At 41.2% G+C, this 144,179-nt stretch overlaps 4 protein-coding genes across 4 annotated transcripts; 3 read left to right on the top strand and 1 right to left on the bottom strand.

The window, feature by feature from the left end:
• Window positions 1–26,789: 26,789 nt before the first annotated feature.
• On the top strand, window positions 26,790–42,016 carry LOC134393065 (interferon-induced protein 44-like). Its single transcript, XM_063117952.1, has 8 exons — window positions 26,790–26,840; window positions 31,250–31,755; window positions 31,838–31,889; window positions 37,212–37,407; window positions 38,441–38,593; window positions 39,119–39,290; window positions 39,613–39,713; window positions 41,735–42,016. Exons 2-8 carry the CDS (start codon window positions 31,257–31,259, stop codon window positions 41,924–41,926), a joined length of 1,365 nt encoding a protein of 454 aa, XP_062974022.1. The 5' UTR covers window positions 26,790–26,840; window positions 31,250–31,256; the 3' UTR covers window positions 41,927–42,016.
• A 2,214-nt stretch (window positions 42,017–44,230) lies between these two features.
• On the top strand, window positions 44,231–57,468 carry LOC134405783 (interferon-induced protein 44-like). Its single transcript, XM_063137041.1, has 8 exons — window positions 44,231–44,299; window positions 49,442–49,947; window positions 50,030–50,081; window positions 51,337–51,532; window positions 53,515–53,667; window positions 54,174–54,345; window positions 55,241–55,341; window positions 57,015–57,468. Exons 2-8 carry the CDS (start codon window positions 49,449–49,451, stop codon window positions 57,207–57,209), a joined length of 1,368 nt encoding a protein of 455 aa, XP_062993111.1. The 5' UTR covers window positions 44,231–44,299; window positions 49,442–49,448; the 3' UTR covers window positions 57,210–57,468.
• Window positions 57,469–62,310: 4,842 nt separating this feature from the next.
• Window positions 62,311–75,320, top strand: LOC134405795 (interferon-induced protein 44-like). The gene is made up of 8 exons (XM_063137051.1): window positions 62,311–62,391; window positions 63,477–63,976; window positions 64,058–64,109; window positions 66,263–66,458; window positions 69,242–69,391; window positions 70,697–70,862; window positions 71,943–72,043; window positions 75,077–75,320. Exons 2-8 carry the CDS (start codon window positions 63,484–63,486, stop codon window positions 75,254–75,256), a joined length of 1,338 nt encoding a protein of 445 aa, XP_062993121.1. The 5' UTR covers window positions 62,311–62,391; window positions 63,477–63,483; the 3' UTR covers window positions 75,257–75,320.
• A 14,675-nt stretch (window positions 75,321–89,995) lies between these two features.
• On the bottom strand, window positions 89,996–140,156 carry LOC134403574 (vitellogenin-1-like; the record flags this gene model as incomplete). Its single annotated transcript, XM_063133908.1, has 32 exons — window positions 140,117–140,156; window positions 139,724–139,744; window positions 139,451–139,602; window positions 135,690–135,941; window positions 132,130–132,291; window positions 129,915–130,060; window positions 128,109–128,256; window positions 127,827–127,987; window positions 127,555–127,720; window positions 126,021–126,146; window positions 125,231–125,443; window positions 124,100–124,317; window positions 123,913–124,007; window positions 122,766–122,890; window positions 121,828–121,929; window positions 119,663–119,782; window positions 119,216–119,402; window positions 117,831–117,912; window positions 117,518–117,703; window positions 111,414–111,552; window positions 109,304–109,511; window positions 107,208–107,323; window positions 104,265–104,721; window positions 101,559–101,698; window positions 98,482–98,688; window positions 97,210–97,352; window positions 96,967–97,102; window positions 95,936–96,068; window positions 94,992–95,190; window positions 91,129–91,223; window positions 90,287–90,381; window positions 89,996–90,139 (listed from the first exon to the last, which is right to left on the bottom strand). Coding segments are annotated over exons 1-32 (4,914 nt in total), but the record flags the coding sequence as incomplete, so codon positions are not given.
• Window positions 140,157–144,179: the final 4,023 nt, after the last annotated feature.

Genomic DNA, 144,179 nt, shown 5'->3' with positions numbered 1-144,179 from the left:
TTCACGGAAGAGGTGGTCAACTATAAAGTTGCACAGATGGGGAAGTGACAATTGGATGGGCTCAAGTAAACAGAAGGCAAGTGCGTTCCAAAGTGAGTGTGTGTGTGTGTGTGTGTGTGTGTGTAATTTTGGATAGACCCCTTCTCCCTTCCCTTTTAGGTATGATAATTGTACCTGAGGGCAGGTCTACATTATACTTTTCCCCCTGGGTCATCCCTGTGTCATCCCTGTGCATCCAAATGATGCACATCCCTGGGTTAATCAGGGATGACCCCTCCAATTTCCCCTGGATAACTGCTTTTGCAGTTATCCCAATTTTCGCCGCAGTCCTGGAACCTTCCCAAGGACTGCAGTTGGTGTGGGCACCGTCCTGGTTTTCCCCTTCCTCCCTGTGGGTAGCAGGGCTGGGCATGGAGCTGTTTGAGGGGCTCTGTGCCCTTCGAGGGGGGCAACACTTTTGCTATATCAGGGATGACGGGGGGTTGGGAGTGGGAGGGGGTACCTTATTTTTTCACTGTGTGCTCCTCTTAAAAGAAAAAATGGCGCCATGACATATGTCACATGGCTGTCAAGATGCTGTGGGAGGATCGCAGAAGCAGGTAAGTCCGTGATCCTCCCCCCTCCCTCTATACCCTTAGGTGTAGACATGCCCTGGGTAACTAGGCAAGTCAGACCACTGTGCTGAAACACAAATCCCCTGGTGGTTCCCTTCCTTATCCCTCACGCTTTCTTTTCCTTCCCAAGAGTGTTAGGTGCTCCCAGTCTCCCTATCCCCTCCTTGCAATCTCTTACCCCAATAAACTCTTTCTCGTGAACAGTTCAGCTTCCACAGATGAGAACTCAGCTAAGTTCCTTCCAAAACCAGTTCTCATTGAAGGCTTAGGGGCGTATTATTCTTGTATTTGAATTGCAATGGCTCTTCCAAGATATTTCCCTCCAATTCAACTTGTTTATTTTAAATTTGTGTTTGTAATAAAAACAATTATATATTTGGAAGCATCTGCATATGTATGTGTCACTTTGCACAGGCGTCCTATTGCCAAAGTTGAAAGGTCCCTTTTTAGTGAATGTGTGTCTTGTAGTATTTCCACATGTATCTAAGCGGAGCACATTTGGTAACAGAGCACAATCATTTTGGTACTCTAGGGCCAAATCTAGTTTTGCTGGTGTGTGTGGTATGCCATGGGGTATGCAAGTGCGCACACACACACACACACACACACACACACACACACACTAGATTTTGCAGTGATGAACTAATGAACTTCATCTATAATCCACATGGCAACTGTGTATAGCCTGCATGATCAGCAGATTTGGGCTGTACACTGGTAACAGAATCCCTACAGGACAAGGTGTGAGGTTGTCAAGAGAAGCCTCATATTCCTATTCTTTGGGATTGTTTAATGTACATCTGGAAAGAAGCACAGGAAAGTATGAACCAAGATGTCAGAAACTATCCTGTGTAGAGGGCCCTGGTCATTCTGTTCCATTAGGTCAGAGCTTTCCAAACTTTTCATGTTGGTGACACACTTTTTAGACATGCATCATTTCGCGACACAGTAATTCAGTTTTACAAGCAAACCGGAGGTTAAACTAACCCCTTATAAGAGATATGGACACATACATAAATTATAATAATGAAATGTATGGGGACACAACATATCTCATGAAAACCTTTCATTTATATTTTAAAAAATATATGATTTGCAAGATAATAACATATATTTCCAAGGTTTTTCACATTGAACCAATTTTGTCGAGCTGTGATCGAGCGGCGGTTGAGACGGTGTTCCATTTAAATAACTGGACCCATGGAATTTCTTGAATGCGTCACTTCAGGTGCAGCCACGTCACCGGAAGTGACGCAGAATCAGCTGTTTTGACCCGATTATGCATTCTGCGCATGCGCAGTACCTGTATGATCCCTCGACCGTGGTGTGCATACACAGATACAGCGGAAGGGGAATATACTAGTGCACCATACTAATTGGCACCTTTGCTGTGTAAAAATGCATGCAAGTTGGTATTGCTTATTTCACATAGACTCAGAGGTTTCTCGTTACATTAGCGTGACACACCTACACACTACAGCTGTCACACTAACGTGTTGCAACACACAGTTTGGAAAGCTCTGCATTAGCTAATATAATATTGCTTGAGAGATGTGGATGGACTGATGACACATGATCTGCTCCCTGCAGCCCTCTTCAGGTATTCTGTTTGAATGCATGAAGGGGCACGCAGGTATGAGCAGCACTAGCCCCACCCCCACAATGACCTGTGTCCTGGCCTTGCCCTGCAGCTGACATGTGATTGGCTCATTCTGAGGCCAGCAGCCTTTGATGCACAGAGGCTTAACTCCACATGGATGAGAACCCTGGTTGGCCAGGATTCCGGTCTCTTTCTTGTAAACCCTATGTATGTAGAAGGCAGCGCCCTTCAGACTGAGCAGATCACTCGTCAACCAGTGGGCATGGCTAGTGCATGTATTGTGTTCAATAGGGTTATCCCATGTGTTTGGTACTCACAGATACCAAACACCTGAATAGGGCCTTAGTAAACTGGAGATCTATCTCAAAGGCTGCCAGAAAATACACGTTTTATTTAAAAAAACGAACCTGGCCATTTCATGAAGAGAAGTCTTGAAACTAGCAAGCAGAAATCTCCATGGTGATACATCTCTGTGTTTTGCACTTCATCTTGTAACCATGTTTTATAGCTGGAAGCTATCTGACTTAATGCCTTTCCAGCTGAGTCGCTTCCCTATGATTTTAGTTTCAAATGTAATTTATTGACACTCACTTGGGGAAATTGCCCTAATGATGTCTGGAACATTAATCCTGTTATTTTCCTGACAGTTATTTGCCGAAGATTTCACCTCAAAGCTTCTCATAGGCATCTACCTCTTTTAAGCAAATGTATTGATCGTGAGTGTTGGTGTGTATTAATATCTTCATTAAAAGCAGTCTACACAAAAGAGCTGCTTATGCATTGATATTATTTTTTAAAAAAATCATCACCTTGTATACTGTGCTGCAAAAGGCAGAAAACCCCAAATGCACTGTTAAAAAAACACCCATATGGACACTGCTAGATAAGGCCAAAGGTCCAGCATTCTGTTTCTAATACTGCCCAGTCAATTTTTGAAGCGAAGCCCAAAAGCAAGGCTTAAAGTCAACCCTGAAGTCCTACACTCTGAAGGTGGAAGTTCTATTTAACTATCATGGGTTACTTTATCTGAAATCGTCTAATGTCCTTTTAAAAATTAATCCACAGTAATCCCCCCCCAAGAAATCCAACTTGCTGAACTTCTCTGAGCTCTAGCTCAAAGTTTGGACTGCTCTGCTCCTGTTTTTGATTGGGATGTGCCCTTTTCGTTCAGATAGAGAGGCATTTTGGTTCGCAGTTTTTGAAAGTGCACACCCAAATGTGCACATTAGAGCATGAAAATACATCTATCTGACTAACACAGTATTTTCTCACATGAGTTCCTCATTAGGACATGTAGCTAGTCATTTAGATAAGGAAGAGTCTATAAATCAAAATCAGTTAAACAATTTGAATTCCAGATGCTTATCCATTCTGAAAATGTTTGTGTTTTGTAGCAAAGTAAAAACAAAATCAAAGCCAAAGATGTCCTCAGTATGTTTTGCTTATTAAAGATTTGTTAGCCATCTTTTCTGACTGTTCACTTTAAAAGTTTTGCAGCTTCCATAGCTTTACTAGTTGCTTGATTGGACTGGGTTTGTTTTAGTAAAGAATTCTTATGACTGCTGAGAAAGTTGGATATAATTATATTTAGGTGCACTTCAGAACTGTCCAATTTTGTTTTAGTGTCTCTTGCAAATCTAAGTTAAAATTAATATCTCATTTTATTAGGCCTTGTTAAATTATTTTGCAAAACAGACCCCACCCCCATTCAGACAAGCTACAGTTCAGCCAGTATCAGTATCAGGGAGATGTGCCGTGGCCGGACCCATTGTTAATGCTTGTCCTGCCCACTCTTTTTTGGCACTTAAAGGGTCTGTTCACATGATCATGGAGGGAAAAATAAGCCACGGTGGCTTCCCCCCACCATGTGTACCAGTCTCATGCCATGGGAATTTGCATAATTATCCTCACCCGCACGGGTTGCTGTGTCATGCGAACCCGGTGAGGGAGGCTTATTGTCATGAGTAACAAGCCACCCTAGAACACCCCATGGGTTCTTGGTGGCTTGTTAACTACAGCAACAAGCCACCCTGGCCAGTTTTGCATGACATAGCAAGCTGCATCGGCAAGGGTAATTTTATGCAACATTCCTCTCTCTGGCATGCGACTGGCATATGCAGTGGGGGAAATAAGCCACCATGGCTTATTTCCCTCTCCGTGATTATATAAACTCAGTCAATGAGTGATGGCTGTCTGGAATGAATTTCAGTTTACAATTTAAATTTCTCATAATGTTTCATGGGTTGCTACAGCAGGGGCACTCCAAGTATAGTAGCTCCAAGCCACCTGTCACAACAGGTAAGCCATCAGAGCTCATGGTGATCCATGAAAGGGTGACTCCAAACAAAAGAGCTTCAACACACACCATTGGATCCCCCCTCCAAACACTGTTTCCCCCTTCCCTCTGTTTGACACCAGACTTCCAATATATGATTTTAAATGGTATATTTTTTTCTGGATAAAAGAAATAATTGCCAGCATGCCAATGTGCCAAACTAATATGAATGCTAAACAAGGACAGTTTCTTGGAAACTGTATGGGTTACAATATTTTTCAAGGATGCATATTTTGTGACCACAAGGGTCTTCATCAGTGGGATAAGAAATGATACAACATTCTAGCCCCTAACACAGAAGATTTTAATTAACTCAATTATTCCATTCAGACCTGCAAGGTAGAAACAAAAACAAAAGTGGCTGGTCACCAAGGCCTATTGGTACTTCCCTCAAATTAAACACAAGAATTTAAACTGATAGTAATTGCTTTACCAAACATTAACTCTTGTGCAGCTTATCTGTGTCGGTCAGTTTATGGATGCATCAGGAAAAGAAGGGGGACTTAACGTTACATGCGAACAGGACCATTGGCTTATTTTTGTCATGTGAACCAGGTGAATGAGAAGCAGTTCCCATGCAGTATGGTAATATTTAAAGGGTATTACTTTAAATGCTAGTGATTATTACCGTAGTTCCTTTCACTCTTGGTGTATGCAAGCCGTGAACATGTAAGAAAGCTTACATCAGACAAGCCATATACGATTGTATTTGTATATTGTGTTATTAAGTATTCTTTTTTTTCTTTGTGTGTGTGTAATTGGACCATACATGCCATGACAAATTGACTTTCCCCTCTTCTTTTTCAAAGCCAAGATCTAAATCTTATGGGGAAATCTTCTGGAATAATCCAGTTCCTAAGGTTTTGGAGTAGAAACTATATTTTGGCAAGGATAGACTCAACTTTTGGGAAATTTTCATTGTAAAATTGCCATATGTGTATGCACAATAGAACCAATTTACATGTTTTAAAACGATCCCTAACATTTCTCAGTTTTATTTCTAAGGATCAGCTTAAATGTGATGCTGCTGGGCAAAAAACCAACCAAACAACAACAACAACACTTACTTTGATGGATAATGGCACATTTATTATTATTTATAAAGCAGTATTATTGATGCACATGGGGCTTTTCAGTTTTGGTGCTTGTTGAATGTGCTACTGTTAAAATGGATTTGTCACTGATGTACTAATACTCTGTGTTTATGGTCACAATAAACATCTTTTAAATGTGATCCTGATTGTAACTTGTATGTTAACTTTTCTGATAAGGCAATGTTCCAAACCCGAGTCCACCAAGCATACAATGAAACTCCTCTTAGGTCCTTCCAAAATTGAGCAATGACCAGTCTAGCTGCCGCCAACAAAAATCCAGCCAATGTCTTAAAGGAGCAGTTTTTGTTATTTCCCAGAAATAGTCCTAAAAGTGCCAGTTCCGATGTTCTCTCCTACTACTGTCCAAGTATCTTATCAATTTCACCAAAGACTTCAGTCCAAACCTTTGCCACTTTTACACAGGACCACCACATATGCTGGGTGGAACCTGGTTCCTTACATCCCCTCCAGCAAAATCTTGACAATTCCTGGTGAATGTGTGCTAATCGAACAAGAGTCATGTACCATTCCTGAAGAACCTCCAAAGTTTGTTTCCTCATAAGACTAGATACTGATTTAAATGGGATTTTTTTTCAGCATTGAGTTCCATAAAGCATCCTCTATTTCTATTTCCCAGTCCAGTTCCCGTATTCATATAAACTGTTGGTTCAACCCATGTCTAAATTGATTAGCACTCTGTAAATATATGACACCAGGCCTTTCTCCCCCTTGCCTAAAAGTTTAAATATGGATTCAAATGGTGCTAAATTTCTCAGTTACAACTCATGAAAGGAAGTAGGGAACCCAATACATTCGCTATGGATTGGTATCGATTTATTATGTATGTTGATAACACTCAACTTCATAACACTGCCTGTAGCATATAGGCCTCTCTGGTTCATGTGAATAATGTATTCTGCATTTTTCTGCCTTGATTTAGTATAATTATTGGATGCCTGGACTATCACATGTGGGGAGGGGGAGGAATAGAGTATTAATTTTCTAAAATTTCAAAATAAATAAATAAATTGATACTGATCATGTAGAACAAATACACAAATATGTGTTTTATATGTGGCACTGTTATCTCTAAACTGGCATTAGGATCAACAGGTCAGAACAATGTATTTTCATGCAAATTTTAATCTCCTTTTTCCTTGTTTATGTAATCTGAGGCCAGATCTACACCAAGCAGGATATTGCACTATGAAAGTGGTATGAAAGCGGTATATGGTATGTGTCATGGGCCCCAACAGTTGTCAGTGCACTTCAATACTGCTCTGAAGCAGTAGTGTGGCTCCTGCCTCTTATATGTTGCTTTCATACCACTTTCATAGTGCTATATCCTACTTAGTGTAGTTCTGGCCAAAGAATAAGATGGGAATTCAGCAATTTCCCATTGTATAAACAGATTTGGTGGGGATCAGAATAGTTGCATAAAGTCTATTCTGGATATGTTGAGAACAGAATGGTGGAATTTCATGGTGTTTCAGGCCTACCAGGTTTAAGAAATAGCATTTTTCTATGCTGCAGGCATGATTCACAGGAAAGTGATTTGTTGCAGGTTTCCTCTCTGTTAGTCCTCTTTGCATATGAAGGCACCTGATGGCTAGGTGGGAAGAACGGATTGGGAGATGGAGCTAATGGAAAGCCAAGAGCTCATGCTGGAGTAGGGAAGGACACCTGTCAATAGTTCCTTTCCTGGGCTGCTGCTGCTATCATCATCATCATCATCATCTTCATCATCATCATCATCATCATCATCCAGTAAGAGTCCTGCTTGGCTTCTTGTTACTCATTACTTGAAGCCAAAGAGTATCAAATTCTTGAAGGTGGTGGTGAGTAATTAAATATGAGTTGAATTTTGGCAGGGGTTGTGGTAGAGGACACAGAATGTGAATGTGAATAGATTTGTAAAGGGGCAAAGAAGAGTGGCTTTACATTCAAAGCCAAGTGAGAGTGGTGGGTTGCACTGAATAGGGTCCTCTCCCCAGTGGAACAGATACTGCTAGTGGATTGAATTCCCCTTCCCCCTGTAGCCCCTCTCTCACAGACTGCCACAGAGGTTTGGGGGATTCTCTAGAGCAGATTTGGGGGGGGCATGCAAGGGTGAGGAGGGGAAAGGAATCTCCCTTTACACAAGCAAGAAGTCCACTTACATAATGTTTGTTTTAGCCCTGTGTCTAAATGCAGAGAGGGAACCACTCATAGCTTTGAGGATAGTGCATTCCACACATTGGGAGCATGAGTACTTATTTAAATAGAGGCCTTTCCTCTAACTCTTAGTATCTGGACAGTTCATAGCAAGATGGCTGGTCCCTTAGAAAGCCAACCCTTAAGCCGTTTAGGGATTTAAAAGTTAAAACCAATACCTTAAATTGATTCCTGAAAACAATTGGCAATCAGTGTAGATCGTTTAATATTGGGGTGATATGATGGTGTTACCACACAACAGTTAGCAGTCTAGCTGCAATGTTTTGCATCAACTGAAGCTGGAACACACTTCAAGGGTAACCAAAAGAGTGCATTACAGTAATCTAAACACAATGTGACCAAAGCATGGATAATGTTGCCAGATCAGATGAACCACGAAAGCTTGCAAGTGGTGCAGTAAATGTAAATGTGCAAGTGTACTTCCTCACATCACCACCACTACCACCTAGCATTCTAGGGGCACAGGATCAAGGAGCCCTCTCAGGCTATGAATCTGATCTTCCAGGTAGGGTGCAAGTATTTCCAGAATAGGTTAAATCCCAGTCCCTGAGCCTGTCTTCCTACTGACCAATAGCTCCCCCAACTTGCCTGGATTTAATCTTGTTTACACTCGTCCAGCCGATTAGCAAGCCCAGGCAACATTAAAGAGTACTGACCACTTCCTCAGTATTAGGTAACGAAGTACCAGTACAGTTGGCTGTCATCTGCATATTGGTGGCATTTCACTCCAAAGCTCCAGGTGACTTCTCCCAGTGGCTTCATCTAGATATTAAATAACATAGAGTACAAGGAAGATTCCTGTGGAACACAATAGTCCACCAAAGGCCAAGGTGTTGAACCTTCTGGACATGAAACAACACAACCAAAAGGACCAGAACTACTGCAATACAGGGCTCCCAGCTGGATTTCATGATTGATGGGATCTAAATCTGTTAAGAGGTCCAGGAGAATTAGTACTCCCCACTCCTTTCTCAGTGTAGAACCAATGATAACTAAAGCAGTACCAGTTTCATATCCCAGCTGAAAGCTGGATTGAAATGGATCAAGATAATTAGCATTATCCAGATATTTCTGGAGTTGTGGGGTTGCCACCTTCTCAATCATCTTGGCTAGAAACATTTTTTGAAGGTTCCATGGAGACCATAGGGGAGAATAGCATCTCTCTTGATACATACTAGGAACCAGGACCAAGTAGCACCAGATGTCTTTGTTCCTGGGAAGAAGAAGCATCTTCTCACATGGGTAGCTAGATAATCTGCAGCTAAATTGGAGCTGGCATAAAGAACTGACAATGAATTTTGCAAAACAAACAAGCAATCAGATTACAAATGGATGCCTTCTGTCTAATCAGTGTCTGCTTGATAAAATGAGCTAAACAGGTTAGTGCTGGCCCACGAGGGAGAACAGAAGGATAATCACAATGCACAGTGTATCTTCTTGAACTGTAATCAGCCGCATTTGCCCGCTCTTGGGGCCTTGCTAGACGAGGCCTTAGCGCGCTTTGAGGCCCGGTTTCCCTGCTGTGCGTCCACATGACGCACAGGGGAATCCGGCCCCAGGCCACACTGAAGCCTCCTCTAACACGCCATAAGCGAAGTCGCTTATGGCGCGCCTTTTCTGCAGCTCCGGCCTGAGGCCGGGGCTGCAGAACGTCTAGAGACTTCCGTGGCTTTTTGCGGCTACGCACTTACTCGCAAGTAGCCGCAAAAAGCCACGGACTGGGCACAGCGCTCAGCGCTGTGCCCATCGGCCGGGGGGGACACACACGGAGGGAGAAGGGAGCACAGACGACACGGGACACACGGAGGGAGAAGGGAGCACAGACGACACGGGACACACGGAGGGAGAAGGGAGCACAGACGACACGGGACACACAGAGGGAGAAGGCATGGGAAGGGATCAGGACCGGATCGGGGGGAGGGTTAAGTAAAAAAAAAAAGGCTTACCTTCTCCGGAGTCTTCGGGCCGCATGTGGCCCCTTTAACAAACAAACAAACAAAAATGGCTGACGCTGCAGGGCTTCCGTCGTCCCTGCGCATCGGCCATCTAGGAGGCTGGGCGGCGCACGTTAAAGTTAGCGTGCCGTAGCCCCGCCTCCCTGCCGGCTTATCCCGGCAGGTCTAGCAAGGCCCTTAGTCTCACTGATCTCTATTAAAATGCAATTTCAGACTCAAAAGTGATAGGGTTCAGAGGCACTGAGGGGAGCTGCGACTTAACCAACTCTTACACTAGGCCCGTTGCTTAAACCCTCCTCAGGCCAAGAACCACCACTTGAAAACCTGAGGGAGGGTCAATGAAAACCTTTCCCATAGCTATGAGGGAAACAGGTTTAAGACAGGATCTGCTCTAAATATCCTGCGGGTATAATATGGGGTGGGTGTTTAATAACTGTACGGCAGGTAAATAATGCCAAGCTGACACGTGGTATTTGGTAGTTAACAAAATAATAATGTTTATTGTTATTTAAAAACTTTAAAAATTTAATACTTTCAGTCCTGTCTAATCTAAACTCTCCCCGCACCAACCACCTCTCTCTCTTTACATCAATCCTAAACCCCTAGAATCTAAACTCTTCTTACTTTACAAATAAAAAAACACAAGAAAACAAAACCTAATAACGCACTCTCCACAAACTCCCAACACACTCCTTATATACTCCTCTTCCCCCTTATCTATTACATCATAAACCACACCCACTCAGTTCTAACATCCCATACTTAACAGACATATACAATTGTGAGGTAACGCCACAGGAGCCATGTTGATTGCACGCCAATGGCTCCTCATCAAGTGTGTTTCATTTTGAAAAGAACAGATGTTCGCTAACTCATTTTGTTCTCTAAAAGTCCAGCTGAGCTACTTGTGCTTCTCATGCTAAATAACCAGCAATAAAGGATTTACTGGTTAAATAATGCTCACAGGCAAATGTGCAGCTGCCAGTTTGACGATCTTCTCATAGCAGTGTAAAAGCGAGTGCAAAGTAGCTTACAATTGGGCACTCCTCCTACCAGATTCACAGTAAAATAAATTTCAATAAAGGGGGAAAAAACACGTCTCAGGCATTATAACTTATATTAGAGATTTATTTTAAGGTATTGGTAGTACATGAAAAAGAAATAAGGAGCTGCAGGCCCATGGATTCTCTCCTCCCCTCAAATTCTTTCCCTTTCAACCCAGTTTGAGACAAACCTGCAAATGGTTTTGATCCTGGTTTACAGGAAACGTGTAAACCATAATTTGGCAGTTCTGACTGAATGGGAAATTCTGCTTTATCTGAATATAGGAGGACAGCTAACAGGGAGTGCACAAACCATAGGGTCCTCACAGTTTGATCACTGAACTCCAGTGAAATAAACTCCCACGCCCCAATTCCTGTATGAAGCTTCCTCCGGCAAAGAGATGATCTCTGTTATTGGTCACACGTTTTATATACGTCACTTGGTTTCTCAGCTTGATTTCTGTATGACTTCCTAGAGGGCTCAACATTTGATGAGAAGCTGCTAAGTATATGAACTGAATCAACTGAAATAATCACATATGAAAGAACTGATATGAAAATATTTGATATGTAGCAGCTCATGCACACATGCATGTCATCACTTGACGATGCTGGAGAATGTATTCATGCAATTTATCCAAAACTCTGTGTAGGAAAATTTCACATATTAAGGAAACAGATCCCTTCATTCCTTGACTTTTAGGATATATATATATATATATATATATATATATATATATTTAAAAAACACCCTCACCCCCCTACACACATGCACACATACACAAGAAACTGTGCAGGACCATTTATCCTTTACTTTGCTGATGCACAGTTGTGCATCTTCAGTTTATAAAAATAGCGATCTGCTTCAGTTTATAAAAATAGAGATCTGTTCCGTGACCATTTTCTCTAATGGGATGAAATGGAGGGAGGGGTGCTCTCCCTATGAGTGGTCAGACAAGAACAACCATAAATATAATACCTTTACTTTTTATATATATTTTTCAAAGCTTATAAACTTGAGTCCTGTCTTCGAAACAGGAGATATACTAGCAATAACAAACTTTTCTCTCGACACACCGTATTCTCTTGACTTTATGCCTAACCCTGGATTTTTGGTGTGGAATATACACCCCTAATGTTTACTAAATTTACTTTCAAACAGTGCTTTTCACAATTTTTCAATGAGGAAAAATTGCCTCCAGGCACCTCCATTGAGGCCACTTGGAGGCCTTTCCCAGACTCTTCTCTTCTCCCTGCCCTCCACTCAAGTGGCGATGCTGTACATCAATCTCTGAGGCATTTTCAGGCCTCTCCTCTCCACCCCCCTCCATCCCTCTCCAAGCAAGACCTCATCAAGTCACTAGGCAGGCAAATTTGGACAGGCTCATTTGATCCTTCAAATGTTCTTGTCACTGAGAAAATGTTCTTCTCTACTCAGGGATGCAAAAGCTCCCATGCATTTAATTTCCCCCTCCCCTCCAGTCCCTGCGCAGTACACCACTGCAGGTAGCCAACCATGTTGTTCTTTGCCTCTTGGGCTCCTCCCTCAATACAGCTAATTGACTAATTGTGACCTCTTTCTCTCTCCTTATAGTTGAGGAACATCAGGTCTCCTGACTCCCTACCCTCAAAACTTCCTCCAGTAGCCCAGATCACAACAGTTAGCTGATCATTAAAGAAAACAAGCCAAAGTTAGAGAACCCATACCAGGGTTTTTTTTAAAAGCAAATTTTCCAACTGCACAAATGCCCTGTCAGACACCCTGCTGGCCACCCCCACCCCAGCCAAACACATTATTTCTCTTTCATGACTGGACAGATTATCACCAACACTAGTAGCACCTTCAACTTAAAGACAGATTGACAGGGCCATACAGATACTCAGGAATGATGAGAGACTAAGAGAAATACACCACTGGTTGTCACAGCCTCCAATTGAAACCACTGCAATGGATCATCAGTGAATCATACAATCATAGAATAGTAGAGTTGGAAGGGGCCTATAAGGCCATCGAGTTCAACCCCCTGCTCAATGCAGGAATCCACCTTAAAGCATCCCTGACAGATGGTTGTCCAGCTGCCTCTTGAATGCCTCTAGTGTGGGAGAGCCCACAACTCCAACCCATCATCAGCACAGACACTTATCTCTCACAAGCCTTGGGAGGCAGACCAGTCCTGGCCTACAGACAACCTCCCAACCTGAAGCGGATGCAAACCAGCAACAGGACACAGAAGGACCAGACCATGCAATAGACCCAAGCGCCAACTCTGCCCCCACATCTATTTAGGCAACACGGTCACAGGACCCAACAACATCAGTCACACCATCAAGGGCTCTTTTATCTGCATCCTTATATAATTTGTGTTACATACCATCCCTGACTTTGTCTATTGTTAAGTTCTTAATAAACACATACACATAACATGTGTCTTATTTTTTCACCACTTTTTTCAACTGCACATTATCAGATTTCCAACTGCACATTCCCCCCCCCCCCCCCGCCAGCTCCAACTGCACATTTTCAGGTCAGCACAAAAGCAGGCTGCCCTGGCATAAATTCCTTTTGTTGTTGTTGTACCATGTGTATTCAGTTAGCATCTGGGAAACGTTCAATAAGATGACTTGCTCATTACCTGCATATAAATGGTTTAATCTTTTTGAGTTGCCATTACAGAGCTTTCATCTGCTTAAAAATAAACTATACCAGACAATTAGAAAAGAGTTTCCAGGTACTCAGTTGGAGATGTTATCTGTATGCCGCCCTGAGATCTTATTGATATAGGGTGGGATATGAATGTTTTCGATAAATAAATGTTGCCTATATGTTTAAAGATTCAAAGTCACTGAAACAGGCTGTGCCTCCTCACCCAGTTCTCTGTCCTTGCATTCCTCCTCTCTCTGCTGCTGAAAGTCCAGTTTATAAACATGCCACTATTTTGTCTGGGGTAGAAACAACCTATCACAAAACTAAATGGTTCTGGCCAATGGAAGAACTTTGTGTAACTCAAAAGCTTGTAATCACAAATTTATTAGTTTGTGATCTTTTCTACCTAAGGCATGTATTGTGCAGTCATCATTCCTTACTCACAGGCCATAGCTAGATGGGGCCATATCCTGGGGCAATCCCCGGGATCATCCCTGTGCATCCACATGACGCACAGGGGATCTCAGGAGCAGGGAGGGATGGTCCCTCCCTTTCCCCAGGATCTTGCCCTCCCCTTTGAGCCTGCTTTTTCCACTGTCTCGAGCTGATCCCGAGACAGCGGAACGTGTATGTGGGCATCATGGTTTGTCCCAGCTCCTCACGATTACTTGCGAGGAGCTGGGACATGCGCACAGAGCTCCTCAGGAGCTCTGTGCCCTCGGGAGGTGGGGTGGAGGGAGCAGGAACAATTATTTAAAATAAAAAACACTGACCTTTTGCGCACAAGCGTTCATGCGCTCTTCTCCTTTAACAACAAAACAACACAAAATGTCAGGTGCAACATCCTCTCCCTCTAAGATGGTCGCGTGCCGCATGTAAACAGAGGGGGAGATCTTGTGATAAAAATATCATGAGATCTTCACCCCTCCATCACACTAGACCAGGTAGGTCTAGCTGAGGCCACAGTTGTTCTTTAGATGCTCTTGTGATTCTCCAGTTTCATTTCTGTTTTTAAGAGTACTTTCCTGTTTTGCTTTGTTTTCAGAGTGGGGAAAACAGAGTATTATTTCTGAATGTGAAAGAAAAATGTATTTTTCGACTAGTGGAATTGTGTTATTCTACTATGATACAGTGTCACGTAGAGCCTGCATAGTAGAAACACAGAAAATAAAAAGCTCTTTGTGTGGATCTCAGATCTTAAATCTGCAAGAGTAAATACAAACTCTCCAGAATTTCAAAAATTCCAAATAATCCACTTTACTCCTCTTTATTTCAATCTTTGATCATCTATACATTTTCCATTTCAACAGAGCATGGAAATATAGTTGTACACCACCTGATTGTTTCATTCTGTACAAGGATACTCTTAATATTGCTGCAATCTCTGATAAAAGCCAACATTCCTCGTGTCATGACAGTTGCAAACAGGAATGTTTTAAGAATAAAAGTTTCTCTTTTATTGGCTCAACCCCCAATTTTTCTTTCAGTGCATCCTGTATATCTCTAAAATGATATTAGGGCATGAATAAACATATTAATCTTGTCCCCCCCCCCAATATTTCATAGTTTTGACTACTTTAGTTTAGTAGCTCTTCTTTTGTTGCATAATTCATCTGGAGTAACACAACATCCTTCAAGAAACTGATTTATCTTTTGGCACTTTTAACTAGCTAGAATTTAGTGCATTTTTAATAAACTCCAGATGAATTATGACATCTCTAGAAAACACAAGCACAGATGTAGTTTATAAACCTGAGAAATGGACATTTTTAGTTATATAATTGGCCAATAGCAGTACTAAAGAAAAGTTGTGCATGCAAGATTTGTATAGATATTTCTAGCTGTATTCTATTAAAATAAATTAATTCGAGACATGTAAGCAAAAGACAATGAACGTATGAAGAGGTAGGTGTGTGTGAAAGATGTATTAGTTCTAGGTAAAGTCTGATTCCATTGTATACTATATACACACTAGGTTGGGATTATGATGAGGTACAAGACTGTACTTAGAGGTCCATCTTGTGGCAACTGAAAGTAATATGTCTGCACAGAACCAGACTTCTAATATATAACAGACTTACACGTTTAGGATTTGGTATTTCTCTATGGATCCATAACTTCAGTGAAACAAAATATATTTCCAGCAATTCTTTGTGTGTATGTGTGTGTGTGTGTGTGTGTGTGTGTGTGTGTGTGTGTGTGTATGAGTGAGTGAAAAATACTAAAATTATATGAAAGATCCATCAATCAACAATATTGAGAAGTTTCTGTTTTATCTACTTGAAAAATATTAAAGTCACAATCCCATTCACTTTTACTAAATCCCACCAAACTCAGTAGATTTACTTCTAAGTAAACACCCTAGGAAATGGCTACATGACTGGTTTGTATTCAAGCATATCGGATTCATAGATAGGGTGGTGTATGAGCACATCTATGAGTAATGTTTTTATTATTGCTGTTTTTACAACCAATGCGGGAAGTCATTGCTTATTTCTCATAGAAGACATGATTAAAAAAAAAAAAAAAGTTTCCTTGGCAGTGGTGCAGGGGGTGGGATTTTCACATACATACCTTACGATTGCAGCCATTTGAACTTTAAAACCATCCTTTGAGATTGCATAAGTTAGTCAGAAGGAAATAATGTAGAGTACTGAGTCAAGAAGCATAGCCCAATCTCAGGATTTAGGAGGCTAAGGAAAATTGGCAAGTGCATACGCCTAGTCCCGCCTGCCTCCTGCAAAATCAATGCAGGCTTCTTTTTCTGGTGCCAGCTCCAGTCCCCACCCCTTGCTTGTGGTCCATGAGCTCCATCTGTGCACCTGGAGAGTGTGTGTACTGGCCCAGTGTTTTAGGCATTGTGTCTCCTTAAAGCTTTTCTACACAAGGCTGTTAATCTGCTGTATCTACTTCTGGTCTCATTGCGCAATTGACTCTGAGCACTACATGAAGAGCATTTCCTTTCCTGATTTTCCACTACATAATCTCTAGGTGGCACTGTGGTGTAGCAGAATAGCACAAATAAAAAAGTGGAAATAGTGTTTTCTTTTGCTTGCCTTAAATAATGCTGCATTTTACCTGCTCTAAAATGTCACCGAAAGTGCTGTTTAAAAACAGAAGTGAAACTGAAGAGTCATGACAAGGTCTAAAGAAACCGCAAATAACCATGACTAGGGAATGAAGAGAGCACACTTAATTCCTTGTGTAGAAAAGCTTATAATGTAGTTATTACTAAAATCTTGGCAGCTGAAGTTCGAAGTTGAAGAAAGACCCCATCCAATCCTCCATCTACTTTCCCTTGATTGAGAGAACTTACGATGATGGAGAAGGATGAAATTGTGGTAGCAGTATCAATTGTAGCTGAGCCTTAGGGGCATCTTTAGGACCCAGCATCTTATATTGCCTTCGAGAAAATGCAGAGCAAAGGATGAGAAGAGTCCATTTCTTCTTTGGCTTTGTTATGGCATAACTGACTTGTTGATTATTTTCTATTATTATCTAATACAACTTATCTGCTGTGTAACCATTGTGTACAAATATATGTGTGTATGTGTGAGAAATAATATTCCTATTTTAGGAGGCTGAGGCGTGAGTCAAATGTCACGCTGTAGAAGACATCTGTTTCAGCATTTGACTGGCAGAGGTACTTGTTACCTTTAATGGAATGTGAGTAGGTGATATCAAGACATGACCAGTATTGGTTTACCTTGAAGTTGGGTATAAGGAAATCCAGATGTACTTTGACCCAGTGCCACCACACCTTGTAGTATGGACATTGGATCATAAAGTCCATAAAGTAGCTACAATCAGCATTTGCCACCTGCCACCAGAAAGCAAGGAGGTATAAATAGACAGAGACCAAAACAAAAGGGTCATTGTCACCAGTGTTGGTGATCAGCAGAAGTTTAGAGAGGCAACCGTGCCCAGTCAGCTCTCAACTCCCAACAGCCACTACTAGTTTGACTGGATTCACATGTGTGTGTAAGTATGCTTGGTAGGGATGAGAAACTCCAATATAAGACTGTTAACCTGTTTTAATAAATTGAATTGAAGTGTAATCATTTTGTGGAATCTCATTCATCCACTCTCTCATAGGGTTCCATAGATTTCAGTCAGTTTGGTCACCAGGCTAGAGACCTGGTAGCTTATTTATTTATTTATTTATTACATTTTTATATTATTATTATTATACCACCCAATAGCCGAAGCTCTCTGGGCGGTTCACAAATGTTAACTTAATAGCTTTCTGTAATGTTATAAGTCTCATTTGTTTTTAGAACTGTCCTCAAACAGCCTATTGAAGTTCTCCACCCTATTTATGGGCAGAGAAATTCCCTAAATTCACCAAATTTCTCCAGTGGGAGGAGAAACCCAACAATTTCTCATAGGTAGGGATCAACACAGGCTCGGGTTGTAGTAGTACAGCTCCTTTCCTAAGGATTTTTGGTTTTTTTGTGCTGCTCTCGCAACAACATTATCTGGCCTCCATTTTGCATTCTTCACAATACCTGATACCTAGCATTGTTCCAGGGCATTGTGTGTGTGTGTGTGTGTGTGTGTGTGTGTGTGTGTGTGTGTATCGGGGAAGGGAAGAGGGAGGGGAGGTTAACCTCAACCGCCCCAAAAAAAGGGGGGGGAAACTTGGGAGGAAATTCTGCTAAGTGGCCTTTTATTTTTAGAGTGATAAGGAAAGAACAATATTTTCTGAGAATAATGTCTTCTGAGTCATTTTGGCTCAGCTCTACTTGTCATTCTTCAGGATTCAACAGCTTTCCCAGACATAAAGACTGATCTCTTCCGGCAGGCCTACCCAGTTGAATTTTAAGATGCCTTTTTAATGGTGTGCTGCTTTTAATGATGCACTGGTTTTAAACATTTGAATTAGTTTTATGTATTTTATGGTGTTTTTATGTGTGTTGTACCCTGCCTCGATCCAGAGGGAGAGGCGGGTAACAAATAAATAAATACATATATTGTTTTTTATTTATTTTTTATTATTATTCCAAATGTTAAATTTCTGTGGGGTGATTGTCCCTAATGCCTGTCTGATAATACTGTTCCTTCCCTGCAAGTCCTGTAGCAGGTGTGAGGGATACTGTGTTGCATCCAGATCAAAGGAAGAGGTGGAACTAGTGCTGTGCCAAAATTTGACCTCCAATTTCTTGAGTGTTTTCCTTCCCTATGAAGAAGGCTTCCATTTTTCTTCATTATTTTCTGGGCATTTTATAATTTAGTTGGAATTTCTTTAAATGGTGTTTTGACCTTAGTAAACTGCTAACCATTGTGAGGTAGTAGAGGGTACTGTGGGTGTTTTTCTTCTTCTTTCTGTTATATAGGGTGACCATATTTTGGAAACCAAAAAGGAGGACAACATGGTCGCCCCAAGGGGGCATGTCCAGTACCAAGGGGACATGCCCACACGAACATAGCCTTGGTCACATGTTGATTTTACAGAACACGTTTAAGACAAATCTGTTCTACATAACATCTTAATGTTAAAATCACTGAAATAAAGAACAAGTGAGAGATTCAATGTATCTGAAATTAACTTCACTCACTCCTACTTTTGTAGGTTTTGCTGTACTTTGAAGCTTTTGCTATACTCTCTGTGTTACATTCTCCCCTTCCCTCAAATATCTTTTCTGACTGTATCTTCACCCATTGCAAGCTGCTGTTGTTGTTAACAGGGTTTGCTACTGGCCCCAGATCTGTTTCAAATTTGGTATGGCTAAAGCTCTACCTAAAAGCTATCATGGTGCCAACTTTCAGCTCTTTATCTTTAAAAATGACAGTTTTAAAAATAATAATTTTAAAACCTCATTTTTTAAAAAATTCCTAAAAAATCAATGGATGAATGGATCTGTTTCAAATTTGGTGTAGCTAAAGCTCTACCTAAATCCTATCATGGTGCAAAGTTTCATCTCTTTATCTTTAAAAATGACGATTTTAAAAATAATAATTTTAAAACCTCAATTTTTAAAAAATTCCTAAAAAATCAATGGATGAACAGATCTGTTTCAAATTTGGTGTGGCTAAAGCTCTACCTAAATCCTATCATGGTACAAAGTTTCATCTCTTTAACTTTAAAAATGACGATTTTAAAAATAATAATTTTAAAACCTCAATTTTTAAAAAATTCCTAAAAAATCAATGGATGAACGGATCTGTTTCAAATTTGGTGTGGCTAAAGCTCTACCTAAATCCTTTCATGGTGCAAAGTTCCATCTCTTTATCTTTAAAAATGACAATTTAAAAATAATAATTTTAAAACCTCAATTTTTAAAAAATTCCTAAAAAAATCAATGGATGAACGGATCTGTTTCAAATTTGGTGTGACTAAAGTCCTTCCTAAGAGCTACCACTGTGCCAAGTTTCATGTCTTTATCTTAAAAAATGACGGAGTTCTAAGCATTTTTGTTAATTTCCATTAGAGTTACTCTTTGGGAAAAAAAATCTGGATTTCCCCTCCCCCTTCTGGATTTGCCCTCAAAAACCCAGACAAATCCGGGTGAATCCGGTCATATGGTCACCCTACTGTTATATAACTCTCCATTGATCTGCAGCCTTACAGATTGCCTGAAAAAGCCCCATGAGAGGATTACCTCATGATGTCTTCCCCTGAGCTTTGACATGCACGAAGCCAAGAAAGCTACAAGCTGCCACAGGGATGATTGTACATTGAAAGACAGGGCACTCATACACACTCCTCAGCCACCTCATAAATAAAGTAAGCATAATAACCCTGAATACAACCCAGGAGAATTTCTCAAAAATTTCTTCTCCTTTGAATTTCTTTTTGAAAGCAATTTATTTTCTATCAAATTGAATGAGAATGGTAGAAAAAATGTGGAAGACATTTTTGGCATGTAACTAGTAGGGCTGTGCACGAGAGTTCCCAACCAGCTGCCGAGATCTCGTGTGAGTTCGGGCGAGATTCAAGATGGCCGCTGCCACTTGCCGGGGAAACTTAGGCCCGGTAAGTTGGGGTTGTGGTTGCTGCGGGCCCAGTAACCACAACCCCAGTATTTTGGGCTCTAACTCCGGTTCCTCCAGACCCCCAGCTCTCCCCGGAGGTTTCCAGAATTTTCCGGAGGGTCTGGGCAGCCTACAGTTGACACCTGAGATGGACCGCGATGGACCCCCTCCCCTTCACCTGGACCTGCCACCATTTCTGCACAGACTACGGCAGCGGCGCCGGTGCCAGGTAAGCCCCCCCCCACTTACCTGCATTTGGAGCTCCGGATGGAGGCGAACCGCTTCGCCTTGATCCTCAGCTCCCCTAACCCAATTTGGATCTGCCTTTGGCAGAGAAGGATCGGGTTGCTCTGCTCCGGATTCACGATCTGAATCAGAGTGTTTTGACTCGGTTTGCTCTGTGGCTTTTCACTCACTCTGGCCATAGTCGACGTTAAGAAGTTTTTATTATTTATTAAATAATTATTTAGCATTTATTAAATAAACAAAAAATTGAACATTTAGGTTCATATATAAGTCAATATACAGGAGAAAATCATATTAGGAACAGAAAGCACCAGACCCTTTCAAAAACTTAGTGAATATCTATGGATTGTTAGAATATCTATGTCTGTGTTAGACTTTTGCACTCAGATGAGGAAACATTGTGTGTGTAAGGGGCTAGAAGGATTTTGTCAGGGGCAGAGTAGCTGGAGCAGCCAGAACATAGGCTATGTCTATACTGGGTCGCATTGGCGCCTCATTATCTGACATCCTGCCAGTGGTGGTGCTGGGGGGAGGGGGCAAGTGCCCCCCCAAACGAGGAGCTTGCCACCCCAGTTGCCATCCTGGTTCATCATAGCTGTGGTCATAAGCAAGAACAGTGGCAACAGGAATATTTATTTATTTTATTTATTACATTTTTATACCGCCCAATAGCCGAAGCTCTCTGGGCGGTTCACAAAAATTAAAACCACAGTAAAACACCCAACAGTTTAAAACACAATTACGAAATACAGTATAAAACAATATTGTGTCTATGGGACTTGTTTGAGGCTCAGTACCTATTGTACCACACTGGTTCCCATGCCTGAGTTCAGGCAAGCTCACTGAAAAAGTTTGGTGACCATATGTCCGGTTTTGCCTGGACATGACCGGAAATGGGGGCCCCCAAACATGGTCCAGGCGGAAATCCCCATTTTTCTCATTTTTTACAGGCAAAAAGGGGTTGGGGCACATGTTCTCAGACTTCTGAGAATGTGTATGCCCTGGAGCAGCCCTCCCAGAGCTGCTCTAGGATTCAGCTGGACAGGCACGATGGCGCCCGCTCAGCCGAAGCCTACAGCGATGCTGGGGCACCCCCTGGCCCCACGGCGCACATGTTCTCAGACTTCCAGAAGCCGCTCTAGGATGCATGCACCCTGAAGCAGCCCTCCCAGAGCCAGCGCCACTCTAGGATTAAGCTGGGCGCGCGCAATGGCCCCCACTTCCATCTGGCGGGGCTCTCCCTGGTCGCTGCAGTGATGTCACTGCAGTGACCAGGGAGAGCCCCAGATCGACGCGAGGTGATGGGCTGGGGGCCGCGCTCCCGCACTTCTGGGGACATGTCCTCCAGCGCTCCCCACCATGTTGAGGAAGCAGAAGAGGAAGCAGCAGCAGCAAGAGAAGAAGCAAGTAGAAGGTGGGTGTGGGTGTATGTGTGAAAGTGTATGGGTGAATAGGGTGCCTGGTTGAATGGATGTGTGTGTGTGTGTGTGTATTGGCAGTGTGCTGGCAAGTGTATGTGTGTGTTGGCAGTATGTGTGCTGGCAGTGTGTGTGTGTGTGGGAGGGCCATGTTTTTCTGCGTGTTGGGGGGATGATTTGGAGGTGATATTCTTATTAAATAATGCATTTTAACCCATAGACCTTACTATCCAATTTGTTTGATATAATTGGCATGACGTATATTTTGTAAAAATTGCTGATAATTGTCCATCCTTCTTAAAAATCTTTTTAAAAATTAACAGGGTTGCCATTATTATTATTATTATCATTATTTATCTCTCTTTTCTTGCTCGTGATAAGTGTTCACTTTTCATAAGTGAACATGATGGGCTTTGCCAAGTGTTGGTGTCTGTATTTTAATCTTATATCAATTTTTGCTGCATGGTTTTATCCTGGTTGTGCTTTTTATACTGTATTTTGTATTTGTGTTTTTAGACTGTTGTTTTATTATAGTTTTAATTTTTGTAAACCGCCCAGGCAGCTTCGGCTATTGGGTGGTATAAAAATGCAATAAATAAATAAATAAATAAATAAATTTTACTGATTCAGAAATTCCCTGACTATTGAATATGTTTTATGTATGACTGCTTTTTGGATGTTGGTGTGCTTGTATTTTGGTAGGCCTAATTTTGGGTGTGCACACCCCTTTGGGGGCTGGACATGTTGTCCTTTCTGGTTTCCAAAATATGGTCACCCTAGCAAAAGTGCTCATTGCTTTCAATAAAATCAAGCTAGTGACCAATGAAGAATCTGTATTTTAAAACAAGAGTGTATAAAGTAAGTAATACTGATGAATCAGTATCACATGGCTGAAGGCGCCAAAATGGAATACAACATTCTTTTCAGACTCTTGGACTGCCAATTTCTGTAGCACAGTTAAGCTTCTGCTACATAATAATACATCATAGGAAACTAACAGAAGACTTTCCCCCACCCACCCTCCAGTGACTTTCAAGGGATATATTTCTGCCGTATGTACATGATATACGCACATTTGTCATAAGAACAACTTATTGAGAGATGATTATATGAGGGGAGGAAAAAAGGTACAGAGAGGAAGCAATTGCTGCATCTTCCATTTTCACCCCATGAAAAATGCAAGTTCAATTTTGATTACCTTCATAGAAGAGAGAAAATGATGGGCAAATGCACAATGCTCAGATAAATGATGCAACTATTTTACACAAGTATGCTTGTTCATGTATTGCAAAGAACACCTATTTTGTTCTTTCTGTATGGTACCTTTATAATACACAGGAAAAGATGTGTGATTAAATGAGGCATGGTCTAGAGGCTAGTGATTCCTGAATGTTCCGATGTATGTTCATGGAACAAGAACATGCTGTGTCGGATTATTATATTTTTGTGTAGAAGCATTGTATCAAAGGGTACCTTGACTCACCTATAGTAGCTTTTTTTGTATATAAAAAATAATGAATAAGCCAGAGAACAGCACAAGGAGGGAAAGCAGTGATGGCTTCATGCCTAGTTCCAAACAAAGGCAACCAAACAGGCAGATTAAAGCAGAGGATATGGGAGATGCATAATGTTCTGTACCTGAGAAAAATTAGGAGAGAGCAAGGAAACATCAAGATGTAACATAAAGGTCTTTATAGAAGCACTGTACATTGGCCTGAATGTGTTTTCAACCAACTTGCTGCCTTACTAATGTTTTGGACTACCTCTTCCAGAATTCATGACCATTGGCCATGCTGACTTGGGCTAATGGGAGTTGAAGTTCAAATCAACTGGAGGGCACAAGGAGGCAAAATGCTACAAATATCATTATAAGCTCCATCCGACGAGTGTTTCATTGCATGCTCATTACTGGGCACTAATGGATTCCTCAGAGGTAGCTCACATTACATCATCTGACTCACTCGTGCCTTCCACCCCTTCTGGTCTTCCTTGCACCACAAGAAAAACCAGAAAAACTCCAAAATATTTTTTAAACCGAAGTTGCTGCTCTCTCCTGTTGTGTGTGGGAGAAGCAGCGTATTCGCACTGAATGGCCCTCATGCACCTTGTTTACTTCCTGTTTGAAAATAGGAAGTAAGTGAGTGTCTACGGAGAAGCAACGTTAGCCAGCGTTTCTTCCAAGGTGTGATGGAGCTTTATATCTAAATCAATCTGTAACTCCACAACTGAATTCCTCACATTTGGTATTTTGTATCTGAACTTTATTTTACCTAACCAAGAGTATATGTAACATATTAACTCATTTTTCTCAATTATGTGAAAAGTTGTATCTTCCATTTAAATGGCTGTGCAGCATTCATGATTGCTGGTTTTAATGTGTTTCTACTTCCATTCCAAACGTTATTAGTAGAGCAGCTTAGCATCAAAACTATGCACACTGTGATACAAGTGTGAAATTTGGGTTGGTGGTATTTATTACCCTGGACATTAAAATGAGATATAGGGGTATCTCTGGTTGCTGGCATGAAATGGATGTACCTTGTAAAAGTAACCTGTTGGCACTTTTTTCCATTGTAATCCCTCTTATTGAAATTTCACATTATTTTCACAAAGGATGGGAGTGGCCCTGGAGGATGACAGCATCATGTAAAGCAATCACAAACTACCATCAGTGAGGAAACGTGAGTGACTTACACCATGCTCTCTCTCAGATACATGCTCTTGAAAGGAAACCTGATAGCTCATATCCTGCGTTGTGGATATTGGCTGGGCAAAATAACAATATGATTTGATGTAACAAATGCTTCATGTAGAAGGGCCCAGAGAGAGGGGGTGGGGGACTCACATCCCAAAGGAAGCTTTTTTGTTTTGTTTCTAAAAAGAGCCAGACTTCCAGAGAAGACCGAGTTTTAAAAAGCCAAAAAGCAGCTGCAGCAGCTCCCAAATAGGCAATCCTCCCTACCAACAAAAGCAGTATTTCTGGCTGATGGTGAGGGTCTGGATTCCAAGAGGAGCTTTCCCTGCAGGGTTGGGGTGGATGGGAAAGGGTTTAAAATAATCCATTTACATGTGTGGGTTTCCCATGCTTTTATGGGCATACTAGCTGGTTGAGAGGTCCCCGCAATTGACACCATCATTCCTTTCCATTTAATTCTAATGATTGCTCTCACCTCTTCGGTTTTGAGAGCAGTCAAAAACAAAGAGGCTTGAGGGATCTTTACTGGGAAGAGGATTGGTATGTCCGGGACCCCAAAAATGAGATGTTGGGACTCAATACAGGGAAAACCACGACACATAGGACCGGTGAAAAATACTACAATATCTAGGATGGGTTGTACAAAGTTGTGGAAAAATTAGCCAGACATTCTTAATATTTATTACATATAGCCTAAACAGTACAAATACATATTGGGAGTAAACATTAATGTGTCTTGGTTTTCCCTTCATGGTTTCCCCTTCATTTATTTATTTATTTATTATTTATTTATTACATTTCTATACGGCCCAATAGCCGGAGCTCTCTGGGCGGTTCACAAAAATGAAAAACATTCAAAGTATAAAACAACAGTATAAAACCATAATATAAAATACAATATAAAAGCTCAACCAGATAAAAACAGCAGCAATGCAAAATTACAAATTTAAAACACCAAGTTAAAATTTATTTATAGAGTGTTAAAATGCTGGGAGAATAAAAAGGTCTTCACCTGGCGTCTAAAAGCATATAATGTAGGTGCCAAGCGAACCTCCTTAGGGAGCTCATTCCACAGCTGGGGTGCCACAGCAGAGAAGGCCCTCCTCCTGGTAGCCACCTGCCTCACTTCCTTTGGCAGGGGCTCATGGAGAAGAACCCCTGAGGATGACCTTAGGGTCCGGGCAGGTACATATGGGAGGAGGCGTTCCTTCAGATAGCCTGGCCCCAAGCCGTTAGGGCTTTAAATGTTAATACCAGCACTTTGAATCGGGCCTGGACTGGCAGCCAATCATAGTGTAGGGTTCCTCTCCTGTTGTGTTTAGGGACTCAATACAGGCCACCCTTGCCTGCAACATACAGGAATGCAGGAGGGTCAAGTAGGCATCCTTCAGTTTCCTGCTGTTGCAGATAACCGCAGAAATAAACCATTTGTAGGTACAGGGAAGTGCATCCCCTCCCTCCCTTGCTCCCGTTTTTCTGCAAAAAATGGGAGTCAGAGAGAAAAAAGTGGTTCCAATCAAGATCATGATCACAGCCAGGTAGGGGGACTTGGTGGCAGACAATACAGGTGGAAGACCGAGAAGGAGGGAAGGGGGACAAACGGGCAAGCAAGCCATGCACCGTGTGTGGTTTGCCCAATCCTCTAACCATGCACTGTGGGTTGTTTGCAAAACAATCTACAGAGTGGCTTATTACCCATCATGGGCTAACGTGTCGTGTGAATGTGCCCCTTCTCTTGTATTACATACCAGCTCCAATCTCAGTATTGCGGGAGTGTTGCAAAAGCACACTGCAAATGCAGAAAAGAGCCACAGTCTTCCCCCACCCTTCTTCATTGCTAACAACACTTACTACAGGGAAACCACGTGAATTACAGTTAGGTGTTTTCTGCACTTCTCTTCACTTTCATTTTTGTTTCCTCATTTCTGAGAACTGCAGGCTCCTCTGGAGTCTTGGGAGAGTAACTCACCAGTACACCACAGGATCCAAAAGAGAAGAACCAGTGTGGTAAGAGAGCATGGTTTACTTTAAAAAATCTCTTTTTAGATAAAGAATTATTTGCATGCTTCAGAGATGTCGCCCTGCTTCTTCATGTTATCTATGAGGAATGTGAATCTCTCTTGAAAGAGGAAGCTCTGGCCGGTATTGCTGGAGCTGAAACTAACAAACGAAATGCTTTAGAGTCTACTGCTGGATTCTCCACCCCGCCCCCCATGATGGCTTCCTGTTTGCTTTTTTGTTTTATTTTTCAACTATTAGATGGGGAAGGGGGTGCTTCAGCCTTGATGGAGACTACCACAGAATTTAACACCAGCATATACAGTGCAATTCTGGACATGAAGTTAAATTCAGAGGCTCCAATCTGGATTGAGTACCTAGTGTGGGGGGTGGGTGGAGGACTTAAACCTTCCCCCCCCCCCATTGCTGTAGTGATCTGGATTGCCCACCCCACCCCCACTTGTAATTTTCTTTTTCAAAAAGTGATCCACTTGTAAAGGATTACTTTTGGGCAATGAAAGTTACAGGCATGAGCCCCAATCCAGAGCAAGGTGATAAAAAGCTAGTCATTCTCATGCTAAGTTGCTGATCTAGTAGTTTAATGTGGGCCTTGGTCCTCAGAAGTGAATCTCCCTGTGTTGGGTGGTTTTATTGCACGCTCGTTACTGGTTACTGGGCACTCACGGATTTTTCCAGGTCCCTCTCATGACGGGCTCCATCACACCTACTCCCCCCGCCCCCCCCCGGTATGAACCCGTGGTTTTTACCTCTGTTTCATTAGTGGGGCAAGCACTTGTCCCTTTCATGATCATCGCTGTACCAGGTGTGAAGGACTGGGAAAGTTATAAAATGTATTAGGTCCTAGAACACAGTTGTTCCCGAAGTAATTTGTGTTTTCTTGCAGGTAATAAACCTTGTCTTCCTGTTAGGCAGTAAACATAGTGGTGATAGATAGAGGAAAGATTAACTTGATATGTTTATGGGAGGAATCTGGCCAGCTTGTTTATGGTGCAAACCGGCGCCAGGACCCAGCTTTTGGTATGTGGGAAAGTGGGAGTTAAACTTACCGAGGTCAGGCTGAGGCTTCACACCTGGAGGTTATCTCCTGCCTGGGCTAATTGGGCTTTGTGTGAGAAGAAAGAACCGACTCCCTCATTAGGAGACAAACAGATAAAAGCTGATGGAATTAAGCTGGGGGTTTGTCTTTAGCCCCGAGGCTATGGATGTCTACGGTTGCCCGGTTAGGGAACTGGGAGAGCGTTAGGAAGCCGTACTTTGGCTGTGAGCTGGTTTCTCTAAAGGCAAGTTGGTCGGTTTGACCAGGGAAGGGAAATTTAGTGGACTGACTGTCGGTTCTTGTATGAATGGATTTATGGGTGGTTCTGCCTGACTTGTATCTGTTTTATCCATTCCCTACCCCTATTCCCTCTTATGTTCTGTTTTATGTACCTGTCTATAGCTGCTACCGACCAAGTGCCTATTTAGTAGCTGTCTTTTTACAATAAACCTTTTATCTTGGTTACTTCGGGTGTTGGTGTGTTTTATTCCAAGGAAGTACTGGTTCTTTGGGCGGGAGCAATTGGGGAAAAGACCCTGGGGAAGGACTGATTAACTCAGACTTCCATTACACCAGGGAACTCTCTTTTTTGCTTGTTTGCTCTCCCGGTGCTATTGTACACCCTTCCCCACCCTTCCCTCTCCAATTCATTGATTCTTGTCATTGATGGACATTGTGATCGACATGGCAGCTCATTGGCGCTCCTATGGGAATTAACCAAAGTGCTTACTTCTGCATAATGCTTAATCTTTTTATCTTTAAAAAACTTTTTTTAAAGTTCCATATCTTTATCTTTAAAAATTATGCAGATATAAGCATTTTTGTCAAGAATCAGAAGATCTCTAGACCACACTATTAAAAGCCAGTTCTGTAGGTGTTTACTCAGAAGTCAGTCTCTCTCTGACACATGCATCGGATTTTAGTATGACTTGGATGTAATTACAGTTGAAATTAATGGGATTTACTCTTGAGTAAGGGAATAAAGTCCCGGCAGCTCCAGTGAACACACACAATCACCTCCGATTCTGCCTTACTCTACCCCTGTGCAGAATTGGGAGAGGGGTGTGTGTGTTAATGGGAAGAATGATTTTTTGGGGGGGAATTAAAAATTCCTAAAAAATCAAGGGACAAACCGATCTCATTCAAACTTCGTGTGCCTAAAGCCCTGCTTAAGGGTTCTCACAGTCTGAAGTTTCATCCCTTTATCTTGAACAATGAGGGACCTGTGGGCAAGGAGGGTGGGGTTAGAGCAGCAAAAGTATGTTAGACCCGCTGAGCACAAGCCCCTTCATTTGACATGGCGTGGAGGAGGAGAACCGACCCACCCTCCTCTTTCATCAGCAAGCTCCTCCTTCAAAGCACATGCCCCCAACAAAGGAAATAGCAAAAGGACAGCACTACACAGGATCTGAAGGGGGCTTTAATTCCATTTGGGGAAAATAATCAAGACTTTCCTCACTCTAGGAAAACATGAAAAAGGGAGGGAAGATGCAGGACAGGCACAACGTCATCTGAGTGTTACGCTGCAAACCACAAACCAGGCATGACAAGAGTACGATAAAACGCAGCTGTGATGGAGCCCGACGTGGGGCTGAACTGGGAGGCTGCACTGCTCCCTGGGGAAGGACCTTGCTGATTGAAGTTAGCTGAGCAGAGGGGGAGGAATGCTGTGTGAGAGAAGGTGGAAAGGAAATGCCTTTCCCTTTCTCCATCCCGCTCCCCCCAATGCTGTCCTTTTCCACACCTCATCTCTTTCCCACTGATGCTGCCCATGACGCTTTCGTGTTCCTTTTGCTTTGGCGGCTTTGATGGCAGAGCACATTGCTTACTTTTTCTTCTCCGTGATTGTTATCTGCGTGAAGGAAGAGGATGTACTGTGGGGGGAAGTACTGTGGGTGTGGGTGTGAAGGAAGTAAGGGTAAGGAAATGTGATTTCTCCCCATGTCTGATGATCCCCTCTGATGGTAGAAGGTGTTTTCAAGATTGCACTCATTGTTAGCAAACTAACAGCATAAATCTGTGTCGTCAAATGCCAGTTCAGTGTTTTGCATAACTCCTGAAATGCCTAGGATGAAACTGTGGGGCTGCAATCCTGTGCACACTTACTTGGGAGTAGGGCATTGAATTTGCATAAATCCGTGCCAGTGTCATAAAATGCCAGCCCTGTAGACTCAAGAGGGCAGGGCTCCTGCAGCCTTAACTGTTATGATGCAGAGGGAATTTCACTAGCTGCCGCATGCATAAAAATGACACCTGTTGAAATGCCCTTTTGCATACAACCGTTAAAGATATAGAAGCACTGTCCTCTTTTCTACATGGTCACCATAGTGTATTATAAGCCCTGTGGAGACCATCATGTGCGAAGGGAAAACACAGGTCTATTTTGAGAGGTGTTCATAGGCCGTGGAAAGCTGCATACATTTTCTGGTACTGCAACATGTTTTTATCCTTCTAAGAAGAGGCGATTAAGAGCTAAGCCTACAAAGATGAGTTCTTACCTCTTTGAGTTCTGTCCACTAGGTGGCACAGTGTGGAGAGGGGGGCAATTTAAGTCTTCCCCCTCAGTGTAATCCTGATTTGCGTTGGCCCCTTCTGTGCTTCTTCTTCTTCTTCTTCTTCTTGTTGTTGTTATTATTATTTATTACATTTATATACCGCCCCACAGTTGAAGCTCTCTGGGCGATTTACAAAAGTTAATTTAATGGCGTTTTGCAAATCGGTCACAGCAAGCTGTCCTTGAGTTCTGCCCACTATGGCCTGGTTCAGACAACACGCTAAACCATGCTGCTTAACCACAAAACGATTAAGGGAATGCATTGACCTTAATGCATTCAATTAACCATTTTGTGGTTAAGCAGCATGGTTTAGCGTGTTGTCTGAACCAGGCCTATGTGGCATAGGATTGCTCAAAAATCCTCTTAAGCCAGGAAGAAAAAAGATAAATTGGTGTAGTGATACCCATCTCCAGAACAATTTGAGAAGCCCAAAAACACAAGGAAAATCATGGATGATTTGTGGGCTATAATATTTATCATAGGGAGTTTGGCGTATGACCTGGTTAGCATGGTTACCACAGCCCACCATAGCTTATCAGTACACAAAACCTGGTAAGTATATGAAACCACTTGGCTATCCTTGATGTTTCGATGGCCATTATATGATATGAAGTTAAGGCTGCAGCCCCAGACACCCAGGAGTAAGTCCCTTTGGCCTTGCTTCCAACTAGAGGCTTACTTCCAATTAGGCATGTCATGGGTTGTACTGTACATATTCTAGACACAGCTGAAATGAAAATGAAAATGTACATATGCAACCTGAAAGGCTACCATTGGTATAACTCTTCTTTCTTTCTCCTTTTTAGATTAACAATGGCTGAGGTCAAATCCCGAATGACCCAAGAGGAGAAAAAGGTGCTGCAGCAGTTTTTGGGAAGTACGCAACTGAGCCTTCTCTATAAGGCAACTGTGCACGGGTACAATGCTACCACATTTCATAACATATGCAACCGACAAGGCCCAACTGTAGTTGTGGCATACAATCGAAGTGGTTACATTTTTGGAGCCTTTACTGCTCAGAGTTATAGTTCATCTGGGCAATATCTACATGATGAGAAAGCTTTCCTCTTTAGGTTAAAAGAGAGAGAGATGGAGCCCAGTCCAATAAAAATGACATTTTCAGCTGCCAGTCAGGCTGTATATGACCATGCTGGTACTGGCCCTAATTTTGGGGCTGGAGCACTTGTATTCCTGAATCAAAATACTGCAGCAGTGCAAACCAATCCTAACATCACCAACTACACATTCCGTGCAGATGAATTGCATGGAAATGACCAGAATCTTGTGGAATGTGAGGTATATCGAGTGGAAGGTGAGTTGAAATATAGGGAAACTATTTGCTCTTTGAAGCCAGTTGATTTCCGCACTCATGGTTTTCTGGTATGTTCCCTTAGATCTTTGTAATATGCTGGAAAATCCATGGAGAAAGGTTGAATGGACAGTTGGGTAAGTTCATGACTTGAGCGTATCTGGGACCTTGCAAAGATGGGCAGTTAATTGTGAAAAAGAAGTACTTGATGCGGTGGTGGCAAACGGTTTTCTGCTGCCTGAGGTGGCCCTGGAGACTGTCAGTATAGAGGATGCCTGCATGGGCAGACTCCAGGACACCTTGCAATGCCACGCTCTGAGAAAGAAGAACCCTCAAAGTGTGGCATTTGGTCCTCCAGAGAGGCCGCTTGCATGATATCTTGTGTGGGGGACTCTCCTAGAGAAAGAGATCAGGTGGGTGACCTCTTCGGAGAGGAACTCAGCTGCTTTATGTGGCTGATGCAGCTCTCCAGAGTGGCAACTGCCCACCTGATCTCTTGTTTGGGGATTCTCCCAGAGCAAGATATTGGGGAGGTGGGCAGCCTCTCCAGAGAGCTTGCCCACATGATGTCTCACTCAGAGCCCTCTCCCAAAGTGAGAGATTGCGTGTGTGTCCTGCCTGCCTCATCTCTTGTTTGTGAGAGGGCTAAGGGTGATAGATATGGGGTGGGGAGGGGATTAGTCTGCCAAGGAGCCCTGTTTACTGCTCTGCTGCTGTAGTGTTCGCTGCAGTGGACGAGTAGGACCATGTGGCAGAGGTGCCCACAGGGGACCCACTTAAACAGGGGATTCAATCTACTTCATGGGAGGGCTGGCCCTGACTTGATGTCACTTAATTAAAATTTTAAAACCAAAGGCAGCTTCCTCCAACCTGACGCCCTCCAAATCTGTTGGATTACAACTCACATCACTGCAAGCTAGCATGGGAGTTGTAGTCCAACACATCCGGAGAGCACCTTTTGGTTATTATTATTATTATTTATATAGCACCATCAATGTACATGGTTGAAGCGTGATCTGTTCTAAGGTATTTGTAGAGAACACAGGCCTTCTAATACTTTTCTCTTTCTGAAATTTTCTGCTTCTAGGTAGTCATCATCTTAACAGCCTTGCTTCCTGCTATATCCGAGGAAGAAAATTCCTTCTGTTTAGAACAGGGGTGGGCAACCTATTTTGAACCCTGTGGTCAGATTGCCCTCCTGGATGATATGATCTCATGGGAGTGTGGCTCCACCAAAAAGCCCTTTCCACCCTGAGACATTCTCACACTCCTGCCCACCCTTTTTTCTTCTCCATGCAGAGAGATGCCCAGAGCATCTTGCTTCTCTCTGCTCTGAGATAGTGACTGAGGGCCTTGCTAGACCTACCTTAAAATCCGGGTGTGTGGAGAGGTTGGCCCACGCTAGAAGTACTCCTATCCACATGCCAATCCGATCCCCCCAGGCTCTGTGTTCCCCTTCATCTCCCCACCCTTCCCTGATGGCCGCAGTGCTCCTGTGGAGCGCTGCACGCAGTCTGCTGCTTTCCCCAGCTACTCATGAGTAAATGCGGTAGCCGTCGGAACGGGCTTCACGCCAGCGGTCTCAGGCTCAGCCCGAGACTGCAGGAAATACCGGGCCACAACCGGTGCCAGTTATCCTGGGCCATGGGAGGGTTGACCCCTGCCTGACCCTGGGATCCCTTGTGCGTCATCTGGATGCACAGGGGCCAACCCGGGGCTTGCACCGGGCTAAACCCTGGTCTAGCAATGGCCTGAGCTGATCTTCCTGTGCTGCTCACATCCCAATCAGGGCATAAGCAGTTTGAGAAGTGACTTAGTAAGTGCAGGCAGGAGTACACATGACCCTGCCAGAAGCCCTGCCAGAGCCATGTACCTCCCCCTGACCTGCCCATGTCCCAATCATGGGAATGAACTCACATGGGAAGGGGACAGGTCCTGCACGACTCGGCTGTGTCAACCTCCTCTTTACTGTGCCACTTGGTTCCCAATCAAGGCGTGAGTGCATGAGAAAGGACTCATCTAGGGCTTCTAGGACCTGGTCCTTCAAGCCCCAGCCAAACATGGGGGAGTCCTTGATCAGAGATAACTAAGGGATTCCCCCTTTGCTCCATTTATCTTCCCATTGGAGGGTGGGTGTGCAGCCCTTCATGGGCCAGATTGAGCAACCCCACAGGCTGGATTAGGTCTGCAGAGTTTGTTCCCCAACCCAGCAGTTTAGAAGGGGTGCATTCAAGTGGTGCCCTAAGCATGGAAAATGTAAGTGAAGGCTCCTGTACTTCCCTTCTGCCCTTTGCTTACTGTTTAGCTTCCATCCAGCCACACTTTTCCCTTGGAGGAACCAAGAAGACCAGGACAATATAGAAGCAGGGGCCACCTAGCTGCACACTGGCTCACTGCCCTTCCTAGATGCTTTCATTGGGGTTAGAGAGAATGGTTGATATTAATAGTAAAAGATTGTGAATGAGAAGGATAATGGAGGACGTAGCGATGGAGGCCAATGGGCATTTGGGCATGATGAAACTATATTAGTCTTTTCTTATGTACACGCAGTCACCACCTGAGATCTTAGGACCCTTACTGGTAGTTCCATGACTAATGGAATGTCACCAGGCAGCAGCACATAAGTGGGCCATCTTAGTGGTGGCAACCACACTTTGGAGTATTTTTCCATGTGAAGTTTGAGGCCATGGCTATACTAAACCTATATCCCGGGATTGTCTCGGGATCATCTCTGTGCATCCAAATGACACACAGGGGATCCCAGGAGCAGGCAGGCACGACCCCTCCATTTGCCTGGGATAATCCTTAGGTTTAGCTAAGGCCTATGAGGCAGAAACGGCAGATAGTTTTAAATGCCTCTTAAAAAACACTTGTTCACACAGGATTTCCCTAACCTATGAGGGCTGTGCTACTACTCTGGTTCATTGTTTATGACACTGTAATGTTTTTAATAATTTAATGTTTTTAATTATGGATTTTTATCTTGTTTTATCTTGTTATATTTTATTGTGAACTGAGATTTATGGCTTATATGGTACTGATGTTAAGACCAGGTGCATTCAATTGCAATTCCTGTGCTAAATGTGATAGAACCTTGAATGTTCTCTTAAACTAAAGATGTTTTGATCCTAGACTTCCCTTGATATTTTTTTCAACAATAAATTAACTGAACTGTATGAATCATTGAGAGGTGTCGAAGCAAAGGTTAATTTCACTGCAGTTCTATAATAGGTTTTTACAATGTTCTTTCTATTTTGTTACAGTCCCCCCCCAACCCTCTTAAAATCCATTCATTCATTATATTTCTATATCGCCCAGTAGCCAAATCTCTCTGGATGTTTTTTAAAATTAAAACCTTAAAAATAAAGTGTGTGCACGCATCCACCCACATATATAGCAATATATAGCAATTTTAAACAACCAACAACAAGAAAATCAATGATCTGATATTTATTTACAGCAATTATTAGGGGTGTGCTCCACTCCGATTCGGATCCCCGAATCGGGAGTGGAGCGACCCGATCTGGACCCACTAAATTCGGATCCAGATTGGGTCTAGGGACCTTCAGATCAAAGCAAAGCGGTTCACCTTGTTTCAGATTGCTTCACCTTGCTCCGGAGCTCCAGATGCCGTTTTGAGCGTTTTCCCCATTGATTTGTATTGGGCGATAAAACGCCTATAATGTCCTTATTTTAAAAGATAGAACCCTGAAAATTACGGAGCTTAGAGATTGCTCATTGGGGGTCATTTGTGCAGATTTTCAGAAATATCTGTTCAGCAGTTGGGTTGTAATGAATTTTTTTTAATGGGTAAGTGGGAGGGGGAAATAAGCCTTTTCCGGAGTTGATAGACAGCTTCATCTCCCAATCGTGCTGAGTGTTCACCCCATGTAAATCATCCTCCAATCCCAATGTTGGATGTGGGGGGGACTAAGGCAGAGACACTTTTCTTTTTTTGTCTTTGGGTAGGACTTCTGTCAGTGAGGAGTGGATTGGCGAAGCAGTAGCCTGAGCAAACTCACAGAACCTTACGTTGCTCCAGTAAAGTAATCCACAAACCAATGTTTTAAATAATATACAAAGTAAAATAAAAGATAGGCAACACAACATAAAACTGTTATAAAGCGCTTTAAAGCAATAGTGTAGATCCGGCCCTGCTTTGACTCAGGGCATTAGTCCTTTCTCAACATGAAAAGGCAGCTGCATTTTGTATGTGCTGCTGCCATGATCACTGAATCCTCTGTGACAATGTAGGCTCATCATCGTCATTATTATTATTATTATTATTATTATTATTATTATTATTATTATTATTATTGTTATTACAATTATTGGCTGGGCATACCCTGGAGTGTGTGAACTCTGACGGACCCTGAAAGGATTTTCTATTCAATGGCATCTCTGTTTGATGTGTGTGCATCTTGAAAAACAATCACGTTATAGCACTTTGAAATGAGTGGATGACTTGAAAAAAATCAAGTTTTTAGAAAGTATTGAGACACAAGCATGGCAACGCAAGGTCTGAGTTGTTTCTCACATGACCAGCTATGTGCTGTATGCTCACCCAGTTTAATATTTCTATCTTGAAGTTCCCTGTGTTCATTTTTGAAGTGGTTAACCAGAGAGGAAGATTCTGATTTAGGTTCAATTTTAAAAATTCTCCCAAAATCAGGGCATGATCTGATTTCCTTTGAAGTGGCCATGCCTAAGGTCCTATGTGGATACTATCATGGTGCCCAGTTACATGTGTGTAGCTTACAAAATAATGGAGATAACTGCATTTCTGTAAATGGGGAAAATATTTTTTTAAATTCCCCAAAAAACAGGGCATGATCTGATTTCCTTCAAAGTGGCCATGCCTAAGGTCCTATGTGGAAGCTATCATGGTGCCCAGTTACATGTGCGTATCTTGAAAAATGACGGAGATAACTGCATTTCTGTAAATGGGGAAAATATTTTTTAAAATCCCCCCAAAATCAGGGGATAATCCCATTTCCTTCAAAGTGGCCATGATTAAGGATCTATTTAGAAGCTATCATGGTGCGCATTTTCATGTTTCTAACATGTTTCTAGTTATAGGCGTTTTACATTTGCAATGCAAGTCTATGGGGGGAAAACGGAGCTCCGGATCCGGATCCGCAGCGGAGCGGATCCGATCCAAAAGGTTCGGATCGGTTCCAGAGCAGATCGGGAGGTCTGTGCACAGCCCTAGATACCACTCCATGTCTAAAATAAATTCTGGAACCATACACATAGGATTAAAACTGTAAAAAGAAAGAAGATGAAAAACAGCAAATTAAAATTGTTCAATTTAAAACAAAGGACCAATAAAAGCAGTGGTTGGTTATTTAATATTTATTTAAATATATAAATACACTATATATAAATACATAAATATATAAATACATATTTAAACTAATATGTCTGATAGACATATTTGTATTTTGTTATCTTGACAGGGAAAGAGAAAAACTCATGGCTGAAATAAGAGCTTTCAAGCCTTACTTGAATTCAGTGCCACAGTATCGGATTCTGTTCCTGGGGCCAGTTGGAGCAGGGAAGTCCAGCTTTTTCAACTCTGTGAATTCTACTTTTAGGGGCTATGTCAGAAGTCAAGCCATAGCAGGGTCAGATTTTACAAGTGTGACTACTGAGGTATCTGTGTTCTGCAAAATCTAAAATTAATATGCATTATTATTATTATATTATTATTACACTTCTGTGAAATTTTTGGTTCTTGTAGTTTTGCAGAGAAGACAATTCTGCTCTTGTATATCTGTCATATTAGCTCATGCCCAATCAACAAACTGAAGGAATCGTGGTAAAAGCTCAAGAAAGTTATATTTCACCTTAGGCTACTGTGTTTCTAAATATCTTTGTCCTAATCCTATCAGAAGTGCATTTGAGTTCTCCTTTCAAACAAATCTAATATTATATGATATTATATGATTGAATTTTATTCTCTGAATCCTTTCTCCAAATGTCTTCTTCCTGTGTAATATAAATATAGATTTATTTATTTATTGGGTAGATGGGGATCCTGTTTTTTGACCAGAGTCTCGAAGCAGCTCACAAAATGCCTAAAATGCAATGGAAACTTTAAATGGATACATTAGAAACTGTGCATTTAAAAAATCTCACACGGAGCAGGTGGTTGATGATGTATTGTCTCCCCCTCACTCCTGAATTCTGTCTCACCAAGAACTTAAATTGATATTAAATGGCCCTGTGGTGGCAGTAGAGAATTTCTAGCTGGAACAGACGTTTGATACTTCATTTGTTCTCCAGTGCTCCCTACTGGTAACACTTTGCTCTAAATCCCCTAATGACTACTCCCAACAACTTCATATAGATGTTAAGCAATATTATATTGGGGACAAGATGGTAATCTCCTGAACCCCAGAGCTCTGTTGCCAAGGGGCTGGGGAATAGTCACCCAGTCTTATTCTCTGAAATTGACTCCACAGGTGGGACTGGAACCACTGTAGCACAGTGCCACCAATACTCAATCCACAGGGCTCGAGAAATCAAGCAGAATTAACTCCCCCAGTTTAACTTTCTTAATAGACCAATTCCATTATAATAAAACTCACATTTGTTGATATTTGTTATTTACATATGTAAAAGAGAAAACAAGGCAGATACGTATTTCTTTTAATATTTTTTTTTTTTTGGCTTTTTCAAAAAGTACAGGACCTATCAAGTTAAAAACGGAGGAGATGGAATGCCATTGCCCATCACGTTCTGTGACTCCATGGGACTAGAAGAAAAACTTGGAGCCGGTCTGGATATTCAGGAAGTACCCAATCTAATAAAAGGCCATGTTCCTGATAGGTACCAGGTAAGGTGGATCATCTAACACTCTGTGGATTAATTCAGATAAAGACATGTTGAGTTTGAAATCTCTGTTTTACATTTCTGGTTTACGTAGTGCAGATGATGCAGGCTTTGCAATTATTGTGGCCCTCCACCTCACGGCAGACACATCCTGTAGTTTGCAATGTGTTTCCCTGGGGTAAAGAATGATTGGTATATTGAAATCTCTGCCATGCAGCCACTCACAAACATAATCGCATGAAGGCAGGACCATGTGGCAAGTTGTCTGTGTGAAGTGGCTCATTGTGTGACCACAGTAATATCCTCCATGCCATCTGACTTCCTCTTTTTCTGTGGCTTTCTGTCATGTGGTAAACAGGATTGGAACCATGTAGGAAATTGTTCACAGAGCAGATTACTGTCTACCTAGAATGTTATTTTTCTGAATAAATGTTTCAGTTTTAGATACACCTCTAGGACATCTAAATAGGAATTTGTTTCTGTCCCAGCTACCCTCAATAATGGCTGCTATTGCCTTTTTTCTTTTCAGTTTAATCCATCTGCTGTTATACACCCAAATGTGCCAGGCTACATCAAAAACCCAGCTTTGAAAGATGAGATTCACTGTGTTGTGTTTGTTATTGATGGGTCCAAGGTTGAGATCCTGCCTGAAAAGCTGGAAGAAAAGCTGAGAGAAGTTCGACGACAAATCAACAGATTTGGTTAGTTTTGGATGTGTATTTTTGGACCACCAGTATTGCATAGGGTAATATGGTCCCACTGGAAAGCCATCTGACAGTGAGCAAAAGTACTGGCTCCCAAACTGATGGCTTCTTCACTATGTGGGGGTGCCAGGCCTTTCTTGCCAGCAGTGAGGTGTTTGAGGGGCATAGCTGGCTGCCTACTCTCAAGTGGATGATTAGGGATTTTATGGTACAATGACAGACCCTACCTGTAAGAAACAATTTGATGGCTATTCGCAGCTCAAGACACTGGACATGTTCTGTTGGTACAGTCATTGTTTTGACTTTTGTCTTCCTACAGGTGTTCCACAGCTCGTAATTCTAACTAAAATTGATGAAATTTGCTGTTCTCTGGAGGGAAATGTTTCAAATGTGTACAGAAGTAAAGCTGTTGAGAAGAAGGTAAATGGTGGTTATTGTTGTGAATAATTGGTCAGTTAGTTTGACCAGCAATATTGCTTTTACGGTGTAATTCTGCATTGAGCATGCTTACTATTTCATTTATCTTACTTTAATGGATCACTGTGTATATAATTTATGTTGATAGCATGGTATGGGTTGGTTAACCAGAGATATGTATTTGGGCATGCAAGTCCTTCGAGCAGCATGGGCAGCCTCTGTCCCAGAGATAAATCTCACTGATTATTATTAGTAACTACCCTTCCCTCCACTGTTTTTCTGGCCTATGAACAAGGAACTCTAGGACTTGTAGTTCTTGAGAGACCATAAAACATCTCTTGAATATCAAAGAACAAGTCCTTGTGCCAAATTACAGTTCACTTTGAAGGCATAGGAGCTAAGTAAGTGCAGGGAAACCAATCCGGATCAGGACCAGTACAGGGGTTTTAACCTTTTGCCCTGTGTTCTGATCCATAACTGAATTGGGATCCTCCCCGCAAGCCTGCCTTTTTTTGGTCAATTTGATCCATTTGCTTTAATGGCTCCTGTACTTCTCTTAGAGTTAAAAGAAAGCAAGAATGAAGTAAGAGGGAGCTGCTAGCTACATCTTCAAGTAATGGATCGTTTGAGTCCTAGTTTGACCACACAAGCACACTCTCCCTTCTCTCTTTTTAAGAGAAGAGCCTGGGCCAGTACCTCACTGAATGTTGCTTAGGGTGACCATATGGAAAGGAGGACAGGGCTCCTGTATCTTTAACAGTTGAATAGAACAGAGAATTTCTGCAGGTGTCATTTGTATGCATGCAGCACCTGGTGAAATTCCCTCTTCATCGCAACAGCTGCAAGAGGTATACTAGAGTGACCAGATACAAAAGACGGCAGGGACTTTAACAGTTGTGATGAAGAGACATAGTCATCCTACTGTTGCTTGTGTGCCAACACTGCTCCTGACTGGCTACAGCAAACCTTGCAGGAAAATTGGTATATGGGAATATAGATAAGGGGAAATATATTTCCATAAATATTTTCAAGCATGATATTCAATTTAGTCTCATTTTCCCCCATATGGGACTGGTGTTACAGCCTAGGGCAACCCCCCCACCCGTAGATCTATGGGCCTCAGTTGTGTGCTGTCTCTCAGCTTCCATGTCTTGGTCCAGAATAGACAACCCTCTGTTAATGTGAGAATTTTCTTCTGGCTGGTAATGTCCCCATGTTTTGTTCTGTAAATATATTTATTTTATTTTGCTAGAAATGAGAGGTAACGTCTTGAATGTTAATGAATACATTTGAAGTTAATGTGATTCTTCCTTCTAAACTGATCTGAAATATCATGATTTTTATACCTCCTATTCATATGTTGAATTTAATGTATTCCTACTGATTTCACTGAACAATATTCACAATAACTTTTCTGTCAGGAAAGCACAGCAGTTAAAATTTAAAATTAGGAAAAAAGTGTCCCATTCAATCTATCATTAACAATTTAAAACAGTCCCAACAGGTAACATAAAAAGATGGGGGGGGGGGGAAAGAAATCTGAAGCAAAATAAATAAATGTTTTGCATAGGAAGGGCTAGGTTATAATTAAACAATCTATTGAAAATCATATGGTATATAAATAAAAATTTAAAAGTAATATTTAATCAAAAGAGAGTTGTACTTTTATAGAGTAAAAATGGGGTAGATGGGTAGGATGTAACCATAAAAGATAGGAGCAAAATACACAAAAGGGTGTCTGCTTGTGTTCAAAATATTTCCAATTGCTTTTGCCTATGAAAGTGTTTGCTCTTTTTCATATTGAAACATATTAGAAATGAATACATCTTGTATATGCAGCCAGTAACTGGTTCTAAACTGTGCAGGGTACATACACACACACACGAGTTATGAAACTTCCTAAAGAATAACTTAAGAAGAGTAACATTGGCCAAACACTGTCAGGGTTAATTCCTGTTGAAAGCAACAGGCCATGAACAAACAGGGTTCTCTTGGTAACAAATTCTGTTTTATTTCCTCTACAGATGCAGTTAATAGGAGAAAAACTCGGCATCCCTCTGTGTCAAATAGTTCCCGTTAAGAATTATTCTTCCGAGATAGACCTCAAAGATGATGTTGATACCCTGATACTCATGGCTGTGAGGCAGATCCTGCGTTTAGCCGAAAGCTACCTTGATAATTTCCCTTTGAAGAAAAGTCCTGTGGTGGATTCTTAAGCTTAATTTTGTATGTTTATTGAGGCCATTGAGATTTCTGATTTTGTTTTTGTTTTTAAAGAGAAATGATCAAGTTGATTCTGAATATGAGCAAGTGTTGCTCTAGAATAGAAATATGCATTCATTCAAATATGCTTACTATCTCAGTATTATTCCACATCTAAAGTTACAGAGGCTTTTGATGAAACTTGTTTTCGCTCTGAGCATTAAAGGCAAATGCCCTGGTTAACTACTCTTCCATTGTTCAGTATTTCACTTCTTCTGGGTTTCTGAGTAGCACTGTCCAGATATACTGATGGGGTTTTACATGATATTCTTCTAGTGAATAATTAGTTTTGGATTTGTTAGTGGTCTTTATATAATTCAGATTTGTTACATTATGCCAAGGATGACCAACTGATGTATTCTTGGGGGAGTTACTCTATGCCCTAGAGGAATGTATTTTTATATCGGAGCATTAGAAACTTATGGAAATGTATTTTCCCTGCACAAACTGATTGCCCCATGCAGGTGTGCAAAACCTCTACCCCCAATCTGGCCCCTATCAATCCTCACCCTCTGGAGGAATCCCCTTGGTGGGTGCATGCCAGCAGTGGAACCCCTGCTGTTATGAACTGGTTTGCAAGTCTGTGTGATTCAGATGTCATTCCGCTGCGGAATTTGTGGGTCAGATTCATAGGAATCCAGTCCTGTAAATCAAACTTCTCCCAAAACCTTGCATATCCCAATGTGGCATGAACTCATTAGGTACCCATAGGCAAGCATCTCGCCCTCAGATGTCACAAATATGCAGTATGGAGATCACAATAGTGACCCATCTTGCAAGGTTGTTGAACTTTTATATGAAATGAAAAAAAATTAACTACTATTGGAATTGAACCTGCAGTCCCCAATACGAACTCAAGCGTTTAGCATCATTCGGCTCCACAGGCAGAGCACATTGATTGCAACCGGGCAGGGGCAGGGGCAGGGGCAGGGGCAGGGGCACGGGCACCCATTCCATGATGTAGATGCATGATGTTATTTCTACTTATAAAACCAATGAGGTTGAAAGTCACTATTAGGGTGTGGCTGGGGTATGGAAAAGAGAACAGTACGTCTGCTTCAACATTCACCATTCCATACTCAGTAATTTTGCCTATATTAGAATTGTAATAAAGACTTGAAATAACTTTCATTCTGCGTCTACTTTAGCAAATGATTTGGCACGATGGGTGGTGTTTGGGCTACCATTTCCCACATGAAATGATCTTGATTACATCTTTGGTGATGTAACACTTTCTCTTGTTTTACACACAATCCTGTCTCAGTTTTGCAGGATTGTTGCCAAAGAGCAGCCAAAATGCAGAAAAGAGTCAAATAATACCACAAAGGAACTTGTGGCACCTGAAAGACTAATTTAATCAGGGATATTTCATGGATAAAGTGGACTCCAGTCCGTGAAAGCTTATGCTGGCCTTCTCCAACCTGGTACTCTCTGGATGTGTCGGACTAGAATTCCCGCAATTCATAGCCATATCTAGAGGGTGGCATGTTGGAGAAGTCTGGCTTGTGCTATAATCAGTGGCAAAACCTATGGTGGTTTGTGAGTAATGTTTGAACTGAACACACAAAAGCTGGGAAATGTCCTGCCCCCCCAATCATAACACCATTCCCCTTTCAAACCGCAACACACCTTGGGTAACTGGATCAGCACATGTGTGGCAAGCGACGAAGGCAGGACCCATTGAGATGCACGTGTGACTGTTGAAACACAGGGCTCTGGGACCTATATTCAAAATGCATGGTATCAGCTATTAGGTTCCACAGAATTCTTTCTACGCCCTTTTAAAAGCACCTATCTGAGTGAGGGCACCATGCAGTACAACCTCTGTGTATTCTGTGCTTTTTTACAAGTTCGCAAAGAACAAGATCCTGAAGATATTTCTTTAATCATAACCCATTCAAGCAAAAACAAAATAAAGGAAATAAATAAATAAATAAGCTTTGTACAGCATCCTTAATTTCATTGGTGAAATTAAGTGATTAATTTGATTAACTGGTGATTACATAATCATGACATACAATGAATAAAAACACTAATAGGGCTACATCTAAAAAATAGTACAAGGTAAACCAAACACTTTTCGGCACAAAAGCCAGTGCCCTAATAACTTCACAAGTTGTATCTTGAGGCTCCCTCCCTTCATTCCTAACCACATTTTCTAAAGTACAGTGGGAACCGTGAAGTCAGAGAAGGGAGTTAGCTATTTCCTGTAAATCTCTTCAGTTTCACATTCGTTTCCTCATTTCCAAGAACTGCAGGCTCCGTCGGAGGCTTGAGAGTGTTACACTGCACCACACTACCGGATCGAAAGGAGAAGAAAAAGCGCGGTAAGAGCATGGCTTACTTTAATATCTCTCGTTAAATAAAGGAGAACTCGGGTTTCATTCATATGCTCTGGAGATGTCGTTGCGCTTTCTGACTTTGCGAGAATTGAGAATCTCTCTTGAGAGACGAAGCTCGGTTTACCTCCTGCTATCATGACTTTCTGTTTGCTTTTTTGTTTCGTGTTTCGACCATTAGATGGAGGAAGGGGTGCATCAACCTTGATGAAGATTACCACTGAAAATTATTGTGAATTAACGCCAGCGACATACACCCATTCACGGTGCAAGCTCAATGCACGTTTACTCAAGAGTCAAACTGCTTTGAAGAAATTCCTTTCTCACCTACTCAGAAGTTAAATGCAGAAGCCCCACCCCACCCATTGGAAGATTGGTGGGGTGGGGGGATTCAACCCTAATTTCTCCCCACAATTTTCCTGATCTGGATTGTTTCCCCCCTGTGCTTTCAATTTTCATTTTCAAAAAGTGCTCTATTTGTAACATTACTTTTGGGCAATGAAAGTTTCAGGCACGGCCCCCATTCCAGAGCGAAGTGTTTAAAATCCACCCGTTCTCATGGTTGCTGATCTGGTAGCTTAATGTGGATCTTGGCCCTCAGACGTAAATCTGGTACTTAAATGCTAGAAGTTGTAGTCACAATTCAAATACAATTGTAGTCAAATACAAATTCAATTTGTATTTGCATTTATCAAATACAATTCAAATCACAAGATTGTAGTCACAATTCATACAAACAGCATAAATCTCTGTCAGGTCTTAGTCTCCAAGTGTGCTCTCTTTTGTGTCTTCAGCAGGGACAAAGCCTATGTCATATGCCTAGGATGTAACTGTGAGACTGCAATCCTGTGCACACTTACTTGGGAGTAATTCACATGAATCTGCCAGTGTCATAAAATGCCAGACCCATTGACTTAACTGGGCTTATTCACTAAGTATGTTGTGTTTTGTGTCTTCAGAAGAGACAAAACCCTATCTGGCTCAGTATTTGGCTAATTCCTAAAATGCCTAAGGTGTGACTGTAAGGCAGACTCAGGGCTGTCTAAAATCGGGCTCCTGGAGGAGGAAGGCCACCTGAAGGCCAGGCACTCCCTCCCCTGCCCAGCACCATTGGAAGGCCTGCCAGAGCCACTCGCTCCCCCTGCTTTGGGCAGGCCTGGTTGGCTGCCAACTCCCCAAACCTGGACGTCAATGAAGCCTGGGGAGCAGGACTGGCAGACCCCTGGTGGCAGCCTCCCTTGGGTCACATGGCTGGCTGGCTGGCGAGGGATGCTGCGAGTCCTGCGGCACTCAGGTACGGTGGGACGGGACCCTTGGCCGCCTCTTCCCCCCCATTCCTGCTCCTCACCCCAAGCGCTTCCAGGTCCCTCCAAGCACCCAAGTGCTGGAGAAGGGGCCCCTGCCCCCCTTATCTCCTGTCAAAACACAGAAGCAAATGTTTGTATATTATTATTATTTTCTTTGAAATTCACCGATTTTACAATGGATGTAAAAAACAATAGACAAATAATGATACTACCAAGAAAGACAAAAACATATGCAATATACAGTAGATGGGGCCTGGGGCCCCTTCTGGACTGCCGGCCCCTGGTAATTTCTACAGGTTTTCCCCTCCTCTCTCATTGGCCCTGTACAGACTTACCTGGGAGTAGGGGCCATTGAATTCAGGGCCAAATTAGTCATGGTACGTTAAAATGTGCCTTTATTGCCTTGCTCCCCCCTTGCTGTGCTCATGAGAAAATCATTTTATGAAGGTGGTATTTGCTTGTGGGGGGGAATATCGAATTGTGGGCATTTAGTGTCACATCTGCTTTGGCTCTGAATGGCATTTTCAAGTAAACAAGTGTAGGGTTGGGGCTGTATATAAATAAGTGACTGGTCTTTCTCATGCCCATCACTAGTTACATGAAGAAAGATTCGGTAAAACTGATCCTTGACTGATCTTTCCCCCTTCTCTCCAGTTCCCTTAACTTTTCTTTTGCAAACCAGTCTGTGAAATTGAAATGGCTTTCTGTTATTTTAGGTTGCTTCACTCCCATGGCATTCTCCCTACAAGGTATATCCTAGTGTACTATACGCCCACCATGTGTAAGGTCAAACACAGGTTTATTTTGAGAGGTGTTCATAGCAGTGGAAAGCTGAATACATTTTCTGGTACTGCAAGATGATTTTATTCAATGACAAATCTTGATAAAATAGTTAAGAGCAGAGACACCACACTGACAACAAAGGTCCGCATAGTTGAAGCAATCTATGGCTGCGAGAGCTGGACCATAAGGAAAGCTGAGCGAAGGAAGATAGATGCTTTTGAACTATGGTGTTGGAGGAAAATTCTGAGAGTGCCTTGGACTGCAAGAAGATCAAACCAGTCCATACTCCAGGAAATAAAGCCAGACTGCTCACTTGAGGGAATGGTATTAAAGGCAAAACTGAAGTACTTTGGCCACATAATGAGAAGACAGGATACCCTGGAGAAGAGACTGATGCTAGGGAAAGTGGAAGGTAAAAGGAAGAGGGGCCGACCAAGGGCAAGATGGATGGATGATATTCTGGAGGTGACAGACTTGACCTTGGGGAAGCTGGGGGTGGCGACAGCCGACAGAAAGCTCTGGCGTGTGCTGGTCCATGAAGTCACGAAGAGTCGGAAACGACTGAACGAATAAACAACAAATCTCCAGAATAACTCCTAAACAAGCCCACATATCCTGAAAGAAATTGTGGGCTTGACAGTGACATAGTGGGAGTTTGCTGGGATCTTTTGTTCAGGATTTGGTTTTGCTCCTGAAGCACTATTACATCAATGAACCTGTTCAGACAACATGCTAAGCTATGGTGGTTAAGTATTTTGAGCTAAACAGTATGGCTTAGCATGTCATGTGAAGCATGACTTAGCAGGCCTGTTTAGACAACACATTAAACCATGGTTAGGCTGCTAGCAAATTGTTAGTGAGTATGCTTAAATGGTGGTTATGTAGCCACCATGGTTAGGAATGGTTCATACAATGCACTAAGTTATGGTTCACATGACATGCTAACCCATAGCATTTAGCTTAAAATGCTTAACCACCGTGGCTTAGTGTGTCATCTGAACAGGGTCAGAGTGTTGTGTGAACCATTCTTAACTATGGTAGTTACATAATCACGGTTTAAACACGCTCACTAACCACTTGCTTCAAAAGGGTTAGCAGCCCAACCATGGCTTAGTGTGTTATCTGAACATCCCTACCTCTTTTCCAATTTAAGCGTAAGACTCATTAATTACTTAATGAAAATAAAAGGGACTCCACTTTCAAACAATACTGCAATGTAGTTCTCCCCTCAACTCAGCATAACGGTGTTTCCTCAATATTCACCCTACCTGTCATAATGATGGACAGTTCTCCCCCCTCCTCCGGTTTCTTTTAATTACAAATACATGCAGGTACATGAAGAACTAGAATGAACAAGTAAACAAAGGAAAATGTGAATATGAAGTGCAGTAATAACATAACTAACATTTGTGTATTTGGAAGTAATTAGATGCTTAAAAAACCCCAAATAAATAGAAGGCATCCAGTTATTAACAGTTTCGCTCTATTTTTGTTTCGCGTGAAAATAATTGGCTAACTTTACCAGAAGAGTAATTTCCCATACTCTTTCAAACCATTCACATCTGTGTGAAATTTTAATTTGTCTACAATATTTAGCATAAGGAATTCAGACAGCAGTCACTGTGAAAGAGCTGGTTTGCACAGTCAGCCCAGTCCACTGTAGCTTATTTAAGCCACAGTGGGTTGCAGTGACTGTAAGTATATGAAACCACTTGGCTATCCTTGATGCTTCAATGGCCATTATATGAAGTTAAGGCTGCAGCCCCAGACACCCGGGAGTAAGTCCCTTTGGCCTTTAGGAGCTTGCTTCTGACTAGGCATGTCATGGGTTGTACTGTGCATATTATAGGAGCTGCAGAAATGAAAAGGAAGTTGTTTCTTTATACATGTTGCCCTTGGGTAATCTTATTCAATCTCATGGCCTCCAATATCATCTGTATGCCGATGATACACAATTATATCTTTCATCTCCGGATCTTTCCCCTGATGTTCACGATCGTATCTCGGCATGTCTTTCAGATATCTCAGCTTGGTTGCTTCATCGTCGTTTGAAACTTAATATGGCAAAGACTGAATTGCTTGTTTTTCCTCTTAAACCTTCTCCTCATCTCTCATTCTCTCTTACTGTCAATAATGTTACACTTACTCCAGTCAAGGAAGCTTGTAATCTTGGCTTTATATTTGATTCCTCGCTCTCCTTTATTCCTCATATTGAGGCAGTAGCTAAATCCTGTCGTTTTTTCCTGTATAATATTGCCAGGATTCGATCATTTTTGTCTGTCTCTTCTGCCAAGACTCTTGTTCATGCATTGGTTATTTCTCAGTTGGACTACTGCAACCTTCTTCTCACTGGCCTTCCTTCTTCTCACGTCAGTTCATTGGTTTCTGTTCACTACTCTGCTGCTAAGATCATCTTCTTGGCTCGCCGCTCTGACCATGTTACTCCACTTCTGAAATCTCTTCATTGGCTTCCAATTCACTTCAGAATCCAATATAAACTTCTCCTGTTGACCTACAAAGCTTTTCACTGTCTAGCTCCTTCCTATCTTTCCTCTCTCATCTCACACTATTGCCCCGCTCGTGCTCTTCGCTCCTCTGATGCCATGTTTCTCACCTGCCCAAGGGTCTCAACTTCCTTTGCTTGGCTTCGTCCATTTTCTTCTGCTGCCCCTTACGCCTGGAACACTCTTCCAGAACATTTGAGAACTACAAGTTCAATCGCAGCTTTTAAAGCTCAGCTAAAAACTTTTCTTTTTCGTAAAGCTTTTTAAACTTGATTTTGTTCTGACTTTTATACTGTTAGTTTTACTCTACCCTGTGCCTGTTTGGTGCATTCTCTTCCCCTTCTTATTGTTTTATTATGATTTTATTAGAATGTAAGCCTATGCGGCAGGGTCTTGCTATTTTATTGTTTTACTCTGTACAGCGCCATGTACATTGATGACGCTATATAAATAATTAATAATAATAATAATAATAATAATGTATAAAACATGAAAGGCTACCATTGATATAACTCTTCTTTCTTTCTCCTTTTTAGATTAACAATGGCTGAGGTCAAATCCCGAATGACCCAAGAGGAGAAACAGGTGCTGCAGCAGTTTTTGGGAAGTACGCAACTGAGCCTTCTCTATAAGGCAACTGTGCACGGGTACAATGCTACCACATTTCATAACATATGCAACCGACAAGGCCCAACTGTAGTTGTGGCATACAATCGAAGTGGTTACATTTTTGGAGCCTTTACTGCTCAGAGTTATAGTTCATCTGGGCAATATCTACATGATGAGAAAGCTTTCCTCTTTAGGTTAAAAGAGAGAGAGATGGAGCCCAGTCCAATAAAAATGACATTTTCAGCTGCCAATCAGGCTGTATATGACCATGCTGTTACTGGCCCTAATTTTGGGGCTGGAGCACTTGTATTCCTGAATCAAAATACTGCAGTAGTGCAAACCAATCCTAACATCACCAACTACACATTCCGTGCAGATGAATTGCATGGAAATGACCAGAATCTTGTGGAATGTGAGGTGTATCGAGTGGAAGGTGAGTTGAAATATAGGGAAACTATTTGCTCTTTGAAGCCAGTTGATTTCCGCACTCATGGTTTTCTGGTATGTTCCCTTAGATCTTTGTAATATGCTGGAAAATCCATGGAGAAAGGTTGAATGGACAGTTGGGTAAGTTCATGACTTGAGCGTATCTGTGTTACAACCTGTGACTTTCCAAATATGGGCAGTTTATTGTGAAAAAGAAGTACTTGATGCAGTGGTGGCACAAGATCTTCCGCTGCCTGAGGTGGCCCTGGAGACTGTCAATATAGAGGATGCCTGCATATGGGCAGTCTCCAGGCCACCTCACAATGCCGCGCTCTGAGGAAGAAGAACCCCTCAAGGTGTGTTATTTGGGCCCAGATGGCCCTCCGGAGAGGCCACTTGCGTGATATCTTGTATGAGGGACTCTCCTAAAGCGGAAGAAAATCCTTTCTGTTTAGAACATCTTTAGAATAGGGTAGGCATCCTATTTTGGAGTAGGGGTCAGATTGCCCTTCTGGAACTAGCCATGGCTGATGTGATGGGAGTGTGGCTCCACCTAGAAACCCTTTCTACCCTGAGATATCCTCACATCCCTGCCCACTTTTTTCCTTCTCCTTGCAGAGAGCATCTTGCCTCTCTCTGCACTGACCTAGTGACTCAGCCAATGCAGTGGCTGTGTCTTGTCCTTCCTTTGCTGCTCGCATCCCAACTGGGGAATGAGCAGTTTGGGAAGGGATTTAGCAAGTGCAGGCAGGAGTGGGTCTTGAAAGCCCTAGCAGAGTCATGTACCTCCCCATGACCCATCCATGTCCCAATCATGAGAAGGGGCCAGGTCCTGCACATCTTGGCTGAGTCAGCCTCCTCTTACTGTACCACTTGGTTCCCAATCAAGGTGAATGATATGGGAGGGGCTTGTGGGACCTGGTCCATCAAGTCCTGGCGGAGCGGGGGGGGGGGGTTGGGGGGAGGTCCCTGATCAGATATAACTAAGGGATTCCCCCTTTGCTCCATTCACCCTCCCATTGGAGGGTGGGTGTGCAACCCTTCATGGGCTGGCCTGCAGGGTGGATTACGTCTGCAGGCCAGAGTTTTCTTTGCACTTGTGTCCTGCTTGTGGGTCCCTGGTCGACAGCTGGTTGGCCACTCTGTGAATGGAGTGCTGGGCTAGATAGACCCTTGGTCTGATCCAGGATGGCGCCCATTATGTTCTCATTCATCATTAGGTGGAGGTTTTCATTATGGGAGTTCTGGCAAACTGAGATGCCTGTTTTAAACAAACCAACAATAAGGCAATCCAGGACCTGATGTGACTGTTATATATATAATATATTTAAATATGCTTAGATGTATTTAAAATAATATGGCTCACAGACATGTTATTATTTTGTTATCTTGACAGGGAAAGAGAAAAACTGATGGACCAAATAAGGACTTTCAAGCCTTGCTTGAGTTCAGTGCCACACTATCGGGTCCTGTTCCTGGGGCCAGTTGGAGCAGGGAAGTCCAGCTTTTTCAACTCCGTGAATTCTACTTTTCGGGGCCATGTGAGAAGCCAAGCCATAGCAGGGTCAGATTCGACAAGTGTGACTACTGAGGTATCTGTGTGCTGCAAAATCTAAAATTAATATGCATTCATAACTTATTAGTATTATTCTTACTGCGTTAAATACATCTCTTCTGTGAAATTTTTGGATCTTGTAGCTTCAATAAAAATGTCTTCAGCAGGCACCAAATTCAAAACAACGCCTAGTTGCCTGTTTGCAGGGAGTTCCACAGAGAGGAAGCCAGTACGCTGAAGGCTGTATTCTGATTGGGATCAAAACAGACCATAGGTCCATGCAGAACTATCAGGAGTGACTCATCTGATGACCTTAGTGACCAAGGCGCTCTCTTAAATTTTCTGGCCCCAATAACAAATCTTAAACCCGGGCTGGAAGCAAATAGGCAGATAGTGTAGTTCCTTCAGCAAAAGTGTTACATGCTAAAAAAGAAAAAGAAAAAAAGGTGTAGCTCCTGACAACAGCTAAGCTGTGGCATTCTAAACTAGATGCAGCTTCTGGACCAACCTTAAGGGCAGCCCCACATAGAACACATTGCAGTAATCCAGTCTTGAGGTGACTAGCACCTGCACTCCTGTGGCCAACCTACCCTGTCCTGGAGAGACTGTAGTTGGCACCAGCTGAAGATGGTAGAAGGCACTCTAAGCTTCCATGGCGACTTGGCAGTGGAGGCTGGTGGCTCCAGTCTTGGTGGGGCTGTGAATCCATTCTGTATTTTACTCAGAACCAGCCAGAACTCTGAAGAAGCTACCTACTCTTCTGAACCGTATCCCCCCCAAATATATTCAGCACCTTGGATAGCTCCTTTAGAGCTCTGGCTAGTTCTGTGGATTCACAGCTCCACTGACATCAGAGCCACCAGCCTCCACTGCCACTTGTGCCTCAGCAGCAAAGATGGATCAAGGAGTATCCCCGTCCCCACAGGCTACAAACCTGATCTTTCAGAGGGAGGGCAACCCCATCCAGTCTTAAGCTTCTCTCTCAGATTCAGGAACCACTCACCCGCAGGGCATCCATCCTGCCAGGATCCAGCCCATCACTGAGTCCAGGCACTGTTCCTGGACCTTGCACAGCTTTACATGATTCAGGTGTCACAGGGAGATAGAGCTGTCTGTCATCAGCATACTAATGGCACTTGGCTTCAAATCCCCCAATGACTGTCTCCAGCAGCTTCATATAGATATTAAACAATATTGGGAATAATATGGTAATCTCCAGATCCTGATGGCTCTGTTGCCAAGGGGCTGGGGAATAGTAGCCCAGTATTCTGTAGCGATGGGGTGAAAATACACCTGGCCCGCAAGGGCGGACAGATGCACCTGGCAGATTTTCACCCCATCGCTGGCTGTAGGACAAAGGCGGCACAAATCCAGGTTGTACCCACTTCTGCACAGAGCTGTGTGTGCCCTTTGTCCTTTGTAATGGCGGCTGCCATTAACACAGCGGGGGGGGGGGGGGGATACACAATTTCTCAAGCCTTGGGGAAATTGTGTTTCTCTCTCCCCCTGCCGATGGGGTTCATGAGGGCCCTTAAGGCACCCATTGGCGGGGGAGGGGGGAAATGTGATTTCCCGAAGGCCTGAGAAATTTTGTATTTTTCCTCTCCTTTCTAATGTTTGCGGCCTTTAAGGACACGATTGGTGCATGGGGTGGGAGGGAAAGCACCTTTTCTGGGGCTTCTGGAAAGTGCACAATTCCCCCAGCATGCTAATTGAAGCCCCGGAAAGTGTGTATTGCCCAGCACTTGGCTGGGCCAACTCTCAGAACAGGGCCAGCCCAATGTGTTCTTCATTCACTATTATTATCTGAAATTGACCCTGCAGGTGGGACTGGAACCACTGTAGCACAGTGCCTCCATTGCCCACGCTATGAGGCTGGAGAGATTGAGCAGAATTAACTCCACTTGTTTAACTTTCTTAATAGACCATTTCTCTTATAATGAAACATTTATTGTTATTTACATAAAACAAGGTGGATATGGATTTCTTTTAATACTGTTTTTTGGCTTTTAAAAAAAGTACAGGACCTATCAAGTTAAAAATGGAGGAGATGGCAAGCCACTGCCCATCACGTTCTGTGACTCCATGGGACTAGAAGAGAAACATGGAGCAGGTCTAGATATTCACGATGTGCCCAACCTAATAAAAGGCCATGTTCCAGATAGGTATCAGGTAGGATGGATTACCTAATTCTATGTGGCTGAATTCTGATAAAGAGATAGAAATCTCAGTTAGAAATCTCTGTTTTACATTTCTAGTTTACTTAGTGCAGATGATGCAGGCTTTGCAATTATTGTGGCCCTCCACCTCATGGCAGAGACATCCTGTAGTTTGCAATGTGTTTCCCTGGGGTAAAGAATGATTGGTATATTGAAATCTCTGCCATGCAGCCACTCACAAACATAATCGCATGAAGGCAGGACCATGTGGCAAGTTGTCTGTGTGAAGTGGCTCATTGTGTGACCACAGTAATATTTTCCTGTGGCTTTCTGTCATGTGGTAAACAGGATTGGAACCATGTGGGAAGTTGTTCACAGAGCAGATTACTGTCTACCTAGAATGTTATTTTTCTGAATAATTGTTTTGGTTTTAGATACACCTCTAGGACGTCTAAATAGGAATTTGTTTCTGTCCCAGCTACCCTCAATAATGGCTGCTATTGCCTTTTTTCTTTTCAGTTTAATCCATCTGCTGTTATACACCCAAATGTGCCAGGATACATCAAAAACCCAGCATTGAAAGATGAGATTCACTGTGTTGTGTTTGTTATTGATGGGTCCAGGGTTGAGATCCTGCCTGAAAAGCTGGAAGAAAAGCTGAGAGAAGTTCGACGACAAATCAACAAATTTGGTTAGTTTTGGATGTTTATTTTTTGTCCACCAGTATCGCTTAGGGTAATATGGTCCCACTGAAATGCTATCTGACCTTTAGCAAAACCGATGGCTCCTTCACTGTGTTTGTGTGTGTGTGTGTGTGTGGCGGGGGGAGAGCAGGTCCTTCTTACTAGCGGAGAGGTGTTTGGTGAACTCAGAGGGTCATAGCACTTCTATTTGGAGCTTTCTACTGAAGTAGATGATCAGGGATTTTTTGGTACAATGACAGACCCTACCTGTAGTCCAAATAGGACACACCCCAAATAGGACACACCCAACCAGTCCATTCACCTCCTTTACCAGGCAAGGTCTGCTGCCCAGAGTTTTGAGCATTTGACTTGGAACAAGGATCTTACAATTCACAGGTAAGATCATGTTTCCACTCAAAATCATGGGAATCTATATCCAGTGGTTTTGAACCTAGAGCCCTTTGATCAGAGGAGGGAACCTGTGGCCTGACGGATGTGTTTTACACTTCCCATCATCCCTGACCATAGGCCATGCTGGCTGGGGGTAATGGCAGTTGGAATCCAACAATATCTGGAAGGCTGTCACTTCCTCACCTGTTTACTAGATTCTCTCCCTGTTGTATTCATGTGCTACTTGCAGGTTTCCGACAGGAAGCTGGTTGGCCACTGTGTGAACAGAATGCTGGACTAGATGGACCCATGGTCTGCTCTGGCATGGCTCCTCTTATGGTAGAACCGTGTGTTGCTCTAGGAGATATAACTATTTCATAATCACTTTAAAAATGGCTTTAAAGAGATTTGTTTAAAATATTGCCAAGAAACAATTTGATGGCTATTCACAGCTCAAGACACTGGACATGTTCCGTTGCTACAGTCACTTTTATGACTCTTGTCTTCCTACAGGTGTTCCACAGCTCGTAATTCTAACTAAAGTTGATGAAATTTGCTGTTCTCTGGAGGGAAATGTTTCAAATGTGTACAGAAGCAAAGCTGTTGAGGAGAAGGTAAATGGTGGTTATTGTTGTGAATCAGTTTGTTCGTCAGTTCGTTTGACCAGCAATATTGCTTTTACAGTGTAATTCTGCATTGAGAATGCTTACTGTTTCAGCCATCTTACTTTAATGGATCACTATGTATATAATTTGTGTTTGCCGCATGGTATGTGTTGGTAAACTAGGCATACGCATTTGGACCTGCAAGTCCTTCGATCAGCATGGGATAAATCTCATTGATTATTATGAATAACTACCCTTCCCTCCACTGTTTGTCCAGCCTATGCATAAGGAACTCTATGACTTGTAGTTCTTGAGAGACCATACAAGATATAGAGAAGCTCAAATCTCTTGTATAACAAAGTACAAGTCCTCATGCCAAGTTACATTTCACTTTGAAGGCATAGGAGTTAAGTAAGTACAGGGAAAACTGTCTGGATCAGGACCAGTGCAGGGAGGTTTTTTTTTAAACCCTTTGCCCTGTGCTCTGATCCATAACTGAATTGAGACACCGACACACACACACCCCTGGAATTTTTGCTGTCAATTTGATCCATTTGCTTTAATGGCTCCTGTACGTCTCTTAGAATTGAAAGAAAGAAACAGGTCATTTCAAAGTAATGGATAGTTCGAGACCTAGTTTGGCCACACAAGCACACTCTCTCTCCTCTTTTTTTAAGAGAAGAGCCTGGGCCAGTACCTCATTGAATGTTGCTTGTGCTCTAATACTGCTCCTGAGTGGCTACAGCAAACCTCACAGGAAAATTGGTATATGGGAACATAGATTAGGGGAAATACATTTCTATAGGTATTTTCAAGCATGATATTCAGTTTAGTCTCATTCTTTTTCCACATGGGACTGGTGTTACAGTCTAGGGCAGCCCCCTGCCCCTAGATCTATGGGCCTCAGTAGTGTGCTCTCTCTCTCAGCCAGAATCCACAACACTCTGGTAGTGTGAGAATTTTTATCTGGCTGATGATATCTCCACATTTTATTCCGTAAATATATTTATTGTCTTTTGCGAGAACTGAGATGTAACGTTTTGAATGTTAATGAATACATTTGAAGTTACGTGATTCTTGTTTCTTAACTGATCAACATCATCATGATATATATCATAATGATTTTTGTACCTCCTATTCATACGTTGAATGTTATGTATTCCTACTGAAGCAAAATAAATAACTGCTTAGCATAGAAAGGGCTGTGTTACAATTAAACAGTGCATTTAAAATCATGTGGTGTATAAATAAAAGTTTAAATTTAATATTTAATCAAAAGAGAGTTGTACTTTTATAGACTAAAAATTGGGGTAGATGAGTGGAATGTAACCATAAAAGATAGCAAAATACACAAATGGGTGTATGCATGCATTCAAAATAAATCCAATTGCTTCTGCCTATGAAAGTGTTTGCTCTTTTTCATATTGAAATATATTGGAAATGAATGCATCCCGTTTAACTGGTTCTAAACTGTGCAGGGTACACACACACACACACACACACACACACACACACACACACTCTCACTCACTATGAAACAATTACTATGAAACAATATGAAACAATTACTTAAGAAGAACAGCATTACCCAAACACTGTCAGGGTTAATTTCTGTTGGAAGCAACAGGCCATGAACAAACAAGGTTCTCTTAGTAACAAATTCTGTTTTATTTCCTCTACAGATGCAGTTAATAGGAGAAAAGCTCGGCATCCCTCTGTGTCAAATAGTTCCTGTTAAGAATTATTCTTCCGAGATAGACCTCAAGGATGATGTTGATACCTTGATACTCATGGCTGTGAGGCAGATGCTGCGTTTAGCCGAAAGCTACCTTGATAATTTCCCTTTGAACAAAAGTTCCATGGACTCTCCCTCCTAATTTTATATGTTTATTGAAGGTAGTGAGATTTCTAGTTTTGGGTTGTTGTTTTTAAAGAGAAATGGTCAAGTTGATTCTGATTATGAGCAAGTGCTGCTCTAGAACAGATGAATCGATGAATCTCGTTCTGAGCATTAAATGCAAATGACCTGATTAGCTACTGTTGCATTGTTTAGTATTTCACTTTTTCTGGGTTTCCTAGTTGGAGTAACACTGTCCAAATACACTGATATTCTTCTAGTGGTTTGCTAGTTTTGGATTTGTTAGTGCTCTTTATATAATAATAAAGATTTGTTATATTATGCCAAGGATGACCAATTGATGTATTCTTTGGGGAGTTACTCATTGCCCCAGAAGAGTGTATTTTTATATTGGAGCATTAGAAACTTATGAAAATGTATTTTCCCTGCACAAACTGATTGCCTCATGGAGGTGTGCAAAGCCTCCTCCCCCAATTTGCCCTCTTTCTGGAAGAATCCCCTCGGTGGGTGCAATGCCAGCATGCCCTACTGTTATCTACTGGTTTGCAAGACTGCGTGACTCGGAAGATGTCATTCTGCTGTGGAATTCATGGGTCAGTTTCATAGAAATCCAAAATAAGGTAAATCTCTCAGGTTTCTCCAAAATCCTTATACATTCCATATCAGCTTAAAGAATACAGGAGTGGGGAATATTTGGATTAAGAGGCCTGTTTTCAGGTACCCGCACATGGAACACTGTAGCATTATTTAGGTGAGGGGGCATTTCGCTGTTGTTAATCTATCATGAAAATTCCTGCTGGGACCCAAATTTATTTATTTATTACCGAATCACTGTAAGAGTGAAGTTTCTCCCCCACCCCTTTCTATTATAAATCTCTCCGTTGTTCTCAGCTCTCCCAAGCTGCATTAAACTCCTGATTTGAAAAAAAGTTCCATATGAATAATTACCTCATCATGCCTTCCCTGGTCTTTAATTGAAGTCTGGGAAGCCAAGTAGGCTACAGGCTACTGGGGAGATAAAGGCAGGGCACTCAAATATCCCTAAGTCACCTCAGAAGTAAAGTAAGCAGACGAAGCCTGAACCCAACCCATGATAATTTTCTTTGAATTTCTTTTTGAAACCAATATTTTTTTCTGTCAAATTGAATGAGGATGATTGAAAAAAGAAAAACGTGGAAGAAATTTTCAGCACAGAACTATTATATACAAGTGGAAATGTGTATGTGTTTGTTTAATACCTTTTGTTTCCATTTCCCCTTAATATTTTCACACACTACCCTTCCGCCATGCAGCACGGTTACAGAAGCTCAGGCCTGGAGACCAAATCTGGCCCTCCAGAGCCCTCAGTCTGGCCCTCCAGGATTCCCAATGTGGCCACACCCCTTACCCCTGGCCCCATCCCCTTTCTCCAACCGTTTGGTGGTTTCTTGACTTTTATGAAGATCCCCCCTCTCATTCTAAAAGATTGAGATGCCTTCCCTAAGAATCTGAGAAATTACCCCATTGTGGGTTATCGTGTCATCTGGCAGGAAAATTTTAAGCCATGGTGGCTTATTTGCCCAAAATAACCCATGGGAAAACAGTACCACTGCTCTGCAGGAGGATAGAGGGTGTAGGGAAGGATCACATTACGCATAGTAACTTAATAGGTCAAGCACAGTAATTTATTAGCTTGGTTGTGTGGTGAGGCATCGTGGACTAATTCTAAAATAAAATACTGAATAGCTTAAGCCCTTGTGGACTAAAGTGATGTCCCAATGTGGCCAGTTTCTTGCCTTGGCAAGAATCTATTAGGTACCCATAGGCCAGCATCTCAGACTCAGACCTCACAAATCTGCAATACAGAGATAATAATGGTCACCCATCTTGCAAGGTTGTTGAAAGGATTTCAGTAAGATGTGTCTGAAGCTCTAAACTTTTATATGAAATGAACTTGCAGTCCCCAATACAAACTCCAGTCTTTAGCATCATTTGGCTCCACAGGCAGAGCACATCGATTGCAACCATGGAGGGGTGGGGGCAGGGGAACCCATTCCATGATGTGGATGCATGGTGTTATTCCTACATATAAACCTAATGAGGTGGAAAGTCAACATTAGGGTTTGGCTGGGGTATGGAAAAGAGAACAGTACATCTGCTGAAACACCATTTCATACTCAGTAAATTTGTCTAGATTAGAATAGTAATAAAGAGTAGAAAAAATAACATTCATTTTACATCTACTTTGGCAAATGATTTGGCAGGACGGTTGGGTGGTGTTTGGGCTACCATTTCCCACATGAAATGATCTTGACTATATCTTCAGTGATGTAACACTTTCTCTTGTTTTACACACAACCCCCTATCTCAGTTTTGCAGGAGTTTTGCCAAAGAACAGCCAAAATGAAGAAAAGAGCCTCAGGGCTAGTCAAATAATATCACAAAGGAATTTGTGGCATCTGAGACATTCAGGCATACACTTTCATGGATAAAGTGGACTACAGTCCATGAAAGCTTATGCTGGCCTTCTCCAACCTGGTCCTCTCTGGATGTTGGACTAGAATTCCCACAATTCATAGCCACATCTATCTATCTACCTATCTATTATTTATTTAAAACATTTTCTAGTGTGTGGCAGGTTGGAGAAGTCTGGATTGTGCTATAATCAGTGGCAAAACATGGCGGTTCTTGAATAATAGTTGAACTGAATAAAAAAAAGTTGAAAAACATTTTTTTCAATCATAACACCAGCCCTCTTTCAAACCACAACACACCTTGGGCAAAGGGGCATGTGTGGCAAGTGATGAAGGGCAGGAACCCATTGGGATGCACATGTTACTATTTAACCACAGGGCTCTGGGACATATATTCACAATGCATGATATCAGCTATCAGGTTCGACAGAACTCCTTTTAAAAGCATCTATCTGAGTGAGGGCATTTTGTGCCCCCCCTTTTTTTTTTTACTAATTTGCCAATATCAATATCCCCAAAATATTCATGAATGAAAACTCATGCAAATAAAAACAAAGTTAAAGAGAAAATAAAATAAATCAGCACTGTATAGGATCCTTAATTATAAAATCTGATGATAACATAATAATGACACACACTAAATAAAAACCCTAATTGGGGTTGATCTGAAAAATATTACAAGATAAGCCAAACTCATTTCAACACAAAAGTCAGTGCTCTAATAACATCACAAGAAATCTATAAATAAATAAATAACAATTAGAAATTAGTGGTTGTAAAATAAAACAACAGTCAATTTTTTTAAAAAAAAACTTTGACAAAATAGACAAGTCTCTACCACTACTTTACCAATTAACTTAAATACAAGTGAAACAGAAGTGGAGGGGGGCGAGGTAGGAGAAGAGAAGAGGAATATCTTTACACTCAGAATCCTTTTTGTAGATACAGCATTCTCTCAGTTTTGAAGGGATCTTGCAAGAAATGTATGTTTTAGAGCGCAGTGCTATGCATGTTTAGACAGTAAAAAAATGTCCCACAACTCCCAGCATTCCCCATCCAACCATACCGGCTGAGGAATGCTGGGGGTTGTAGGACATTTTTTCTGTCTAAACTTGCATAAAATTTGTCTTAGTCAGGCGCCCTCCATTCCTAAGTGCATTTTCTATTGTATACGGGAGAAGCATGAATCCGATAAGAAGGAGGGAGCTAGCTGTTTCTTGTAAATCTCTTTAGTTTCATTTCCGTTTCCTCTTTTCCGAGAACTGCAGGCTCATCCAGAGACTTGGGAGGGTTACGTTGCAGCAAACTTCCAGATCGAAAAGCGAAGAAAAAGCGCAGTAAGAACATAGGTTTCTTTAAGATCTCTTGTTAGCTAAAGAGGAACTCGGGTTTTATTCATATGTTTCGGAGATGTCGGTGCACTTGCTGCCTTTATCTACGAGGAATGTGAATCTCTCTTGAGGGAGGAAACTCAGGGCGGCATTGCTAGAGTTTGAAACAAAAAAAGTACGCCTTAATTTTGTGTATTTTGTGTATTGCTTAAGGTGTATTACGCCTTAATTTTGTGTACTGCTGGTCCCCCTCCCCCACCCGTATCGTGGCTTCCTGTTTGCTTTTTCGTTTTGTTTTTCGACCATTAGATGGGGAAGGGGTGCATCAGCCTTGATGAAGATCACCGCTGAAAACTATTATGAATTAACACCAGCGACATACAACCATACACGGTGCAAGCCTATACGCACTTACTCAGAGCCAAACTGCCCTGAAGATGTTCCTTTCTCACATACGAAGTGCAGAAGCACCGATCTGGATTGGGTACCTACTGTGGAGGATGGGAAGGGGATTTAACCCTACCCACCGCTCAGAGTTGGCCTGATCTGGATTGCCCGCTGGTTGTAATTGTCTTTGCCCAAAAGTGATCCACTTGTAAAGGATTACTTTTGAGCAATGAAAATTACACAGGGGAGGGGCAATCCAGAGGAAAGTGTTAAAAATCCACTCGTTCCCAAACTAGGTTGATAATTTGGTAGCTTAATGTGGCCCTTGGCCCTCAGGAGTAAATCCTACCATGTTGCATGGAACCCTAAAAAGTGTGTTCAAGATTGCAGTCACAGTGGGCAAACTAAAAGCATAAATCTGTGCCAGCTTCATAGAATGCCAGCCCCATTGACTTAACTGGGTTTATTCACCCAAGTGTGCTGTCGTTTGTGTCTTCAGCAGAGACAAAGCCCTGTTGAACTCAATGCCTAGCGCTGTGGTTTTGGCTAACTCCTAAAATGCTTAGGATGTGACTGTAAGGTGGCAATCGTGTGCACACTTCCTTGGGAGTAGGCCCATTGAATTCAGGTCCAAATTAGCCATCGCGTGTTAAAGTGTGCCTTTGCTCCCCTGCTCCTCCCTTGCTGTGCTCATGAGAAAATCCATTTTATGAAGTTGTTCTTCGTGTGGGGAGGGAATCCAATTGCAGGTATTTAATGTCACATCTACTTTGGCTCTGAGTGGCATTTCCAAGTAAACAAGTGTAGGGTTGGGCTGCATATGAGTGTCTGGGCTTTCTCATGATCTTCAGTCAATGAATGAAGATCTTTGCAAAACTGATCCATAGGGTATAGCCTAATGTAGGATAAGCCCTGTGCAGAGCATCATGTGTGAAGGTCAAACACAGGTCTATTTTGAGAGGTGTTTGTAGGCAGTGGAAAGCTGCATACATTTCCTGGTACTGCAACATATTTTTATTCTTCTAAGAAGGTGAGATTAATAGGATGCGTTCTTACCTGCTTGAGTTCTGCCCACTTGGTGGCTCAGTGTGAAGGGTTTTTTAATCCTTTCCTCCCTCACTATTGTCCTGAATTGGGTTGTTGTCATCCCCACTTGTAATTACATGGTGTTTTGCAAATTGATCACAGCAAACTTTCAAAGAGGGGACTAATTCTGTTTCAGGGTCAGATTGTAATAAATCCTTCACAACCAGAGGACCAGATTAAAACCCCTGGAGGGCCAGATTTGACTCTGGGCCTGAGGATGTGAACCCTTGCTTTAGAATGACCAGGACTTTGACTGGAGCACCAGCCAGACTAACTGGAAAATCCCCCAGAGCCCTCTGGAAACCATTGGGATCCATTTGCCTCCAAAGGTTGGAAGGGATGGACCATACTAATAGGTCCAGGGGTCAATTGTGGGTGGGAATAGGGGGAAAGGGCTGCTGAAAGATTCTTTGTTGTTTTGCTTCGAGAGAAGAACTTTGCTATCCCATTGCAAATTATTCACACAATACTGTTCTTCGGCCCACTTAATATTCAGTTATCAAATTTACACAACTCTTTCTTGGGCCTTTTTATAGCACGTTCCCAGGTGATAGCATAGGGTTAATTCCCATAATTTAGTTGAAGCTCAGCCCCTGTGTATCTAGCATTTGTTACCAGGGAAAGTCTGTAAATGTTTATTCAGAGTCAAAATACACATGACTTCAAAAATGTACTTAGTGGCTATGTCTTTCTTTCTTTCTTTTTCTTGTGGCACCTTAAATACTAACACATTTGTGTTAGCATAAAATTCCGTGGATGAAGTGGACTCAAGTTCACAAAAACTTATGCAAACCTCTCCTGATCGGGCACCCCCATATATACTACAAGTCCCTCCCTCCCTAGCCATCATGGCTGTTGTCTTTACATGGTTACTTTAGGATCCCTTGCTATATGGTGAGGAACTTGAGTTTTGCATAGGTTTCCTCTAAGGTATCCGTAGAGAACAAAGTATACCTCTTGGAAGCTGCTGAAGATGCATGTATGAAACCTGAAAGGCTACCTATGTTATATCTCTTCTTTCTCTTTTAGATTTACGATGGCTGATGGCAAATCTAGATTGACCCAAGAGAAGAAAAAGGTGTTACTGCAGTTACTGCGATGCGAGTCCCTGAGCCTTCTGTATAAGGCAACTGTACATGGCTACCATGTTAACACATTTCATGCCATATGCAATAAACAAGGCCCAACTGTAGTGGTGGCATACAATAAAAGTGGTTACATTTATGGAGGCTTTACTGCTCAGAGTTATAGTTCATCTGGGCAATATCTACAAGATGAAAAAGCTTTCCTCTTTAGATTGAAGGGGAAAAAGAAGGAGCCACTAAAAATTCCATTCAAATCTGCCAGTCGGGCAGTAAATGACACTCCTTCATATGGCCCTAATTTTGGAGATGGAGCACTTATATTTCTGTATCAAAATAGTTCAGCGGTTTTTACAAATCCAAACATTGCCAATTACACGTTCTGTGCAGGAGACTTACATGGAAATGACAATACTCTCTTGGAATGTGAAGTATATCGAGTTGAAGGTGAGTTGAAATAAAGAGGAAATGTTTCCTTTTTGAAGTCAGTTGATTTGAACACTCATGCTTTTCTAACGTTTTCCTTAGGTCTTGGTGCTTTGCTGGAAAATCCATTGCGAAAGGTTGAATGGACAGCTGGGTAGGTTCATGACTTGAGCATCTCTTTCTCACACCCTGTGACCTTGCAGAATTGGGCAGTTGCTTGTGAAAAAGAAGACCCTAATGTCACTTAATTACATTGTAAAAACCCTACAGATGAACTAAGGCATCTTTTGACAATCTAATCCCCTCCAAATGTGTTAGAGTACAACTCCCATCATTGCAAGCTAGCATGGGACTTGTACTCCATCACACCTGAAGAGCACCTTTTGGGGGAATCTCCTCTAAAGCATCTGTAGAGAACACAGTGCTTCTCATCGGTTTCTTTCTCTGAAGTTTTCTGCTTCTAGATAGTCTTCATTTTGACAGCATTACCCCCAGCTACATTCAAAGAACAAAATCCCTTCTGTTTAATTTATTCTGTTTAAAAGATTTGTATTTTCCCATGCACCAAGAAGCATGGAAATGGTAAATTAAGGCACCTGACCTTAGCTGCAGTAAAAATGGCCTAGAATTTAATATACAAAAAGGAAGAATAGTCTCAGGATGCTATAAATGAATGTATTGGGAAAAAAGCCCAACATATTTCAGTCTCTTGCTTTTTATTAGGTTTTCTTCAGGGGTCTGTAACAATACATATAAAAAAACATGAATGGGACAACACAGAACTAAAATAATTTTCAATTAGAAGAGCACACTGCAAGCACAGCCTGTGAATACTTGTAAAGAATAACATAATTTCAATATTACACATAAAAAGTTCATAGAACACATTTCAAGTAAGGCCTGTGCATATATTTAATCAGTATAAAAGAATTAAAATATTACATACTCGCTTGTAACAATGTCTGCAGAAATTATTTGCAACAGATTATCTTGCCATAAACTCTGGCAACGATGTGATGCGCTGAAGGCTTGAATTTAATACATTACACTTCCATGCGCCCATGGTTCCCCTTGGTCTTTTAGTTCTAAACCTCATCTCTGAAAACTGGAGAAACACAGATGATCAGGACAATACTGGGAAAGGGCTACTTAATTACCTTGGCCCTCTGCTCTTCCTTGGGGTTAGAGATAATGGTAGACAGACTGAGTCTGGGGAGGAGAAGGTCAATAGATTAAGGATGCAGAGAGGAACGGATAAGGACAGTCAGGCATTTGGTCTGTGCCTATGGTGATGAGGTAACATATGTCAGCAGGAAACAGGAGGTGACTCCTGCCTATATGTGTAATTAGATCTGGCTTCTGGTTCTGCCAGGTCTAAGCCGTTAGGTCCTTTTGGTTACCAGGATGAAACAAGCCACCTATGCCAAAAGGTGAGAGTTTATTGATAGAAAATGGATGCAGAATATATACATGCAAAGAAAGTTTGCACCTCTTTCCAGCTAATCAAGCTGTCATAGCTGGGTGTCTATTGGAGTCTCCACGATAGATAGAAGCTGTCCCTTTGAGCCACAGCAGGTTCTTCAGGCTGACTGTACACTTTGCAAGACTGTATTGTATAGGTGTTTCTGCTAGATTCATGCCTATGTCCTTAGGAGCAGACAGGCTGCATCTCCACCACCCCCACCACCCCCGAAGAAGCAGAGGTGCTTCCTCTCGCTGGTTCCCAGCTTGGGAAACTAATTGCCTGTCTAGTGCCTGGTTAGGAGTGAAAAATCTATGAAGTCCATATTTCTGCTCACTAACAAGCTTACTACAATAAGAGCAACTGTAGAATGGGCTTACTGCTTACGTACATCCAGGGCAAGCAACCTGGTGTTCTGAAGATGTTTTGGACTACACTCCTCTAATTCCTAACATTTGGCCATGTTGCCCAAGGAAGATAGGAGTCTCAGTTTACTCATCCTTGCCATGCTTCCTGGTGCATGAGTAAATTTTTAAGCACCTTAACTTTTCTCTTAAACTGATGTATTTTTGATCTTTGACTTCCCCTGTCTTTTGAAAAGGGAATTCACCAACTTGTATTAACTATTGGGAGGTGGAGACAGCAAATGCTAACTTTACTGAAACTCTATAAGAGGTTTTTACAGTTCTTTTTCTTCACTAATTGTTACGTTCGTCCTCCTTTCAAGTATTTTTCAGAGATTTTTTTTGACCTCACTTAAAATACATTCATACGTACATGGATATGCTTACAGATATTTACCTAATATGACCAATACACATAGATGCATTTTTCTATCTTATTAGGCAAAGAGAAAAACTGATGGATGAAATAAGAACTTTCAAGCCTTCCTTGAATTCCGTGCCAAAGCTTCGGGTCCTGTTGTTAGGGACAGTCGGAGCAGGGAAGTCCAGCTTTTTCAACTCCGTGAATTCTGCTTTTCAAGGCTATGTGGCAAGCGACGCCTTAGCAGGATCAGATTCCACAAGTGTAACTATGCAGGTAGCTCTGCACTGCTAAATCTGAAATTAAAATGCGTTCTTGTTAATTAGTATTTTGAATTAATATTTCCCCTGATTTTTGAAATACGTTTTTCTGTCAAATTTTGATTCTTGTATTTTGCCAAGAGGAGAATTCTACTGTCACACTTGTGTGGAAGTAACCCATGGTCCAAGCTAATCCACCCAACAAAAGTTCCATTTGCACTTAGTGTATCTAAATATCCAGTGCAATATAGACAGAAATCATTGTTTATTTATGTTTTTGGTAGATTTTTGTCCTACATTGTGACTAGGCTCAAAGTGGATCACAATATGCATAAAATAAGAACATAAGAAGTGCCATGCTGGATCAGACCAAGGGTCCATCTAGTCCAGCACTCTGTTCACACAGTGGCCAACCTGCCATCGGCCAGGGATGAACAAGCAGGACATGGTGCAACAGCACTCTCCCACTCATGTTCCCCAGCAACTAGTGCACACAGGCTCACCACCTCAAATTCTGGAGATAGCACACAACCATCAGGGCTAGTGGCCATTGATAACCTTTGCCTCCAGGAATTTATCCAACCCCCTTTTAAAGCCATCCAGATTGGTGGCCATCACTAAATCCTGTGGTAGTGAGTTCCATAATTTAACTATGCGCTGTGTGAAGAAGTACTTCCTTTTATTTGTCCTGGATCTCCCACCAGTTTCATGGGATGACCCCGGGTTCTAGTATTTTGAGAGAGGGAGAAAAATGTCTCCCTATTCACATTCTTCATACCATGCATAATTTTGTACACCTCTATCATGTCTCCCCTTAGTCTCCTTTTTTCCAAGCTAAACAATCCCAGTTGATGTAACCTTCCCTCATAGGGGAGATGCTCCAGCCCCCTTAATCAATTTAGTTGCCCTTTTCTGCACTTTTTCCAGCTCTATAATATCCTTTTTTGGTGTGGTGACCAGAACTGTACACAGCTCTAAATGTGGTCGCACCATAGATTTGTATAAGGGCAGTATGATACTGGCCATTTTATTCTCAATTCCTATAATGCCTAACATGGAGTTTGCCTTCTTTATAGCGGCTGCACACTGGGTGGACATTTTCATTGAGTTGTCGACCACAGTCCCAAGATCTCTTCCTTGTTTGGTTACCGCCAGCTCAGATCCCATTAGGTTATACTTGAAGTTGGTTTTTTTCCCCCCAACGTGCATCACCTTACACTTGCTTACATTGAACTGCATCTGCCATTTGGATGGCCACTGTCCCAGCTTGGAGAGATCCCTTTGGAGCTCTTCACAATCCCTTTGTGTTTTAACAACCTTAAATAATTTGGTGTCATCAGCAAACTTGGCCACTTCACTGCTTACTCCTAATTCCAGATCATTTATGAACACGTTGAAAAGAATTGGTCCCAATACCGATCCCTGTGGGACCCCACTATTTACTTCCCTCCATCGGGAGAATTGACCATTTATTCCTACTCTCTGCTATGGAAGCCTAAAAGGCTATGGAAACATTAAATGAGTACATTAGAAGCCATACGTTAAAAAAAAAATCCTAGAAGGAGCAAATGATTGATGCTGTATTCTCTTGGTCCCTCTCCCCTGGATTCTTTATTACTAAGTCTTAAGTTGATCTTAGATGGCCCTGTGGTGGCTGAGGGGAGTTTCTAGTTGGAGAAGGCATCTGTTGTTTTATCAGTTCTCCTGTAATCTCTATTCTTCTGAGCAATTTACATGTAGCTGATGACTTTTTTTCTCCACAAGCAAGTCAAAAAGAAGTTGAAACAGACTTCTTCTCATCTGTTTTCATTGCAGAAGAAGTTAGAGAGATGCCTCTAAGGCATGGAGTGTGTCTGATTTTTCCCCTTTTTTTGCATGAAGCACGTCTGTGAACTGCCCAGAGAGCTCTAGCTATTGGGTGGTATAGAAATATAATAAATAAATAAATAAATAAATAAATAAATAAAATTAGTTTGCTTAGACAAAGGATGCAATTATAAAAGTTAGATGGAAAATAAAAAAGTAACAAGTCATTAAAGCTGGATAACATTCACACTAGGGTTCTTTAATTCTTTAAAAATCAAATTTAAAATCACTGGACTATCAATTAAAATAATTGTTAAAATTGTTCCTCTTTCCAGAAGATTTGTAGTGAATGAATTGGATCCAGGTTCTGAGTTCCATGGACGGAAGGACACCATGCAAAGACCGTGCATTGAAACTAGTTGCATCTGTATGTGTGCGGTGTATAAAAAACACCAGGGTACTCAAAGGAAAAAATAAAGTGGAATGGCTTCGGAAGGGATGGATCATCCACTTTTCTCTCCCTCCAATTTAGGATTCCTCTGCCATTGACTAAACCATAAACATTTCAGTTTAAACTTTTTTCCAGGTAAATAGATGGAAAGCTTGAAAAAGGCTAGAAATATTAACAAGCTTTCCTAAGAAAGAATTTGCATAGAATTTGCAAGGGGAGTCAAACATCACCAACCATCAACAAACATGTAGATAAAGATGTTCCAGTGGAAATGCTCTTGTAGCTTTTGTGGCTGTATTTTAAACTAGTTCATTGGTAACCAGCAGTTTACCTTCCAAGTAAACTTATACAAATTCTCTTATAGTGATGAGACTTCTATTATTTTGCACAGATTATTATTATCATTATCATATCATTTACATTTATATACCGCCCCATAGTCGAAGCTCTCAGAGCGGTTTACAAAGATTAGTAGCAGTTGTTTGTTCTTTACAAATGTGAAAGAGAAGTGGATAGGAATGTTTTTTAATTCTGCTTTATAGTATAGAACCTATGAAGTTGAAACTGCAGATGGAAAGCCACTGTCCATCGTTTTCTGTGACACCATGGGACTAGAAGAGAAAGAAGGAGCTGGCCTGAACATTGATGAACTACCCAGCCTTTTAAAAGGCCACGTTCCAGATAGGTACCAGGTAGGAGGCATTACCTAACTCTCTGTGGCCAAATTCAGATAAAGACATATTCATTTTGGAACCTCTGTTTACATTTCTAGCTTGCTGCAGTTGATGCAGACTTCACAATTGCTGTAGCCCGCCATCATCTTCACATTCTGTAGCCTGTGACATGACTAGAGTGATTGGCACATGCATCACTCAGGAATGACAGCTACTCAAAAACACTATTGCATGAAGGCTGGTCCATGTAGCTCTTCATCTGGCATCACATGAATATCCCTCCATGCCATCCAAACTCCTCTTTTTCTATGGCTTTCCATCACCTGGTAAACATGATTGGAACCATGTGGGAAGTTGTTCTCTCAGAGCAGGTTGCCATATTGAGCAGCTGCTCTGTACAAGGTTTAATTTTTAAGCCTTGGATGTGTGAATTAGAACTCTTGCTCTGATTTTTGCTGTCCTTAGCATTTTGGTGTGTGTGTGTGTGTAATGTGTTGCTCCATTATTGTCCCCATTCTTGATCCTTAAATATTCTTGATCCTTAAATATTTAGAATAATATTCTAAATATTTGATCCTTAAACAGTCAAACCAAAGTCAGTTGAATACTGTTGAAGCTATTGCTCCTGCTTTACTTAAAATGGTGGTGTTGGCAGAAATGCCTGAAGTGCCACCACCAGTTCCTATAGAAGAGGACTACGAGGAGCATGAAGGAAATCACCTGCCATAACAATACTCAGTGCTAGATTGGTCTGGTGTGAAAAACACACTGTTGATTTAAATCCCTCTACCCTACCTATGGCATGGTTACTGTTTTTGCGTAGTTCCATGAGTATTCAAGGTAGTTTATAGAGTTCAAGAAGACAGGTCCCCACCCCAATGATCTTAAAATCTTAAGTTCAACACAGGGAAGTAGAGGCAGGAGTGAACAGGAAAAGCATATGTAATTTTTTCCAGTATAGGTGTTTACGTGTAGTTATAGGCTGAGATTCTGGACACTTCTGGTCATGAGGTTCTTGAAGGGGAAATAGAAGGTGGGCAACGGCTCCAGAGGGTCCTGCTGGAGGAAGAGTGGCTGGTGGGCTAATTCACCACTTCTCCAGCTCTGCCACTTGATGTGGGCACCTCACCCTGCTTCATGGGTGGGCTGGCCCTGTGTTTCACATATAAAGCCTGAATCTTCCTAGGACACAATTGTATTCTGTGTTTTCAAGTATTTCATGCATTTTTATACATGTTTAGATTTTCAAGGACTTCCTTATAGGGATCTGCTCCTGTTCTAGCTACCCTCAATAATGGCTGCTATTACCTTTTTCTTTTTTAGTTTAATCCATGTGCTATTTTAAACCCAAATGCCCCAGACTACATCAAGAGCCCATCTTTGAAAGACCAGATTCACTGTGTTGTGCTTATTATCGATGGGTCCAAGGTTGAGATCCTGCCTGAAAAGCTGGAAGCAAAGTTGAGAAAAATTCGGAAAGAAACATCCGGTCAGTTCTTTATTTGTTTGTTCTGTGCATCCTGAAACCAATATTTCATTTGGTGACATCTTACTGAAATGCGGTCTTTAGCAAAAAGTGGTGGCTCTCAACCCAATTGATCTTCAGTATGTGAGAGTGTTGAGCCATTATTGTGAGTTGATATGTGCTTGATAAACTTAGGTTGGCAACCTGAAAAGGGCATAATATTCCTATTTGGAGTGGACAGTCTTCTCCAAAGTAGATGGTTAGGGACTTTATGGTGCCATGTCAGATTTGACCCTGTGGTCTTTTTTAGAGCCCATCACCTGTTTTACCAGACAGGGGCCACTGCCCGGAGTTCTGACCATACAGTATAACTTGGAACACATAGAAGGACAATTCACTGGGAAGGCTAGGTTTCCCCTCAAAACTATGAGATCCTATATTCAAACTAGATTCAACTCTAAGGTTCAGTTACTCCCAGGGTCCAAGGGCTTTCGCTGGGGCATATGCCCTGCTTCAAATTCCGACTTGCTCAAATCCCCAGTATCTTTTTTCATGTCACTGTATTGCAGTTCTGCTGGAGCGACTGACAGTAGCTGGATGTCCTCTACCCAAGATGGATTGAGTGTTCTGGGTTCAGGTGACACATGTGGGTTGTTTTTTTAAAATTAACCCACCCCATGGAAACCTGTCTAGATTCGCACAGAATGGAAACCCATCGTGGGTTGTTTCAACAATGGGTAGCAGTGTCGTGCAAATCCAGTAATGGAGTCCATAAATTAGGGGTGGGGAACCTATGGCCCTCCTGATGTTCGGGGACAACTCCTATGATGTCTGACTATTGGCTATGCCGACTGGGGCTAATGGTAGTTGGAGTTGGATAACATCTGGAGGACTGCGAGTTTTCCATTCCTGCTCTCCCTGGAAGGATGTTGTGATGCTCTAGACAAAGTAATTACTTTCATTTCACTTTTTAAAAATATGGATTCAAAGAGATTTGTTTAAATTATTGCTAAGAAACAATTGTGACGTCTATTCACAGCTCAAAAGATTGGACAATCCATAGGTTGTAGTACTGTCATTTTTATTAGTCTTGTCTTCCTACAGAGGTGCCACTGCTTGTAATAATAACTAAAGTGGATGAAGTTTGTTCTGCTCTTGCGGAAGATGTTTCAGATGTATACAGAAGCAAAGCTGTTGTGGAGCAGGTAAACATTACTTATCATTTTGAATATTTATTTATTTATTTTATTGCGTTTGTACGCAATAAAATAAATAATGCTTAATGTCTGGGTGGTTCACATAAGATAAAAACACTTAAAAACAATATACAAAAATTATAAACCAGAAAAACATGCAAAATGCACATACATTTAAAACCACTATAACAACTTTACATTTTTTTTAATTAACTGAGAGCAAGGCAGTAATCGTCTTACAACAGCCCTCCTCACCCTGGCACTGTCCAGATGTTTTTGACTACAACTCCCAGGATTCCTGATGGGAGTTGGAGTCCAACATGTCTGGAGGTTCTTACATTGCAAGTCTTCATTGAGCATGCTTATTTCTTCCTTCATTTTTGCTACCCTAGGGAACGAATGCTTACCAGAGCCATGCCCTTAAAGGCTGCCGCATGGAATAAATGTAAAAGCCGAACAAGTAATTAAGGCCTCATTCGTAGGTTGTTTTCTGCGTTTCAGCTGTCCTCCTCTGCACACTTAGATCCCACTGAGATCAGTGAGACTTATTTCCACCTCAACATGCCCAGCATTGCCCAGTTAGTAGCGATTCTGGGTCTTCAGATTGGATGTTCTCCTCCACTCTATGAAATGCCACTATCAGAACCTCATCCTTAAAGGCTGCTTAATGAACCTTTCTTGCCTGGAAAGCACCACATCTGGAAACCATGTGCAAGGAGTACGTGTACTCTCATGTGCAATTTCTGAAAACACTTCTATTTTGCTGTGATTATATGTGAAGCACTCATGTTGGAAGTTAAAGCCAATCACTTGCTTGGAGAACTTCTTGTTTTCCCCTTTTTTTGTGTGTGTGTGTGTCAGCTGTTCCTTGCTGCTGACCTAGAGATAGCTGAAATGTGATGGTCCAAACGATTATGTCTGTCACAACAGAGCTCAAACTGGGAACCATGCCGCTCAGGCACTCACTCCTTGCTCTTTGTGCCACTGATTGGAGATGGAACATCAGACAGTTCAAGCTGGGACAGCATCATCACAGCTTTGGGCCAAAGCACACATTATTTTATAGACAGGGCTAGCAGCAATGTATTTCCTCCTTTTTCACTCTGAAATAAATGCAGGGGTTTGGATCCTGCTGTTAGCATGGGGCACAGGAGGCTTTAACTCTTTGCTTCTACACAGTCCCCTCCCCACAATGTGGATTACAACCCACTCCGCACCAACTATATATATTGCCAAATAGTTATCTGTTTATATTAATCTGTTTATATTAATGGATCAGTATTTAGCAATATTAACTGCATGTGCTGGGGCCCTGGTCTGGATCAGAACTTTCTGTCAAGATATGTCATGCCTTACTAAGCCTATAGAGTGTTTTGGGGGTGCTGGTTAACATGTTGACAAGGGTGATCCCGTAGACGTTGTTTACTTAGACTTGGTGGGGGGCTTTGACAAAGTCCCTCCACCAAGCCCCTGAGAAGTCCTGAGCAACCTTAACAATTATAGAATTAGAGGAGAATTCCACTTCCAGATCAGTAACTGGGTAAAGAACAGAAAGCAGAGAGTAGGAATAAATGGTCCATTTCAGAATGGAGGGATGAAAACAATCCATGTTTTGGGTCCGTTGTGTTTGAATAAATTCATAAATGATCTGGAATTAGGAGTGAGCAGTGAAGTGGCCAGATGTATAGATAACACCAAATTATTTAGGATGGTTAAAATAAAAAGGGATCGAGATGAGCTCCAAAAGGGTCTCTCCAGATTGGGAGAACGAGCATCAAATTGGTCTACATGGTTCAATGTAACCAAGTGTAAAGTGATACACAATGGAGGAAAAAGTTGTGATAACTGTCAGAGAAAGAGATCTTTTTGAGCATGGTAGATAGTGCCAATATCATACTGCTCTTACACAGATCTGGTGTGCAACTGCACTTGGAATACAGCTCTGGACACCGCACTTCAAAAAAATTAGAAATGGTGCAGAAAAGGGCAAACAAACTTCTCAAAGGGCTGGAACAACCTCCCTATGAGGAAAGATTAGAATGGTTTGCACTGTTTAGGTTACAAAAGAGCAAATAAAGGGAGGTATGATAGAGATGTACAAAATTATGCATGGTGTGGAGAAATTGGATAGTGGGGGGGAAATCTCCTTCATAATACCAGAACCAGAGGCCATCCTGTGAAGTTGAATGGTTGGAGATTTTGGGATGATAAAAAGAATTACCTCACACAGTGCATAGTTAAACGATGGAATTCACTACCAGGTATATTGATTGGCACTAACCTTCATGGTTTTAAAGGGGAATTAGACAAATTCATTGAAGATAAGGCTATCAATTTGCTGCTAGTCTTCAAGGCTATATACTACCTCCAATATCAAATGCGGTATACCAGTTGGTGACGAACACAAGCAAGAGGGTGCTATGTGGAAAGCCTACCTGTGGGCTTTCCACAGGGGGCTGGTTGGCCACCATGTGAATGCTGGAGAAGATAGGCCTTTGATCTGATCCATCATGACTCTTCTTACGTTCTTATGACTTCAATGGGGAGAAGCATTAAAGATCCTCTACCCCTCATGCTACAATACTGATCCATATCAGGACTCTTGCGCTTATTCTAACTACACATTTAAGTAATGCTTGCTTTGGGTAATGTTCCACCTTTTTTCTGTTCAGGTACTCTTTTGCCAGAGAGGTGTAAATAAGTGCTTTCTATTTTTCTTATTGGATATGAAGGGAGTTTGTGCACCAAATGACTGCTTCTAAACTGTACACACACGTGTTAAGAAACCTCCCAGGCAATAGCTTAAGAAGACCAACAGTGCCCAAACAATGTGAGACTTAGCATCTGTTGGTAGCTAACAACAACAACAACAATGTTCAACAGTTGGGAAATTCCTAAATTAGTAAAAGACAGCGTGACTTGCAAACCCTGTCATTTCCACCTAGAAAAAACTCCACGAGTAAGAAAAAAGGTTGTTGTTATTATTATTATTACTACCCTAGGCATTTTCTTGTTAACAAATTACATTTTATTTCTCTACAGATGCAGTTAACAGGAGAGAAGCTTGGCATCCCCCTGTGTCAAATAGTTCCTGTTAAGAATTATTCTTCCGAGATAGAAATTAAGGATGATGTTGATATCCTGCTACTCATGGCTGTGAGGCAGATGCTGCGTTTAACTAAAGGCTATTTTAAAAGCTTGCCTTTGGCCAAGGGAAATTAACATTTTGGAGTTTGATGTGTTTATTGAGAGGTATCAATAATTTACGAAAGCCAGGTGGGTCACTGGCTGTGGTGATTGCTTTTCATTGTCAGTGACCAAGTTTATTCTTTCTGTGAGCAGATGCCACTCTAGAACTGGAATATGTTTAATAACATAATAGGAAATTTGTAAATAAATAAATAACAAATAGAAGTCAGCATTTCCAAAATAAAAACTTCAGTATGTTTGAAAAGTACCTTGACAATTAATCAAATACACAAGTGTCTGCCATTAAATTTCTATTTAATGTAACTTTTTCGAATGCAACCTGGGTAATTTTGGTCAAGTACAATCTTGCTTTTACTTTTTGTACATTTCATTTCAAATGCTAAGGCCCGTGGCTGATGCAAATAAAGGAATCTCTCTCTCAGCCCTTATTCCTGATGAAGTTTCCCCCCTTGCCACTTCTAGCAACATTTCCATATCTGGAGGGCAGAGGGGGCTGACAAGAAGGGCCTCTTTTGTAGAGTTGGGAAGGGTTAGTGGCAGCAAACCACAGGATCCAAAGGAGAAGGACAAGAGTGGTGAGAGCGAACCAGGTTGTGTTCAGAATCTCCCGCCACAGTTAATAAATTGGACCAGGGCTTGTTAATATGTGGTTGGCTGCAATCTAAGGAGGTGTCACTTTTGTTGTTGTTGTTGCCATGCAGCTGTTCGACTTAACGATTGTTCTTTTTGCGTCTGTGTGTGTGTGTGTGTGTGTGTGTGTGTGTTTGTTTGAGTTCTATACTTCTGCTCAGTTGTTTAGGATCTTTATATGGTTTACTTCAAGATCTCTCTTTAGATAAAGAGCTTTATCAAACCAGCGTTATACTGTGCAATCACTGTGAATTGCGTGCAAAGGATTCCGAAGTTTTCCATCTTATAATCTGCTTTTATTGTGAAGTACTCCCCCATGCATCCTGCTTTAATTGCGTTTCTTAACCAAAAGAAGTGCAAAATTTTGCTACTAGTTTTCGAGCGTATCATTTGTTGTTTTCTGAGTGGCCACCGGGGTGCAGGAGCAGGATTTGAAGAAAAATTAAACAATTACTTACATCTGCGTAAGCTTTAAAGATAAAGACATCAAAATTGGCACAGTAATAGATATTATGGAGAGCTTTAAGCATACCAAATTTGAATCAGACTGGGTCATCCATTGATTTTTTAATGATTTTTTTACATTTCCCCCCTTAAACCAATTTCCTGTTATGTAAAGGATCTTGCCACCCGGTAGCAGCAACAACAACAACGGCGACAGTTTAGCGCTGTAGGGGATAATTTGAGGGAAACCGGTACGTGGGATGAAGCTCAAAGAGAAACTCAGGTTGTTCTTATGATCCTGAGAGGTTGCTAATTTTATCTACAGCTGCTAATTTCATCTACATGGACTATGAATTGTTTTGAAGAGGAAAGACGCCATGGGCAACGTTGCTAAAGTTGAAGCAAAAAGTTACTCTCTGCTGCTGTTTATTTATCATGGCTTTCTATTTATTTATTTATTTATTTATTTATTTATTTATTACATTTTTATACTGCCCAATAGCCGAAGCTCTCTGGGTGGTTCACAAAAATTAAAACCATAATAAAACAACCAACATGTTAAAAGCACAATTACAAAATACAGTATAAAAAGCACAACCAGGATAAAACCTTGCAGCAGCAAAATTGATATAAGATTAAAATACAGAGTTTAAGTTAAAATTAAGTGTTAAAATACTGAGAGAATAAAAAGGTCTTCAGCTGGCGACGAAAGCAGTACAGTGTAGGAGCTAGGCGGACCTCTCTGGGGAGCTCGTTCCACAACCGGGGTGCCACAGCGGAGAAAGCCCTCCTCCTAGTAAACACCTGCCTCACTTCCTTTGGCAGGGGCTCACAGAGAAGGGCCACTGTAGATGATCTTAAGGTCCGGGCAAGTACATATGCAAGGAGGCCCCCACTCCACTCCACCCCCATGTCCCAGATATTGGATGGATAAAAGTGCTTCATCCTCTTGATTGAGATTCTCATTGGAAACTCTGTTATTTTGAACAACAAAATAAAGCCAGTCACCGTGCAAGCCTATGCGTGTTTATTTAGAACCAAACTGTACGTCACTTTGAAAATGTCCCTAGCAGCCAAGCTCTTCTTTCTTGCTTACTTTTACTCTAAAGTAAGTATAGAAGCACCAATCTGGATCAGGTACCTAGTGTGGGTGTTAGGGGAGATTTAACCCCTCCCCCAGCGTCCCAGTCTAGGCCCTCATCTATATGACCGCAGGATTGCTCATGATTTTTAACCTGATTTTTTGCAGATTCGATTCTGCTCACAGAGGGCCACACTGCAGCACTGTTAATGCGCACCTCCGTACAATTGTGGGCGGTGGACTGGTCTACCACCATGATCTTTTCCTACCCCATTTTATTTCTATTGAATCTCGTGTCCACCCCACCCCCACTAGAAACCCCCAACCAGAAAGGTCCGTAAACCGATGGAAAACAAAGAGAAGTTCATGCGTGTTTGTTTGGAAATCAGTCAGTCCTACAGAGTTCAATGGCGGTCAGTCCCACATAAGTCTGCCAAGACGGTATATGTAAGGCCATTACTAGCACTATGGATAGATAGATGATTAACCACAGTGGTAGTCATGCAGGGAAATAAACGTTATTAGGTTTAGTGGAAATTGCTACCACCTCGGGGTGCTGAGGACTGAGTGGTTTGTTTGCAACAGATAGAGAGATGTGACTCCTCGTTCCAAACATTTTCAATATCAACAGTGCAGCAGAAAACGTGTCATAGGTGCTGAAATGCTGGAGGCAAAAGCCGATCGCCGCTTCAGTGGGTGTGAGTTGATGGCTGCATCGTATAACTGATGCAGCGCCACAATGCAGCCACCTCGGAGCAAATAAGTCCTATAGACAGCCTTGCACTGATGTAAAATTCTTATTTATCAGCCTGTAGTGATAATTACATTAATAACAATACATTAATAATTAGTAATAATTACATTAATAATTACATTAATAATTCTGTCGGCGACGGCCAACAGAAAGCTCTGGCGTGGGCTGGTCCATGAAGTCACGAAGAGTTGGAAGCGACTGAACGAATCAACAACAGTGATAATTATAGTAATATATAGTTATAACTCTGTGATGCTCTACAAAGTATCAGAAAGCATGGATTTGTTCTAGTCCTGGGATGAAGTTGAATATGAGTTAAATCCCCAAAGAATAATTTACCCAGTAAAAATAACTGATCTTGCACATATTTAAAATAGTTTTCATATAATTTATTTAGGAGGCCAACTATGGCCTGGAATCTGACATAATGTTCCTTTCACAACCATTATAAAATGCCATAAAATTAGAAATGGATTCTAAAATTTATTAGTATTTTATTTTGATTGAATATTTTTTAAAAAACTTGATCAAGTTTGCCCTCTAGTGGTCAAAAATTCAGACACTTTCAAACGATTAAAACCAGAATAGTTTTTTTTTAAAGCATTGCCAGTTTCCCTCTCTAGTGATGCTAGAGCAATGCAAGGGTTGTATGGAGAGGGCTGGAAGAATCTGTCAATTTTTCTTTCTCCTGGATTTCCATTTTTTGGGGAGAATCTCAAAGAATCCCAAATTGTTTCCGTCCTGAATATGACGCTTGTTTTTTTAAAAAATCTTTAGTACATTCTTATCAAAAAAAGAACTGAAACAAAATTCTCACCCGTCTGAACCACTGAAATTCAAGAGTTATATGGACAGGACCACCATTAAAAGATGAGGAACCTGTCAGAAAAAAAGGTGTCAATCCTGACTCAGCACTGCGTGAAGTGGGGAGTTTCCTGTATCCGTAGCAGATTTCTACAGTCAGAACACATTTTTTTCCAGTGTTTGGGCTCACAAGGTGAACCTACACGGATATCAGAGGCTCTTCTCTTCAAAGTGTCACCCTCCACAAGTTCAGAGTGACACGTGTGCATCACTGGTAATACTTTTTTGAACAACAGAACAGGGCTGTCGTCAAATACATACAGTAGGGATTCAAAAGGTTAGCCCTCAAACCCTGGGCCAGCTTTACTTTCTCCCATGTTTGGTTTTCATTTTATTTTTTAAGCTCATGCTCTTTTCATCCTGAATATGAAGGAATTTGTGAATTTTGGGAATTCTGAAAGAAGAAATGAACTGAAACAAAATCCTTACCCTTGTCTTCTTAGTGAAAGATAGACACCACTTCCTGCAGCTCTTTTCTGTAGGAAGCTGCCTCGCCACATGGCCCCATGCCTTCTTCCATAGACTGAGTAGCTCCAAGTCACTTACTTCCTCCTTCCCAGAAAGAAGATTGCTCCAGATGTAAATTACAGAAATAAGGGGAAGGAGGACACTCCAGCTTGTCACACAACACTGGGAGGATGCGCTGCCTTGTTCTAAGAAGATTGTCCATGCAAAACTGGCTGGGCTGCAGGAGGACTAGTAGGGATCAAGCTTGCTTCTGCTCTCCCTGCTAGAAACTACTCTACTCCAGCTGTCAGTTGCCCTGTGGACGGCAGAGGCATGTGGAAGGTCACGTTGACCCCTGTCACCAGCCAGGGGACAAAGGGTTGCTGGGGGAATTGCATCACCTCCAAGCCTGCAGAACACCAGCAAGGGAAGATCAGCCAGGCCCCAGCTGGATACAAACTCCTGTTAACAGCTCATCTCTTTGCTCTGACTTTTGCCTCTCTTCCCTTGGGTGTTAAGTGTGTAAGACTGATGACAGCACCTGTGTATTGTTTGGATGTGTACACAGCATTGAAGGAAGGAACAGAGGGAGGGAGGGATGAATGGGGCGTGTCTTTTGCATGGCTCCCTGAACAGAAGGTCAGTTTAGCAGTAATGTGTGCCCTCTTTCACAAATCCCATGCTCAGTTTTGAATTAACATAAATATTTGCATTGTGTAGAAGGAGGACCTCTGGGTGATTTGAGGATCCAGAGAGTCTAGTATATAAAGCATCCTGTCATTCTAGTAGGGGTGTGTGCTCCACACTGAAAATCTTGGGGTCTGCTGGATCTCCGCCGGACCTCCAAAATTGCAGTGCTGTTAGGGGTGGTTTTAAAACCATCAGAAAACAATGGTGTGGTTAGAAGATCGTTCAGAGCCCCGAATGGATCTGTACATCCGAAGTTGTTTTAGGTGACGTGAGGGCTCGTTTCATGAATACACTTCCATAGTAGGAAGATGACAAGGGCTGAAGGGGGGAGGAAGTTTTGAGATGGACATCAGTGGCTAACCAATAGCCACAGTCTCCGCTGTGGGGAGGGGGAGCCCTGCCCACAGCACTGCCGCTGTTGCTGCTGCCAGCCTGAGACTGACCGCAGGCTTGAAGGGGGTGCAGCCTCTTAAGATCTAGCATACCTGGGATCCTCCGCCACCAAAGAAAAATGATCCCAGGCACTAGACTTGTGTTTTGAAGGAGAGGGTGTGGGTGGAGCCTCAAGAGCACCCACACCAACTACTTCTGCACTTCAGAAGAACCAGCAGCAGCAGAGAAAAGAGTGTGCCTAATTTTGGATGGGTGTGTGTGTGGGTGGGGGAACTAGAAGAAACACCTCTCCCTCTCCCAACAAGGCCAGAGCCAGCTTTCCTTGCTGGGTTTTCTTTTCTCTCTGTGTGTCCGTCTGCTTTTATTTGCTTCTTCTTCTAATACCACCCGTGTTCTTGTTCCATACATGGAGATAGGGGACTTCGATTTTTGTAGAAGGTTTCTAGTTTCTGAAAGTTCTGCAAGCTCTCTTGAGAGAAGATGAAGTGCAACTGAAGTGTGTGGGTGCGTGTATGGGGTAGGGAAAAATCAAGGGATGAAGTGATCTGCATCCAACTTGACATGGCTAAAGCCTTACGTAAGAGCTACAAGGGCACCAAGTTCCACCTTTTTATCTTTGAAAATGTTGAATGTAAGCTTTTTTGTTAATTAATTCTCATTGAAGCTAATAGAGCATTTCCCTGAAAATGGGGCGGCTTTCCACCGGCAATTTAATGGTATGGGGAGACAGAACCACCCCAAAAATAGGGGCAGGGAATTGCCTCATCGGAGCGCTATTCCGAATTTCGGGGAGTAGCAGACCCGCACTGCACACCCCTACTTTCTAGTTTCCCTTCCAAGGATTTCTACCAAAAGCCCTGCCTGGAACTTATGTTTTGGGGGGTGGGAGGGCAGGCCCTGAATCCTTCTTAAATGAGGGGAAATTAACAGGAACTCGAAAAAAGGCATTGCATATACACTCTGAATCTGCTATTTTAAGACATGGGATTGTACAAAGTTTTTGATCCCCTCTCCAAACCTGTACTCTTAGCTCACCTATTACTGGGATCAGTATATTTCTATTTATCATATGACCAAAACAAGATAGTTTAAGTAGCAACTGTTTACTTACAGGCATGGTGGGGAAACTGTTTTTTGCAAATCTTTACATGTAAAACACCATGCTTCTAAATTGAAAAGAGGTGGGTGGGAATATGTGCTAAGTTGCCTGAAAGGCTTGCTAACTTGTAAATCAACCGGCAAAACATAACAGGGATTCACGCTGTTGTTAGTAACCCAAAAGAACCACTAGATGGCACGAGGGGCTCATAATTCAATATTAAAAAGTGAGGATAAGTATTTTGAGTTGTGTCTGCCTTATGTACTAGCTTCAGTCTTCAGTCAGAAATTCTGAAGTGCCCTTGTCAATTCCTTAGGTTGCCCATGCCCAAACTCTCCCATTAGAACTGGACATGCGCAATGCATATGGGACTGGATCCAGGTTGGATATCCCATGGGTCGGAAGCTACATGTCTGATTGCCCAAGAGTCCCAAAGCAAAATTATTCCCTCTCCCAAAGTGTCCTGGGGGAGGGGGAAGAGGTGTGTGTGTGTGTGTGTGTGTGTGTGTGTGTGAGAGAGAGAGAGAGAGAGAGAGAGAGAGGTCACCTATCAGGGCAGGAGGGAATACTGTCCATCCTGATTCTTAATAGGGTGTGAACTTTCTAACTGCACTATCTATACATGTTTACTCTGAAATAAGACCCACTGAATTGAATGGGGCATATTCCCAAGGAAGTAGATATAAGAGTGTAGCTGGTGTGTAAAAGTGAAATCTCACCCACCCCCATCAATATAGATCCATACTAGAGATATTAGAATTATGCTAATCATTTGCTTGTTTTTTAATTGTCTTATCCATGGAGGCTTTATATTTCTGTGTTCACTAATACAAATATGGCTGTATCAAAAAGGGGAGTGCTCTTTTCTTAAGCCACCAGAGCTTGCCATTTTGAAGAATCTTCAGGAGTGATCAAAAAGGGGCTCTGAAAGCATCAGCAGCATAGCTGTATGGCTCCACTGCCCCCACCACCACCCACATTTAGGTTCCTGTGCCTTTTACCTGGCATGGAGACAGTGGTCCAGAATGGGAGTTTTGCAGCCCTCATCAGCTGCAAGTACCATGTCGTCCCCCTCCTTCCTGATCCATTTAGGTCTATTTAATTGTCTGTGGGAAGAAGTGGGTCTGGTTGGCTACATGGCAATTAATTTGTGTCCTGGAACCAGGAGACCTGAGACCAAATGAAGCTAATAACCTCACTCTGAATTAGCATGTTTGACCTTGTGACATCATCAAGTTTTTCAAATTTAATTGGCTAGGTGATTCACATTTATTTTTAAGGGTGGAGGGACACATTGAAGAAAAAAATGGTGCTACAGCAGCAGACTGGAACTCTGAAGAGGTTACCTTACTGACAAGAAAGAGATTGGAAGCTGTATGGGAGGTTTTTGGACAAATGCCTTAATTCCAACTTGGGTGTGGGGAGGCTATTGTGGGTAGGGGGTAGGAAACGAGGTGGGAAGGCACGGCATTTGTGGCCTCCCCGTGGTGCCTACCAGAGAGGGGAGGGGGAATCCGAGCCTATAAATTGGCTTTTGCCCCTCCCTTCCTCCTCCTGTTGAAGCGCGGCTCCCTCCCTCACACCCTGTGGGCAGTTTGGGCTTGCTGGTTGTCCTTTAGGGAGGCCGAGTAGGAATTTTTTTGCTCATAATCTTTCATTGGTTATGAGGTGTTTTCCCCCCTACTTCACACTGTAAGACAAGTGGTGAGAAATAATTAGGTTGATTTTCCGTTGCTAACAATTTGGACACATTTGATGATAGGCAGGTATGTGCGGGCATCTGGAGCAGATTAGGGTCGGTGAGCATTCAGAGGCATCGTTGCGGTGATCGGTAATGCCTGAGGCTCCCTAGCTGCGAGGCCCACAGCCCAGGTGGTGGTGATAAGGGTTACCTTTGAGGCTGACCTTTCTCACCCACTTGGAGCCCCGAGGGTGTGTGTGACACGGAACGCCTCCCTACCCCAAAAGGCGAAGCCTGGGAGATGGTGAACATTGAGGCGCCATTCTCAGGCTGTGAATGTCTCGCCCGATAAAACAACAGCATGAAGTCAGATTAGAGAAGATGCTTGCTTAGGTTTTCCCTTTCTGCAGATCTATTAATAAATGTGGCCCTGTTTAAATCCAAATCTTGTGTTTGCCTCGTTATTTCCCACACTCCACATTCCTCACAATGCTTTGCGTCCTTATATATCAAAGATTTATTAAAATCATACAAGAAACCCAGCATTTAAATAACTAAAACCAGATTTAAACAACCACATTTGTTTTTGTTTTGTTTTTGTAAAATCCTCAGTTAGCCATTATTTACAGAGCTAAAACATCAAGTTAACTCATCCAAAGTTTTCTTTAAACAACAATAATTTTGACCTGATATTTACATAAAACAGACTGTTCCAAGACAAATGTAACAGACTCCACCTCTGAGCGGCCAGTGGTCCCATTCACACATAGGAGGGGGGACACTGGCCAATCAGAGGTTCTGTATGTGTGAAGAATTCTTTCCTGTGGTAAAGTGCATGAAACGAACTGAATGGGTGCTTACTAGAGGTTATTTCTGTTATGATGGGTGATGGTACTTTGGATCTCTTAGTTGTGTTTTATACTCAAAAGTAATAGTTTCAGTCTCTGTTATAACATGAATGTTCATTGAAGAAGCATGGCGGAGGTGTGTGGCAACAGCATGGGTGGGGCTAGCCAATGTGGCTCCACGACCGCCTTCCATGCATTAATTCAATGTGCGGAGGGAATTGTGTATAGTCCTCTATAGAAATTGAACTAGCAGAGGATTTATTGAGTCCAGGTCTCCTAAGAATGCTTCTGTAGATTGATCACACTCATTTTTGCACACATAGTATATGCCAGAGGGATTTCCTTTTGACCTCCCTGTCTGATTACAGGGTATAGGCGTTGTGGAAGAAGCTACAGCACCATAAGGCTGATCCTTCTTCATATCTAAGATAACACAGAACACCATGTGTAATTCCTTTATGTATTTATAGGAAGGCTATACTAGAGCTGACCTGCTAGCCAGAAGGACATGTGCACCAAATGTCAGAAATTCAATATAAGAACATAAGAAGTGCCCTGCTGGATCAGACCAGGGTTCCATCTAGTCCAGCACTCTGTTCACACAGTGGCCAACCAGCCATCAGCCAGGGACCAACAAAGCAGGACATGATGCAACAGCACCCTCCCACCCATGTTCCCCAGCAACTGGTGCACACAGGCTTATTGCCTCGAATACTGGAGATAGCACACAACCATCAGGGCTAGTAGCCATTGATAGCCTTCGCTTCCAGGAATTTATCCAACCCCCTTTTGAAGCCATCCAAATATGTTTGAAATATTAGTAGAGCTGCAGGTTAGGTTAAAGCATGGGCTACATATACCTCCATGCAGCATTCAGCCTCCTTCAGCAACTAAGGTGAGTAGCTTTTCATACATGTCAGTAGTAGACATCCTCCCACTAAGATGTTAAAGGAAAAATATTTATTTGGATACCATCATCCTTAAATGTTGAATTTTAAGATGCCTTTTTAATAATGTGCTGCTTTTAATAATGTATTAGTTTTAAATGTTTTAATTAGTTATATGAATTTTATGGTGTTTGCATTTGTGTTGTACCCCGCCTCGATCCAGAGGGAGAGGTGGGTAACAATAATAATAATAATAATAATAATAATAATAATAATAATAATTATATGGCAGTCAACATATCCTGGCCAGAACGGTATGGTGCTGATGCTGCTCCCAAAAATCACAGGAAAGGGAAATTAATTGCGCTGAGAATAGCTGAGAAGGGGTAGTACCAGAAGCTACCATGAAAATATACAGGCCCTTATTCGATTTGAATGAGGAAGAGTAAATGAAGGGGGAACATTCAAGGAAAATCAGAGTTTCTAGTTCTTACACATGAACTATATGTAAACTGCAGAAAAGTCCAGACTGGAAAATATATCATGTATGTTTTTTTTGGGGGGGGGAGGGGAAATAGTTTTTGTAGCTTAGGTTTAACTTTTAAAATCATATCAGCAATAATTTTCAACGATTCTTTTTAGTATGAACAGGATGCATGTGCCTTACTTATGTAAAAAATACTAGTGTATTGATACTTCTGACGTTAATATATTTTTAAATTCTTTGGAGAAGATGGATTTTCAGTTTTCCACAACCAGCTGAAGGCACATTTCTAGATTTCATTATGTTTGGAATTCACAGCCAGCATGCATCTGTGGGCTTTTTCTGCCTTTTTAATAGATGTGTTCAGCCATCTCGGCATGGGGCCACTAATGAATGTGAATCGTCGTCTTCAGAAGAGCCAACGAAAAATGAAAGTGGCTCTTTAAAAATGGAAATAATGTGGAACTTGTCTAACCTCTGTCCTGAATGGAACAGAAGAAAGCAGATCTGTCCTGGTTACTGCCTCCCTCCTCACAACATGGAAGCCCTTCCTGTCCTTCACGCGAAAATCTATTTGAAACCACTTTTGGAGCACAAGCTTCGTTGAATGGAAACAAATGGCTACCACTGTCTGTTCTACCAAAGGTAAAATCAAACAAGTGCTGCGCCATTGTTCTTTCCTCTCAGTGTGTTCACTTCACCTCTCTTTTGGAACCAGTTGGTTGCTGCTGAGATTTCCAAGTTACATTTACTCTGGTTGCACCAGCTCAGCCTCTGGATGAACCAGGTAACTAGGTAGTGTTTCCCACTGAACCTGGCAGAATGAGAATCAAACATTATTTACTTCATAGCAAACTGCAGAGGCAAGCCACAAGACAAATATATAACAATGATGCTGTTTCACTGCTGTATTTCTTCAGGATTTCTGTGATGTTGCTGAAAGGCTGGGCTCCATTTTTAAATTGTTGAGAAGCATAGAAAACAAAGTTTAAAATTTGGTAGGGTAATGCCAAAAACAGTGATTGTTCAGACAACATGCTAAGCTAGGCTTAGGCATCTCACCCTTTTGCAACAAATGGTTAGTGAGCATGTTTAAACCATGGTTATGTAGCCACTATGGTTAGGAATGGTTCACGCGACACATTAAATAATGTTTAACTCAAAATGCTTAACCACTGTGGCTTAGCATGTCATCTGCGGCTTAGCATGTTACAGTTTTAGAGCAGACGTAAAACAGGACCAGAGTGCCATTGCAGGGGTTAGGGGAAGCAGTATATTTTCAAAGTAGTTATTACTTTTTCCTACTTCATAGTAAACAACCAGAAAGATAGGTGCTCTTGAAGGATAATTGCCTGTAGTCAGAAAACTGTCTCAATAGCACATCTGAACCAGTTTTACAAATCCTGGTGTGATTTGAGTTCTCTGAAAAGAATGGAGGTGGTCAGGAGAAGCTATGTTGATGAAATTATATTCTCATGGACCTCCTTCACATATTTGCCATATGAAACAGGAGGAAAAAGAAAGATGACATAATCTATATTCACATCTCACCTTCGAGCTCTCTGAGGCTGCATGCTGATACCTATATATTTGGGATTAAGTCCAGTTGAACTAAGTGGGACTTACTTCTGAGTAGATCTGTACAGGATTGTACTGTGAATCCTGGTCACTTTCCATGTGTTCAATATTGCCCAGTCATTGGATGCTCAAGTAGATCTATCTGCCTTTAAAAATGGTGCTAAACTAGTACTGAACTTTGGCTCTGGTGTATGCTATTATTCTCTAGTCCTAGCACAGGGTCCCTTTACAGCTCCACCAAACACATGCATAGTGGAGTGTATAGCTGGTGAATTTGGGTGTTTACCGGGGAGCAGAGCTAGCTGGTATGACTTTGCAATTCCCCCAGGGGACTCAAGTTTGAGGAACTTAAAATGGGCAGTGAAGGTTACTGGAAAGGACATTTTCCTGTGAGATGGAAAGTAAATGGACAGTTATGAGAGTAAGAAGAGAATCCGATACACGTCTACTTAGGAGTGGGTATAGCCTAGGATTATTGGCTAAATGCCATAAATATTCAAAATTTCCCATAATACTAGAATTTCTCATAATAATATTCCCATGGGGATTACTGGCTAAATGCCATAAATATTTATAACTTCCCATAATATGTGGCCCAGCTGTGTCAAAAATGTGTATGTCTCAGTATGATATGCTTAACATGTACACACACATACAATGTTTAAACAACTGATTTAAAAGAAATTCGGGGCCCTGAAAGAGTGAGGAAATTGGGCTAACTTTCCATGGAATGCCTACCCTACGTTAGACCAAAGGCGTCCTTAAAGCAAAACTTCAGGTTAGACCAAAGTTCCTCTGAAATCTTCAAGCAGATATTTCCCTTGTTTACTAAAATAAAGACTATTAAAAACCCAACTGCTTTCTGTGACTTCTAATATGCTAAATGTGCAATGCTCTTTTGTTGCAAGTGTGAGGTAAAGTGAAATATAATCATATCAAGCTTTCAGCATTTACAATGTAATGGGCTGGGGCGGAGATATAATGTGAACATATTTTGAAAGATATAAAGCAGTTATTTTTGTAAAATGACCATGTGCCTTCAAGGAGGCACATTATGCTCTCAGTATAAGACAAGAAGGCAAAGATGTCTGGCCAGGTTATTGACTGTTGGCTGGTTAGAAAAGAAGATGGAATGTCTTCTCAATGGAAGAGCCCAGTTGGTGACCTGGTTTGGAAATAATATGAAACCATAGTTTACTGTTACAGGCACGAGCCTCCCCCCCCCCCACCGGCACAGTTGTGGGATTGGAAGTTTCTGCTTCCATTTTCAATGAACCAAAACTTGTCATGTCATTTGAACTGGGAACTGCAATTCATTTTAACTCATGAGTATATCCAACTGGGATCATAAACTATGGTTTGAAGTTGGCTTATTCAGGCAAACTAGAACTAATTTTTACTTTTGTTCCAGTTCAGGCAGAGTAAACTTCAGTTAGATAGAAATGGAAATGAATGTGTCCAATCTCCTCTTTGCAACCATATTGGAGGAAGATTGGGGAGGGCATATGAGCCTGAAACTTGTACATGTTACACTAAATTATGATTTAGTGTTAATGTTGCTGTGTATGTTTATGTGGGAGATAATGCTTTCGCTGCTTTTATAAAAGCAAATGCTTTGTCAGTATGCCATAGTAATTTGTCAGACATTTACTGGTAGAGTATTAGTCTGAAAGATACTGAAGTGGCTAATGAGTAATAAACCCTAAATGATTCTATAACTCTATAAAATATTTTCAGCCTGATTGATTTGGGCATAACAAACAATAAAAAGACCATGCGTATATAGTGTATATTACATATATATATATATTAATATGCAAATTGTTTATTAGGAACATACAGTGCACAACACATTTGATTTTAGTTTAGTTTGGATTAACAATTAATACAATTATATTTTCATGGCATTTTTACATCTCCTGTGAGGCTGTCCAGTTATTCAGTTAATTTGAATATCGAAGTGTTCAGCTGAAATACGTTGTCAGGGCAATTTTTCGAAAGGTCCTGCCTGTCATCAGAGTTATGCGGGCAAAGTCTTCTCGGACTCAGGCAAGGTTGTTTCAGCTGTCAGAAAAGTAAAATCACCATTAGTAGACTGTGGACAGAATCAAAAGCAACATAGGGGGGATCTACACAACTGCTTTTAAAGCGCTTTAAAGCACTTTGAAAATGTTTTGAAAACTGTATATGCAGTGTGTCCTGGGCCCCAACAGTTGTCAAAACTGTTATAAAGCACTTTAAAGCAGTAGTGTAGATCCCCCCATATTCTAAGGCATGCAGGCACTTCAGTGAAATAAGAGTAAGAGCTTTATCACACCAGCGTTATACTGTGCAATCACTGTGAGTTGCATGCAAAGGACTCAGAAGTTTTCCACCATATAATCTGCTTTGATTGTGAAGTACTCCCATGCATCCTGCCTTAATTGTGCAATAAAGCAAAAAGATTCACCGTATTTAGCTCCTACTTTTTGAGTGTATCTTCCGAATCGCCACTGGGGCGCAGGAGCAGGATTTTAATGAAATGCTTACGTCTGCGTAAGCTTTAAAGATAAAGACACCAAAATTGGCAAAGTAATAGATATTAGGGAGAGCTTTAAGCATACCAAATTTGAATTGAATTGAGTAATCCGTTGATTTTTAATGTTTTTTTTACATTTGCCCCCTTAAACTCACTTCCTGGTATGCAAAGGATTGCTGTTGCCCGGTAGCAAAAACAACAACAACCGCAAAAGCTTAGTGCTACGGGGATAATCCGAGGGAAGCAGGTATGTGGGATGAAGCTTTAAATCTCTTGTAAAATATCTCTTGTAACAAGCATTCATTAGCCATTGCTGCTGCCATTTCCAAATTTCACTGACCTGTAACACAACTTTCTGATAATTTCCAGGAATGTAAATAATCAGTGTCCCTTAATGCCAGCTCTTGATTTGGCATCAGGCCTTCATTTCTTAATTCTCCATTGTTGTCTCCGCAAAGTCCACATGTATTGCCTTTCATCCCTGAAGTGACTTTAATCTGCATAGATAATAGATCTTTATTGTAGATACAGGGGTGCATACATTAACAGAAGTGTCCGTCCCACAAGGGCGCAACCCATAAGATTGTGCCCTAAAGGAGAGAAGCGGGAAATTCTAGAACAAAAGATCAGGGTGGTGGACTTACACTCAGTGTGGTGGCATCGTATGTCACATTTTCCAGGCCATGTGCTGGAGCCAATATCCAAACAGTGTTGTTCTTCTCACAAATCTCAATGTTTGCTGTGAAGAGATGGGACAGTGTAAAATGCCTATTTCTAGAGAAGAAATAATTTTCAACACCACACATGTGCATTTCTTTTACATGTAGCCATTTTACATTTTATGATTCTTGCTACAGAGAGACACAGTCAGGTCCCCCCACCCCCACCCAAACAAACTTCTCTGGCCACTCACAGATCTTTGCAGGTCATTTTAATGATGCAGTGATCTTCCTCACACTCTATTTCTCAGGTTTATGTATTGTAAATCAATCTACAGAAAAGCCGATTTTTTTGAAATAAGACTATTTCCTGCCGTGTGCTAGAAAGTTGCCCTATAAAATGCCCACTAGAGGGCATTGTTCCCATTGATCTGTATGGGCCACATGGTCTCTGCTTTCTTCCCAACATGGAAGAAAGCAGGAAAAAAGAGCAAAGGTACGCAAAGGTAAGGAAACATGATTTCTCCCCGTCTGAAGATGCTCTGATTCTCTCTGATTCTGTGATGCTAGCTCATACTGCCTGCAGTGTAGAAATTTGTCCATCCAGTTTGTAGACAGGATTCTCAACAATATTGATCAATACTGACAAAACATCTTACTTTTAATATGTACTTTCTTATATACTTATAATAGGGCTGTCAAGTGGTTTTCTTTTAAAAAAAAAACAATGAGAAACGAAAGTAATCAAGTCAGAGTACTTGGATTTGAAATCTATTGAATTGAAATCTATTGTGATTTAAGAAAAAGTATGATATAAGATACAGTACCTGTGCAGGGTTCACAAAGCTTTCCAGGCACCGGTATTTGCTTATCATTGCAGAACGCTTCTAATTTTCCTTGGTTAGGAAAGATTCTGATCCGTCTTTGGGGGATGAAGTGTATTTTTGTTAGAAGAGGGGAAAGTACACATACACATATTACGGTCACTGACCAGACTTTACACATACAAAAGAGTAGGGCGACGATACATGCAAATTTGAGAAGTATGCAGCAGAAGCAATTGTAATATTTATTTATTTATTTATTACATTTATATCCCACCTTTTTTCCTCCAAGGAACTCAGGACAGCATACATAATTCTCCTCCGCTCCATTTTATCCTCACAACAACCCTGTGAAATAGGTTGGGCTGAGAGTCTGTGACTGGCTCAAAGTCACCCAGTGGGTTTCCATGGCCGAGTGGGGACTAGAACTTGGATCTCCCGACTCCCAGTCCAACTATATACAGTTGGACTGGGAGTCGGGAGTATACAGCCACTATACCGCACTGGCGTGAAATAGCCCATCCTCCCACTGCAGCTATCAGTTACAAGCTCACTACAAACCTGCCTTAAGGCCTGCTAATGCTTCTCCTCCTGCTACAGCTGTGCCTTGACAGGAGTGAGAAGTTGAACCATGTCGATGTACGTGCAACTGAGCCAAAGGATCCACTTAAAGCACTGACAGCATGGCATAGGTCTGATCCTGTTCACATCCCAGGGAATTAAGTGCACCTCTGTGCAGCCTGGGTCCTATGGCTCAGTTCTGCATTCATGCAAAGCTAGTGGAAACCTGCTGGAGTGGACAAACCACTAGACCAGTCGTATTGCACACAGGCCATGCTACATGCCAAAAAGGAAAGAAAAAATATTTTCAATGTATCTCCTGGTACTATTGTTTCACTGGCACACCTTTCTGGAGTCTCTTTTTCAAAAAGACACTAGTGATTTTCATTCATCTCTTGTAGAACCCCAAAATGTATTTATGATGTATACACAATGAGCCCATGATGATAACCCAAGCCCTACTGGCCAACTCAAGAACAATAGCCAGTCTATTCTTTAATCTGATGGTGACAAAGCTGAAGCAGGATGTCTTTGGTTGGTCCAAACTGGAGGAGAAAAATAAAGGCCCAGAAACGCAGAAGGAATATGTAATTTTGAAGTTCAGTTCGAGGATTTTGCAAAAGAAGGTGATTTGAATAATGAATTCATAGATTGTCACATGCTAGCACTTTCCACAAGTTTATAGATAAAAGTTGTCATCTAAAAGCCATTTTCCATAGCTTTTAAGAAAGCAGCCAAGCTATCTGTATAAGCAGACAACATTCTCCTTTTTATGATTAATACTGAGTCTCTATTACCCAGCTGTCTGCTTAAAAGCATCTTAAAATGGAGGCTTGTTAAAATCTTAAAATTTAGGCATAATTGGTGACAGCCATATTGCATATAGGTAGGCTGTATTTAGGGAAGAAAACCTGGTTATCTATAGATAACGTTCATCCTGAATCTCAAAGTGGTGTTATAGTCGCAAAACAACTTTGCGTAAGAGGTTGGCTGGGAGACAGTGATTTATCTAGACCACAGGCGAGGAACCTGTTATTTTCCAGGTATAATTGGACTCCAACTACCATTAGTTCCCTACAATAGGGTTAATGGTCAGGAATTATGGGAGTTGTGGTCCAACAACAACTGGAAGGCCACAGGTCCCACCACTCCTAGGCCTTAGCTAGACCTACCTGTTAGTCTGTGAGGGAGGGGTGAAGATCTCATGATGGTTTTATCACAAGATCCCCCCTCTGTTTACACATTGTGCACAATGACCTCAGAAGAAGAGCCGTCGTGCTCACCATTTTAATTTTTTTTAAAGAGGTAGCAGCGCACGAGTGCTCGTGCACAAAAGCTAATTTTTAAAATATATATATATATATTTCCCTGCTCCCCTCACCCCACCCCCCATGGGCGCAGTGCTCCTGAGAAGCACTGTGTCCCATGCACGGGTCCTGGCTCCTCGCGAAGAATCATGAGGAGCCGGGACAAACCGTGGTGCCTGGACTCACGTTCCGCAGTCTTGGGCTCAGTCTCCGGCCTGAGACTGTGGAAAAACTGGGCCTAAAGGGTAGGGTGAGATCCTGGGGCAAGGGAGGGATCATCCCTCCCTGATCCAGGGATCCCCTGTGCATCATGTGGATGCACAGGGATGATCCTGGGGATTGCCCCGGGATTTCGCCTGGTCAAGCTATGGTCCTAGTCTAGAATATTTAGTTAGCTTTATGCATTAACTGGGATTTGAACATTGAATTCTCTTATCTAAATCCAGGTTTATACTGGATTTAGATATGTCCGTCCCCCACACTCAGGTCCTCTGGGTAGAACTTCCTTCAGCCAGCCAAAACTAGGCTGACAGGTATTACCCAAAGGACCTTTTCCTCTGCTGCTCCCAGACTGTGGAATGGCCTGCTGGAGGAGATTTGTCAACTTAACAGTCTTTTAGCATTTAAGAAAGCTATAAAGACTGATCTCTTCTGTCTGGCCTATCCAGTGGAATGTTAGAATGCTTTTAGTATGTTTTTAGTATGTTTTTTAGGAAGTTTTAACAATGTATACTGTGTTTTGATTAATATTTTATGTACCTTGGATGGTTTCAGATACTGAATATTTGTGAAACCAGCATTCTGGGATTGATGCGTATGAGATCTGTGAATTTTCATTTCACGGAGAGGAGCAGAAGTGAGATATTAGAAACTCAAATATTGGAAAGCCTTGTAATAATGAATGCCTGAACAGACTCTAAGGAAAGGTCAGTAAATAGTAGGGGTGTGCGCTCCACACCGAAAGTCTGGCATGGGTGGCAGGAGCCTTGCCCGTAGCACTGCCGCTGCTGCTGCCGCCAGTCTGAAACTCACTGCTGGCTTGAAGGGGGTGCAGCCTCTTTAGATGAGTGAGCATGGCCAAAGTGCCCAGACACACCTCAAATTCCTCCCTGTTGATGTTGACCTGCCAGATCTTGCATGTAGCATACCTGGGATCCTCCACCACCAAAGAAAAATGATCCCAGGCAGTAGACTTGCATTTTGAAGGATAGGGTGCAGGTGGAGCCTCAAGAGCACCCACACCCAACTTCTTCTGCTGCACTTCAGAGGGACCACCAGCAGCAGAAGCAGCAGAGAAAAGGTTGCACCTAATTTTGGATGGGGCGTGGGAACTAGAAGAACCCCCTCTCCCTCTCCCAACATGGCCAGAGCCAGCTTTCTTTGCTAGGTTTTCTTTTCTCTGTGTGTGTCTGTGTGCTTTCATTTGCTTCCTGTAGTACCACCGCACACTCCCCTTTGTGTGTTATTGAGTGAGTATGTCCCTGTGTGTGTTCTTGTTCCACACATGAGGATAGGGGACTTCGATGTATGTAGGAGGTTTCTAGTTTCTGAAAGTTCTGCAAGCTCTCTTGAGAGAAGATGAAGTGCATCTGAAGTGTGTGTGTGTGAAGGGATGAAGAGATCTGTATCCAACTTGGCATGGCCAAAGTACCACTTAAGAGCTACTAGGGTGCCAGTCTTCAAAAATGGCAGAGATGTAAGCCTTTTTGTTAATTAATTCTCATTGAAGCTAATAGAGTGGTTCTCTGAAAACAGAGCAGTTTTCCAATGGGTAAACTGACAGTGCAGGGAGACAGAGCCACCCTGAAAATCAGGGCAGGGAATCACCTCATCAGAGCTCCATCCCAAATTTCAGGAGGAGCAGAAATTAAACAACAACCCTATTAAACAACAACACTTTGCATGATCAATTTTAAAATGTCCTGGAAAAAGTAAAGGAAATAAGCTTAACCTGTTCTCTTTTTCACCAGTAAAGCCTTTATGTTTGGTAAAACTTACGTTGAAGACACATTGAGCTGAACCACCTTTAGAAGATTAGGGATGCTCCGTTTTGTCCATATGCGGAAACGTGGGTTATAATTTGGATCTTTCTTGCAGTCTTGGGCTACTAGTAAGTCACAGTCAGTATTACTAATACTACTGTTGAATATCTTGTGGTCGAAAGTTATAATCCTTCTTTCATTTATTTCACATATGGCTGGTAAGACAGTAAATATGAGCATCAATCAGATTCAACTGTGAACATGTTCAAGCATAACCATGTAAAAGCCAGGTGAAAAGTCTAGAAGTATATACTCCTCCTGGACTTAAGTTTCATCCCTTCCAGCAAGGATGAACTTGAACAGAAAAGCTTGTGTGTTCGACAAGTCATCAACATTTGTTCAGTAATGCCCCTGTTCAGACAACACGCTAAGCCGCAGTGGTTAAGCATTTTGAGCTAAGCATTATGGCTTAGTGTGTCATATGAACCATTCCTAACCATAGTGGCTACATAACCATGTTTTAAATCAGTTGCTTCAAATCTGTTAGTGGTCTAACCATGGCTTAGTATGTTGTTTGAACAGGGCCAGTTTCATTTAAGCAAGGCTGTCTTGCTACGTAGCTATAAAGAAGCATAAAAGCACTTCAGGTAGTATAGCAAAGGATACTCTATGACTACACTTCATTGGGAGTACATTAAAGGACTTACTTCTCAGGATTGTACTGTCGGGGTATTAAAATGGAAATAGTGTGTTGGAGACAGACTTAATCATGCTTAGGTACATTGAAATCTGTAGAACCTAAGTTAGCCATGACTAACTTAAATCCCACTAATTTGAATGGGTCTACCCTAAACATGACTAAATTTGGATCCAGCTCGATATGTCTGCAGGAAGGGTCATGTTGTAAGTTAAGGGTAAGGCTCATAAATACAAAGACTGGCTTGGTGTAAAATCATTTACCTTGATCTGTTTGAGCTAGCCATGAAAATAAATTTAGAGAGTCAATGTTTATTATTTCTGGATCCTGATAATATAGAGCTGGAATTGCAGATAAAATATTTGGAGCACAGAGATCATCCTTGTCCAAAGTCATCTAGAAAGCAAAGAACAAATGCATTAGAATCAATATGGCTATAGACAAAGCTTGCACCTTGATATAATGTTTAGGGTGAAATCCTATGCATATTTAGACAGAAAAACATCTTACAACTTCCGGCATCCCACAGCCAATTTTACATAATTGTTTGAAAATGGCACCAGGACCATGGGAGATAAAATTCAATTGGTTTCCCAAAATATAGAAGCAACATTGTGGTTCTTTTTTCAGTCTTATTGTAACAAAATGTTCAGAATAAAGGGGTTTTTTTTGCAGCTAAAAAGACTGAGAATGAACTGTGGACAACAATGCCTCAGAAAAGGCTGACTGCACAAAGCATTATGTGCACAGAAACTGATGCACTCTGTAACCTGTCAACAACAACATCAACAACTTTGCTCTCCAAAAATCAAGGCAGAAGATGTTTTATGTTTAGGTGATATGCAAACAGACACAGTGCAAGTTGTATTGTGTCCTCAATTCAATAATGCTGAACTATGTAACTGCCCTTGTGTTTCTGTAATTCAATGTTTTTGTAAATGCAAAATAAGACATATTTTCATTTAGAGGTATTTTGAATGCAAATAGGCTATTTTTATTGCATCTTTCCCAAGAATACATGCAAAAATAAAGTTATATTATTTACATTTGCATTGTCCTTTCTATTAGAATTTTTATTGCAATGCTGTTGACATAGCTTAGGGCATCAGGATATTATAATCCAACACTAGGTGATAATTCAGAGCGGGGCTCATGTGTCGCCCATTGCACCACCACATCAATCTCAGAATCTCCTGGCGCTGTCTATACTTGTACACTCAATTAATCTACCACAATGAATCTACCAAAGCCAAACTATTCAAATTATTTGAGAAAAAGGACAATGACTACATACCTGAGGCAATCTAATAGTTATAGCAGTTGTATCTGATTTTTCAAGTATTCTAATCACAATCTCATGTGGACGATTCCTCTGAAGAATTGGCCAGAAACCATAACTGCATGCAATACCAGGCAAGAATTCCATAGCCCTTGAGGAAATCAATATTTGAATGTTATGTTTTAGTCAGATTCTTTTAAAGTTTCAAACCAAAATGTTCATCAACTAGAATAATGCAAAATCATATGGTTGCTATACCGTGAAGCTATGTTCTCCAGGAGAAGTGGAACCTTGGAGTACTTTACGCCTACTTGGAACGCTTCATGTCTTTCAACTCGGACTTCAGAAGCCTCCATTTGAATTTTGTAATCCCGGCATTGGTTACCCAGTTTCAGAGAACTCTTCAGCGGAAAGCAAAACAAATAATTTCATATCACAGGAATGAAATGCTGTGGGCCCTGTGCAGCAACACTATGTAACACTTGTATACTCGTTTTTATCTTAATTTTAGAATTTCTGTAAACCACCCAGAGAGCCTTGGCTATGGGAGCGGTATATAAGTGCAATACATAAATAAATAAATAAACCCACACCTCTATGACATATTTTGTTTGGGGAGATACTGAAAGGACTGCTGGCTTTATCACAGTCTTGAGATCTGCCATGGTATGGTTGATGGTTACATGGAACAAGGTAATTCTGTTTATAACATCGAGATTTTGGAATTCCCCTAACCTTCCACCACCCTGTCACATCAGCGCAGGATATCGGGGATTCCCCCTTCCAACTTCAGGGCAGTTCACTGACTTTGGAAAGGGGAGTCAGACATCTGACCCCCCCCCAAAGCCCCCTCCTAGCCCGCACTTCAGCTGCCCTCCAAGGCTGGAAAAGCAACCTTGGAGAGAGGAAAAGGGGGTGCTTCAGAGGGGAAGAGGAAGCGACTGGAAAGACCAGGATGCAAGCTATCCTGAGGCCTCTCCAGATTGCTTCCCCTCCCCTCTGAAGCACCCATCACTAGATGGGTAAAAAAAACCAATCTAGGGAAAATGCCTTGGGTGGAGAAGCATCTGCTTTTCCACCTGCCCTCCATTAGGTGGTCAGAAGACCCTGAGTTCCCTAACACACACCACACACACACACTTTGCTGTGGTAGAGGGTGGTGTCGAAATGAAATACCACAGGACAACTGACTCCATAATTATTGAGAAGTACATGGAGTATAAAATACTACAGGTTTGCTCATTTTCTTTAACGAATATTTCAAAGAACTGCCTTGGGAGGCTTCAGCAAACATTCAATCTAGAGTAATCTGCACCTCCATACCAGCTAGGGATCACTATTTGGCTTTTTGGGTTGTTGCCGCATTTTGCTCCATTCCAGTTCTTATTTGATTTGATTTTGTAAATTACTGTTACATTGTTTCATTGCATTTTAATAATTCCTTTGTGTGCAGCTTTGGAGGTTTGCTGAAAAGTAGCTTCCAAGTACTCCAAAATAAACAGTAAATTAAAAACACACACACATCCTTACCTGGAATTTGGAAGGTAATATGGTGCTGTCGAGACATACTCTAAAGTTTGTTTCAGGAAGTTCTCTTGCAATCATTTTGACATGGAATTTTTGCGTTTCCTTCTTTACATACACGGAACATTTGTAGCCCTGTTCTTTGTTGTTACTTGTCACGGCCTCAGCCACAAACGTGAAGGCAGGTAGATGTGCATCATCAAAGGTTTCATCCTGAAAAACAAGCACATGAAAGGACATAGTTTGAATGCATATTATCAGATGACTTTGTCTAAGAAAAGCTCCTTCAGAGAATTGTGGAAGGATTTAGTCTCTGAGGCAGAGAACTTCTAGAGAGCTTGATACTAACCCACCAAATTTAACAGGGTACATTTAAAGCTCTTACTCAGAAGAGGGGATGGGTGAGAAATTTGGGCAGTTTACTTTGCAGCATGAACTTTCCAAATTTCCTGAACCTAGAAACAACCAGAAATGCAGTTTGCTGCACATTTCCAAAGTCTGTCATGCCATTCACCTAAAAGCGCATACTGATGCATACATTTCAAAAAATGTGTATGGAAAATACATACATCTTTAAAAATATGGAGAAAATGCATATATTTGCAACCTCCTCTGCTTTATTCAGTGAGGAAAACTGCATTGAAAAATATGGATTTTAAAAATCTGCACACAAAAACAGGCAAAAACTGTAATTTGAACATATGCAAAAAAAATATAGTAGGGTACAGAATTAGGCCGGAATGAATTCAGCTTTGGAAAAATGAGGACCTGAGTGAAACCGAGCTTGCTAGATTCACCCTTCCCTACTGAGCGGCAGCTCATTAGATCTCTCAACCAGCAACTGCTCACGGAGTTGATCTCTGGGTTACAGATGAAAAGTGGTCTTGATTACAAGGGAAAAAAGAGGTCTTGATTGTCCCATAATTTCAGTCATTGGTGGTTCCATGCAGCAAACTTTTTTTAAAGAAACAAACGAACTTGCACTTTTAGGGGATACCCAGACTCAGCTGTTTTAAATTATATTGGAGAGAAAGAATTGATGTTTATAAAAACATCAGTATGTCTCAATTCTATGACTGGACATTTACCTATGGAAGAAACAAATGCTTTTTATTGATGCTACACAATTGTGCCTTAGTGATATGGGGTACAGGAAGATAATATGTATTTTAAATTTTTCTTCATTTTTAATTTCAAGCAAATAGGCTTCTTGAAGCAAAAACAGTGAAGTAAGTGTTAAGGCACTTTTGTACAGCTGAAATTGGTCCCATGCCAGCCATCTGTCATTGGCATTCTGGAAACAGGAAGCAAGATGTTTGTGATTTATTTGATTTACTATGGCAAAGGGGTTGGAGTGCCATTTTGTTTCTGAAGATGTATGCCTACTGTATCTAACATGGATTGATGTATCAACCAACTTGGTTAATGCTGATTTCTCATTTGTCCAATCTCCAGTTCATTCCAAACTTTACAATCTTAAGCTTGGTTTATCCCAAACTTTGATTTTTTAAAAAAGTTTGCATGAAAATTCATACACATTTTAATGCACATTTATCCTAATACATGCATTTTAATGCATTTTTGTCTAATATACATTTTTTTTGCAATTCCCCCCCCCCAATATAATGCACCTTTAATGTTATTTTCACAATTATACACATGTTTGCGTGCACATTTTCCTAATATGCAAACGTATGTATTTTTTTTAATTGGAGGACAATACTTCAAAATTTGGAGAAGTCCAATTTTTTTAAAGGATAACTAAGTTTCAGTACATGTATTGGTTTGAAAGTGCAAAATTAGTGTGTATAGTTCCGGTTACCACACCTTAAAAAAAATAATCATGTTGGAAAAATCGCAGAATAGGTCACAAGGGGCTGGAGTAATGTCTGAGACTGTTTACCTTAGAAAAAAAAGAGAGCAAGGGAGACATAATAGAGGTACAAAATTATGGGCGGTGTGGAGAAAGCAGACAGAGAGACATTGTTCTCCCTTTCTCATAATAACAGATTAAACAACACATAGTTTAACTATGGAATTCACCACCACAAAATGTAGTAATGCCCACCAGTTTGGAAGGCCTTAGAAGGGAATTAGTCAAATTCATGGAGGAAAAGGCTATCAATGACATTAGTTCTGATGGCTAAATGCTAGGGTTGTGTACCATCCTGAATCCGAGCTGAGGTGGGCCGATTCAGCCCACTTTGATCTGGATCCGAGGTGGTAATGAGTCGGTGCAAAGCACCCCAAGGCCAAAGCAGATTGGCACTGAAGACTTGGGTTGATTTGCAACGATGCTGGGAGAGGCGGGTAAGAAATAAATTAATAATAATAATAAATATTATTATTATTAACAATAATAATCGTGGCTCTGCTCTCTGGGAGGAGGGCACAATTTACAAGTAACTCCCAGTGATGCCAAGGGAACTACAAGGGGGGGGCAGGAGAGTCAAGAGTACCATGGACTCCTAATCAGCCTTGAGCCTGGCTTTTCTGGGTGCAGGCCATGTGGCTGACACTGAGGAACCTGCAAAGCCAACCTGCTTCGGTGGGGGGGAGGAATCTTGCTTCATTGTTGAGGCGGACACACCCATGGCACTCTTAGTCAAATTGGGGGCAATTTCAGAGGCTCTGAAATAGTCTCCGAGGTGAGTTGGCGGGGGGATACTGTGCACAGCCCTACTAAATGCCACCTCCAGTATCAGAGGTGTAATGCCTATATATACCAGTTGCTGGGGAACATGGGTGAGAGGATGCTATTTCACACATGTCTACTTGTGGGTTTTCTGTGGGCATCTCCTTGGCTACTGTGTGAATAGAATGCTGGACTGATCCAGCATGGCTTTTATATTCTTATATGTACTTTCACATTATAATATCGTTCAAGCAAATCTTTTCCCCATCCTTAATCTAGCATTTTAAAACAATGAGGAACTAACAAGGAAGGTACCACCCTATGGCCACCGTATTAGCATTTTGTTGAAAATTAATGATCAGTTTGATATTGGCCAAGATTGCTATGCTAATTAGTAACTCCTCCCAAAGCTTTTTTTACTTTCCAATTTTTATATTTCAAAATGTACCTCTTGTGAAAAGTTCAATTCAACGCTGCTGGAGCTTCCTTTGCTCTCGCTGCTTGATTCAGAAGATGAATGCTGTTGCTGATTTGGACCATGTAATACAAAATGTAGAAAGAGAGAGGGGGGAAAGTAGGGAGAGGACACTGTGATTCAGTATTATCAAAATATAAGGCTGAATATTTTGCTGTCACCCTGCCCTAATGTCTTGTTTCTGAAAGTACATCTCAGATATGGCTTATGACATCTTCGGAGATAGTAGCAATGCATGCTTCTTTTATTTAGGGTGCAATCCAATTATTTTAGCCCTTGATGATTGGAAGGCTTATGATTGGAGGCTTATGATCATCAAAATTCAGAGCAGGAGGCACTCTGGAGATGATCAGTGCCTCCCCACCATCCGGTGCTGCATTTTAGCTTGACAGGCTTTTTCGCCAATCTAGCTGGAGGGTAATGGATGGAGGGTAATGGATGGTAATGGATGGAGGGTAATGGATGGAGGCTGGAGAGGCCTCAGGATAGCTTGTAACCCAGCCTCTCCAGTCCCCTCTTCTTCCCACCCACTGGAATGTCCCCTTTATCCCCTCTCTGAGGTCACTTTTGTTGTGCCAGCTGTTAGTGGGAGGTGATGGGGAGCAGCAATACCAGGCTCCAAGCTTGTCTCCAACCTCATATCTAGGAATCTGAAGTATCCTATACCTCCCCTCCCCCGATGCTATCTGGGGGCCATAGGAATGCTCCCTTATTTATTTTTCTTTTAATTAATATATTTCTAACCCACTCAATAACTAATGTTCTCAGGTGGATTACAACCAATTAACAAATTAAAAAGTCATCTTAAAACACAGTTAAAACACAATACATATATTGAAAACAAAACAGAAGGAAGAATGGAATTTTAAGAGGCTGAGGTCCACTTCCTGCTCTGAGTGCCCATGAATCACTCACAGAATTGCCATTTTTTTTCAGCCATCCAATGCCTGAAGTGATGGTGTTGTGCAGAGTGATTATATCAGCCCAAATCACATGGTGCTGCTTCACATAAACAATGTAAGAAGCATGTGGAGACACCCCTATTTTGGGATCATGAGAGAAAATCTGCTGCCAACATGAAACAAGAAGGCTTTACCTTTAAGTTAGGGGTTAAAATCAATAGACATACAAATACAAAATCCGTTATAAACCATTGCTCTGTGCTGACAATACAATATGCAAACTACTAATACATACCACACTAAATACCTGGTTTGCAAACCATAAGCTATGAGAAGACTCTGCTGAGTAACACATTGCTATCCAGAGGAAAATATCAACAAGGTTCTCTAGCTGCTCTTATTAACCAGATGTACTCTGGTTAGATTGTTTTCACTTCCATTTGCCACAAACAAATCTTCCCACAGATTTCACAAAGGAATCATTTCTTTTTATAAAGATGTAACTGTACATCAGATTACCTAAAGATGTGACTTTACTTAACTTGTTACATAAATTCCTAATATGGTAATGGTGAGAATTATTAAGTCCTCTATTGATTGAATAAGTAAAATCTTATTGTTGGAATACTCAAAGTATGACAACCTAGATCCTGCATCCACCCACATTTGACAAAGTCCCAAGTACAGATGGTTTGACTGCAGAATATTATAAGAGTTTTTGTAATTTTATATATGGCAATTTCCTAAATACAATAACTGACTGGATATAAATTTCCTCAAAACTGTTAAGAGACAAAGATAATAATTATTCCTAAATATAATAAACATGTAACTAAATTCAAATCCTATTGGCCTATTGCTTTACTTAATTAGGATTTCAAAATATGGACATGTTATTGCAAAGAGATGAAACAGTATAATTAGTAAATATACTGGAAAGGATAAGACTGGTTTTATTAAGGGAAGGAGATATTAATGAATATTTGGATAATTCTTTCTCAGTTCAATTTATAGAATTAATCTATAGGAGATTTTGCTTCAGATGCTGAAAAAGCATTTGATCATATAGAATAGGATTAATTGCATCGTCTGGTATAGATATGGTCTAAGGGAACATTTTAATGTATACATATCCTACGGCCTCTGTGCATGTAAATGGAACTAGTTTAGATAGTTTTTATCTACACAGAGGCTTCTATCAGAGATGTCTATGATTTCCCCTCCTTTTTGTGTTAATCTATAAAACATCTGGACAAAGGCAGAATGGAAGTAAGTCAAATTTGAAAATGAAGAGTGTAAAATTAATTTATATGCAGATGATATTGCATTGACATTGAAGGATCCTCCCAAGGGTTTGGGGGAGGGTTTGGATTTGTTTCAAAATCAATTTATATACATCAGAATTACATTATTTTAGAAAAGAGAGAGAAGGATGATATAGCTAAAATCTGTTCAATCCCATGGACAGATTCCCCAATGGGATTGAATAGGATACTTCTATATTTTTTAATTTCCCACGGCAGGTGAAAAAGAAATGGGTCATACATTGACTGGGTTTATGTTGTTTTAAAAGAGGAAAGGATGACAACAACAAGTATATTCATTATTATTGTTGGCACTGGAACAAATGTTATCATTCCAAGCAACTGGTGTAAAAATAACTGATGTCATTTTATGTCAATGAATCTGCTCCCAAGAAAGATGAAAACATAAGACAAAAAATTCCATCCCCCTCCCTATAAAGGTGTCAATCTTAGGAATCATAATAACATTAAACCTACGTGTTTGGTTTTCTTTCTGTTGAAATTGAACACAGACCGTTGTCGGCTTCCGTTTCTGTCTGGTCTCTTTGAATGTTTGATTTGTCCTGAATTCCTGCTGGCAATCTCAGTGCTTATTTTCCTGTCGCTGCTGGTGTCGCTGCTGGTGTCGCTGCTGGTGTCGCTGCTGGTGTCACTGCTGCTGTCACTGCTGCTGTCACTGCTGCTGTCACTGCTGCTGTCACTGCTGCTGCTGGGTCTACTGTGGCTAACGTTGATACTCTCCCTTCTCCTTTTCTGTTGGCTTCTACCCTTCTTCTTGGCAGAATTCTCTTGCTTCCCCCGATTCCTTTGCTCCTGTTGATCCTGCTCCTGTTGATCCTGCTCCTGTTGATCCTGCTCCTGTTGATCATTAAGGGATGGTTGCTCCACCGGGGAATCACCACGTGTTGAATGGTCAGAGTTGTGTTCCCGCTGTATGGGAAAATCCAGAAGACCTTTGTTATCTCAAGGAGATTAGGTTTGCTATGCAACTGTCCTTCCCCAATGCTAAATCCCTGTGAGAGAGACGTTTTCCTTTAGCTAAACTTATATTTGTTGCATCCTAAGCTGCCTGGGCTATGTAATGCAAGTAAAGAGTTAAAACTGGCAGGAGATAGAACAGGCTGATGTAATCCTTTTGAAGCCTGAGAGAAGAACTTTATCTACCGATAGGTGGCATTTCTTCGCATGCTTCCCAGAACTACTTGTTTTATCTATGAGACATTCTTGTATTTGCTGGAGGTCAGATGACTGTTCCCTTGGTAACACATTGATAAGAGGTGGGAACATTAGAGCATGACTTGGTATGTGAACTAGGGGGCTTACAAGTATATATATAGCTCCCCTGGCATCTGTCAGATGGAACTTTGCCACCGGTGGACTTGATTGGCCAGCAGATGGAGTCTCCCCATTGTCGTTCTTTTTATGGGGTTCCCAGCAACTGAATGGAGAATGTAAGGTCTTGCTTAACTTTGGCCACAGCTAGACCTAAGGTTTATCCTGGGATCATCCAGGGTTCGCCCCTGCCTGGGCACTGGATCCCCTGTGTGTCACCTAGATGAACAGGTTTGACCCCTGGATGATCCAGGGATAAACCTTAGGTCTAGCTATGGCCTTAGCTTTTAATCTTATCTATGTATTTCTTTAGCCTGCTAGATAATAAAGCAATGGAGTTTTAACTACATGTGTTGTAATTACTTCTGAAATCCAAACCTTAATTAATTAGTAAACCACAATCTTTCTGTCCTAATGGGGAGATTATATCCAGAGAAAGACAATTATGATCCCGTCAGATTTTCCCAAATGTGTGGGAGTAATTATGCATACCTGGTATACCTCGTTTTGTATACTTCAGTGGCTACATGGCAGGCAGGCATAGGAAGCTACCTAATTCTGAGTCAGACCATTGGTCCATCTAGCCCAATATTGCCGACACTGATTGGCAGCAGCTCTCCAGGGTTTCAGGCAGGATTTTCTCCCTTGCCCTACCTGGAGGAACCAGGGATCAAACCAAGCCCCTCCCAAAATCTACTGCTCCTCATGGGCACAACGTGGTCCTCTCCATGCTGGGAATAGCTGCATCTATTCCGTTGGGCTAGTGCATATGGGTGTAATTTTGTTTCAGTTCAGTTTTCATGAGAATTTGCCAAAATTCACGTTTCTTCGTATTCGTGACAGGAAAAGACACACCCTTGATATTTTAAACATTTGAAAGTGGGGGAAAAGCAAAATCGACAGTTTCATCTATCCCTAAGTTCTCCTCTCATATTTATTTGCCTGTACCCTTAGGTAATCTTTGGAGGCCCTGCTAAAGGTGTCCTCACTGAATGAATGTAGGTGGGTAGAAGAGAGGGCCTTTTCCGTTGCAGCATCCCATTTATGGAATGCTCTCCCTATGGAGGATTGCTTGGTGCCCATTGTGTTAACTTTTCAGTGACAGGCAACAACATTTCTCTTCTCCCAGTCATTTTACATTCCTTTAAATTTTGCTTTTCTTTTCCAAGGCCTTTAGATTTTTTTAAAAAATTATTTATTTATTTTGTTAAAAATAATGAACTCTGGCCATAGCTACATGGAGCAAAATCCCAGGATGATCCCTGGGATTGTCCCTGTGCATTCAGATGACGCACAAGGGATCCCGGGATCAGGGAGGGTTGATCCCTCCCTTGCCCCGGGATCTCGCTCACCCCTTTAGGCCTGGTTTTTCCGCAGTCTTGGGCTGAGCCCGAGACCGCAGAACGTGTGGCTGGGCATCACAGTTTGTCCCAGCTCCTTGTGATAACTCACAAGAAGCTGGGACCCGCGCACAGGGTGCAGCGCTCCTCAGGAGTACTGTGCCCATTGGGGCTGGGGTGGGGGGAGTGGGGAAAGTAATTATTTTAAAAAAATAACTTACCTTTTGCGCATGAGCGTTCGTGCAATGCTGGCCCTTTTATTGAAAAAAAATGGTGGCGCAATGCCTCTCTGTCTGAGGTCATCGCGTGCTGCTTGTAAACAGAGAGGGGATCTCGCGATAAAACCATTGTGGGATCCTCACCCCTCTGTCACGGACTAAGAGGTAGGTCTAGCTAAGGCCTCTGCGTTATTGTGTGAGCCACCCTGAGAACTTTTTGACATGTGGAAATATATTCATATAAGAAAAAAACAAACAAGCAAACAGATCCTTCCGATAATGAATATTTCCATGTCTCACATAATTTTTATTTATTCAAAAAATTGAATAAGTGCATGTCTTTATAGGAAAAGTCAAGTCCAGGGCATAAAATTCTGACTGTGTTCAACTAATTATTCTGTTAGTTTTCAATGTTGGTTTAACCTTTGGATGTTGTCCTAAAATGAGTAGTGGATTTGGATATTTAGATATTGACCCCTCATTATCATATAATGCATTTCAGTCAAAACACATACTACAGAAATACCTGAGTTTTCTTTTTCCCAAACTCTTCTTTCCTCAACAAATGTACCATCCGTATGACAGCATGAGCACCTCCTTCGATTGTGAATCGTAACTTCTCAATTTTTTCTTCAATATCAGCTGAAATTATATAAATAGTCAATACCCACGCTACTGCATATAAAGTATGCAATAAATGAGGATTTCTCAAATGTAGCCATTGGGTGCTTTCAATGCATGCAGTATTCAAGGTGCTGGTTTTAACCTATAAAACCTTACATGGCTTGGGACCACAATACCTGACAGAACGCCTCTCCCAAAATGAACCTACCCGTACACCACGCTCAACATCTAAGGTCCTTCTCCAAGTGACTACTGTGAGGGAAGCTCAGAGGACGGCAACAAGGGAGAGGGCCTTTTCAGTGGTGGCCCCCCAATTATGGAATGATCTCCTTAATGAGGCTCGCCTGACACCAACATTGTTATCTTTTCAGTGCCAGGTTAAGACTTTTCTCTTCTCCCACTCAGTTTATTTATTTATTTATTTATTTAATTTATATACCGCCCCATAGCTGAAGCTCTCTGGGCAGTTTCCAAAAGTTTAAAAGAGTGAACATTAAAAAGTACACAAAATTTAAAACCATCAAAAATATAAAAACAACAGTATCCATTTAAACAACAACAGTTAACAACATATACTGAGTTTTTTTAACAGCCCTCAGAATGGTTGTTTTAAATGATATTGCTTTTATGCTTTTAAATTTTTGTATATTTGTTTTTAATGTTCACTGTTTTTAAGTTTTGTACACTGCCCAGGGAGCTTCGGATATGGGGAGGTATATCAATGTAATAAATAAATGTAATAAAATAAATAAATGCACTAACCAGTTTGATCCTTTGATTTGTATGGAATATGACTGTGTTGTTTGGTCCACTTGTGACCACCCTGCATGCTTTTTAATTTCACTTACAGACACAGCAAAAGACCAGCTTAAAATCCATGGCAATGAACTTTTGAGAAGTCATACTGTATTCAGATTATCCTTGTCACTAGTTTACATTTCAGCAAGATTTTGCCAAGACAGACAACTTTAGACGATACAGGCATACAAATCCTGGAAGTCCAGCAAATCAAAATCACATTGCAATTACATCACTTTCCACATTCCTGTCCACAAAAGAACCTCCCACAAACAGAGAACACTTTACCAATTCCAGATGTCAGCAGACCATGTAGCTCCAACACAGATGACTCAATTGAACCATGTCACTCACCCACAGAGCTACCACAGATTAAATAACCAGCCTGGAGAGTGTGCTACAAACAGCAACCAGTGACAAGTGATACTCATAGTGCTGTCATTTAGTATTCTGTGTATGTAAGTGTAAAGAGTTTCAGTGGTGTGTGTGTGTGTGTGTGTGTGTGTGTGTGTGTGTGTGTGAAGTGAGGAGGGTGGTTGATTCCTAGCAAATATATCTGCATCTTAGATGTATTCCAAATTAAATTGCAAAAAGCAATGGCTCCCAAACAGCTAAATTTAGTCATGATAGACTCACTGAAAGCAATTGAACTTAAGATAGTTCTGTGATGAGTTAATTCCACTGGTTGACAGGAGCTTAGTCATCACAGTCTAGTCAGGTTAGCAAGTTTAGACCTGATGCCATGTAAAAGTATTTGTTATGGTTATCCCATCCATCCTTTCTTAATAATTATGGAAATATTACTAACAAAGCTGAAACAGTCACCCTACTTTTAAAGCAAAGGGGTTTGTGTCTTTGGCGTACCAGTACATAGGGCTATTTGATATTTGGAAACAATATCAAAATACAGGATTGTGGGACAGGAGCTAGAGTTCTTCCCCAACATAGTTTATATACATTCAGAAAGATGTATATCATATTGTTAAGGGTCGGAAGTTCTGAGGACCCACAATATTTAGTTAAATACTAAATATTTCATAATTCACAAGTGTATGGAGAAATGAGATACCACAAGGATACACAATTTCTTTTGCATTGTGTTACATATCAATAAAGGAAATTATATTTCTACATTAATGGTTCTGAACCATTAACGTTTCTGCATTAACCAACACAGAGTATAATATAATCTTGACCTACCTGGCATGATGAGTATTTTTAAAATACGTTCACTTCCAACATTGGTTGAGGGGCCACCTTGGATACATCGAGAGTACAACAATTCAATGCAAGCTTTACATCCAAAAGTGCATGCTTCAAAACACCTAAATATGTGAACTAAGTGGTGTTCTGAGTCTACTGATGAATGAATCTCCTCTATTGGATTGATTTCTGAAGAAGATGTGTCCTGAATGGGCAATGGACATATTCTAGTATTAGCATTGACAATCTCAGACTGTATCGTATTTGCGTAAGTGTATAATGATCATTAATTTAACTGGATTGCTGCTGCCATAACACTGTAAGTTAGCTAAAGGTTGAGGAAATGCACAATTGTGATTAACTTCAGTGCCTACATCAATTTACATCTTGCTTCAACAGTGTAAGTAACATCCACTATCACCTCGAAATTACACGCCAAGCTGACACAGTCAATAGTTGGATCCAGACTTAAGCCGTTGCTAGACGAGGCTTTAGCGCGGTGTGAGGCCTGGGCTCCCTCCTGTGCATCCAGATGACACACAGGGGATTCCGGGGTCAGACCGGGCTAAGACCTCCTTTAACCCGGGATAAGTGGATTCGCTTATGGCCTGGCTTTTTTGCAGCCCCGGCCTGAGGCCGGGGCTGCGGAAAGTCTAGCAACTTCCGTGGCTTTTCCGAGCTGCTCACTTACTCGCGGGTAGCTGGGAGAAGCCACGGACTGGGCACAGTGCTTCATAGGACCACTGTGCCCATCGGGCCGGTGGGGGGTGAATCATGGGGGGGGTGATGGGGACCGGGGGAAAGACAGACCCGGCAGGAGAGAGGGGGGGAGAAGAGCGGGCATGGCCATCAGGGATGGGAGTGGGGGGAGAAGAGCGGGCAAGGGCACGGTCATCAGGGACGGGGCAGGGAGAGAAGAGCGGACACGGGCACAGGCATCGGGGGCGGGGGGAGAAGAGTGGGCATGGGCACAGGTCTGGCAAGTGGGGGGCAGGGGGAGAAGAGCGGGCATGGGCACGGGCATCGGGGATGGGGGGCGGGGGGAGAAGAGCAGGCACAGGCCTGGCAAGCGGGGGGGAGAAGATCGGGGATGGGGACGGGCCTGGAAAGCGGGGGGAGGATGGGCGAGCAAGCGGGCAGGGGGGGCATCAGGCATTGTGGGGGGAATCAGGGGCAGGGGGAGTGGGGGGCCCTTTATTTTTTTAAAAAAAAATCTTACCTGGTGCGGCGGTGTGCTCCTGCGCACATGGCCTTTTAACTTGAAAAAAAAATGGCGGACGCAACGGGGCTTTCCCTTGCCCTGTCACGTCTTACGTGTGGAAAAGGGCGACGGCACACGCTAGCTGTAGTGCGCCGTCGCTCCGACTCCTGGCCGGATTATCTGGTAGGTCTAGCAAGGCCCTTAGTCATGCACCCATTGATTTTAATGGGTTAAATACAGCATCATGCTAGTGAACATCTGCTGGGGTGACAGGACTGTCTTCCCATCTCCACCACCTTGAAGCTCTCCACACCACCCAAATATTTGCTCCAGAGAGTTTCCCAGCCCTCCAGAGCTGATTTTTATGAGATCCGATGGAGCGGGGGAAAGGGGAATTCCTCCCATCCAGGTCCACTGATGGAACTGTTTCCGTCAGTGGAAAGGCACCATTGGATACAATCTATTTGGCCCACCGTAAGCATGATTATGCCTGGATCCAATCCAATAGGATTTAGTTATACCCAACTTTTCTTTGTCCACTATTCTTGCTATGATATACCCCTTCCTGAAACCATGTGCACTTGTTCATGCCATAGTTCTAATTGATGAATTATCAAACAATGTCACAGTCAAACCCCTGATAGTTCTGGGAAATAATCTAAAATAAATTAGAAAAGTTGTATGGTAGCTATAGTGTTTTTTGCCTGCCATGCTGATTGCTAAATCCAGTCGACAACACAGGTGAACTAACTAGCTGGTTTTGATATTTTTGTTGTTGAAAACAATAACATTGGGAAATAACTCATGCTATTTCTCTTCCATATAAAAGCAACATTATATTGTTTTTGGAAGAAGAAAAGAAAGGAAAAAGAGAGAAGTTCATCAAAAAAATCCAATATGGGTTACCATTCTTCTATACATTTCTGGTGGTGGAGCATCAAAGGACTGCTTTATTATGTTGGGAATTGTCTCAGGAAAGAAAACAGGAGTTGACTTCGTAGTGGGTGCCTCTTCAATATTACGATTTATAGCATCCGTGTTAAACCTGCGGGATGAACAGTAAGAGGAATATTGTGGTTTGAAGCACAACAGTGTTCCTTGCAAATCACCCCACAAATTGTAAGTGCAGCCATGGCTACTCATATTTTAAGCGAAAGCAACACAGTGCAGTCTATTCTGCAGAGAAAATGTGTTCAAAGACAAAAAAAGTAAAACGCTCTTGTAGAGTGATATGACTGTGTATTTATTTTGCATGATAAAACTAGACATGAAGATGTGTTCTGGGTCACAGAATCTGTACCAGGATCTACATTACTGCTTTATAATGGTTTATAATGGTAACAACGGCTAATCCACTCTCTGGACCTGGAACAATGGAAAGAGCACATCCTTCATACTGTGTCTGTCAGTGGAAGGAAATCATTTAAGGAAGGAAATTCCAGACCGTTCATTTGTTAAAGCAACAAACTTAAATAGCACAAAAGCTTAAATTGCTGATACTTCTGGTGCATAGAAATATCATTCAAGATGCAGCTGGACAGCCATATGTCAGGGATGCTTTAAGGTGGATTCCTACATTGAGCAGGAAGCTGGACTCAATGGCCTTATGGGCCCCTTCCAACTATTCTATGATTGTAAGTTTAGTGGTTAGGATACTGAGGCTGTGTTCAGAAGATATCTTAAACCATGGCTTTAACCATGATGGTCAAGCCAGAAAGCCTGGCTGTGTTCAGAAGACACTTTAAACCACGGCTTTAACCATGGTGAATAAAGCAAAAAGCCTCATTCACCATGGTTAAAGCCATGGTTTACAGTGTCTTCTGAACAGGCCCTTAGTGGCAATGCCAGAAATCCAGGTTCAAATCTCCACCCTGCAGGTTGGATACTCACTACATGGCTGTGGACAAGTTACTTTCTCTTAGCTTAAGTTGCTCACAGCATTATGATGAGGATAAAATTAAGTAAATATATGGGTATTAATGTGAACAACTAATATGATACTGTCACTAATTTCAGCCACTCACCTAACAGGAACAAGTCACTCCTACTAAAAACAAAAATGTATCTTCACACTATGCTATAGCCATCTACTATACACGTTCACTCACAGGGAGCTCTCACTAAATTTGCCTGGATTTCTTCTCATAAAGATAGCACCCTGTTCTCTTGTATTTATTCCCTAGCATTTTAATAGGCTGTTATCTCTGGACTTCTGTTAGTCCAAGAGAATCTGTGATAAGGGCATTAAAGTCCCATCCCCCCCCCCCCAATTTCAGGTTGCTTTAAAAAGCATTAAATACATACATACACACACTTTACTTTTAGTATTCCATGCAAGCAAACTGATGCCATTGCCTCAGGGTTGTTTTGAGAAGATTGATGGGATGAAGTGACCTGTCTGGCTGTGAACTGGGAGGTGATTGGTGTTCCCATGTCGAGTCTAATGTGCTTCATACTTGGTGAGGAAGCCTAAGAACACCTAATCTTCTCTATCTGAAAGGTGGATTTGCATCCCTTTTATCTTTTTCACTTTTCCTTTCGTCGGTGCCTGTAGTGCTGAGGGTACTGTAGAGAATGTGCAGTTGCTTTTCATATGGAGCACCTCCGTCAAATAATAAATAAATAAATAATGTGCCCCTGTGGGCCTTGTTTTCTTTCCAAGTTCTCTGTTTCCGATAACGGGCATGACAGCCGCACCCCACGCTAAGCTTAGCTAGAACCTTCAGGAATAAAAACCCAAACCAAAATATTCTTTCAGACAAGCTGAGGGGATGAAAGAAACTACAAATCATCTTGCATTTTAAAATAGCTCATCTGGTCAGAATAGATTAAAAGGAAGTGGCTTTCGTGTTCACTGTATCGCAGGCCATGTCTCCAGGCAGAAATCACTAGCATTCCCTTCCCCGGGTGTCATTCTTTTACCATTTTAATTTTTTTTTAAAAAAGCCAATAGTCAGCCTTTGCCTCTTAATAAAATTGGATGATTAGATCTTCTTCAATGAGCATGGAGTGTCAACAAATTTGGTTGCATCACGGGTGACACATATGGTCTGAAGACTCACACAGCACAGCAAAAATAAGCTGCCTCACAGCCAATTCTTGTGCTTTAACAAGAAGGGGAAAGGCCTAAAGGTAGAGTATGAAAGTGATTGTGTTCTGTGGTCCATGCTCAAGGAAGAAAATAGAGAGAGAGAATTGCACATTTCCAGAATAAGAGAGATGGTCCATTTCTCTTAACTAGTAATGTCTTTCCCAGGGCAATATGCTGCTGGTCAGGGTGTCTTTAAAAAATAAAAAAAATAAAAAAAATTCTAACTCATTATATTGAAATGAATTGGCGGACTTCTAAATATTTAGATAATCAGTTCAGACAAGTGGGATTGCTATGGTATACCAATATCCGTAGAATAGATGCCATCTTTTAAAAAGGACATTCTCCATTAACAGCTGTGTAACAAGAAGAAACCAGCAGCTGTCACTTTGCCCAGTATGGCATTGCAATGTGATGGAAAAAGCTACTTCTACTGATTTGTGCCTGATATGCAGATGATAGTCTGTACCTAAAGGGGAGGCAACCCTACCAAATGGGTAAGAGAAGACCCTGAATTTTCTTAAAACATTATATGTTACCTGCTTAAGTGCCTTAAAAATCAATACATGCCGATACGTCAGATAAACAATTGTGCACACAGAGCAACAGAGGTCTGCTTATCATTAAATAGGTTGGATCAAAGCACTACTTTAGTCCCAGTGAATTGGGGCTATTTAGAGCAGCATCAGATGAGCGTTTTATCGCTCGCTCGCTACTGCCCACTTACGAATGTGGGCGCATCCTTTAGATCATGTCGTCCACCTCCCACGCTCCTCCCACTCATTTTTCTGTCACAAAATAGACCCCACAAAAATCTGACCTTTTTTTAAAAAAGAAGGAATATGCTGCAATCTCCTGCTGTGTGCAGGAAAAGCAGCGTGATAAAAACAGCCCCTGAATGGACCACATGCCCTTTGTTTACTTCCTCTTTCCCGGCTGGGAAGAATGAGGAAGTAATGAAGGACCTTTCATACCATATGATTTATCTCCTGCATTTCCTGCCTTCTTTGTTTGATTATGGTTATGTGATTTTAGTACTTTCATTGTACACTGTGCAATTTTAACCCTGGTATCCCCAAAGATGGAGGACAGTTGAAAAATATTTTCATTGATCTCCTCACACTGACTCAAGCATGATATTTTTCATTGGTGGCAACCATCACCATTAAGTGATGGATTCAGAAGAGTGCTTAGCAGAGATCTGCTCACACTGGAAGAAATGGGAAGGGAAGCAATCCTCAGGATTTCTCCTTCTCCTGAAGCCGCCAACTCCACTGTTGGGCTGGGGGACTCACTGGAGCAAAATGAGAGGTGACACAGAGAGTGTATAGGGGGACCTGGCAAAGATTGCCGCTTGTTTGCTTCGTCCGGCAGGACATTTCTGCTGAATCCATCTACATTCTATAAATGGAAGGTGCTGTCCCATTTATGGAACAATCAATCTGGATTCAACAGACTGAACTGTAAACAGTGAATCAGTTGAAATGCATTTTTTTCTAATTCAAGACACTGGTAATGGCTTTTGATTAATTACAGAGCAAACAAGGCCAAGAGAGAAGCCATACTTTAATTGATTCTGCCAGACTTATGCTCGTGTGCAAAATTGATCAGTAGTACTGATATCTGTGGGATGAGATATAGAATGTGTTGACAACAGGAGAGAATAGTAGAAGGGGGAATTTTTCCAGATTAAAAAAAACCTATGTGGTATTGAGAGGTTCTTTAATAAGAGTAAATGTACTTAAGAAATTTTTTTTAGATAAAGCTCTCATTCAAAAAGTGAATTCTCCTGATTTTTTTTAAAAATCTGCTGTTTTAAGCAACGTCACACAAAAATATTACCATATTGACCACCTTTTGCACATTGATTTCAATATTTTCTCAGCGATCCCACATTTTACACAGAAACACACATGGCCTGGCTTGTACAAAGGAGAAAAAATACTCCCAGCGAGCATAATTAATCACATTTGCGATCAATTACACAAATAAGATGCATATGTGAACTGAAGTTATTTGTATTGGGTTTGCTCATAAGTATTTTAAAAACGGGAACGAGAGCAGTACTTAAGGTATATTTTTCAACAGCTTGCCACAGCAGTGTAAGATGTATTTTAGATAGTTCTTTCTCTGGCAGCATTCCATATTCCTGCTTTAATCTCTTGTAGTTTTTGAAAAGGTTTATATATGTCTTCATTTGTCCTTTTGATGTTATGAAGAAAAATAAGATTTTAAGTGGCCATTTTATGGTTCACCAAATACTGAGAAGATATATTGTCTGGTAAGGTATTAAAATACCTTTTATTTCCACAGTTTTATGACACTCATTTTAACTTCACTAGGGCTTAGATCTGGAATAATGGTTCTGCCAGTAGAAGGATACTACCGGCAGAATGGGTTTTCCATGTCCCCTCCTTCATCTCACACATATCCTCCAAGTCTGTTCTGGGCAGTTGGGGCAAGATCATAGTGAGACTCTTGGGTTTTTCAAATGCTGAAGACCCATAATGGGCAGAATTCAACTGGACACTTACTCACCTATTTATTTTCCTGCACAATTCTGTTGTGCAAGAGCTCCCACTGCTCCCACAATGGCAATTTAGCGCTTCCCAGAGCAATCCGAAATGAGCAGGGCTTGCCAAACAGCCTCTGCTGAACAGATGAACAACCGCTGAACAGCCTCCTTCCAAAAATGAGTGTTTCTGCTCGTTTCGGAGTTTCCTGCTCATTTTGGGGTTTCCTGTAGGAAGTGCTAAATCTCCCTTGAGTCAGTGGTGGGTCCCGCTTGTGCAACGGAATTGTTGCGACCAATACCTGCATAAAGGAATTAGTGGGGTGTAAAGGGATTAGGGTGGCTTAAAGGAATTGATGGGAGTATTAGCATCCCATTGGATTCTGTCCTATGGATTTCAATTAAGGCTGTCACCCAACTAAAGGCATGAGAGTTGATTTATTGATAAATTCATTGATTAACAGAGCAATCCAAAGTAGGGCAGGAGTTCCAGAGCTTTGCAAGTGTGTAAGTATCCAGGAAGAGAGCTTGGCTGTCTCCTTCCAGCATTTGAATTTAGAAATTAACGCTGCTTTCTTCAGAATGGGACAGACTAGGGACCTTCTCATTTTTCTGACCCTTTTAATGAACAGCAAGTCTGATTTTAGTCCTGTGCCCACCACTCGACTTGATAGGCTTTCTGCTGTTTATACTGGATTGGATTCAGGCTTATACTTAAGAGTAGCGAAATTAGTGGGTCTTAAATTAGTTATGACTAAATTCAGCTCATCTAGTAGGTCTATTCACAAGGATCAATAAGTCTGGATCCATCCCAACATTCCACTTCTATTTGAAATAGTTCTTTAAAATATCTGTTCACTACATTGGACACTTTTAAACTTAAAACGTTAGTTAAACCCTTTTCAAATAAATGGTTGTCCACTGTATTTTATATTTTAAAGCAACTGTTCATCCTATAGGCCCAGTTAGAGTTGAGAAAAAATGCATAGTATAAGCAATATGGTTCTGAAAATCCAGTTATACAATAACTCTGAGCAATGCCATCATCTATGAGAAAATAGATGCAACACATATTAAACATGTTTGGTGAAGTATAGGCTGCAATCCTATATATGCTTACCTGGGAGTAAGTCTAACTGAACTCAGTGGGGCTTACTTTGGAGTAGACATGTACAGGATTGTACAATTGTATTGTAAACTGGGTTTTCTACCTACTGAGCAGTCTTTCAATTCTGTCCATTTAGAATTTATACATTTATAATTTTGATTGGTATTTAACATTAAAATAAATGTGCTGCATGAGACAATAGAAAAGAATTGTCTTGAAATACAAACAAAAACAAAGGAATAAAGAACGACTAATTCCAGCTACCTGTATTGAGGGAGATGGTAGTTACTTGACCCTACCTTAGATAAATGATCTCGGATTCCTGCTTGCAGGGTGGAATTTCAAGTTTAAAGGTATTTTCCTTAATGTTCACAACAACGTCAACATTCACTGGGAGATTTACTTTCAATTTGCCATGATGTTGCAGCATAGCCTGAAATTGATGTGTAATGATTCCCATTGACATGTACATATCCTTTTGCACTCTAAAAGTGTAAAACAAACAATATCGTGAGCTTGCAACCATATGATAAAGAGTTCAGGAATACTGGGTAGACAGTTGCCCTACTGACATTGCATTTGATGATTTTATGTAGCATTCATATTATTTACCTGAGATTCGTTGCGGTTTTCAGTTTAATCATGTCAGGCAAAGTTAAACGTGATGTTTGCTCTGGAGTAGTCACTAACTGGACTGTTTAAAAATAAATAAATAAAAATAAATGCCTGCTGTAAAATACTACATAAAGTAATGCAGTGACACAAATATACAATTCTATTATTTTATATGTAAATAGTTTTGGAACCAATTACCCAGGATAGTGGTGGGCTCTCCCACACTAGAGGCATTCAAGAGCAGCTGGACAGCTATCTGTCAGGTATGCTTTAAGGTGGATTCCTGCACTGAGCAGGGAGTTGGACTCGATGGCCTTATAGGCCCCTTCCAACTCTTAGTATTCTATTATTTTTCCTTACTATGTGAAATGAAAGGAAGAAGGAAGAAGAGACTGCCCATAATTTGAATGACTTTTCTCTTATTTAAGGCTAAAATATTTATTTATTTATTTAAAATATAGGTAACATTAAACATGTTGGGTTTTTTTTAAGTGTTTGTAACTCAGGTGCTCCCAGGCAAGAAGAAGTTTTCAATGTGCAATTCCTCAGCCTCATTACAGGGGTGGGGGTTCAGACAAAGTTGTCTTCCATTGGAAACCCTCTTACTTCTTCCATCTTTTTCCTTACCACAAAAGAATACATGGAGAGGAAACATTCCCCCTCCACGAAATAGGTGCATATTGTCTTGGTTGTGCTAGCAGCTGTCCATCTGGAAGCACTGTGGTCATTGTTTGACCTTAGCAACAGTACCTGCATGGTGGTGGTGGATCTTGATAAGTACTATGGAGTCCAGTGAGGTGTGATTTAAACACTCTCCCCAGCACAATTTTCCTGCCAAAATCCTGCTGCCCCCAAGCAACTAGTCCTGATCGCTATGTGCCACCTCCAGTATCAGAGGCATGTACTTTGTACACCAGTTACTGGGGAACATGGGTGGGAGGGTGTGGTTGCACTCATGTCTGCTTGTGGGATTCCTGTGGGCATCTAGTTGGGCACTGTGTGAACTGAATGCTGAATGAATTAAACTCTTGGTCTACTCCAGCACAGCTGTTCTTATGTACTATTTCTAACAAAGGTTGCTATCCTGCTGCACAGGTAATCATGAGAAATACTTGAACCCCCACATTTTTCAGAAGTGGGCAAAGTGTTTCAAATATTTAGAAAACATTAACATAATTACATGCCCCCCTCAAGGCATCTTGATTCTCAAGGAGTTTCGAACTGCACCATATCTAAGTAAATGAGCTGAATGTCATAGATTAGGAATCTTACTTTTTCATGTATTTTTCTTGCACCATTTTAAAGAGCTGCTAACTTTCTCATATATAATGTGGAGTTCTAATTAGCCACTGCACCTGGAAGATGATATTCTATTGCCTTACCATTTCCCTCTACCATTGTGTGAGCAACATGATTCACGCTCATCTGCATAGGGAGTCCAGTACATGTAGGCAAAATGTATTGCATTTCCACAGTGATTAAATTCTTTTCCATATGGAAATTATAGTCTCCTTTAAGGGCAGCCAAAATGTCCTTTATGAAGGGGATGGGCCCCTTTCCCTGGTATGCCTGCAAAGATACATTTGACTTGTTTCAATAAAGAAAGATTGAATATCTCCCACTTCACATCCACTTCAGTAACTATCTCCCAGGAAATAATCATGTCCGTGGAAAAATAACTAAAGCAAGGTGATAAAAGTTACAATTTCTTGAACATAATCAAATCCATAGCAGAAAAAGACCAAGCGATTGAGCGAGCGACAGAGAGGAGAAGAATTGTATATTTAAGTTTTTGATCATGAACCTGATAGTGATAGCAAAAGAGGCACCTGTACTATTTCCCGGATGTCTTTAGCCTTCACATTCCCAAACATGATTTCTTGGTTAAATATTCTGAAATATCCTTCAGCAGCTGTTGATTCATGGACTGCAGTTTTCTGGTCAGAGGGCTGTATGTGATAAGAAATGGAAACTTATTGGAATGTTTATTTGTTAGTCATGTGTCTATTGCACCTTTCCTTTGCATTTACAGTGCTCACGGCAGCATTGCACAATTTAAAAAATAAGAAAATATAACAGAAATAAAGCATTAATGACAAAGCAAAACACAAAGCTTCAGAAAAAACGGATTCCATAGATGTCTTAAAACAAAACAAAACTAGGAGGGGGGAATGGAATCACAAAAGAATCCTCAACCTGGCTGGTCAAATACCTGGTGAAATATCAACAACAACAACACTGACAGCAGCAGCAGCAACAACAACAAGAAGTCCTAGCCAGGACAAATAGTCTAAGTTCAAAGTTTAGCCAAAGGCCAGGACAAATACATCAAAAGAAAATATTTATACATGTATACAGTAATATAAATATCTCAAACAGTAGAAAATTATACAGATAACTTCGAATTTGCCATAACTAAAATTCAGCTTTCACTCAGCAGTCTGAATCTCCATGGCAGTTTATGGCAATTTTGTCTAGTTCTCTCTTCCTACCCGAGCAAACAAACCCACTTTATGTGTCACATAACTGTTGGTATCACTCAGAAGAAAAAGAACCGTTTCTGCAAGGGCATTCCTATATCCATGGGTTAACAAGGGTTTCAGGAATCTCTCTCTTGGGTCCCTATACAGAGGGAAAATTAACATGTAGTGAACAATGTCTTCCAGTTGATGTTGGCCACAGATGCATAATTTGCATTCAAATGGCACCTTGTGGTAGCATCCATCCAGAACTGCAGTTGGCATCACTTGGAATCTGAGTTCAATAGAAGCATATCTTAGGGAAAGAGGCCTCAGTTTGGACAAATAGCTGGCTCTGAAATGTTCTGTTTTCAAAAGGGGGAACCACCGGGAGAACTTAGGGTTTTTAATTAGTTGCAGATCCCTCCTAGAATCTATCCAAAACAGCCAATCCCTTAGTTGCTTCTTATCCATATCAAGGACAGGCTTCAGCTCAGGAAAGTAATAGCTATGCAGGAGCTTTTGGAGAATTGCCATCCAAGAACAATTTTTGTTCCTTTCTAGGTAACACATAGCTGGAAGATGTTCATTTGGTAGGGTGGCAATTCGTTTAAAATATTTTAATTGAGCACACTCTATTTTTGTCCTAATTGATGGCCATCCAGATTCTGTATGCAAAAAAGCTGCAGGGGTTCCAGATAGGAGAGAGAAGAATTTTCGAAGAAAATTGTTCTGCACAATTTCTAGGGCATTAATGATGGTGTTGTCAAACCCCCAAATTTCAGACCCATAAAGCATTTGCATTATTGCTTTGATGTTGAAGACTTTTAGGGCAGGTTCAATCAACTGTCCCCCTTTATTATAATAAAACTTCATTAAAGCCCCTATAGTTTTCTGTGCCGTCAGTTTCACAGCCTCCCGTGCCCTTTCCATGAGAGAGACTCACTGAAAAGAATGCCCATGTGTCTAAATGGATGGGCTTGTTCAATAACATGTTGGTCCAAAATCTATCTATGTGTAGGACTGTGACTTCCAAAAACCATTATCTTGGTCTTAGAATAGTTTTTATATTTACAGTAAGCACTAAATGTGTCTAAGAGATTTTTCAGACCCAAGCTAGAGAGAGAAATAAGTAATATGTCACCTGTATACATTAAAATAAAAATCTTTCTATTCAAAGTTACTGGGGAAGGAGAGTTTACTTGAGCTAACTGTGACACCAGATCATTAACATAGATATTGAAAAGGGTGGGAACCAAAAGGCATCCTTGTTTTACTCCCCGAGTTGAGCCAGGTCAAATAGGACTATACAGATTTTCTGAGTTAGGCAGTTCCACAATCTAGGAGCAGCCTCAAAGAAGGCCCTGTCTCATGTCCCAACCAGCTACTATTAAACACAAAAAACAGCCTCCACAGAAAATCACAGGAAATATGCAGACGTATGGAAGGAATACTGGGTCCAAGACATTTAGGGCTCTAAATGTTCACTTAAAGCCCTAAATGGCCTTACTGAATATATTTTGATGGTCACTTACTATTTGTTGAAACTCCTGTGAATCAGAAGATGTCCTGACACGTTTCCTGGCTGCATACAGCTTTTCTGACAGTTCAGGAAGATCTCTAAATGTCAATCCTACCTGTGTTGGAAGGAAAAATGCAATTGCAAAAAGGGTTTAAATATTCTATAAAACTAGACCAATATATTGTTTTAAAATATTTTAATAGGTAATACAGAGCTTTAAAACAAAGAAGCAAACAAATCAAAGAATTACAGTAATAGTTCAATCCTGTACATGTTGATTCAGAATTAAGTCCCACTATGTTCCATGGATCTGATTCTCAGGTAAGTGTGTCTAGGCTTGCAGGCTCAACCTATTTAAGCGTTCTATAAAGGCTTTTTGAGACACCTACAGGAGTCAGTTCTACTTAAATATGAATTCACTTTGAATTTAATAAACAAAAGATGTTATCTATTGTCAAGGGTGAAAGGCTGTCTATTTTCTCAGATTTGGAATTATGGAGTGTTCCTACTACAGAAATAAATGTGAAACAAATGGATATTAAAATAAACAAATTCAGAGCTCATCAGTACTGGGGAACATCGATTTGATATTGGTCTCAACTGGGTACCATCACCATCAACTGAATGATTTTGGAAAGAATGCCATCGTCCATGAAAAGCCAGCTATTTGCTAAAAGTGGGTATAAATAATGCAAATAAATATTTCTTTTTCGTCATATTTGTTATAGGAATTGGGAAGAGGATATGGCATGTCTGAAAGCTTTGCAGCAGCTTTGCAGCGGATCTGGCAAACGGATCAACCGCTGGTTGCCACACTCACTTATTAATTGAATAGTGGGTGGGAGGTAAGGGACCAGAGAAAGGTATGGATGTTAATTTGTCATGCATATCAGCAGATGATAAATGTGCAGTGATAAAAAAAAAAGATTAGAGGAGGAAATGCCCAATTACCTCAAGAGGAAAAACTACATTTTGGCCAATAACGGTCTTGACTTTGCCCATTGCGAATGTTGGAACCAGGCTCCCGTCTTTATGCACAAAGACAAACCTAACTCCCACACCATCCATAACAGAGCCTAGAAAGATAGATAGAAATCTCCCAGTAAGTTAGATCAGTTCTTCAAATGGCAGAATACAGGTTTATTCAATGTCTGAATTGCTTAATACAATCACATCACTATGAAAAAACTAGAAACTTCATGTACAAAATGAACGGGGTAGAAAAAAGGGACTACTGTGGCAATGATTGGGGGTTGGGCTTCTTGCTAGATGTGCAACCATGAGGTACCAGCATGTCCAAAGTCCACGGTTCTTCATCTGGCTGGGGGAAATTGTGAGGGTTGCCAGCTTCTGCAATGGGCACTCATGGAGCACACACCATCAATGTTTCCCGCAATTAAATGAGAGCCATTACGGGAAAATGTGTGTCCTGTTACGGTGGTAAGGGGGCGGGACTAGGCAGATGGCTACGGGGCACGGATTTTCTTTTTAAAAAAACTCCTGAGAGATGCACACCAGTGCAGAAATGCAGCAATACAAGGGGGATAGGCACTGTGTCAAAAAAGTGCTCCTGTGCAGAGATACGTTTGGTAAAAACAACAACACCACTCGGTGATGGAACAAGATGATGCCCATGCACCAACTGATCAGCTGTTCACTGAACCAGGAGCTCACTCTGAACAGCAACAGCTTCTTGAAGGGGTAGCACACCAGCCACGGACTTCAGGATTGTAGTGACAGAGAAAAAAAAACCCGTGACAAAACCAATCAGCGTTATACCTGAATAACTGAGAGGTCGACCCAAGATCACAGCGAGATGAGCTGTGTGTCATGTGGACGACTTTGAAATTACCCTGGAATAAACAGCTGGTACAGACATGGCCTCAATTCTGACATATTGTTATAGCTGATGCTCTGGTGAGGATCAGTAGAAATGTTGTTAAATAATGGGGACCCAGCGCTGTTAGGCTGTAAATTATGGTAAAGATCTGTGTTTTCCTTTCCTTCTGTGATTATTCTTAAAATATTTGAACCCCCATTATTTGTTAAGCCACGTGCTGACTGTAATAAATGCATGTTGAAAAAACATGACTCTTACCTATGAATAAACCATAAACTCTGCTGAATCGTCTACCAACTTGCTGTTGAATCTTTCTGTTCAGTAATTTGAGAGCAATTCTGCTGGCAGAAGCCCTGAAAAACACCCCCCAAGAATGTCATATTAATGATTTCTAATTGTGTATGCTACTCCTTTCAAATAAAATCAAAGTTCGTATTAGCCATACATTTCTTGGTACTCAGGGTCTGTGGAAGTAGCCAGTTCTCTCAGTTGAGTGTAGACAAAGGTTTCCACCTGTGTGCTAGTTTCATTTAAAGCAGCAGAAACCAAGGTCATCATCAAAGGAAGAGACGGTTTGCTTTCAAATGCAACCATGTAACAAAAGATTCGGGTTACAACTTCAGTCCTGTAGTTCATGATTATTGGAAGAGTTGCTGACTGTACCTGCAAAAAATTGATAAAAATATGCATTTTGTTCATTCATTTCTCTCCTTGCTACAATTATATGCAAGATTTTGACTTCCGAAGTTAGTTTACTGTATTAGATGGCTGCTTAGCAGACGTTTTGATTTTTTTCTTTGATCAGCAGCGCTCAACTGCAATTCCCATGCCAAAAAAAACCACTTCAGCATTTTGACATATTGTTTAAGGGACAACTATTAAAAACCACAATAGCAATCAAAAGGCCTGCTGGAAACATAGAGGTTTGGATGCAATTTTTGGTATTGTGGCTCTATTGAATTCCAATATGACACATCCTGCCACTATTTAGTCCATACTCCTCTTTGAATTGAAAAGAGATCAACTAAAAGGCTGCTCTTAGAAATTCCTGTCATTTAGGGAAACACAGAACAGTATTCTCTCTGTTTGTATTTTTGTTGTTACAGAAGAAAGGCATTTTTGGACAGTTACAAGCAAAGCTCCGAGAGAGATAAATTTGGAGCTACTTACACATCTATGCTTTGCAAATGTCCAAAGCAGTGTATTGTATACATAGCTCCCTTGAGATAAGATATGTAATTGTGTTTTTCAAGTGAAGGATCCAAGAATGGAGGTTGCTGATTTATAGGATCACCATAAGTTGAAGATGACTTGAAGGCACATAACTAACTAACTATGTGTTTAATTGCACAAATTTCTTGATGGACTGTCACACCAGCAGTGTGACAAGGGGATGTAGCACTGCATTGTGACTTTTTCTGGACACTTTTCAGAAAAAGTGAAGTGGCTCTGTCCTAAAACTACTGCTCTTTGGAAAAGAAAAATGCCATATCATCATGATATCACCAATAGCTACATAGTGACATTGATGCACCAACAACAACAACCCCAATAAAAACCCCATACATCTTCTTACCAGTGTAGGATATTTTAGGGCCAGATTTCTTAGAGCGAGGATGGCATTTTGTCCAATTCTGACATCGGCTGCAGCAGCAGGAGAAGTTGGCATGAACTTCATCACGTGTTTCAGGACAACTGGGAAACCCACATTTCCACAGAACCTCAGAAACATAATTATTTGCTCTACATCAGATGTTCGGGCTGCTTTATTTGCAAAATCAGTTAAAGGCTATTAAAAAACAAACAAACCGGTTTCAATGTTGGAATTACTCTGGTGGTAGTGTTACAAGCCGTGTGTGATCCCAATCCAAAAACATGAGCGCACGACAAGGTGCACCACACATGGAAAAACCATAAAATTAGACATTAGATATGGATATTACTTTGGATTGAGATGTAGCTATAGGATTCCTAGTATGACCAGCATCCTATGCATGTGCATATCTACCAGGTAAGTTTCTGGTTTCCATCCATACAGGTTGAATTGACATGCGTCTGGCTAGCCACAAATCCATAATGCTAAATAATTATGCTAGTCAATATTTTGAGAACTTCTTAGGCAAATATGCTATGATGGAACTGCTAAGATCCCCCACATTATTATTTCAATCTCAAATTGATGACAACAGTTCAGATTTTAGTGAAATTAGTAGCAAAAATCATATTGTTTTCAATGTGTGGTGGTTCCAGCCCAAAAACTGTACTCAATGCACACATTTTCATTTGAAGGTTCTTAAACAGAAGACGCGGAAACTATTTGCATTTGTATTCTTTAGATAAAGAAATGTAATGGAAACTTCTTATACCTTGATATACTTGTCAGGGCATGTGGCTGAGATGGTACAATGTCTGTGACACAATGATCCAAAGCTCATGATGATAACTGTGCGAGAGAGACTCTCTGGGGCCCTGAGAATCTCTGGCATAATTTTCTGTGGAGAGAAGAGTTGGTCACTGCCATAATTAACCATGCAAGTGGGAAACAAACATACACCAAACGTTTTGCACATATCTAACAAATTCATCAATAAAAATCAGATGGAAATAAATAAATACTGATGGTACTAAGGGATTAACAGTCCTATAAACAACTACTCAGAAGTAGGTCTCACTGTGTTCAGTGTGACTTATTCCCTAGATAGTATGTTATGGTGCCCCGAACAGAGAAAATATCCCAAAACATAACAGTTATATTGCTTGGAATCTATAAAGTTGCAGATAGCATTCCAAGAGCTACCAGTAATTCTTACCATGTATTATCCCGATAATTCCTATCACACCATGATTGCCTCCATATGATATGCCTGATTTTACAGACTATTTTATTTATTTATTATATTTCTATACTGCCCAATATTTGAAAGTCTCTGGGCAGTCCACAACAAATAAAACCATAAAATGCAGAGAACTATGCCTGCTCCCTCTACGTACTCACAAAATAGAGTGTAGAGATGGGGAGAAGGGGGCATTCATGGGGAGGGGAGGACACAGAGGCAGCAGCCACACGGCAAATTCTATGGCCTCCCTGGACTTCCCCTCCCCTAAGCCTCCACTGGACGGGCAAAAATGCCCATCTGGCTTTGCGCTCTGCGTAGGATACTTGTGAGCCTCCGAGTTTGGATATTCCCTAGGTTACTCCTGCATAGGATACTCTGAATTGCACATTCCAGAAATCCATACATTCGTGGCTTTGCAATGCCTTATGCAAAAGAAATTGTGTTCAACAGCAAGTGCACTTTTGAAAAATGCCCCCTCCCCCAAAGCACTGCATACATTTCTAGAATGAGTGCAAACGAACTTTAGTCAATGGGGGCATGCATTAATTAATGTGTCTTTTACAGTGGCATAGTGGTAAATCCTGAAGTGTAGGAACTCACCACGATAATTCCCATTCCCTCGCCCCCAAGGAAAGTCGCAAAAGGTGGGCAGCTGTGCTGATCCATTTCAGCAACCAATTCCAGCAGTCTCCATCTCTACCAAGATCTGATCTTTTATTAAATGTATATCTAACATCTTCCTATGTTCACCTGATATTATTTATGGTTTTCACTGTTTTAATTGGAGTATAGCACTGGAGGTGTGGATGCCTGCTCTAGTTAGCAAGGTGGCAAGTTTTAGTTTTTTATAAGAGGCAGGATCAGCAGGAACTCTCTGTTCTTAAGATTTTATTTTTACCCAATGACTACACAGAAGACACATAATTTGGTTACAGCATCCGGAAGGGCATAGAACACTGCTTGGGAATAATGAGGCTTACTTCTGAGTAAACATGCAGAGGATTGGGCTGCTAAGGCATGCTAACAGAAGCAAACAAAAATTGCAATGTAAGATATATTTTACCACAGCTTCATCTAATACTTCTTGAGTTGCACTCCCTAAATGGAACAACGAAACTAGTGCCTGTGTTGATTCAAAGTTGGTGATTTCTCGTTGGACTATCTTTTGCCTTAAGAATTTCATTGCGTTTCCATTACCAACAGCAGTGATGCAATCCAAGATGAAGCGCCTGCAGGAAACGAAGCAGGAGTCATATCCAAGCACCAAACATTTTAATTTAGATATTATTCAATTATGCTTTTCAAATAATAAAAGCACTTCCTGTATTCCCTTACCTCTTTACTGGGTCATGAGCGTGCTTTTTAAACACTAAGTCAAAAGTATTTGGTTCAGCTAATGTGCGCAAACGTTGGACAAGCAGCAGGTATTGCATTCCACCATCTTCAGGAAACTTGTCATGAGGATGTTCTGTCAAGTGGTGTAATACATCCTCAAACTATTGGATAGTTGTTTTTACAAAGAAAGAAAGAACTTGTCAGATGTGTTTTCAGGTATTAGGCAAAGAATATTTGGCATGGTCAGAAAGTTCTGTTTGGATTTATAAATTTAAACCTTACATGCTGGACTAGGTCCTTGTTCTTTAACATCTCGATAGGAAGAGGAGGAAATTCACTGTCAAAAATGTACACAGGTGGCCCATTTTTCTTCATGTCAGTAGGCACTTGTGGCAGGCGGTTGTGGATACCAGTATGCTTAATTCTCTGCCTGGAGAAGGAAGCCCCAGTGAAATTTAGAGCAGGAGGTGAGGAAAGCCCTATTTCAGCCAGAGGGCTGAACTCAATTTTGAGGAAGTTCTGGGGAGGCCACATTCCAATGATAGGTGAGGCCAAATGCAAAAAGGTAAAATCTTGTAACTTAAATCTCTTATTGTCAGTAACTAACCCTTAGGAGTGGCATTTAATACTTTTAGAATGGGCAAAGAAAGAAAGAAAGAAAGAAAGAAAGAAAGAAAGAAAGAAAGAAAGAAAGAAAGAGAAACCAATAATCCTGCACCAAGTGTGGGAAACTACCAGTTGATTGGTGATTGGGAAGAAAGGGGTAGAGCCAGGGGAAAGGGGCAGATTTGACACCCCCCCCCCGGCCTGACGTTCTCCACTTCTGATTTAAAGTGAGCAAATTATGATGAATATATAACATTATTTCTGATTCTTTTTTTTATAATAATCTTGCTATCTGTGAGGGCTACTGGGTACAACACCTCACCCTCAGAGGAAATACGCCAATCTAAATTTTGCCATCCTTTCTTTGATATGATATTTAGGTCATAAAGATTTGCTGAACCTTCGAACACTGCAATTATTAGGCACAATTTACTGAACCTTTTATCTTAATTCTTGTCATTTTAGTAGACATACACTTGTTCCACATTTGTTTTCTGAGTCATTGATTAATTTTTAAAACTGTGATTGATGAACAAACTACGCATTACATTATCCACATCAATGACACTTTTGTGGGCAAAAAGCAACCAGGCAGAGCGTGATTTTCAGCAGCAAACTAGAAGGGGCCATTGACCTAGATAAGGTAGGGTGACCATATGAAAAGGAGGACAGGGGTCCTGTATCTTTAACAGCTGCATAGAAAAGGGAATTTCAGCAGGCGTCATTTGTATATATGGAGAACCTGGTGAAATTCTGTCTTCATCACCACAGTTAAAGCTGCAGGAACTATACTAGAGTGACCAGATTTAAAAGAGGGCAGGGCACCTGCAGCTTTAACTGGTGTGATGAAGAGGAAATTTCACCAGGTTCTCCATATATACAAATGACACCTGCAGAAATTCCCTTTTCAATGCAACTGTTAAAGCTACAGGAGCCCTGTCCTCCTTTTCATATGGTCACCCTAGATAAGGAGCATGTTCTAGATCAAGGACCCACAACTGCTTTTACTCCAAATAAAAGTAGCCAAGTTAAACATGCTTGCTTAAACACATAGCTAGTGTCTCATGTAGTTTGGCCCTAAGTGATCTTTTCATCACTCATATTTTCCAGGCCCTCCTTATCAGCATGTTTCCATGTTTTAAATTATTTTATTGCAAGCATAACAGTATGCAGTTTCTGTACCAAATTGTATTTGTGTCGGCTTTTAAGATATGTATCAAATAATATCCATTTGAAATAAACTAATCAGAAACTGGTAACTTCTGCTAGCAAAAGCTCAGAGATCCTTGCATATGTTTCCAATTTATGGCTAACCATGACGTTCTAGGATAATTTGTGGGTTCATGAAATGAAATTCTAGCAAGCGCGATACAGTAAATGTTGAGGGAGAGTCTCACGGAATTTGATTAGATTATTCAGGATGATCAACGGATAAATTAAAACCACTTGTAATACTGGAGCAATTTTACAGAGATATGGTACCTGGAAATGATCTCGGCGACTCCTCCATTCAACTCATTGGATAGTGAGAGCAGTCCATATTCCAAAACGTCAATTTCCTTAATTGTTTTGTCTGGCAACTTCACTCTGTAGTTCGCCGTAGATGTAATTTGTAAATGCGTATTTCTCTTCATGAAAAAAGGTAATGACAATAGAAGTCATTTATGATACTCTTAAATGGGACTTGCAGATCTACCTTCATCTATATCAGCTTGCCCCCACTTTAAGATCAGAAAGAGAGGTCCTTCTCATTTGCTCACCCATGAGGGCAATTAGGAGGGCCTTTTCTGCGGTGGCCCCAAACCTCTGGAACAAACTTCCATTGGAAGTCCACCATGAACCTTCCTCAAGAAGGCCTTAAAAACATTTTATTTTACCATGGCCTTCGCATGATGAATATTGTTATCGCTGATATTGTTATTATGGCTGCTATTGTTGTTCCTTTTGCTTTTATTGTTTTAATTGCTGTTTTATTGCTCTTAACGCTTTATGTATTTTATTGTTGTGAGGACTTCTGCCTTGAAAGATGGCCAAGAAATGTTTTAAATAAAATAAATAACATAATCATAACAAGTCCAGAAGTTATCCACTCACACAACCTAAGTGGATGCAGTAATTCTACACCAGTACTGTTTATAATAGAGGTTAGCAGCTGGCAGACCACATCCTGAATTCAGGCCCTTTCTGCCTCTGGGTACCAAACCAGTCTATTTTCTTTCTAAGGCTTTTTGCTCCAGGAAGGGGAGGGTATGAGGGGAAGAACATAGGAACATGGAATAATGCCTCATTCCAAGTCATACCATTAGTCTATCTACCACCGTATTGTACACCCTGACTGGCAATAGACACCAGGGGTTCAGAAAGGAGTCCTTCCCAAACTTACCTGAAATCTGGAGATGTCTGGGACTTTTTGCATGCAAAGCATGCGCTCTAACACTGAGCTATTGCCCTTCCCTTCTAAAGAAAAGAAATATGAGGACAACAGGATAGTCCAAGAAGACGATTCTCTTCTTTGTTCAGTTTTCTATCTCCCCCTTCTGTCTTAATTTCCCAACCCATTGAGGGCAGAATCCTATGCAAATTTAGACATAAAAAGTCATACAATTCCCAGCATTCTCCAGTCAGTATGACTGGCTGTGGAATGCTGGGAGCTGTAGTATTTCTCTCTCTCCTGTCTAAACAGGCACAGGATCGCACCCTTAAGAACATAACAAAAGCCCTTTTGGGATCAGACTAAGGGTCTATCTGGTCAATGTCCTTGTTACCTATGGTAGCCACTTATTTCCCCCAGTGATTGCTATCTAGCAGCATGGTGCCTCTGGTGGTAGTATAAAACCATAATGATTAGTAGCCACTGATAATCTTATCATGGTGGTTTAGAAAGAAAAGAGGTGGTGGGGACAAAGTGGGATGCAGGAGGGACCTCCTCCTGCTTATGTTATGTTCTTCTCTTACTGGCCTGGTTCAGACAACACGCTAAACCACGCTGCAATGCATTCCCTTAACCATTTTGTGGTTAAGCAGCGTGGTTTAGCGTGTTGTCTGAACCAGGCCACTGTGTAGTTCTTTTCCCACCCTACTTGAAAATAGCTTAGAAAAGCAGTAGATAAGAGAAACTGAGGGCCAAAACAAAGTCTTAGACATGGCTTGGGGTCAAACCACACATTACTTTAAAACACATAACTAGCAGTCACAAGATTTTTCTTCTTTATTAAAAAGTCAGTGCAGGCCCCCCCACCCAGATGAAATCCTAGTATGGGGGTAGAGAGACTTTAACCCTTTGCTACCTACTGCAGTCCTGAACCAGATCAGCCTCCCCACAACCCCCCTCTAATTTACACTGCCAAAAAGTGATCCATTTGTTCAATGGATCACTTCTTTGGCAATGTAATTTGAAAATACATGGACTCAGATCCAGACTGGAATGCAGCAGGGGTGGGGGATGCAGAGGATTTGTGCCCCCAACTCCCCCATCAAGGTTCCAATCCATATCTAAGGAACCAAGAAAAGGGAAATGTGGTTTTTGATAAAGATAGTTCACACTTTTGGAGTTAAAGAAGGATAGGTGAGCAGATGGCAATTGTAAAAACGCATGGCTTGCAAAATGGGACAGTTGTATGCCAACAAGCAACAATGAACCTATTTGCATACGTGAATTGGACCTCAGATTACATACTCATGCAACCACTGCACTGACCTCTTTGCAGCTTGTCCATGGATGAATATATGCAGCACCAAAAATCTTTTCAACCTTTTTGTCACAGTCATTTAAATCCTTGGATCTGGTGATTAACATCTCATTGGGATTCTCAGAATTTCGATAGAAGTATGTTGTGTTGCATCTACCATGAATGTCAATCTGCAAAATAAATAAATACACATTAGATGGGTCCTTATGGAGAATATTCACCCACTGTCTGGAATTGCCTAAAATAACCCTGCTCTAATATGTGCCTTTAATCAACCTCTCCATTTTATTTTATTTTACTCTTTTTCTCACACGCATTCCTTGTCAAAGATTCAAACAGGAGCTTCTACTGAAAGATCACTGGAAACCCCCTACGGACATCAGTAGAGCCATGGTCTATCCCAGGGGGAAGTTCCTTATTCAGTTCCAATTAGGACTTATTGTATATGAAGAATAATTTGAAAATTTTAATAAAAAATGTGGTGAAATAATTTGATCAGTCAGAATTAAACCTCAAAAGCAAGAGATTTCCAATTCAGGCCTACCACTTTGCCCCGAAAAATCCCATTACACCTAATCTACAACTCACACATTCCTTTGCTAGAAGCCTTAGAATTGTAGATGAGCAGATGTGCCATAAAAGAGCCATAATTAAGCATAGCTGAAGAACTGAGGAATGTTATCTTTCTTTCTTACATTAGCAGGTTTCACTCAGATCTATAACATCATAACACTATTTTGTATTCATCAGAAGTGCAATCTCGGTATATGCTTAGAGTTTCTGCTAAGTTTAAATTCTGTCCCCCCACACTTTACCCAAGGTGTTTCGAGTCTAGCATCTTCCATACACCTTATGTTCCCCATTAGTTAATGAAATGATATGCACCACTCCAAGCTTCATCAGTACCTCCTAAATTACCCAACACTAAATGATGGGTGGTGGGAGATGGAAAGTTTGTAGTGGAAAGCCACTTTGGCAGTGGAGGCTGGTGGCTCTGATGTCAGTGGGGCTGTGAATCCACTCTGGGTCTCAGACAGAACCAGATGGAACTCTAAAGAAGCTATCCAAGGTGTTGAAGCCATTGTCCGCTGCCACATCTGTGCTACACCCATTTCCCCCCTTCTTGAGGTTGGAATTTTGACCTCAGGGGAGGGAGCCTTTGCTGAGGTTTCCATGGACAGGGTAGGGTATGGAAGGGCCTGTGATCTGCAGTCATATCTCCTCCAGTGTCAGAGCTCTGTCTCCAGCCTCAAAGGAGGATGCCCTGGTTGCTGCCTAGAGGCCATAGGATTACTCTCTAATTCAGCTATCTTGAAGATGACCCTATTACTGGTAGGATCAGGGTATAGATGGCCTAAGAAGGCATCAGAGTAGGTCTACTACAACTTATTAGATTGTAAGCCTACGCGGCAGGGTCCTGCTATTTATTGTGTTATCTGTACAGCACCATGTACATCGATGGTGCTATATAAATAAATAAATAATAATAATAATAAATATTACTACATTAAAATCTTTGTTTTTTTTTTAAAAAAAATAAACCAACTCTGTTCTGAATTTTGTACCAAAAATAATTTCAAACATTTTCGAACTTCAAAATCTGAATCAAAGCTGGCATAATTAATTTAAATATATGTGGAAGTAAAATTAATTATATTAATTTCAATATAAGGCAAATAACAATTTTGCACATTATATTCCTGACATCACACTATTACAGACTGGCACACCCACGCAAGTCAGTTTCAACCTAGCCAGATTTCCTGCATAGGAGTTTTTTTGTGTTTAAAAAGTAATTTGATCATTGTTCTTTCTTTCATATAGCTCTAGCACTGAACAATTTGAAATGTACACAGCTAAAAATCACGTAGCATCCTAATTAGCAATAACCACTTTATTTGATTGTTTGGATCAAAAACATTCTAAAACAGAGCCGAGCCTAAGGCCTTAGCTAGACCTATCCGATAGTCTGTGACAGAGGAGGGAAGATCTCGTGTTGAGATTAACGTGAGATCCTTCCTCCGTTTACACGTGAGGCGCGATGACCTCAGGAAGAGAGGCATCGTGCCCGCCATTTATTTAAAAAAAGACAGAATGCACGAATGCTCATGCGCTAAAGGTAGTTTTTTTTTTTTTTAAAAAAAAGAAAATTAACTTAATTTCCCCGCTCCCCACACCCTACCCCTAAGGAATCGTGCGGAGCTGGGTCAAACTGCGGTAACAGGCCACACGTTCTGCTGTCTCAGGCTCAGCTCGGGACTGTGAAAAAAATGGGCCAAAAGTGGAGGGCTCTATCCTGGGGCAAGGGAGGGATGATCCCTCCTGGATCCCAGGATCCCCTGTGAATCATGTGGACACACAGGGACGATCTCAGGGTTTGCCCCATGATAAAGCCCAGTCTAGCTAAAGCCTTAGAGACACATGCCATAATCCCCATCACTTAATTCAGGGTTCCCCCTCCTTATCAAGCTATATTTTCTAGCCCATATTGCTCTTTCTCCCTTCTTCTTGCTAAGCCACCAAAGCACCCAGCCACACATCTAGGGTGCTCCTGTCAACCTCTAAACTTTATGGATACCCTCTCTTGGAGCTCTTTACCTCCTGGTCCGCTGCCACATCCCTGCCACACCATTTCCCCACTTCTTGAGGTTGGAGTTTTGACCTTAGTACTCTGTTTCTTCTGTTTGGTCCCTGTTCCTCATGCCCAACAAGGCTATAGATCGGGCAAACACAGGGAAAATATATTTGTTCCTTACCGTATATGCTGACATGAGAAGCTTACTTCTATGCATGATTTGAATCCAATGGAATTGGTCTCACCTGAACTGCTCAGGGGCCTTGCCTCCATTTTCTCTATATATCCATAGCCCATATAGCTCAATTTCCATTGTTGTACAGACGCTGATTAACACAGTGGTTAATGGCATCAGCAGCCATGGACAGGTTCAAATCTCAGCCATGAATGCAGAGTGTAGGGCTATATTTCAGTTCAATCCCCACCCCTACCCTATCTGTAATGCTGATCCACCTTATGGTTGTTGAAAGGAAAATGTATGTAAAGGAAAAAGAGGAACACAATTCTAATGCCAGAATACAGAGTTAGGTGTACCAAGGCTGAGATCTTGTACAGATTTACCTTAGAGTAAATCTCACTGAATTTAATGAGACTTACTTCTGAGTAGATGTGCAGAGGATCACACCATTGAGCATCTTTGATTTCAATGGGTCTTGGATATGCATATTGTGCTCTAGATATTGAAGGAGCTTTTTGGAATGGTTCTATTGAAGTCAGACACAGTGACTGCATGGTAGGTAGCACAGAATTCCACCTTAAAGGAACCATCCCTAATTTAGCAACATAAATTGGAGGTTGGCCATGGACAAAATAATATCTCTTGAATCCCAATTTTAGACGTTGGAGTTGACAATTCATGCCTGGCACAGAAAGTCTTAAGACTGGGCAGGGTTGCTTATAAAGAAAAGATATACTCCTCAGTGCCTACTATGAGAACAAGGAAGAATAAAAGTCACAAATATACCACAAATATAACTGAAATTAAGAGTTTACCTCTTTTAAATTAAAGATGGTCTGGTCAGATTTCAGTGTAATTTGTAAAGAACTAAATACTCCATTAAAGATGTTACGCCCAAAATCTGAGGTGGTTCGTGAAAATTGGATATTTTCAATAAGCCCATTCTTCTCCTGAAACAAAACTGGGTCTTTGAACTCGTGGTTAAATATTTCTGTCAATTTGGGTGATGGAACGTAGTCATCCTTGGGAAATACGCCATTGTATTCGAATCCTTCACAGGATTGAAACTGTCACAAGAACACACAAAAATCAAAGTCAATATGGGAGGACAAAAGAAAAAAAATCTTTAAAGGGAAATTGAGAAGTTTATGCACATTGTACACTGTCTCCCAGAAATAGAGCATCATCAGATGAGCATTTTATTGCATGCTCATGGACTTAAGGAATTTCACGTGTCCTATTCATGATGTCGTTCACCTCCAGTGCGTCTCCTGCTCCCTCTAGCCTTCCTCCCATGACAAAAAAAGACCCCGGTAAGTCCAAATTGTTTTTAGAGATGGAACTTGCCGCTATCTCCTGCTGTGTGCAGGAGAAGTGGTGTGATACAATAGCCCACTGAATGGGCTTACAAAAATTAAAACCATGAAAACCATTAAAAATATTAAACGAACAACAGTATAAAAGCATAGTATAAAATGCAATATAAAAGCACAACCAGGATAAAAATGAGCAGCAGTGCAGAAATTAATACAGATTTAAAATAAAAATTAAAAACAGCAAAGTTAAAAATTAAGTTGATAAACTGTTAAAATATTGAGAAAATAAAAAGGTCTTCACCTGGTATCTAAAAGAGTGTAATGTAGGTGCCAGGTGAATCTCTGTAGGGAGCTCATGCCACAGCTGGGGTGCCACAGCAGAGAAGCCCCTCCTCCTGGTAGCCACCTGCCGCACTTCCTTTGTTTTTCGGCCCATTCAGAAGACACCTTAAACCATGGCTTTAACATTGTGGTTAAGCCAGAAAGCCAGGCCATGTTCAGAACTCTAGTTTAATCTCAAACATGGTCTAAGATTCTGGCTAGTAAACCAACATTGAAGAAGGATTCTCCATTTTGGATATAATGAGGAACCATGGTTTAGACAGGCCAGGATTGAAGTGTGGAGGCAGAAGGGGATGGAGTGAGAAGGAATGTTTGGGCCTGTTTCTAGCTGGGATTGTTACATCTGAAAGGGCCCATAACACAGGAGAGCTGACATTAGATCGCCTAATATTTTATTTTGATGTTAAAGCAGCTGGAGAGAGCTCTGAATTTGTTTGGATCAGCTGTGCTAGCAGAAGGGCTATTTGACCCTTTCCTCCCCAACCATATTCCCTGCGTAAACTCTGAAGCTACTTGTTTGTCCTGAAGGAGAAAAAAAATGTTCTCTCATTGAACAAATTTCGGCCTCATCTACACCAAGCAGGATATTGCACTATGAAAGCAGTATGAAAGCAGTATATAAAAGGCAGGAGCCACACCAAAGAGGATATAGCGGAATGAAAGCAGTATATGGTATGTGTCAATGAGCCCCAACAGTTGTCAGTGCACCTCAATACCGCTATAAAGCAGCAGTGTGGCTCCTGGCTTTTATATACCGCTTTCATAGTGCAATATCCTGCTTGGTGTAGATGAGGCCTAGATGTTTAAAATGTCATTGGAAGCCCAAGTTAAGCACCTGTTCTGTCTCCACTCCCAAGCAACACTCGGCAATATATGAGGAAATCCATCATATACCCCTGTATGTTGTAACTTTAGTTTGGGAATCAGACAGGTTACAGGGCATGGCAGGCTGCGTGGCAGGCAGGATTAAACAACACTCTACCATAACTTATTAATAGCAATTCAATATTGCTTGTGGTCATATCCTGTTACCTCTTATTATGGTTAATCGAATGTATAGCAGCAAATGGCTTCAAGCGGGGAAGATCATCAAATATTTTAGGAACAATGCAGAATTGAAGCTACCCAAGCCATTTTAGTTTCATTGATTTGTTCTGTGGCAGTACAAATTGAAGAATTTGAGTAGTGAAGACAAACATAACACAATCAAAGGACTTTCTCCATGTATCCTTCACTTCTGTTGTGAGGTCAGTTTTGCTGTTTAGCTGAGAAACAAACTTCTCTTCCACTCAAAGCAGTGTTGCTAATTCCTGCCTGCTCACTAGCCCAATCACCTTCCACCACGTTGGTGCCCCCTCCTATTCCTTTACTAGCTGGGGGAAGTTCATACAAATCACCACACACATTCTGCTGTCTGGGATGGTAACAGTTCAGTATTCTACCATTTCAGGCACTTTTCTGCAGATGTTCTGCTAATTTCCACACCCTGAAGAGAAAGCTTAAGGCACACCTGCTTAACATAACCTACCAGCCCACCAGGGGCTTAATAAACTCCTGATTTTTGTGTGCTAGGCCATGATATGAAGTGTATCTGGTTTAGCAGTGTCATGTCAGCACAAGGAAAATGTAACAGCGAAGGACAGGGTTGTGCTGTAGACAGGGGATGGTAACATGATGTCCCTCCCACATTTTGTTTTAATTAATACATTTTCTTATTGGCAGCTGGGATTGCTGTAAAATAGGTTTCTGATGAAACCTGTTGTTTGAAGGGTTTTTGTTTATAGTATTGGGGGCTCAGACCTACCTCTGCCTTTTATGCAATTTTTTTTAGGTGGGTTGCTTGCCTTTGCAACATCTCCCATTGTAGCCATTTTGTAGGGGTGCTCAGAATTGCCAAATGTGGCTATGGCTCAAAAAGGTTGCCTACTGCTACTGTAGACCTAAGAATACCCCTCCCCCACTCCTCTACCTTAAGTTTAAATAGCCAAGTGACAATTTAAGAAACAACTGAGAACTTCATATCTAGAAATGTGTCTATAGGGAAGGGCGGCAAAGGGTTTTGTGCACTGCATATCTAGAAATGTACATCATCTTACAGGGATGGGCAGAAAAGGTTCTTGTGCAGACAAGCATCTTAATTATCTTTTAAATATTATATACCAGCAGACAGCTCAAAATATGCGAAGTTGAGCATAACCTCTCATTTGCAGTCTGGAGGTTTTGAAACAGTCACATTAGTTCTTGAAAATATGCAACAAAATCTAGCTTTGTTGGAAATATGTTTGTTTACTAGGTACAGAAATCACTTGATTAAATAATTTCAGGCACTATAGTTTGAGAAAAATTAAATGGATCCAGCAGTAATTTACTGTACATCTGAAGTTATATCCCATTATCTTGTTAAGAAGGTAAGAAGAGTCATGCTGGATCAAGGGTCCATCTAGCCCAATTGTTGACTGGGAACCCACAAACAGGAAATGGGTGCAACAGCACCATGTCACTCACGTTCCCTAGCAACTGGTATTCATAAGCTGACTGCCTCTGCTACTACAGATAGCATATAGCTATCAGGACTAGTAGCCATTGATAGCCTCCTCCACCAGGAATTTATCTAACCCCCTTTTAAAGACACCCAAATTGGTGGCCATCACTACATCTTGTGATAGCAAATTCCATGGTTTTACTATGTGCCCTTAACTGTGTGCTTCTTGACAACAAAGAAGAACAAATCCTGAGGATGGCTTGAGCTGGGTAGGAATTGCTTGGTAAAGTCTGAAAAGAATTTAGGCCAGTGCACAAAAATAATAGCGTTAGTTATCAAATGGGTCATCAAATGTATAATAACATTTAATTATTTTTCCTCAAACTTTTAAAAACTGCAGAAAAAGTTAACTTTTGAATTGGATTCACTTTCTTACCAGCAGAACCCTCTGGTCTTGAGTAAAATGGCCGATTTCCACTTTACATATACCTTTTATTCCAGAACTGGAAGACACCTTTCCTGGAAGTTTAGTCATAGATTCAAATTCATAATGATATGTAAAAACTTTAGTTTGAGTTTGACCAGTTTCTGGAAAAAAATTGAACAAATATTATAGGCAATATGTCTAAAACTACAAACCAAGTTTTCAAATTAAATACACTAATTCATTTTTGGAGAAAAGATAATGCTAATATGGGAAGATACTTACGGGCATCTTCTTGCTGACAACCTGAAAAAGAGAGAGGGAGGGAGGGAGGGAGAGAGAGAGAGAGAGAGAGAGAGAGAGAGAATGAATAGAAATTAAAAATATAGAAAGTTTAGTTCTTCCTGTGAAAAGGTTTACTTTGTATCCCCCCACCCCAGAAGACATAGGCACAGGAATACAGAGATGTCTTTAAATATATATATATATATATATATATATATATATATATATATATATCTATCTATCTTTATTCATGCACATTTCTCAAGCATTCCCCATCCAATTATAAAGATCTCCACAGTATTTGCTATAACAGAAAAACTCTAATAAATAGCTTTAGTTTTTATATGAAAGATCTGTGTTTATCTTTGAAATTGTTTATGAATCTTTACTTACCCACAAGGGTTAATGCCAATGCTAGTATTAAGACCTTCATTGTGGAGATGGAAGGTAAAGCTGAATGGACTGGTACCTCTTTTATAGAGAAGCATATCCAGTCATGTGATTATTTTGGAAAACCTTTTGATGAACAAGCACATTTTGGGCTCAATATTGATTGACCAAATAAACAATCATTTCTTTGGCAAGAAGCACTGATATTACAAAACCATGGGATGACTCTAATTAAATATATATTTTACGAAAATGAAGAAAGCAAAGGCTGAACTGCTGGTGAATTGCAACTTTAGTAAATAAAATAGTCCAACTTAAAAAAAAAAAAAACTTGGGAAAAGCTATATTTAAAAAATGAGAATAGGTAGTCAGGGCTATATGCCTTTCCAGACAGACGTTGGTGTAAATCATCAAAGATATAATTAATTCCATTTGATGGGTATGAAAAATACAACGCATACTCTGAGTTGCTATATATTATAAAGTTAAATATGATTCAATTTTCCAAGGAGTAAAATGCTGGATGCCTTTTTTTTATAGGCCAGTGGTACACAGCTTCAAATTATTCTGAGGGCTTCTTTTAATTTTTATAACTGATGACAGCTGCATCGCTATGTTGACAAAGAATGAAATCTTTTCAGTCACATTTTAAGCCAATGTTTGCTTTTTAATCTGTTCTCTTAAACTCCTTTTTTCTGCTCTCTCTCTCTCTCTGTCTTTGCTATCTGCACCACTATAACTCTTCATCCCCATCTCTGTTAACTTTTCTCTTTTTTCCTTTCAAATTCTCAACAGCAGCAGCAGCAACAACAACAGAGACTACTTTTACCCAGTATGAGAATGTTAAGGATACTGGACTTTCTGGCAACAACAAATAACTGAATTAAATCAATACTAGGCCTTATACATGACTTTTCAAAGGGTCAAGTAACTAATATCTAGGGAGGGAGGCCTGAGGAATTTGTTTTTGGGAATTCCAATATGAAGTATCCTGATCTGAAATTCCTGGATGAGTGTATGGATTGGAATGTTTTCCTTCGGATTTTACATTCCTCCACATTTTCTTACGAAGTTTTCATGTGTTTCTTTGAGATTGCAAATTTAAACAGAGATTATTATGTAAATTTTTATGAATATTTTTTTTTTAAATTGCTGATTAATGCAGAAATGGTATGGAATGGACTTATGAATGAACATAGGCACAAGTGTCGCAGACAGGAAATAGACTTTGGGCTATGCTTTTAACTCATACAATGAAAGCAGTGATGGAAACTATGCTTGGCTGGGCAGACAGAAAGATCACACACCTTAGCAACTGTTTGATGGGTGCCCAGGAAACCACAGACTCCAACCAGCTTTGGATGTCTGGGTCTTGTTTCAAATCTGGATCCGAAGCAGACTGGGCCCAAATCGGGCATAGGCAGATTGGGGTCAATTTGGAAGCTTAGAATCAGTCTCTGATGGGGTTTGGAATTCCCTGCACAGCCCTATTCTGTATATTTGTTAGAATAATAATAATAATAATAATAATAATAATAATAATTTATTTCTTACCTGCCTCTCCACTTGGATCGAGGTGGGGAACAACAGCGTATATAAAATACATAGAAGATTTGCTATTTTTAGAATGTATATTTTCGCCTCAGACATACATAGTTTGATGGAAAGGTATAAGACTCTCCAGAAGTAATTTGGAGATCCAGTGCCTGCCAACTTAATCATTTCCATTGATTTATTTCCTTTTTAAGTTTCATTGAATTAGCAAAGGTTTTATAGGACAATATGGATTGAAACAGGTCCGTCTTTCCACTTCAAAGTTCTAAAATGGCAAACAGGACAGAGGATATTTTTTCTTTTTTCTACCCCCCCCTCAAATTAGCAATATATAAGTCACAAATAATACCCCCAATGGGGGCTCCCATCCTCTTTTCATTCTAACCCATACACCCCACCCCCCATTGAAACAGAATCCAGGCTCTTTCCTACTGTGAGTACTCGTCCTGCATCTCCTGGGAGACCATAGAACTCAGGAGTTTTGCTCACTAGCCACCCCTTCTGAAAACTAAGGTTTCCCTTCCTTCTTCTCTTCATTTAATTCCCCAGAAGCACTGTGCCTCTTTGTGTATTATTCATGATTTATTTATTGCATTTATATCCCACCTTTTTCCCCGTCCAAAGAACCCAAGGCAGCGTAAATAATCCTCCTCCTATCCATTTTACCCTCGCAACAACCCTGTGAGGTAGTTGGGCTGGGAGTCTGTGACTGGCCCAAAGTCACCTTGTGGGCTTCCATGGCCAAGTGGGGACTAGAACTCAGATCTCCCGACTCCCACTCCAGCACTTTAGCCACTACACCACACTGTCTCTCTTTGTTCATTTTCTTCCTTAGGGATGTGCAAGGATTCTGTTCAGACAGCATTTTAAAGAATGCCAACCTGATTTGCACTTCCCGGGGAGCGTCTTCATGGTGCCTCCTTGGCCCTGAATTCCTTCAAAACTGCACAGCATCACAGCTGTGGAGTAGGTACAGTTAATCCTCATGGCAGGAGGAAGCATGGGCTTTCTAGGCAGCACCAGCAGCCATTGAGCTCATGGAGCCCATCCCTGCCCTCTGCCCAGCCTTCCTGTGTGTCCCCTCAACCTACTGTGAGGCTTGATCCAGCTTTGATGCGCAGCGAGGTCACCACCGACAGATGGCACAAAGAAGATGGCAACCTCGTATGAAAAGGAAAAACCGTGTGTGTGTGTTTCTACACAGTTTTGCCAAAAAACCCCATGGTGGGTGTGAGTTGCCTGCTGCATTGTATAAATGTATAAATGACGCAGCACCAATTCACAGATGTGCATTTTTACTCCTTGGCTCAAAAACTACCAAAATACATATTTTTGATAAAAAATGCATACAAAAAATGTTTTTAGGGTAAAATACATTTAGAAATATTTTTTTGAAGTCACAGATTGTTGTGGAACTGGGATGTAATGAGCTTAGGAAGAAACACATGCAAGAACACATGAAGTACTAGAAATAGACTCATTTTATCCATTCATCCCCATTTAAACTGTAAGTGGTGCTTATTGAACAGACAGGTAGAAAAAGTTTTCAAGCTGCTGGTTCATTTAGAATAAGAACAACAAAAGAAAACCCATTGGGTTTCTCAGCCCTTGATTCTGAACTTGAGTCGCTATTTATTGGAGGACCCATCAGGCAGCTGCCTCTCCTCTATAATGATATTATTCCATTTACTTGGAGTCGTGTCACCTAGCTACAGGAATAATGAAGGTTATTATTGCTGTGCCAGTTCACCTGAATTCTGCTGAGTATGTGAACCAGTCAGCTATGCAAAATAAAAGGATGCAAATTTCACAGTGTATAATCAACAGTGCCATTCAGCTTAGCAAAAGCGATGCTTTTAAACCCTGAAGACTTCATGGAGGGGTTGAAGACGGAGCAACTATTGTACCTCATTGCTGGAGGTGAATGGGTGGACACTGAAGGGAACAAGTAAAACAAGGATAACAAGTAAATGGGAAAAGTAATAGGACTGAGTAAAGCTTAAGGAGTAACTTGATGAAGCATCCAAAAACTAGTTAAATGTATGGGCTCATCTACACCAAGCAGGATATTCCATTATGAAAGCGGTATGAAAACAGTATATAAAAGGCAGGAGCCACACTACTGCTTTATAGCAATATTGAAGTGCACTGCAGGATCTACACTACTGCTTTATAGTGGCACTGAAGTGCACAGTTGGGGCCCATGACACATCTACACCAAGCAGGATATAACGCTATGAAAGTGGTATATGGCATGTGTCAATGGGCCCCAACAGTTGTCAGTGCACTTCAATACTGCTATAAAGCAACAAAAGCTGAGCAAGTAAAAGATTGTATGATAAAATGGGCACAAAATTTTGGACATTACGTCTTAATGGAAGGGTGGGAAAGTTTGTGGGGAAAGAGTTTGAAATTTACATTATGTGCAAGACTTAAAGAGATTTTTTATAAGATGATGTACAGATGGTATATGTCACCTGTAAAGTTAGCTAAAATGTATAAAGGTGCTCCG

The sequence above is a fragment of the Elgaria multicarinata genome, chromosome 1, assembly GCF_023053635.1.
Source record: "Elgaria multicarinata webbii isolate HBS135686 ecotype San Diego chromosome 1, rElgMul1.1.pri, whole genome shotgun sequence".
In the NCBI taxonomy this organism is placed as follows: Eukaryota; Metazoa; Chordata; class Lepidosauria; order Squamata; family Anguidae; genus Elgaria; species Elgaria multicarinata.
The sequence above is the reverse complement of the archived record's forward strand: the minus strand, read 5'-3'. Positions and strand labels throughout refer to the sequence as shown.

Bases quoted from the DNA above. Each gene is read 5' to 3' on its own strand.
- LOC134393065 (XM_063117952.1), top strand. From the start codon at position 31,257: ATGGCTGAGGTCAAATCCCGAATGACCCAAGAGGAGAAAAAGGTGCTG. The intron at 31,756-31,837 runs GTGAGTTGAAAT...ATGTTCCCTTAG, and splicing joins TGAGGTATATCGAGTGGAAG to ATCTTTGTAATATGCTGGAA. The intron at 39,714-41,734 runs GTAAATGGTGGT...TTTCCTCTACAG, and splicing joins GTAAAGCTGTTGAGAAGAAG to ATGCAGTTAATAGGAGAAAA.
- LOC134405783 (XM_063137041.1), top strand. From the start codon at position 49,449: ATGGCTGAGGTCAAATCCCGAATGACCCAAGAGGAGAAACAGGTGCTG. The intron at 53,668-54,173 runs GTAGGATGGATT...TTTTCTTTTCAG, and splicing joins ATGTTCCAGATAGGTATCAG to TTTAATCCATCTGCTGTTAT. The intron at 55,342-57,014 runs GTAAATGGTGGT...TTTCCTCTACAG, and splicing joins GCAAAGCTGTTGAGGAGAAG to ATGCAGTTAATAGGAGAAAA.
- LOC134405795 (XM_063137051.1), top strand. From the start codon at position 63,484: ATGGCTGATGGCAAATCTAGATTGACCCAAGAGAAGAAAAAGGTGTTA. The intron at 63,977-64,057 runs GTGAGTTGAAAT...CGTTTTCCTTAG, and splicing joins TGAAGTATATCGAGTTGAAG to GTCTTGGTGCTTTGCTGGAA. The intron at 70,863-71,942 runs GTCAGTTCTTTA...GTCTTCCTACAG, and splicing joins AATTCGGAAAGAAACATCCG to AGGTGCCACTGCTTGTAATA.